Source organism: Eulemur rufifrons, chromosome 9 (genome assembly GCF_041146395.1).
Source record: "Eulemur rufifrons isolate Redbay chromosome 9, OSU_ERuf_1, whole genome shotgun sequence".
Lineage (NCBI taxonomy): Eukaryota > Metazoa > Chordata > Mammalia > Primates > Lemuridae > Eulemur > Eulemur rufifrons.
In genome coordinates, this window is record NC_090991.1 from 16,539,153 (window position 1) to 16,661,048 (window position 121,896).

General features: G+C 42.1%; 3 protein-coding genes and 2 non-coding genes across 6 annotated transcripts; all 5 read left to right on the top strand.

Moving 5' to 3' along the window:
* The first annotated feature begins 1,616 nt into the window (after positions 1-1,616).
* Positions 1,617-14,085, top strand: TMIGD1 (transmembrane and immunoglobulin domain containing 1). Its single transcript, XM_069483519.1, has 5 exons — positions 1,617-1,698; positions 3,299-3,577; positions 9,232-9,510; positions 12,846-12,949; positions 14,041-14,085. Exons 1-5 carry the CDS (start codon positions 1,617-1,619, stop codon positions 14,083-14,085), a joined length of 789 nt encoding a protein of 262 aa, XP_069339620.1.
* A 17,948-nt stretch (positions 14,086-32,033) lies between these two features.
* On the top strand, positions 32,034-73,966 carry BLMH (bleomycin hydrolase). 2 transcript variants are annotated; one of them, XM_069483521.1, is made up of 12 exons: positions 32,034-32,171; positions 32,485-32,682; positions 36,091-36,200; positions 37,030-37,171; positions 37,761-37,849; positions 40,472-40,564; positions 49,373-49,528; positions 50,366-50,524; positions 50,641-50,708; positions 52,092-52,209; positions 55,601-55,670; positions 72,369-73,966. In XM_069483521.1, exons 1-12 carry the CDS (start codon positions 32,159-32,161, stop codon positions 72,518-72,520), a joined length of 1,368 nt encoding a protein of 455 aa, XP_069339622.1. In that variant the 5' UTR covers positions 32,034-32,158; the 3' UTR covers positions 72,521-73,966. The 2 variants fall into 2 exon arrangements, with proteins under 2 accessions (XP_069339622.1, XP_069339621.1); XM_069483520.1 differs by having other exon boundaries at positions 32,047-32,171; positions 32,482-32,682.
* LOC138392704 (U6 spliceosomal RNA) lies at positions 36,801-36,907 on the top strand. The gene has a single exon (XR_011234989.1). It is a non-coding gene; the product is annotated as a U6 spliceosomal RNA (small nuclear RNA).
* Positions 46,208-46,314, top strand: LOC138392684 (U6 spliceosomal RNA). Its single transcript, XR_011234970.1, has one exon. It is a non-coding gene; the product is annotated as a U6 spliceosomal RNA (small nuclear RNA).
* An 11,874-nt stretch (positions 73,967-85,840) lies between the features above and the next one.
* Positions 85,841-118,328, top strand: SLC6A4 (solute carrier family 6 member 4). The gene is made up of 14 exons (XM_069483522.1): positions 85,841-85,894; positions 97,717-98,167; positions 100,350-100,484; positions 100,950-101,169; positions 102,031-102,169; positions 102,768-102,902; positions 103,270-103,373; positions 105,071-105,198; positions 106,246-106,358; positions 106,982-107,113; positions 108,170-108,269; positions 109,934-110,034; positions 113,641-113,808; positions 118,200-118,328. The coding sequence occupies exons 2-14, from the start codon at positions 97,825-97,827 to the stop codon at positions 118,272-118,274; spliced, it is 1,893 nt and encodes a 630-aa protein (XP_069339623.1). The 5' UTR covers positions 85,841-85,894; positions 97,717-97,824; the 3' UTR covers positions 118,275-118,328.
* The last annotated feature ends 3,568 nt before the right edge of the window (positions 118,329-121,896 follow it).

Here is a 121,896-nt window from a genome sequence, read left to right on the forward strand (position 1 = left end):
CATCACTGTTACAACACTGCGATAGAAATCTTTTTGGCAAAAATTTAAAATTACAAGAGAATCATTATTAGTACCAATTGCATGTTATTAAAAGATTGCTGCAGGCTTTGCCTGCTGGAAAGGGTGAGCCTGGCAGGAATGATGCAGCTCCTGTCAGGACCCGTCTGGGATAGGGAAGGAGTAGAGCAGGCCCAAAGAAGGTATAGGTGTGTTCTGGCTCTTCCAAATTAATACTGGTGTTAAGGGGACATAACTCTAAGTGGCTAAGGTCTATAGAGTGGCCAGGGACCGGAAAAGATTAGTAATATCTTCTCAAAGGAAGAAAACATTAGTCCAGGAAGTAGGGTGGTCATGAGCATGGTCTTGGGAGTCCTGTGTTCGAATCCTGACCCTGCCATTTACTGTCTATGGGATCTTGGGCAAATTCTGTAATCTCTCTAAATCTATAGAAACTACCTCAAAGAGAGTTGTCATGGGGCTTGTGACTGAAATAATGTTTGTAACATGTTAAGCACAGTGCCTGTTGCATTGAAAGCATTCCATATGTGTTTCTGCTCTATTCATAACACCCCTCTTGAAAGGAAGAGAGGAGTATATGTTTTTCCCAGATGGAAGTGTAGACTATCCCAGGGAGAGGGATGGTAGAAGCAAAAGCACAGAAGAAGGGAGAAAAGAGGCCTTTACTATTTATTTATTATTTTTAGTCTATACTGGGTCAAGGGGAAGGAGTATTAGGAGGGGAGAGTAGGTGAGGGGTGGGGAAAGCGGAGGTCAACCTGTTTAAAACTAGAGGCCATGCGTCGATTGAGTCTTTTCTAGGTACGCACCATCTGGATAGATGGGATTTGGAATAGTCTCAAAAACTCTCTACTATCAGAGAACAACCTTACAGTAATGACCCAACAGGGCAGGTGTAGTGGCTCACGCCTGTAATCCTAGCACTTTGGGAGGCCAAGGTGGAAGGATCACTTGAGGCCAGAAGTTAAAGACCAGCTTGGGCAACACAGCAAGACCTTGTCTCTACAAAAAAATGGGAAAATTAGCTAGATGTGGTAGTGGATACCTGTAGTCTCAGCTATTTGGGAGGGTGAGGCAGGAGGATCACTTGTGCCCAGGAGTGTGAGGTTGCAGTGAACTCTGATGATGCCACTGCACTCTACCCAGGGCAACAGAGCAAGACTCATGTCTACAAAAAAAAAAAAGACCCAATAGAGGCTTTTAAAACTGAACTTTTGTTCAGTAGGGACCATTTGAGAATGAACCAAGTTCCATCTCTTTTTCTGTTAAAATGACATTCTATCAGTTTCTCTAGGAAATACTGGTCTTATCACCCCCAGGCACCCTAAAGCTGTCCTGTATAGTTTATCCTATTTCCTTGTGGGTTTCTTCTTGTTGCCTTAAAAAAAAAATTCCTTAATACTAAAAGTACTTTGAACTTAGAATAGGGTTGTTTAATTAAAAACTAGAAGTATTCTATTTTAGCTGGGATGATTCATCTGGGAATTTATTTTAAATGCTAAATAGACAGGAAGAAGGTTCATAAACTCATTGTAGACCAAAGTACAAACCAACTGGACTCTTTTTCACTTGGTAGGTTTGACTTGAATTCTTTAAAGATGGCATGGAAGAGCAGCGGTGCAATGCAAATACGTAGATTTCTTCTTTTAGTAATTTTATTTCTGCCACATGGGACGACAAGTAAGTTAATATTCTTTCTGGCCTCTTTTTAGATAAAGAAAAATTTTAGATTAAAAAAAGATCAATGGGCATTGCATGTATCTTTAAATTTCATATTGGAATGACTATACAGTTGGTATGGCTCACAGTATAGGAGTCACATAACATAATAAAAAATCAAATGGAGAAATATTGTTTTTAGGGTTCAGATATCATAAGACAAGGTGAAGTATTCTATTCTCTCCAGAGCCACTGCCAGAATTTTCCTACATTTTAATGCATTTCTTTACTAATCTTACCCCCAATAACCTTCTGTTTATTCGAACATACTACTGACATGAAAATCTTTCCTGCATTTTCTCCCCACCTCCACCTGGAAGTAATTCCCCATCCCCTTCCCTGCTTTCAAAAGTAATACATAGTCATTGTAAGATAAATGAGACGATGTATAAAATAAGAAAGAAAAGCAAAAATCTCACCAAGGCCTGTTATCCAGAGATCACCACTCAACATTTTGGTGTATATACTTCCAGATTTTTAAAAAAATACTAGGCAACAATCCCATTATCTTTACCAGTGGCTTACGCTTTTTAAAAGAAAAGTTAATATATTAACAAATGCTATCTAGGATGCAGATTTGTGGCAGCTAAAGTTCCTTTTTAGTTTTGTTACTTGCTTCTGAACCAGGAAAATAAAAATTAAAATTTAGGTATATTACTATGCAATAAATGGATTTCTAAAAATCAGCTGAAACAAGAACTGCTAAATATCCTAGTACCTGCCCCACAAAACTTGCCTACCCAACAAACGCCAGCTATTTAAACATCTTTTTATTCTGCTATGCTGCCAAAACAATATTAAGACATCAGAAATACAAGATCGAATTTGTTCATAATCCTATCATCTAATCAGAAAAGTTTTTTCAAATCAGTTCTTCCCCGTATGCATATTCAATTTTGATACATTTGTAGTCATTAGTAGAGATGTAATTTGTATTCTGCCTTTTCACCTAATGTTATATCTTAACTATTTTTCTATTTTACTATATAGTCCTTTCTTTTTATTTCTCCATTTCCACTTCCTTGTTTTTCTGCTTCCAACTCCATGAAGTAAACAAATTAAATCTGGTATGTGTGTATTTATTCAATAGATATAGAGTTTTTTTCCTAAGTCTTTCCTCCACGAAAGAAAAAAAATGTCTACATATATATAAAATCATTCTGTACATACTGGTTTCTAACCCAGTGGTTCTCAAGCTTCGCTGCACATCAGAAACACCTGAGGGGCTTTTTAAAAACCCACTTCCCAGATTGCAGTCACATGAATTAATCAGATGTCTGGGGATGAGAGCCAGGCATGAGTATGTTTTAAAAGATCCCCAGGTAATTCCAATTGTAGCAAAATTTGGTGACCACCGTTTTAACCTTTTTCTTTGTTTAGTTAGTAATACATTATGGATCTTTGTCTTCATAAAATCATATAGATCAACATGACTATTTTTAATTGTTGAGAGTATATTTTGTTATACTGATATAAGGTAACTTATTTAACCAATCCCCTGTTGGTGGACATCTAGGTTGTTTACTCTGCATATCTTAATAGTTTCTCCCTATACTCCCAGGTTCTGTTTTAACTGTGAATGGTAAAACTGAGGACTATACCCTGGACACTCAGCGTGGCTTCCAAGAATCTCTGGAATGTGCTGTTCAAAACCATACCAGAGAGGAAGAACTTCTCTGGTATCGAGGATCGGGGAAAGTGGATTTGAAATCTGGAAACAAAATCAACTCCAGCTCTGTCTGTGTCTCTTCCATCAGTGAAAACGACAACGGAGTCAACTTTACCTGCAGGCTGCAGAGGGATGAGACTGTGTCCATTTCAGTGACGCTGAATGTTATATGTGAGTAAGAGGAAAGGAAACTGCGAGTCAGTCTGTAATAGCTGCAGTACATTAAGTGGTAGTTGAAAACTAGGTCTTGGCTGGGCATGGTGGCTCATGCATGTAATCCTAGCACACTGGGAGGCCAAGCTGGGAAGATTGCCTGAGCACAAGAGTTTGAGACCAGCCTGAGCAAGAGTGAGACCCCATCTCTACAAAAAATACAAAAATTAGCCGGGCATGGTGACATGAGCCTGTAGTCCCAGCTACTTGGGAGGCTGAGGCAGGAGGATTGCTGGAGCCCAGGAGTTTGAGGTTGTGTGAGCTAGGTTGACGCCATGGGCACCCTAGCCGGGGCAATAGAATGAGACTCTGTCTCCAAAAGAAAGAAAGAAACTTCATGAGCACTGAGTATCCACAAACTTTTAAGAATTTGCCAGCCTCATTTGAAATTTTATTTTCATTTTTTAAATTAAGAATGAGGGTGTTCACCTTTTCATAAATGTATTGGCTATTCATGTGGGGTTTTTTTCTGTGAAATACCTGCTTGTGTCTTTTACCCATTTTTCCATTAGTTTATTTGCCTTTTTATCATTAATCCGTATAAGGGCTTTGTAAACTAAGAAAATTAGTCTTTTGTAATTTTGGATTGTAAGTGCTTCTCCTATTTATTTTTGAAAATTTTAAGTTATTATTCATATTGAAATTTTAAATCTTTTCCTTTATAGTGTCTAGCTTTGTGTTCTGCTTAGAAAGATTTTCATAGGGGATCTTTTAACTCATGTAAAATCCGAAAAGCTGAAGCTCTTCAATGGTTGGGTTCCAGGTATAAGTAACCCATTGGTAGAACTATATAGGGTTAGGGGACTGTCAAATGATACTATGTAGGTGATCATGAGGGTTCTTTGGGTGGAAAGCTGGTTCCACATTAGAGGGGTGTGGATGGTATGGTGCGGGATGATGTGGTGTAGGATGATGATGTGGTATGATTTGGTAGAAAGAACTTTTTACTTGGAACCTAGAAATAAAAGTCAAAACCATTTGACCCCAATGAACTCAGCCAATTTTTTTGTGAAAAAATTGATGCCATTGCTCCTGAAATACAAGGGTGAAGGAAATGATGAGGAGCCCAACTCTGGAAAATGCTGGCATCCTGCAGCTTGAGGTTCTAGAGTAAATCATTTGCATGTTCCTAAGCAAAGAAGCTTTGTTTGTTTTTTTTATTTTCAACAAATTGATAAAAACTGATTGTTAGCAAACTACCTATTGGCTACTCTGATAGAATCCATGACTATCAGAGTACCCTGGAGGTTTTGTAAATCCAGCCTTTAAAATGACAGATGAGGAAACTGAGGCCCAGACTAGGGGCTGAAATCACAGCTGGACCTGAGACCAAAACACAAATCCCCAGGCTTGCTTGCTTTTTTTAATCTATCTATCTATCTATCTTTAGAAACAGGGTCTCGCTCTGTTTCCCAGGCCAGTGCAGTGGTGCAATCATAGCTCACTGCAACCTTGAACTCCTGGGCTCGAGCAATCTTCCCACCTCAGCCTCCCAAGTAGCTGAGACTACAGCCATGCACCACCATTCCTGGCTAATTTTTTTTTTTTTTTTTTTTTTTTTTTTGAGACAGAGTCTCACTCTGTTGCCCAGGCTAGAGTGAGTGCCATGGCATCAGCCTAGCTCACAGCAACCTCAAACTCCTGAGCTCAAAGGATCCTCTTGTCTCAGCCTCCCGAGTAGCTGGGACTACAGACATGCGCCACCATGCCCGGCTAATTTTTTTCTATATATATATATATTTTTTTTAGCTGTCCATATAATTTCTTTCTATTTTTAGTAGAGATGGGGTCTCGCTCTTGCTCAGGCTGGTCTTGAACTCCTGAGCTCAGACGATCCGCCCACCTCGGCCTCCCAGAGTGCTAGGATTACAGGCGTGAGCCACCGCGCCCGGCCTAATTTTTTAAAATTTTTGTGGAGATGAGGTCTTGCTATGTTGCCCAGGCTGGTTTCAAACTCCTGGCCTCAAATGATCCTCCCACCTCAGCCTCCCAAAGTGCTGGGATTACAGGTGTGGGCCACCATGCCAGGCCAGCTTACCCTTTTAAACATGAGGTGCAGAACCGAAATGGATGGAAAAGCCAGTGAAGCTAAATCTTTATTGAGGATGCTGTCACCACATGCTATAGGGCTCAGAGCTGCTTTCTTCCTCTAGCAAAAGCCCAGGCTTCTAATCTAGTTTTTTTTCCATGGCATCTTCCTAAGGGAGACCTGGCAGAAATGCTGACAATGTGATTTGGTGACTTAAAGAAATTGTTTTCAGTTTTCCAGCCTCAATCCACTTTTAAAATCATCTTTATAACAACCTCCTAAATATTGTTGCTAAGCACATGTGTGTGTGTGTGTGTGTGTGTGTATTAAGGTTGTACAAAAATAATTGTGGTTTTGGACCATGAATTTTAAATCATTATAACTAGGCTTAAACACATTTTTATTAATCATAATAGGAACCATTACAATCAGCACATTTTTGCCAAAAAGAAATAAGTATGTTTATTCCTGTAGTGTGAAAAATCTGTGCTTCAGGATTCAACGAACTCTTGGAAAGCATTTTCTGCATCCTGCTGGTTGCAGAAGCATTGACCCTGCAAAAAGTTTTGAGATGCTTGATGAAGTGGTAGTTGGTTGGCAAGAGGTCAGGTGAATGTGGCGGATGAGGCAAAACTTCATAGCCCAATTCGTTCAACTTTTGAAGCGTTGGTTGTGCGACGTCGGGCTGAGCTTATGCTTTTCAGATGTAACAGTTTCACTGGGATTCAGAAAGCTGTAGTGGATCAGACTGGCCACAGATTACCAAATAATGACCATGACCTTTTTTTGGTTCAAGTTTGGGTTTGGGAAGTGTTTTGGAGCTTCTTCTCAGTTCCAACCACTGAGCTGGCCGTCACTGCTTGTCATATACAATCCACTTTTCGTTGCACATCACAATTCGATCAAGAAATGGTTTGTTGTTGTTCCTTGCTATACAAGAAGATGACACTTCAAAACAACGATTTTTTAAATTTTCGGTCAGCTCATGAGGCACCCACTTATTGAGCTTTTTCACCTTTCCAATTTGCTTCAAATGCTGCATGACCATAGAATGGTCAACACTGAGTTCTTCAGCAACTTCTCATGTAGTGGTAAGAGGATCGGCTTCGATGATTGCTCTCAATTGGTCGTTGTCAACTTCCGATGGCTGCCACTGGGCTCCTCATCTTCAAGATTCTCCTCTCCTTTGCAAAATGTCTTGAACCACCATTGCCCTGTATGTTTGTTAGCCGTTCCTGGGTCAAATGCGTTGTTGATGTTGCGAGTTGTCTCCGCTGCTTTACGACCCATTTTGAACTTGAATAAGAAAATTGCTCCAATTTGCTTTTTGTCTGACATAATGTCTATAGTCTTATATATATATAAAATAAACGGCAAGTGCCCAACTAAGAGTGCTCAGGGAAAAAAAGTAAGCAAAAAAATTTAAAAAATAAAATAAAAATAAACAGCAAGTAATGTCATTAGCAAAAAAAAAAAACATAAAATGAGAAATGCACATTAAAATGGTGTATAACAGAACCACATTTATTTAAGAATGTATTCCAATATCAAATGGCAAATTTCAACAATGCTAAAACCGCAATTACTTTTGCACCAACCTATATGTATCTATATTTATATATAGCCAATTGATGATTCATAGTGACAATAACTGACACGAGCTCATCAACTATTTACAATAAATCAAAATAAGCTCATAAAAAGTGACAAAGATATTATGTACAATCCAATGGCAGTGTTATTATTGTTATAAATAGCAGGTCAAGAACTAAATGGAAGCTTGAGAATATACTATTTAAGGGGGAATGTGGAGAAACAGGTTCTCTCATCCATTTTTGCTGAAAGTATAAATCGAGACCACCTCTTTTAGAATATCTATCAAAATTTAAAGTGTGCCTATCCTATGACCCAGAATTTCTCCTTCCAGATGCATGTGGAGAAATACATGCACATGTACATAAAGAGATATGTACAAAGGTGTTTATTGTAGCATTTACATTTTAATGAAACAACCTAATGTCCATAAAAATATAAAATATTAAAGAACCATATATTATACTACAGCACTCTGCAAGCAATGAGCTAGATTTCTATGGTTCAATGTGGATATATCCCAAAAACATGCAGGTTATTGAGAGAAATGAAGTCTTTTATGTAAATCCTTCCCATGCTCCTAAAATAATACAATATATTCCCCATGGGAACACTATATGTATAGAAAACTTTCTTTCAAAAAAAGATCAAGAAGGATTTACACCAAACTCATAGCAGTGGGTATCTGTGGGGAGCCAGGAAGTGACCAGTTTGGAGTCAAAGAGGACCTTAGCTTTATCAGAAATGTACTAATTTTTAAAGAGAGGGTATTCGTATGTAGCTGATATGCTTGAATTAATTTTAAATAGTTAAATAAAAAGAAATAATTAACAGGATCTGTCCACAAATGGAATTGTTCTGTTTGGCAATTATGTTCTCTATTCCAGCAACTTCCTACATCTCTGAATACCATATAACATCCTTGTTGGATATGATACAGAATTCAAGCTCATTCCAAAGAGCAACAAAATGTCATTCTTCCGAGAGAGATATTAATAGCACAGCCTACTCAGGGTCTAATTATTCAGTGCGCAATAATACAGGCTCCTGTTTTCCTCCTTCTCCGCCTCTACCATTTTCCTAGTTCCCACTCTCCAACCATTTTGCTACTCTCCTGCATCTTGGCTAGAAAATGCAAGGGACATAGAGATAAATGTGTTCGTCTATGGGTCTACAACCGCCCTTATTGTGGAGGGAATAAGGAGCTGCTTACACGGAGGGAAGAAAGGGACTCACTCACCTTCCATAGATGCCAGAGTTGTCATGATTAGAACACCTTCTGGGAAAAGGACATTATTTCTAGAGGATCACTGAGGAGACACAAATATGCATTGGTAAATATGTGGCTAAGACATTGGTTAGATAAAGTACAAAAATAGAAGGTCTGAGTAACCCTCAAAACCACCACCACCAGAATAATAATAACAGTAGCTAGCACTATAGTAAATTCTTTACAGGGATTATCTCATTTAATTTTCACAACAACACTTGAGGTAGGTAGTATCATCCCATTTTTTAGATGAGAAAACTGAGGCCCTAGCAGTTAAGTAACTGTCTCCAAGTGGTGTAGATGGAATTAGGACTCACTTCAATGCCTGCCTTCTTAACATTGTACTGTTTTATCCAACACTAGCACAGGTTGGTTTATTAACTCTCAGAGAACAAAGACCCAAGGCTTATACTCCTGGGTAGTGTTACAAATTGTCTACTTAGTACAGATTCATTCTCATATTATGTTCATAATCATATATTATTTCATGGTTTGTCTTCACCACATTAAAAGTTCTACGAGGTTTGGAACTGGATATGTTATTTATTAATAGTACTATATCCCCAGCTCCTTAGCCCAGTGATTGGCACATAGTAGGTACTCAAAAATTTGTATCAAATGCATAAATGCCTGCATGAGATAGCCTGAAGGAAGACCTTGAACACTGACAGCGAACCAAGGCTTACCTGCTAATTAAATCTAAATGCTTGGGTCTTGCAGTTCCTCCTCTCCTAAGTGGAAACGACTTCCAAACAGTTTCAGAAGGCAATAACGTGAACTTGGTTTGCAATGTGAAATCCAATCCCCAGGCTCAAATGATGTGGTACAAAAACAATGACATCCTGAATTTAGAAAAAAACTATCACCAAATCCAACAGACAAGTGAGTCTTTTCAGCTGTCAATTACCAAAGTTAGGAAATCTGACAATGGAACCTACAGCTGTGTTGCAAATTCATCTCTGAAAATGGAGACCAAGGACTTCTACCTGATTGTTGAAGGTAACTTTCTTTTTAAGTAATATCTACCATGGTGCAAAAGTCAGACTAGATACTCAGTAAATATTTTTGGTGACAACAAATGATGACAGTTATGATTAGTAGCTAGGTTTTTCTTTGAAGAATTATTCCGGTCCAAGGAATTTTGCACTAAGAATTCTAGTCTATCTTTTTAGGGGGATTGTGCCCATTCCATATAGGACACTGCTTTTTGAGCAAAGATCCTTTTCTAGAACGAAGTATAGGAAACCCTTCTGGTTGGCTTTTAGGGAGGAATATTTCCATGAATTCTGGACAACATGGTGTGTAGGAACTGGACTTCTAAGTTCACAGCCTTAATGACAACAGAAGAGAAGTAAAAAAACAAACAAAAACCCCAAAAACACAAAGGAGAAAAAAGCTGGTTAGATAAGAAAATGGATCTCTAAGATCACTCCTAACTCAAACTCTAACTTGCAGGCTTATCAGAACAGAGAGTGGAAAAAAATGAGGAAAAAAAAAAGCTCTTTCTCTTGGCTTCATGCTTCATCTACCCAGTAACTACATCATCTCTGCAGTAACAGAGAACAAATGAAGCTCTGAGTGTTTTTCCTTCCTCATATTTCTTGCTCATACCAAAAGAGAAAGGCGAGATACCTGGTGTGGCAGATGCTGAAAATGCTCACGCACACATTTCCTGATCTTGGGCCAGCATGCGAGGATCAGCCCAGTAAGCCGAGGCTCCTATATCTCGTTAGAATACTATTCACTTTGTCATTTGCCTCCCTGTACCTACTCATTGCCATTCTTGCCAGGCCCCAGGCAGCCAACTGAGCCCCTGCCAGAAATGTTGGATTCACGTAACCATAAGACATCTTATTTCCTTCCCCTGGGGTTGGGGGGTCTGGGATATGAGCAGATTAGCTGGTGGGGAAGAGCTGGAAGAGCTGAAGAGCTGCTGGAAGAGCTGCTGAGGGTTGAATGCCCATCACTGTGATTCCTGGCATGTTCAATAATTTGTCCTGCAGAGCAGTGACAGTATGCCCAGGGGCTGCTTGCTTTGAAAACCAAACCCACAAATATCCTAAGTACCCATAGCTTGTGACTATTCACCTCCCCTGGGACTACAAATGCATGGTAGGATGCTGTACTAACTGGTTGTGAAGACCACACTTGGAGAATAGTGAATTATATTATCCCTCTTGGTTAAGAAGACACCCTAATTGCTCCATGTCACATAAAAAAAAAAAAAAAAAACCAATAGAGCTCGTGTGGCAATCAGGATGCCAGTTTGGCAAATTGGCTTTCAGGTGGGCAGAAACTTGTTTTGGGTGGAGCTCTTCCAAACCAACTTGTTTTTCTTATTTCTTTTTGCTTTGTTACTTCCCTGGCTGTTGGCTGCCTTTGTAACATAAGCTCTCCACTGCTGGTGCTCAGGCTAAATGCCGAGTTTTTCATGAGCCTCTCCTGACTTCACTGCTCAGAGGGCTAGTTCCTAAATGCAGCCATGCAGAGCCGGAAATGACATCACAGATCTTTTCTTGAGCACAAGATTTAGCACACGTGTTGGAATTAGTTTACAATAATGAAAGGGGGTGGTGGATTATCAGGTCTGGTTACAAATGAGAGCATAAAACAGGACCAGGGGGGAGGTACAGTTATGTAGTTACACTTGCCAAAGTGACTTTCAACAGAAACTTGGAATCCAAAGTGAGCCAGTGGGTCAGGCTGTTTCTTTCTTTCAGCTTGCGTATGGAATGAAAGCTGTCACACGTAGTTTCATTTTATTTGACTTAGTAAAAATATCCCAACCTGTGACTGAATTCTGCTTTTTTCCCCTCTAATCATCCCACTTTCACGTCCCCTGGGTTTTGACATCTTTGCTTGGCATGCAAGCGGAGGGGGTCCCCAGTAAGGTGACAGCCCTTTGGGTGCATCCCAGAGCTGGCTATTACAGCACCAGGGCTTACTAGAAGAAGTCCCATTGAGCAGAGTTTCTCCAGAGGGCTGGTCTGACTTTCATAAGGATAATTTTTAGGAACAGCCAAGAAAGGGAAAAAGTTTAATCAACTCACTGCTCAAAATTATCCTAAGCTGGACAAATCATAGGGGAGAAAATGACTAAAAAGTAATTAGTTAGTGTATTATATAGTTATGGGAGATAAATCCTATTTCATAATCTTGAGGTATATAGAGATTAAGCTTTGAAATTAATTTATCTAAAGTCACTTCTTCCCCTCCTCTCTGGCTTGTACCCCTCATATGCCATCTCATGACCCTGTTTCCTTTATAATTCTCATGTCAATCTGTAGTTTTTGTTTGTTTAATGTCTGTCTCCCCCACTAGAATATAAGCTCCATGAAGGCAGAGGAGCCTCCGTGTCTGTCCTATTTTTTGCAGAGCTGAGCACAGCACCTAATACACATTAGGTTACTCAGTTCATATTTCTTGACCACACCTCCATTCATAAACTCAGTTGTACAATAAATAGCACACTCTTTATTTCCTTTAAATTCCTAAAATTTTATCTAAACCATGATTGGAACCCCTTCCTCTCATTAGTTGGCATCAGAATCCAGGGCCTTAGACAAAGTCATTAAAAAAACCTTTGTTTTAAGCACTTTTACTTTTGAGAGTTCCATCCTATATTATCTCAAACATATTAAAACAAAGCACATTATGTATACTTTTTGCTATAAACATTTTGAACGGATTTTTGTAACTTGCATAGATTTTGAATTTTGTGATTAAGTGATTAATTTTGTTCTTGAGGTTTAAATATTTTTCACACGGGTTATAGTTAACAAAAGGTTAGATGTTTAAACATTTATTAATTTTGATTAATTATTCTTTTCATACCTTGGAGCCAATAAATTTTTTTCTACCTCTCTCCCCTTTTAGTCCAGAAGGTTCTCTGCTTTTCTCTTCTTGCTCTCGAAGCCTTCCTCCCTCTCCTTCCCTCTCTGGTATACCTCCCAATATCTTTTGGGCTTTTCAAAAGGCAGGAAAAAGCATTGACTTCAATCTACTTCTACTTTCTGTATGGCAAAAATTGTGGATAAAGAAAGCACAAAATGGTCTACTTGTTTGGGGGGAGTTATTCATACTATAATAAATTATTTTTCCACAAAGGAATGGATTCAAAACCTGCCTCTGCACTTACTAGTTCTGCGATATTGGACAATTAACCTAACTCAAAGCCCCTGGTTCCTCACCTGTAAAATGGTGACAACCTTTTGGGGTAGCTGGGAGGGTTTAATTAAGAAGATGATGTATGTAAAGTGCAAGGCATCATGGCTGGGACATATTAGAAACATGTAAATGTTCATTCTTATTCCCTGTGTTTGCATTTCCTACAGAAAAAGCTGTGGCTGTACCAATAGAACCCATTATTGCTGCATGTGTTGTGGTCTTTCTAACGTTGTGCTTTGGCCTGATTGCTAGAAGAGAAAGAATAATGAAGGTATCTAAGCATTCTAAGCTATTTAGGTAAAAAGTCATCTAAATAAAGGCAGAAAACTGGCTATATAAGTGACTTGAGTTATGAACCAGTTTTGGGCAAAGTTGAATCTGGCCTTTCTACTGTGAGATCTAAAATAAACTTGCTCAAGGAATAAAAACTGTATGTATATTATGACTACAGCTTTACAAAAAACAGAAGTGCACGTAGGCCAGGCCAGAATGAAAGTTGCTGGGGTGTTAGGGGTAGGAGATTTGGGGCTGATTTTTCTTCCTTTTAAATTTCCCTTCATTGTTGCTATGGTACCGTCTGTGGTATAATAAATAAACAGACAGAGGAACATCTGCTCTGGATTCAGAGATCTGCATTAAAAAGATGGCACTTGCTGCTCACCTCTGGAGTACAGCCACATGCCCCGGCTGCAGTGGGCTGGGGTTTGAATTGTTGAGTAGTTAACCTCGTTGGTTAGCATGATTCAGAGTACATGCATGTACAAATTGATGTCATGCATTTGACTCTGCCAGTTAATCCAGTGCCAAAGGAGGGCAAATATGGCAGAAAGCCTTCTAGCAAAGGCCAATATGCCCGAGGCTGAGTTCATCATTCAGCAAGGGCATTCTCCTTGAAACACATAATAATTGGGCAACAGTGTCTCCCAAGAAGAAATTCACCCCACTCCCTATTACAATCCAAAGCAGTTTTTCCTGTGTTAAAAAAATGCCAGTGTGGTGATGCACGTCTGAATTCCCAGCTACTCAAGAGGCTGAGGCAGGAGGATCCCTTGAGCCCAGGAGTTTGAGACTAGCCTGGGCAACATACTGAGACCTTGTCTCTAAAAAGAAAAAATAAAAAAAAAAAAAAAAAGAAATGCCCAGGTATCTAAGAATCCTGGAAGCATCCTGATGAAGAGTTATGTCTTCTCTAAGTTCAATAAAAGCTATTAATGTGGCCAAAAAAATGAGTCCTGAGCTAGAGCAGAGGCGGGTATGTTTCCATAGCACCTGTCCCTGAGCCACTTTGATGCATTCAAAATGTTTATCCATGGACCTTAGAAAAGCAGGCAAACTCATTGCCCTTGTTGTGTTTGCTTTTAGCTCTGTATAAAGCATGAAGACCCTGACAGGGAAACAGCTCTGTAAGTACTCTAGGCTGGGGCCAGTGATTTTCCATAAGCCGATGGGTAGTAGCGGCGTACATCACAAAGCTCATTCCAGGCCAGCTCTTCCAGAGACGGGAAGTGCTAGAAGGTGAAGGGGTTCAGAGGAGAATAGAAAGTGGAGGAAACTCTGCCTCCACTTTAAAGGAAGACAGGTTGGAAGGTTGCCTAGAGCTGAGGACACCTTTGGTCCTAAGCCTGCTCTCTCTTTAAGCAAGTTTGCCCAGTGCTTGTGCAACTGCATTTTATTGCCACACAATGTAAATGACTGAAAGAGCCTGCCCTGGGGGACGCCACTGCTCCATACTCCTTCACAACGAGGTCAGGAGCCACACTTACCCTAAATACTGCCTTCTCTTCGGAGCTGCCTTCAGTCTGCTGCCTCCAGCATATGTGGAATGAGAGCAAGGGACATGCTCTTGGAGAGTATAGATTTTGGTTTGAATTTTTTTCTGAGTGCTGGAATATCATTATAACTAATTTCTTGGTTCGTTTCAGATGAGAAAGCTGAGATGCCATCAGATACATGAAGAATTCTGCATCAGGACGTCTTCAATTTATGTAGTCCCATCTGTATTTACTGCTATTATTAAATTCACTCCTGTCAAATTGTCAGAGGTTATAAAGAAGTGTTTCATTAGTCACTTAACAGTAGTTGTTATGATTAATTTGATATCCTTATGGAGAAAGCTGTTAAGAATGAAAAGTAAGATTTTGTTACGTCTTCTCCCTGAAGTATATGTGAGTTAATTGAGATTTGTTCCAAATACATAGGTAATCATTTACTATTTAGTGTGTATTGTTCTACATTTGGGTCTCATAAATCAGTGCAATACCAAAAAAAAAAAAATGGAGGAAATGCATTTTATTGTCACATAATTTTTTAAGTTGCTGAGGAAGCACGTAAAACTATCAGTTATCATCTACCTTCACTGTCATTTTATAAAAGAAGCGTTTTAGGATTTAAAAAAGAAGGATATAATCTTAAAATATAAGACGCTCCTTTAAATGGAATAAATTTGGTATTATAAAAAACTCAGCATATGTCCTTATTTTTCTCATCTCATCACAGTTGACACGATCACAAAATTTGTGAGCTCTACGTGGTAAGGAATATGCAAACAGCAGGGTCAGGGACTGGCCAGTGTGTTCACTACAAATATCCTTTTCCTCTTTTTACATAGCCATTTTACATAGACCTATCTGTAGTAATTATGTGTCAGCCTGTACTCTTCTCATATAGCTTGGGTTTAAATTGCAGCTCTCTTATTAATATAATTTATCTTTGACTTTCCCCACCTCCATTCTTTCTTCATTTTTATCCCCATAAGAGTCTATGCTTCTCTTTCCCACACAACTGAGGTGGGTTGCAGGGAGAGGCAGCCCTGGCCAGAATCACCTTTGACATCTCTTCTGTGCTCCTCCTCTATCTTAGAAAAAAATATTTTTTCATCTAATTTTGCAGTAGTTAAATGTGCCACAGCACAAGAGAGATCCGCTGTCAGACAGGTGGTCAAAAGCCCTTTATTGGGCCGGGCGAGGTGGCTCACGCCTGTAATCCTAGCACTCTGGGAGGCCGAGGTGGGCGGATCGTTTGAGCTCAGGAGTTCGAGACCAGCCTGAGCAAGAGCGAGACCCCATCTCTACTAAAAATAGAAAGAAATTATATAGACAGCTAAAAATATATATAGAAAAAATTAGCCGGGCATGGTGGCACATGCCTGTAGTCCCAGCTACTCAGGAGGCTGAGACAGGAGGATCGCTTGAGCTCAGGAGTTTGAGGTTGCTGTGAGCTAGGCTGACGCCACGGCACTCATTCTAGCCTGGGCAACAGAGTGAGACTCTGTCTCAAAAAAAAAAAAAAAAAAAAAAAAAAAAAAAAAAAGGCCCTTTATTGACATAGCAGCAAAAAGAAATGAGCAGAATGTATGAAATCTCAACAGACTTGTTTCTAAAAAGAACAGACACAATCCTCGTGTTAGGCTCTCCTTGCTCCCTTGGAAACTTCAGCACGTAATGGACAGAGAGACACCGCTGAAGATTGTGGGTTACGTATTTCTGTTTTCTTGGAGGTCCCAGCACAGTTTTGTGGGAAAGCCTCCAGATCATGTCTCTCGTTTGAGATTTCTCAAAGTAGAATCTGGAAGCCCTGTGAAAATGCTGTAAGGATAAAATAAGAGGATTGTGAAAAATCTGAAAGCTTAGACGATGAAGTAGAAGCCATGAAGCTGTAAAGAAAAAACATATCCGCTGGCGCGGTGGCTCACGCCTGTAATCCTAGCACTCTGGGAGGCCGAGGCGGGTGGATCATTTGAGCTCAGGAGTTCGAGACCAGCCTGAGCAAGAGCAAGACCCTGGCTCCACTAAAAATAGAAAGAAATTATGTGGACAACTAAGAATATATACAGAAAAAATTAGCCAGGCATGGTGGTGCATGCTTGTAGTCCCAGCTACTCGGGAGGCTCAGGCAGGAGGATCGCTTGAGCCCAGGAGTCTGAGGTTGCTGTGAGCTAGGCTGACACCATGGCACTCACTCTAGCCCGGGCAACAGAGTGAGACTCTGTCTCAAAAAAAAGAAAAAAGAAAAAAACATATCTCAGGCAATGGTAGGTTGGGAGATTTTAAAATGGAAAAGGAAATAGGAAAAACTTGCATAACAAATTGGACTTGGAATCAGAAGACCAGAGTTCCAGTCTTGACTCTGTTGCCTTGGGCAAGTCCTTTTTTCCGTCTTTTGGGCCTCTGGAAAATGAGGGATTTGGATTAGGAGATCCTTAAAGTACATATTAGCTTGAAAATTCTGTGATTCTCAAAAGATTCTCGTATAGATTAATTAAATGCTGGAAAGAATTGGCAAGAAAGACTGCAAATGTAACCCCTTTGCTCCACCTAGTAGAATTATGAATCAGCTTTGTTCTAGGACATATAATAATCCTGGAGAATGACAGGTCATCAGGAAAGATTACAAGGCCACAGTGGCCTTGTACATTAGCACAGGAAAGGGACATTAGTTTTAACAGAGCACAGTAATATCATAAAAGGTTATTGCGTTTCTTTTTGCCTCAAAGTTTAGAAAAACCAGAGCCTATATTAAAAACTATATCTATTAGTAACACTAAAATCATAGGTGAGCCTGCCTTACAAGAACATGAAATTCCAGGACTTAAAGGAGAGCCCCACTGACTTTCCCCAAATGTCTTCTCTACCTACGATGAGATAACCTGAAATTCTAACATTCATTCTTCTGGCTTTGACCCTTAGGACTATAGATGCCAGTGGAGAAATGACAAATCCCATGGCTCCCTTCTCAACCTTTCCACCAATAAGGAGATTCTTCTTATTATTTTTTTCTCCTTCATGGGCCCCATTTTTCACGGAACTGGTCTATCAAACAAACTTTATTTATTAAGTAATAATAGTCTTCTGTTTTCCCAATTTTTAAAATATTTCTCAATGATATCTACTTGCCAGTCTGAACTGCTTTTATGACAACACAATCACCCAGTTGATATAATTCCACCTAAAAGCAAAGAAACCTGGTGCTTTAGCTAACCTGTGCAGTCTTTGAGAGGTTAACAATATAATCATTGCTATTAGGCTTTTTGAATCATGGAAAAAAAGTGTACAGATCTCCTTCCCCACCAACTTTACCCCTGTCTTCACCATCATCATGGCTACCATCCTGGACCTATTGGCCAGTGATCATAAACTCAGATTCTTACAGGTGTCAAGCAAATCAATGAGGGAAGCAGGCTAGAGGTAAAACAATAGGGAGTGGTGGGGACTGCGGTGAACAGAGAACATATCCATGTCTAAAAGAAGGCCGACAGTTACCATCAGGGACAGATCTTCTGATTCTTTAAGAAAAGTCAGAAATCTGAAATTTTATGTGTAATTCTCCTGATTTTAAAATGTTTTGTTTGTCTGTTTTACTCCTGAATGTCTAGGAGAAGGATCTCATTGCCCCAATATGTGCCGTTCTCTGCAGGTAGGTTATAACCCAGTGTTGACTTGGGCTTTCATTGTCTCACGGAGATTTTTATAAAACAGCTCTGGTAATTTTCACTCATAGCTTTCTCTCCCCCAGGGATCAGGAACTGAGTCAGAGGACAGTTAGTTATACTGTGCTGAGGACTTTACCTGCATTCTTTGACTCTACATACAACCCTATGAAATAGTCACGATTGCCCCAACTTTGAAGATGAGGTTAGCTGGGCTCAGAATGCTTAACTAATATATGGAGAGTGACTAAGCTGAGATCCACCACACTGATCCAAAGCCCAGGGACTGGAGTACGGGAGACAGTATCACAGAAGGGGTAAAGGTTGAATAATAAAAACATCATCTCTCTCATAAAATGCCAAGAGTGCTATTGGTATCAATCCTGCTTCTAATGACATGTACAGAATTCATTTTAGTAAATAAAGAGAATTGACAATAATCTCAGTTGGAGAGCCCTTTGAAGATGTTACAACACTCCTTGAGATAATTTGCAATACCCTGGAGCATCGCAGGACTGGAGCTGAGAATTGCTGCCCTAAATATTTGCTCGTCCTTCTGGTGACCAAGTATTATTCTTTGTCAAAGGGTTTGCATAAATCATTTCTTATCCCTGCAAGAACCCCTAAAAGGTTAAGTATTGGAATCTTCATTTTATGGGTAAAGAAATGGAGGATTAGAGAAACAAAACAACTTGCTTGAAGTCACACAACTAGCATGAGGTAGAGGGGACATTCAAATCCGGGGCTGTCTGACCCCACAGTCCACGCTCCTTCCTCTGCACCGTGTGGTCCTGAGGCAAAGGGGTGGGGATAAAGGTACTCGAACGTGGCTGAGAGCATCTGACTGTTTTAAGGGCCTGGGAATTGTGGCAGAGATGCTTATCACTCACTGAATATCCTTGTGCCCTTCACATTTCCCTGCCCACCTGCCACGGGGGAGTCCATGTGACTAGTTCTAGTCGAGAGGCTATGAATAGAATCATGGCGTTACTTCTGAGCAAAGCAAGGTTCTTTAGGTTCTTTCGGTTCTTTCTTCCCCTGACGTGGCAACTGTGGAGAGATGTCCGAGTGTTTGTCAGCCTGGGGTTCTGAATAACTCTGTGAAGAAACAGACCCTTGTGTTAAATCACTAGATTTTAGGGTGAATTTGTTGCTGCAGCCTCGCTTAGTCTATTCTGACTAATTCAGGTATTTTCATTACAATAGGAACATAGGAGAAAGTTTCATCTAGTTTAAGAAAATAATGCTTAATTTTAGGGGCAACCTCCTTAATAACCCCCATCCCTCTCCCTCCATGGAGTCTGAGTCATATAAAATGCTGAATAACCTGAAACAAATTCATGCTTTTCCTTTTGAATAGACTTAACATCTGTTGACAACACATTTTGAGGAATAGAGCAGCAATAGTGCAAGCCAGAATAAAATTAATTTGTCTCGTTTTATTTAAAAAATCCAAATTGCACTTAATCTCATGCCAGAGACTACAGAGTAGTGGTCCCCAACCTTTTTGGCACCAGGGACTGGTTTCACGGAAGACAATTTTTCCACAGAGGGTCGCAGAACTCAGGCAGTGATGCGAGTGGTGGGGAGCAGCTATAAATACAGATGAAGCTTCCCTCACTCGCCTGCAGCTCACCTCCTGCTGTGTGGGCCCCCCGCCAAGTTTCATGGAAGACAATTTTTCCATGGAAGTGTGGAGGTGGTGGTAGGGGGTGGAGCCCTGTCCCTAACAGACCGAGGACCGGGGGAATGGGAACCACAGTTATGGAGGACAAAATCGATACATTAATCACACATTTCTTAACACTTAAGTAATCTTTTCTCAAGAGCCTATCTTTGCAACATCAAGGTTGTTATGTAGTAAACAACTTACATCATGGGTCATTCTTACATACCTAATGCTGGAAAACATGGAAGACACTATTGTGAATTCACAAAAAAACTGAGTTCTCGAATATTTTATATACATGCACACACATTTCTTTATCTATTTCTTATATATAAAGAAAAAATTGAAAATCTGGAGTTCCTGCCAACATATGCCTACAGTAAAATGTTGCTGTGGAAACTCATGAATTATTTGTCCTTATTTCTTCCAACACTCTTGATAGCAACAATAGTGTTAGCCTCTGCTTATAGTTGGTAATAACAATCTCCTACATTTTTGTGTTACTCATAGTTTATAAAACATTTTTACACAATCTTGTTTGATCCTCACAGCCACTCTGTGAGATAGGTAATGCTAACATTATGTATGATTTGCCACTGGAGATACTAAAGTTCAGAAAGTCTGTGATTTGTCCAAGGTCACGCAGCTAGTAAGAAGGGTTACTTTTTCCATCACCCTGCCTTTTGGCCCTAAGTAAGTACTACAATTATTCTTGGTTTGGTAGAGGACAATCATCCAGCCCTTTTGCCTCCCAGGTGATCACTGTATGACAGGAGAAGTGGTGACAGGAGATGAAAACTTAAATGATCATACACAAATACCAATTGTTCCCATTGGGTATTGTTAGGAATTGTCAAAGTTGAGTTCTCGGAGTTCCCTGAAGTATACAGCATCATATAACTATAGTTACACTTCTATAAGCATTTACCTTTTACTGTCCTAAACACCTTAAATATATCACAACTCACTTAATCCTCATCACAATCATAGAACAGGGGTCCTATTTTTATCATACCCATTTTACAGGGGAGGAAACTGAGGCATGGAGGATTTAAGTCATGAGTTCTGGATCACACAGCTTCTTAGTGGCTGAATCAGGATTTGCTCCAAGATAGTATGGCTCTTGGGTCTTTAACCACTAGGCTAAATTGCCTCTCACATTAAGAATTACCATTTATATGGTACTTCCTATATGCCAGGAACACACATCTATAGACTCATTTAATCCCCATTATTGACATATTTAACATTTTAATTCGAATAGAAGGCAGATATAGAAAGATGGGTGGGAGGAGAATGGGGAGAGGGGAAAGAGGGGTGAGAGAGAGAGAAAGAGAAAGAGAAACAACTTAAAGTGCCTGTGATGAGGTCCGCCATGCCATTCAAGGAGCACATGAACACGTGCCCTGAAGTGAGAGGGGAAGGAGAGTCAGCCCCCTTGGCCCGTCCTAGTTCCCCCATGGCTTTCTAGGTGTGAGCATCTCATGTGCAGAAGATAAGTCTAGTGTTCAAGAATTTGCATTTTTCTTATAACATGGCCCCTAAACATAAGCCAACTACCTCATTTTGTTCTCAACCAAAGAAACAGCACTCTCTTTCCATACTGGAATAAAAACTCTCTGTTGTGCTTCCTAAGTGGAGGTATTTGGGTCTCTGACATGATTGACATTTTTAAAAAATTTAATGATAATGAAACAACTCTTAGGAGGCCACACTACTTCCTTGTGTCGTTTTGCAAACTATGTACCTTTCAAAAAAGATTGTCAGCCCGAAACAGGTCCTTTTCATGCCAGCTATTATTTGAAGATTCTATAGGCAGCTCAAGGCATCATTAAACAGTTCCACCAAAGAGAATATAAACTTTGTTTCTACTAAAGAATCAGAGCCTTGAATTCCTGAAATGATTTTATAGTTAGGGTACTTCATAAAAGTGTTTAATAACAAACCTGCTCACTTGGAAATTGCCAGTCTAAAGGACTTTGCCCCAACTTGAGATGTGCTTATGTTTGTTTTTAAGAAAATATCTAAGGATTTATGAACAAGTTCATATTTCTGCTAAAGATTCACAATCACCTTTGATCACTCTAAATGTAAGGATAATGGTTTTATGATTCCACAATGCTATTCATCATTTAATTAAGGCTTCTATTCCTAATTCCTTTTTTGTCATGTTGAGTGGTCATCATTATTTTCTACCTACATCAGACAAATTAAAATGGCCAATGTCAACACTTAACAGCTGCAAACACATGTGCCTAAAAGAAACTTTAAGATTATGTTCCACTAACCATCCACAAATGGTTGCTCTGTGGCAATTTGTAAAATGACATACAATAACACTCAGCAATTTACAAATCTGCAGATTTATTGTTTAGACTGGCATGTGTAAAGCACTTGAGTTTCAAAGTGTTTTTACTTACATTATGTCTTTTGATCCTTAGGCTTATAGAGTCTAAGTTCTTAGTCTCTGGAATCAGACTACCTGGGTTTATATTTTGACTCTACCACTTTACTGGCTGTGTGATGATGTGCAACCTACCCAATCTCTTTGTTCTTGCATTTCCTCATCTATAAAATGGGGACAGTAATAGAATCTACCTCCTGACTTAGGGTTATTGTGAAGATTAAATGAGCTAAGACTCGTACAGAATGCAGAACAATGCCTCTGGCATAGGAAGCACACAGTACCTTTCAGCTACTATAGCTAGCTATAGTTATTATTATCCACCCCACTTTTCAGAAGAGGAAACAGACTCAGAGATTAAATGACTGTATATGCCTATAAATCCTAGAGCTAGGACTTAAAACCACGTCTAATGGATTTCAAACTTTGGCCTCTTTTCCTAACCCCATGCTGCCTTTCTTATTTAATGTAAGAAAACACGTTTTCTAATTAAGGACTTTTAGGGGGAAAATAATTCTTTCTTCTTTTTCCTGTCCTAAAAAGAGAGACCAGTTTTTTTCACCCACTTTCAGGGTGAGATTCATGTTATCTTTATTTTTTTAGTCTTCATTTTGTACTGTGAATGTGTTCAGTTTTACTTCTGTCTGATGAATCATTCGTGTTGGAACCAGGAAGGAAGAAAATTAAAGGAAAGAAAAATAAGGTAAGAATCAAAAATGGAAATTGGCTGAGAAAATATTACCAAGGATATGCACGGGAAAAGGTGAAATTCCTGCACGTTAACTTAATTTTTGAGATTTTTGTGCTTTGTCTCAAGAAAAGCCTCTGAAAAGAGGATAACACCATAATTATTATACTTAAATATTAGCTTCAGATAGTAAGAAATGTAGTTCAGAAACAAAAGAAGATTTAAAGAAAGCTCTGCTTTTGCAGCTTTAAGTAAAGCCAGTCTAAGAGCATTTCTAAAAGGAAATCAGGATCTATGGTCTCCAGTGGTATTTATTTATTATTTTCTCTCAGGTCCAATTTCTCCTGTTTTCTCTCTGTCATTTTCTCTTCCATTTGCCCTTTTTTTTCCTTTTATTTTTATCCTGAACTTTCTGGACTTCAACAAAATTTAGCTTTTGGTGATTGTGGGTGATGGGTGAGTGGGTGATCTTCTTTCCCTTCCCTTCCCTTCCCTTCCCTTCCCTGACAGGGTCTCACTCTGTCACCCAGGCTGGAGTGCAGTGGCACAATTATAGCTCACTGCAATCTCGAACTCCTGGGCTCAAGCAATCCTCCCGCCTCTCAGCCTCCCAAGTAGCTGGGACTACAAGTGTGTGCCACCATGCCTGGCTAATTTTGCTTAGTTTTTGTAGAGACTGTCTCTTGATGTGTTGCCTGGGCTGGTCTCTAACTCCTGGCCGTAAGCAATCGTAATCCCCTCTGAGGCCTCCTGAGTAGCTGGAATTACAGGAACAGCTAGGGGATAGCTTCTTAAAGAGTGGTTAATGCAAAGAGAAGCATTTTCAGGGTAGCCCAACTAGGACCTCCTTATAGCTAGATCCTCACAGATCAGTGCTTTATTTTTTTGTTCTCCACAAGGATCTTCCTTTCTCCCTGGCAGAAGAAAAAGAAAAATGGAGGCAGTTCCCCTGCGTCTTTCAGGATAAGATCTCAACTCCTCAGTGGACCCAGCTGACTCTCCACTTTTGGCCCCTGCCCTCTCTCTCCTTAGTTGTACCTGTGCTCAAGTCTTCAGTTTCCAAACAGAGAATTGCTGCCTTAAGATTCTTACATAAGCTGTTATCTCCAACTAGAATTCCTTTTCCCCAGCCATTATTCACTTGACAAACTCCTAACTGGGCAGAACTCAGATGATCTGTCATCTTTTCCAAGAAGACTTCTCTAAAGCTCCCAGTCTGACTTAGGAATTCCTCCTCCATGTTCCACATCATAACGTGCAAACCTCTACCACAGCACAAGGGGAAGGGTTAAGGTTAGGGTCAGGGTGACTAACATCCACAATATATCCCATGTTTATCCACTTGCATCTCCACCGCTGCCTTCTTGATCTAGGTCACCATTCACCTCTTGCTTGGACAAATTATAGTCTCCTAACAGGTGTCCTGCTTGCTTACATTCCTCCCTCTCTTAGTCCATCATTTACACTGCAGTCACAGTGACCTTTATAAGAAGACATATTCCATGTATCCAAAAATATAGATAATGTATAAAATTAGGTATAACAAATACTGTGGAATGAACGCCCATGTACCCAACACCGCTTAAGAAACAGAAAACTGGCCGGGCGTGGTGGCTCATACCTGTAATACTAGCACTCTGGGAGGCCGAGGTGGGCAGATTGTTTGAGCTCAGGAGTTCGAGACCAGCCTGAACAAGAGCAAGATCCCATCTCTACTAAAAAAATAGAAAGAAATTAGCTGGACAACTAAAAAATATATATATATATATTTATATAAAATTAACTCGGCATGGTGGCATATGCCTGTAGTCTCAGCTACTAGGGAGGCTGAGGCAGTAGGATTGCTTCAGCCCAGGAGTTTGAGGTTACTGTGAGCTAGGCTGACGCCATGGCACTCTATCTAGCCCAGGCAACAGAGTGAGACTCTGTCTCAGAAAAACAAAAAGAAAGAAACAGAAAACTAGTATCTTTGAAACTCACAGTCTCTGCTCCAGAAAAATCACTATCTTGATTTTGGTGTTTAATATTTCCTTATTAAAAGAAAAATTCTTTTACCACTTATGTATGTATTTCCAAACAATACATTATTTAATTTTGATTGTCTTTGAACTTTTGAAAAATAGCTACATGCTGTTTGCTTTGCAATTGGCTTTCTGCACTCAACATTGTTTCTGAAATTCATCCATGTAGATTATGACTTCTGTGCATAATATGCCATTGTATGAATATATCACAATTTATATAAATTTCTATTGATGAACTATTAGGCTTTTTTGAGGTTCTATGCAATCACAAGCAATGCTAAAATCAACAGTTTTGACCATGGCTCCTAGAGTACATATGCAAGGATTTCTCTAGGGAAGTGTTGCCCAAAAGAACTTACTGTGTTGATGAAATGTTCTATATCTGTTCTGTTTGATATGATCCTCCAACCACGTGTAGCTTTTAAGCACTTGGAATGGGACTACTACAATTGAAAAACTAAATTTTTAATTTTATTTATTTATTTTTATTTTTTTTAGAGACAGGGTCTCACTCTGTTGTCCAGGCTGGAGTACAGTGGCAAAATCATACCTAGTTAAGTTCTTTATGACTTTGTTGAGCACTATTTCTTTCTTTTTCTTTTCTTTTTGTTTTGTTGTTTTTCTTTTTTTGAGACAGGGTCTTGCTGTATTTCCTGGGTTAGAGTGCAATGGCAACCTCAAATTCCTGGGGCCTCCCAAGTAGCTGGGACTACAGGCGCAGACCACCACCCCCAGCTAATTTTCTTTATTTTTTGTAGAGATGGGGTCTCTCTATGTTGCCCAGGCTGGTCTCCAACTCCTGGCCTTAAGCAATCCTCCCACCTTGGTCTCCCAAAGTGCTAGGATTATAGGTGTGAGCCATGGTACCCAGCAGCCAACACTGCTTGTTTCTATTCTAAGGCCCTTGAACTTGCTTTTTCCTCCTCTTGCAACTTTCTCTCATAGATCCTCACAAAGCCAGATCTTTATTGTCATTCAGTATCAGACCAAATGGCCACCTCCTCAGAGAGTCCTTTTATGCCACTGCTACCCCTGGCCAGTCACCATCATATCATCCTGTTATCTTTTCTTTTCTTTCTTTCTTTTTTTCTTTTTAGACAGAGTCTCACTCTATCACCCTGCTAGAGTGCAGTGGCATTATCATAGCTCACTGCAACCTCAAACTCCTGGGCTCAAGTGATCCTCCTGCCTCAGCCTCCTGAGTAGCTGGGAGTACAGTCATACGCCACCATGACTGGCTAATTTTTGTATTTTTAGTAGAGATAGGGTCTTGCTCTTGCTTGGGCTGGTCTTGAACTCCTGAGCTCAAACAATCCTCCCACCTTGGCCTCCCAAAGTGCTAGTGTTACAGGCGTGAGCCAATGCTCCCAGCTGTTGATTTTCTTTATATCATTATTTGAAATTATCTGCATTTATTTGTTTATTGTCTGTCTGCCCCATTAGAATGTAAGCACCAGGAAGGAGGGAACTTGTCTTTCTGGTTTTCCTGTGTATTTCTGTGTCTAATACAGTGCCTGACACATAGTGATACTCAATGAATATTTTTTGTATTAATCAAAACATAAGAATATTGTTGTTAATTTTCCCCTTTAGATTGAAGGTCCTCAAGGTCAGGGACTAAAGTGTTCTTCATTTTTTGTATATGAAGTGCCTAGTACAGTTGCTGCCACATAGTAGGTGTTCAATAAGCAGTTGAATAAATGAATGAATGAGACAGAGAGTGAGAAAGAGAGAAATTTGGGAGAAATATAATGCCAACCTATTGCCTTTATGAGCAATATAATTTGAAGTTGATTTTCTCCCATTTTTCTCAGTGACTATGGGGGGATTTTATGGATATAGTAACATCCCCATGAGTAAAGGATGCATGCTCTTCAAAGCACTTCACAACCTGACTGTAAGCTATCTTTTCAGCCTCACTTCTTACTTCCTGTGTGCCTTCTTTCCCCTACCATTTACTCCTCATTCCTGCCACAAATTCTAGAACAGCTGGATTTTATGAAAGGGATACATTCCTGAAACTGTCACGCAAAATTTAAAACTTCCATAATTCAAGACTGTTTTTCTCATAGCAATAAACGTAAATTTATTGAAAGGAAGATACTATTTTTCCAGCTAAAATGGCTCCGCCATGTGGCAATAGCACAGTTTCTAATTCACTTTAGCACCACCGCCAGCTTTGAAACTATGCAATTCCTGACAAATGTTAAATATTGTGAGGGCTTCACATTGCTTCAAATTCTGTGCATACAGCGAGGTGTTATTAATGGTTTATAATGAACTATTTCAAACTTGCATAATTCAGATACTCATAAAACTTGACCAGATGTTCTCTTTGTTCCTAAATCACACTCAAAGCCATTCATGCCTCTGCCTTTGCATATGCTCATTCCTCTGCCTGGAATGTTCTGTGAATTGCTGGCACCTAGAACAGTGACTGGAAGAAATGTTACAGCCAGAGGCAGGAATAATATTTCAGGTATAACAACATTGAAGAATATTGAATAATGTTTCAAAAAAAAAAAAACAGACATAATTTACAACTAACATTGAATGCACTGAAACATCTAAAATCTGAATCTGAAGTTCTTTGGGCTGAGGGTGGGGAGACAAGGGTTGGGTTAAGCCCACATGGAATTTAGGAGTGGCAGGGAAGGTAGAAGTCCTAAAACTGCCAGATCATCTGGTCTCAGATGGGTGCATGCCACATTCTGGAGAAATCATAGTGAAGGGATGTAGGATCCTTCAGGCCCAGAAAGTCCCAGGATCCCATATCTCAAAGCTTTAGCAGGGTCAGCTCCTGCTGGCTTTGTTCATCCCAGGGAGGCAGAAATTACGGGGTTAATGGGATGAGGGTGGAAAGGGAAAAGTAATCCTCCCAGACTGCGCCTAGGTCACTTTAATCAGGGGTTGAAAAACTCAAATATCCACAGGCAATAAACATAAATGAGTGAAGTAAGCAAGATATAAAGAAAACTATATGGCCACCGCTTGATCTATTTTTTTTCACTTTTTTATTGTTTTTTTTTTTTTGGTAGAAACTATAAAACCTGATAGACAAATTATAGAAAAGCTATAACACTTGCTTTTATATTTTTGATGGATAAATGACTATCATGGGAAAACAATAATATTTTCAAGAGAATCCAGCTACCCAGATTTGTATATAAAACTCCCCAATGCTAAATATTGACTTAAAAATTTTAAATCACTATGCAGGCCAAACAAAACACGCAGGAGCTGCATTTGGCTCAGTAGACTGCCAATGTGTGAACTCTGAAGTTTACTATCAGGGCTGGTGAAATAACAGGAGGCTTTCTGACCAAGGCAAATCTTGGGGTGAGTTAGGGTAACACTTAAAGGTGACTGAGTTTCATATAATTTCAGAATGTTTGTTTTGGATTCTAGTCCCGACTTCCATTCAACATAAAATCTGGTCTTTTCCATCAAAATAGAAGCAGTTGACCAACACATGTCAAAGATTGGTGGACAGCAAAAGAAGGGCCATGGGATGGAGAATTTGCCTTGAGGCTGGGCCTGTTTGCTTTAACTGAGTGGAACCCCAAAGACGCAAGAGGCAAAAGGCATATCTGTAATGGCACTCTGTCATGCTGGGTAGAGTGCGGTGGCAAAATCATAGCTCACTGCAACCTCAAAGTCCTGAGCTCAAGCGATTCTCCTGCCTCGGCCTCCCAGAGTGCTAGGGTTACAGGCATGAGCCATCCCACCTGGCCCTCTTTTTTAATATTACGGATTTCATACTAGAATTCTGTTTCTGGTTGCTTTGTCTCACCAAGTGTCACTGGTGAGACACTGGCCTACAACATTTCTTCCGGCCAGAGTTAGATAGGTCCTTAGAATTCTATTTTTGGAAAAAATGTCTTCCTGGGTGGGTCATTTGGGTCGGACCCCCTGAGAAACCAGTTTTATTGTGTACCTCCTCTCTGTGCCCACATGGGGGCTGAGTGCATGGGTGTAAGTTGCTGGGTGGAAAGGTGATACTAAGGGTGTCACCCTGGCAACGAGGGCAGAGTAGGAGACCTGGCAAGAGATGAAGATAGGAATCTCTGGGAATGGGTGGGGAAATATGATATAATCACCGGCATGAAAAGGGTGGCAGTAGCTGTAAAACTGGTCCCCTCCACCTTCCCAGTGATTCTATCTCCTTCTCTTTTCCTGAGCAATTGTACCCTCTCCAAGATATATTTAATCTCTCATCTGTACTGGCTCCTTCCACTCATCTTCCAGTAGACAGAAGTTTTCTGTTTCTCCCAAAACAGCTTCCCTAATATTTGCACCCTCTCAACTCACAGTAATGCGGCTCCTTCCCGTCTGCCCTTCCACTGAAACTGCCCTCTCTAAGGTTGCCTCCGACTCTGTTGCCGACCAATCTTACTTGATTTTTTTGCAACTTTTAGTCCCATTTACCATCTTTTCCTTGCCTTCCTGGGATTCCAGGACATAACTCCCCAGGTCTTTTCCTACTTCTCTGACTGCTCTTCCTGTCTTTTTCTACTGGCTCCTCTGTCTTCACCCCTGCTTTAAATGTTACTGTTTCCAGAGTTAATGCTACCCCCATATGGCATCCTTATAAGAAGTAGTGAAAGGTACATCGTACTCTTGATCGGGCACAGCCATGGGCCATGGTGCCTGGCTTGCCAAGCACAGCCTGGATTGGATTTCAGCCCCTACTCACCACACTCAGCGTAGTGCCCTTGTGCTGTGAACACCCTGCGCAGGGTGCTGTCCTTGGTCCTCATCTCTTTCTCGCTCTATCCTCTTTCCCTCTGCAACCTTGCTAACTTTCATGGTTCCAACCCTAACCTATATTTCATACCTAATCTATAGACATCTTTTCATCTACCTCCTGGACTTCTCTCCCTGGGTGTCCCATGGGTACCCCAAACTTGCCATGCGCAAACTGAGTTCACATCTGCACACTTGCATACTCCCAAAGATGCCTATTTTTCTGCATTCCCTATCTTGGTTAATGACACCACCTTCCATCCTCTCATTCCACTGATAACTTCAAGATTATCTATGCCTCTTCCCTCTCCATAATTTAAGGCTTTTGCAATCTTCTATGTGCACTACTGGAATAACCTTCTAATTAGTTTCCTAATCTCCAGAATTGCTCCCCTCCAAATTACCCTCCCTCTTGCCATCAGATTTCTTTGTTTACACAGACCAGAGAATATTTCTCCTTAGTTTAAAAACCTATTTTGGTTTCTAATTAACCATAAGATAAAGTCCAGATGCTCAGGTGTAGCATATAAAATGCTTCATATCCTGGCCCAAACCTACCTTTCCAGTCCTACCCCTTGCCTCTGATCCCAACACATTCCTTGCTCTTAACCACATCAGACTATGATGCACAGTTTCTTGAATATGATTTTGCCATGTGCTTTAATGTTTCTGTGCCTTTGGTGGTGTTTTGAATATCCTTCTGTTCTTTGCCTTGTAAAATCACATCCACTCTTATTATAATCACGTGTCACCTCTTTTTTCAGGCACCCTCTGGCCCTAATTCTCAGCTCTCTCTTCACTGCTTCTATAGCACTATGGGTATGCTGGTACAGAGGGTATTGTCCAAAAATTGTTTGGCATCTCTTTTCCACTACATTATGAGTTTCTTTCTTTCTTTCTTGCTCTTTCTTTCTTTTAAAAAGGCTAGTCGAGTGAAGCAGTGGGAATGGAGAAGGAAACATTATGTATTTCTCAAGGGCAAGATTAAGCTTTGTTAGTCTCCTTATCATCAGCTTGTCCAGTACCTGGTATATGGTAGACATAGAACAAAAATTTATGGTTTGGATTGGGCAGGATGCTTGAACATCATTTTGTGAAAAGACCAATGCTTTCTTTCAGTGTAATTTTCAACCTGTTACTCTTCTTCAGTATTGAAAGAATCTCAGAATAGGATGGTTAATGGGCCCCAACTAAGATAGTTGCTATGTCACATCCCCAGTCTTTAGCTGACTTTCTCTAGACACAGAGACTGTGATTTCTCAAATGATTAGTGCCTGAGTATGGGTTTTTCCGGGTATCAGAGGGCATTAGAATCAGTGATGATTTTCAACCTAAGACCTGGATTCTAGGTTCCACAAAAATCTCACTGTTTTGAATAGCAGAGACAGGGTTTCAGTGTTAAAGCAGATAAATACGTATTTGTTTTATCATCTGTGGGTTCCATCCCAGTATCTCATAAAGGTTGAGATTGCAGGGCACGAAAAACAATACTAACAAAAACTAAGGTTTTAATCTCAAAACCTTGGAAAACTGTCGAGTTATCTTGAAAGCCTAGAGAGGGAGCATCATTTACAGGTTTTGTAGAGAGCCTGACAAAATAGTATTGACGCACAAGGCTGACCTCTGTCATTCCCCTTAGTTACAGCCCACAGTACACGCTGAGCTACGGAGGAGACACTGGCGGACTCCATGAAGCCCAGATGGGCAGTTTTCATGAAATGAGCAGATGTCTATTTGTAGAACTGTGGTAGTCGCTTCTGAGTGGGTGGGAAAGAGCTTAGTTCCAATTCCCCCTCAAATACAAGAATTTGGATCTGACTAGATTCCAAGCAACAAGTTGCCATTGAAAGTGCAGTGATTGGTCAGCAAAGGATGCCTATAGGAAGAACCTTTGGGTGCATTTCTTGTGACTTATCAAACCACCCTAAGCCCCGTGCTTACTTAATTATGAGGCCACTCAGCTTCTCCTTTCCGCCTTGAGACCCCTTTTGGCTTCTCAACAGGCTAATGAGGTCAATTCCCCGATGCCAGAGTATTCGGGGACCGGGCCCTGGAATCCTCAGGCTGCTGCGCCGGCCGGGGCCTGATCTCAGGAGGGCGCCCGCGTGGCCAGGAAGCGGGATTACAGATGGCCGAGGGCCCCGGCGCCGCTCGGGCGGACGGTGGGCAGGGCAGGGCGACCGTGCGGTTGGGAGCTGGGTCTGGAGCGACCTCGGGACACGCCCGGGCGGGGGCGCCGGCAGCACCCAGCACGTCAGCTAGGCCGCCCCCGTCGGCCCTCCCCCGGGCGGGGCCAGCCCCCGACAGCGCTGACTCAGCAACGCGAGGGGGGAGTTTTGTCCCTCCGCGGACCCCGTTTCTCTTGGCCTCAGCCTCCCCGCCGCCACTGAGCCGGTTTCCTTTTTCCGGCGCTCCGGGTGCGAGAGGCAAGTCCCGCCACCTAGACAGCAAGCCTCAGTGCAACCCCGGCCCTCGCCTGAGGACCCCGAAAACTACCGTTACCCCGCCGGGCAGCGTGGGCACCATGAGCAACGCGGGTGAGGCGCGGCTGTTCCCTGCCGGGGCTCTGCCGGGGTCCTCTCCGGAGGAGCTCAGCGGTACCCCGGAGGCCCGGCAGCGGGGAAGGCCGGGGGCTGGGGCTGGGGTCGATGGCAGAGATGGAGCTTTCTGGGCGGGCTGGAGCGGCCTGGAGAGAGACAGCTTCTTGGAGGAGAACGCCGATAAAGGGCTTTCCCGGTGCAGTTGTCACCTCAGGATGCGCTTAAGAAGTTGGACCCGGGATATGGGAGTCCCGGATCAGCCCTCTTCAGGCTCTTTTTGGTGTTAAAATCTTGTTTGGTCTCCCAGCAGGACTGAATTCGGAGAAGGTAGCTGCTCTGATTCAGAAACTGAATTCCGACTGCCAGTTCGTTCTTGCTCAGAATGTGGGGACTACTCACGACCTTCTGGACATCTGTCTGAAGAGAGCCACGGTACAGGGTACCCAGCATGTGTTCCAGCATGTTGTGCCTCAGGAGGGCAAGCCTGTCACCAACCAGAAGAGCTCAGGTGAGGTCTTAAACTTCTTGCATACTTTATTTGAACTTCTTGACACCGTCCCATTTTGTCTTACTTAAGAATGGCCCCACCGTGTCTTACTTAAGAATGGTCTTAGGGGAACAGATTTGTACTGAAAGAACTTGTAGTAAATTCCTAGAGAATAGGCACGGGTAAAGGTAGTTCTACGAACATTACCCGCGTGGCTTATTAACACATTTGGTTTGGGTACTAAAGTGACAAGTCCATGATCATACGTTTGAGTGTAATTCACTATATTCTGGCCTGACTTTAAGTGATTGTAACCATGTCTTGCGGATGTATGCTCATGATCACAAAACGGACAATGCAAAAATGTGCATATCTTAGAGGACTCCCCAGAGTTGCCCTGAAGGCCATATGCAAATGTATGAAACAGAAAAGAGATAATGTAATTCTATCAAAATGTCATCAAATGTAACTTTTAAATATGCTTCTTGGTTACAAGTGAAGCTAATGTGCTAATGGGCTCAGTTCCCACCAATAGACCAGTTTGTAATACAGAAAAGAATCCAATTCCCATGCCTTTCTGGTCAAGAAGTCTTGTTTTGCTATCTGCTATCTAGCACCATTGTCAGAAAAACAGCTACAGTGAAAGATCAGTTTTCCAGGATCTAAATATAAGGAGAACATTGTCACAACAAAATCGTACTAAAAGGATTTTTGAAAGTCTTAATCCGTTTAAAAACTATTCCTACTCTATATTGACAGAAAGCACATCAGTACTTGTAGAGAGCCAGTCAGAAGTCACAAAGTGTACATTTAACAAGGGTATATTTTATTGTATGTACGTTATACCTTAGTAAAGTGTATTTTTAAATTTTAAGGAAAAAGTCAAGACCTTACAATAATTAATGTTTTGCTATAGAGGAAAAGTGCTTGGGGTGGTATAAGCTCTCAGGCTACAAATGATTCCATTAGTAATGTCATAGTGGCCCTACAGAGTTTAGATTGCATTGACCTCTTAGGGAAAAGCCTGGAAATGCTAATTTGGAACGGGTCAGGTCTTATACATTCTATAGTGTCACTTTTATTTACAAAAAAATCCAAATAGCATTTGAGCTATGTACTTTATTTCCATTCAGTTTTCACATTAACAGTTCATCCAGATCCCCTCTGCTAGAAATATATAGTGTACAGAAGAGAGGTGGCATACAGATAAACCTAAGGTAAAGATGAATGATACTAGGGCATTAGCGGTTTTTCCAAAAACACTATAGTTACCTATTTTACACTTTTTTTCTTGTTACAAAGTTATTCCTGTTCAACGTAGAATATTTGTAAAACACCAAGTGAATATTTTCTGTATATCCCTCAGGTCTGTGTGTGTGTGTGCAATAATGGGTTGATACCTTACACATTGTTAGGTAATCTACCTACCTTTTTCACTTTCCAAAATACTGTGAATATATTTTTATATCGGTAAAAAGTTATGCCTAAATATAAGTAAAGGTTTTTCCCTCTGAATTTTCCTTCAGAAAACAGAGAATTACCCTACATTTAAGGCCTTACAAAAACCCTCATCATGGGCGTTCTCAGTTTATTTTGAAGTAGAAGTACAATTTGGAAAAGACATTACTCTGAAGTAATCACAAATCTATGTTAGTTTTGGATGCTTATGGAGATCATTTGTTTGAATCAGTTTTTTTAAAAGGCAATAAATTTGAACACAGTGTGTTCCTGGGACATGACCACATATGGAAATGTTGGCTATCATTGTAAATAGGCCTTTTAAAGATAATTTAAATCAGTACTGGAAGTGGTGACATTGTGGAGTTTGTGGTTATATACTGTAGGACAAATGAAGAATCTGATTGTATAATTGGTGCTTGGCATAAAATTTTCAGGGACAGCATCATGCATGGACTCAAAACATTGCTATGATTCAAACATACTAAATGAAAAAAGACAATGTGTTCTGATTGAAAGAGTGGATCTAAGGATGGCAGGTTGTATTTGAAGAGTATGAATCAGTGTGAAAATGAAATGTAAAAGTAGGAAAAACAGTGCTTCTAAATCAATTTTTTATGTTAACATGATTTTAAATATCTGTATATATTTAAATTACTAAATTAAATATTATAGGTGGACAGTTTGCTATTTCATCTGTATCTTTAAATGTTTATATAATCCAGTTAGCCAAATGCCTCACTTTTTTTTTTTTGACCCATCACTAGGAGAGTGGAGGACTAACTTAAGTTCACCCTATAATGAAGCATATACTGTATATTCCAGATTAAAAAACAGGGACTTTATAAAGCTTTTGCTAGGTATTGCCAAATTGTACGCAGGAATTTTGTGCCTATTTAGATCCCTATGCAGAATGATAACAATGCTTTTTTCCCCACGTCCTTGCCAATATTGGGCATTATCAATTAAAAAAAAAATGTCTCCCCACTTACCAGATGTCTTTTATGATGAACTTGAAAAAAATGTTTCTTTGCCGTTTATGTCTTCTTTGGCCACTGAATGATCTATTCGTGATCTCTGCTCATGTTTTTCTCGCAATTTCTTTTTCTAATGTGATTTTTTTAGGTGATTTGTAATGGATCCTTTTTATTTATTTATTTTTTTAAATTTTAGAGACAGGGTCTTACTCTTTTGCCCAGGCTGGGGCACAGTGACACAACTGTAGCTCACTGTAACCTCGCAGTTCTAGGCTTAAGCAATCCTCCCTCTTCAGCCTCTTGAGTAAGCTAGAATTAGTGTATGCCACTATGCCTGGCTAATTTAAAAAAAATTTTTGTAGAGATGTAGGCTATAGACCAGCCTATGTTGCCCAGGCTGGTCTTGAATTCCTGGCCTCAAGTGATCCTCCTGCCTCTGGGGTTATAGACATGAGCCACCATGCCGAGCACTGTATTGTTCTCTTACATGATATGTGAAGGGATTTTTTTTTTTTTTTTTTTTTAGCAGGGTCTCACTCTGTCTTCCAGGCTAGAGTACATTGATGCCATCATAGCTCACTGCAACCTTAAACTCCTGGGCTCAAGCCGATCCTCCTGCCTCAGCTTCCTGAGTAGCTGGAACTCCAGGCATGCACCACCGCACTTGGCTAATTTTTTTTAATTTTATTTTTTGTACAGATAAGGTCTTGTTATGTTGCTTAGGCTGGTCTCAAACTCCTGACCTCAAGCAATTGGCTCCCAAAGTGCTAGCAACTGTGGCCGGCCAGATTTTTATTTATTTGTTAAAGATGTTAGCTTCGCATATATATTACAAATAATAATTACTACCTTTCTTTTTTTGTTTTGTTCTTAATCTTTCTGCTCTTTCTCATTTAGTCTTGAATTGTCCAAATCTTGTCATGGGTTCATTGTTGGAGCAATGTAATCTGTGTGAACACTCATCATAATTTCTTGATCTGCTTTTTTATTTCAGGGCGATGCTGGATCTTTTCTTGTCTGAATGTTATGAGACTTCCATTCATGAAAAAATTAAATATTGAAGAATTTGAGTTTAGTCAGTCTTACCTGTTTTTCTGGGACAAGGTATGGGACTGATCTGGCAAGATTTTTTTGTTTTGATATCAACCTTTGTAGGGACTGCCTCTTCATTTCTTGCTTTTCCAGTTGTAGTCTGTCCTTTCATTATAGGTGGGACACCTTTTATTCTTATTTCCAAAATCTCAAAAATTGACTGTTTTCAAAGGTAGAACTGCTCTTGGTAGGTAGGTGGCTACTTTTTACAATGAAGTGATAAGTCTACTGACTCACCTTACTGCTTGCTTGTTTCTTTATTTAAAATTTAAAATTTTATTTTCAATAATTTCCCATTTTAGCATCTTTATTTAGATTATTTGGTCTTTTCTAGAACCTACTTCCCCTTCTCTGGCAGTACTTGTCTGAAAATCAGCAAATAATTTTATTTCATTTTTTAATCTTTCAAATATATATTATATGTGTCCATTAGATGTTTATTGATTGAAGACTAAATATCAGGTTTTGTTTTAGTATTGGAATGTATGCACTGTATACATATACACAATATATTGAAGTATATACACAGGTATAAGAAGAAACTTTAAATATTCTTACGAAGCCAAATACTCATATTTAATTATCAATTTTAATTTAAAAATATCTAGTATGGTGTTTGTTTCATCATCACTTATACCAAAATTGGAATGATACAGAGATGATTAGCATGGCTCCTATACAAGGATGATATGCAAATTCGTGAAGTGTTTCATATTTTAAAAAAGAGAAAAACACCATCATGTTGAGTCCATGGTAATTCCGTGACTCCCATTCTGTCAACGATGTCAGTAAGTTATTGGCTCTCTTTTCCTTTAATTTTATTTAACTTCCTTTACTCTAGGTTGAACGCTGTTATTTCTTCTTGAATGCTTTTGTGGACACAGCCCAGAAAAAGGAGCCTGAGGATGGGAGACTGGTGCAGTATTTGCTTATGAACCCCGCAAATGATGGTGGGCAATGGGATATGCTTGTCAATATTGTTGGTAAGAGCCTTTCTTTAATGGAACTGAAACTCCACATGATTGAGCAAGGCTCTGTAGTTAGGTGTAGGCCACTTCTTTGGCTTTCTTTGGCGGTTAAGTACAGAGCAGAATTGGTCTCCAAGAAGGATATTTAGTTAGCTCTAAGAACCTTTAGAGGTTCACATTCTCACCTATAAAGTGCCTTTCTTAAATCAGGAGTAAGGAGATAGATACTGTAAAGGGTGGGTTGGAGAAGAAAAGACAGTGTTAAGTAGAAGTAACTTTCCATAAAAACGCATATCTCCTGTCCACTGACGTAATCAAGAAACACATTAAAACTGCAACCATTTGAAAATGTCCTCATTCAAAACGTTGTCTTTTGTGGAAACCTCATCATGCTGAGCACTTAACAAAGTATGATAAATAAAAAGAATAGAATTAATTCTAAGAGAGATAAATATGCACATTAGAAACCTGTTTAATAATATGAAGTATAAGATTTTCTGAATTAAAATTGCCCATTTTTTAAAGCAGGTGCTATTTTTGCCAAGGTTTCTAATACTGGAGTATACTTTTACCTTATTGAATACTAAAATTTGTTTTCTCTTAGAAAAATATGGTGTTGTCCCTAAGAAATGCTTCCCTGAATCTTATACAACAGAAGCAACCAGAAGGATGAATGATATTCTGAATCACAAGGTACAGTATATGGAGCAGGGTGGAGTTTAGTTTACTGTGCTTACCTTAAAACTTCTGGCCAGGCTTGGTGGCTCATGCCTGTAATCCTAGGACTTTGGGAGGCCAAGGCAGGAGGATCACTTGAAGCCAGGAGTTCAAGACTAGCCTGAGCAACATAGTGAGACCCCCGTCTTTTCAAAAAATACAAAATCTAGTCAGGTGTGGTGACATTCACCTGTAGACCCAGCTATTTGGGAGGCTGAGCCAGGAGGATTGGCTTGAGCCCAGGAGTTTGAGGTTGTGTTAACAAACCCACAAGGAGGGGGGCTTCAATGCTGCTGCCACACAGAAAGCCAATTACTGAGACAATGAGCATTGTCAAGGAAGGAAGGATTTATTGTAGAAGACACGTCTGCTGGGAGTGGGAAGTTATGAACTGCCTCAAATCTGCTTCCCCAGCCGACAGGGTCAGGGAGTTTTCTTGGAGGTGAAATGAATAATGCATGAGAGGAGTGAGCATCATTATATCATTACATGGAGCTCAATACATCATGACACAGAGTTTAGAGCACACAGTGAGGAATCATGCCAGTACATATGTTCCATGATCAAAAAATGGCTTTTCAGTCCCTCCCAGGTTGGGGATTTTAGTATTATAATGAGCTAGGAGTTAATATTGGTCATTTTTTTAGCCTTGTGAGCAAGCTCAGTGGGTCTTTGGGCACGATCTGTGGTAGAGTATCACTTATATTGTCTTCTCCAGAGAAACAGGTGGTATGAGGCTTTGTAGTTATCTCGTGGCTGCAAGGAGGTTTCCCATTTCTAGGAAAGAAACTCAAAAGAAAATGCATTAATGCAACAGAAAGTTATAAAGTTCTGGTCAGCAAATATTACTTGTCTGGGAACTTGAAACATAAGAGAACTACAAAAAAAGACTATTACAAGTTTTTTTGTTTATGAAGCCGATTACAGTTGCAGTGAGCTATGATGACACCACTGCACTCTAGCATGGGTGATGGAGGAAAATGCTGTCTCAAAAAGAAAAACCAAAAAACTTCTGATTTTTTTTTAAAGGAGTTCCTGGGTATTTCAGTGTACACAGTTTATGTACAAGATAGCTACTGATGTCAGTGTCTGTCAAAAGCAATTTAGCTACATATTAACCTTAAAAATAATTGAAATTAAAGGATTTTTTTCTTTTAAAAAACTTCCACTTTTATTTCTGTTGATTTTAATGTTTTCTTAGGCATACTCAGGAAAATTCGTTCCATACCCAATTAATATGAGTCACAGACACTGAGTGCTGTGTCTCTCACATGGTTCTAGTATTGCTGGACTGGGACTGCCTTATGCACTAGTAAAATCAAAAAGAAGTATTTGCAAGACTCCCTCAAAGAGTATGCTGCATTCTGAGACTTCCTTAGGCCACATCAATGTTGTTTATCCACCCACTAAATATTTGAAGTAGTCACTGAACTGCTTTTTATTGCTTCAGTTATCTTAATGAATCATTCTTCTCTACATAACCCATTTTCCCAAGGAGGATTATAAATCCTACGGGATGCTGCTCTGCTAGCCAGGCCTCTTTTTTGATAACTTGGAGTTGCCAGAATCTACTGTCTTGATCTATGGGGCTAAAATTGGATTTGTCATCCCTGGAAGAAAGATTACATTTTAAAATAAAGTATAAATGTGTTTCCCCCATATTAAAAGTAGTTTATTTTCTACCCTGGAAACTCTGGGAATTTTTATCCAAAGGCTAAAAAGATAATTAATAGTATAGCATTGGATTCTCTTTCTTTTTTTTTTTTTTTTTTGGAGACAGGGTTTTGGTCTGTCTCCCAGGCTTGAGTGCAGTGGCATGATCATAGCTCACTGCAACCTCAAACTCCTGGGCTCAAGCAATCATCCTAGCTCACCCTCCCGAGTAGCTAGGACTACAGGCAGGTACCACCACACCTGGCTAATTTTTAAAATTTTTTGTAGAGACAGTCTCGCTGTGTTGCCCAGGCTGGTCACAAATTCCTGAGCTCAAGCGATCCTCCTGCCTCAGCCTCCCAAAGTACTACAATTACAGGCGTGAGCCACCACATCGGGCCTGGATTCCATTTTGAGTGGGAGCAAGATCCTCTTTAGCATTATGGTTAAATTTCAGACTCACCTTTATCTTGGGCATTTCTTAAAATTGAAAGCAGCAAAAATGAAACCTATATTGGGGGTTGGCATAACCATAGTCATAGTGATTTGGCAGAGAAGTTGTGGACAACTATGAAAATTCTAAATAAAAATCTGTTAGAGTGACTTAGTGGCATAATCATTTTGTCTCCTGCTTTTTCTAAGAGTGGTAGGCATTATAGGATCAGATGTTTTCCCTGTGTCCAGGCACATAATGTCACATTTGCAGAGCAAGAGCAGTTCCATCTAGTATTCTTTGGAAATAATCTATATCTTTTCTCCTTATGAAAAGTATCTTTAGCTATGTGTTTAAGTAGACTAGTTGGGGAAAAACACATTTGTTTTTATGAACTTTGTCATGAGTCTTGGCTGAATTATACTTCAAAATAGAACAAGCATTGATCTGTTAGGCTCATTGACAATTGAATTTGGGTAACTATTGAAGTGCTGAATAAGTTTCTGTTGTAGATGAGAGAATTCTGTATACGACTGCGGAACCTCGTACACAGTGGAGCAACCAAAGGAGAAATTTCAGCCACGCAGGACATCATGATGGAGGAGGTAATGGCAATTATTTGAATTTTTTGTGACCCTTCTCAAGAACTCTCAGAATATTCCCATCTGTTAAACTAATGATTAGGAAGCATAGGCATTGCAATGAATGTTTAATTGAATTGAAAGTTACTTATTTTACAGGGCTGAAAAAAACGAACTTTAAACTTCTTTTCCATTTTTGTATAAGACTTGTACTTAGGTTTTCTAATTTCTGTTTTAGTGGTTTATATAATCATTCTTTTATTCATTTCATAAATATTGACCACTGTCTATGAGTTTGGCACTGGAGAAACAAAGATGAGAACAGCATAGTCTCTGCTCTCAAGGAGCTCAGTCTTTTAGAAAAAGAAAACACATATATAATTATAATAAATCCTGTGCTGGGTGTGTAAAAAATGAATTGGTGGTCATTGAGAAGGGAATGATTAATTCATTGAGCTAAATCTTACATAAGACATTTGAACCAACTCTTCAAAGAGCAGCAGGAGTTTATCAGGCAGATAAAAAGGGAAGACCATTCTAAGCAAAGGGAATTGTATATATAGGGACATGAACAAAGGTACAACCTTCACGAACTAGTGTAGCTGAAACATAACTTTCATCAGTATGACTGGTAGCAAATTAAGCTAGAAAGGCAGGGATGTAAGGGATCTTGGGTAGATGCCAGAACTTTTGGCTTTATTCTGTAAGAATAAAGATAGGGAGCTATAGCTGTTATAGCTGTTAGAATAATGTATGTGAAAACATTTTGGAAAACTTAAAAAGCACTAAACAAATAGAAGATGGTAATATTATTTATTATCAAGGCAGTTAGGAATATTGTTACTACTGCTATCCATATCCAGAATGAATATGCATAAGACTATGAAGTTGCTTTGAGAAAAGAATAAACATTTCCTTTTTTCAGCCAATGGGGCCATTAGTAGGCCTCCTTCCACGAATGTGTGGAGTTAAAATGGCTTACTTTTTATTTATTTATTTTTTTTACTGCAATGAAAAACACTCTAATGCTTCACTCATGTTTTTCTTTAAATGTCAGAGAGGCAGTATAGTGGAGTAGTTGAAAGTGTGGTCTCTGGAGTAGGACTTTCTGATTTCTGGTCTTTTCATTACTTAACAGCCATGTGTCTTGTGACAAGTTCCTTAAGTTCTCAAGTCTCAGTTTGTTCATATGACACATGTCTAGCCCAGTACTTGACACAGTAGATATTTCTTAAATATTTGTTGAGTTGATGAATGCAGAGATTTCATTTACCAAATGAATTATCTTAATTTAAATTCACTCATATTTACGTCTTTCTTTACTTCATAAATTCCTATGGAAGAATGGTATCTTAGTGTAGCAGGACAAAACAGGCTTTGGAGTCATACATGGGTTTAAATTCTGGCTCTGTCACTTAACAGCCTATGATCTTGAGATTCAGTTTGGGATTTAAAATAGGTTTCTCATTGGATTTTTTGAGGACCAAACAAGGAATTAAATATAAGCATACAAGGCATGGTGTCTTTTTCTCTCCTACTCCTACTTCAGAAAAATAGTAAGGTACCACTTTACCAAGTCCTGAGTGTAAGGTTTTTGGATGGTCGGCACCAGAGAAAGAAAGATGAGCAGAGTAGAAAGGGGTAAGCAAGGAGGCTTTATTTGAGCGCTGAGGGCTCCCGGGTGAGGGTAACGGGTCCCAAGAGAGGGGCCCGAGAAGTTGCACCGCCCAGAAGTTTTGTGTGGGCTTATATATGTTTTAGAGCTGGGGGATGGGGGTTTCTTTGGCGGGAAGAGTTAGGAATTTTCCCTTAGGGTTTTAGGTTGGGTATTGAGAACTAGGAGGGGCTGGTGGTATGTATAGATTCCAGGAACGAAGACCCTTATCCAGGTGTGGTTAACTTAACTGAGCCCTGTAGGCATTGTTTTCGGCTTCTTCTTTTTTTCATTAGGGAGGGGAGGGGTGCCTGCCACCAGCCTTACACTAAGTATGGATGTTTTATAGAATTATTTACTTACTGTTTCTACCTAAACTGTTTACCACAGACTTCTGTGTGGTAGGTTTTTAAATTTTTACAATCCCTCAAATGACTCCTCTTTATTGAGCCTGACTCTTTGGTAACAAAGAGTCTAGCTGTGGTTTTAAAGCCACAAATTAGTACACAAATTGTAGGCAAGTCAAAATAATGACTTAAATGAACAGCCATGAAGTTCAGATAGCTTTGAATAAAATGTGTTTATGCTAAAGGCATTCTTTCTGAGAGAAGTGAAGTACAGATTGCTTGTTGAGATGACAGAGAAGGCAGATCTGTTTTAGAAATATGTAGTCTTTTATATTGCAATGTTTTCTCAGTATGTCCACTCTTCTTTTAGCCTCCAGATCCCCTAAGAATTATTAATGTATTCTCTACTGAAACCCTGTCTGTCAAAAAGAAAACATAGCTGGGTGCAGTGGTGCGTGCCTGTAGTCCCAGCTGCTTGGGAGGCTGAGGCAAGAGGATCACTTGAGCCCAGGACTTTTGAGTCTAGCCTGGGCAACATAGTGAATCCCCCCTCACTTCCAACCCTAGTCTCTTAAACAAAAACATAAAACAAAGACAAAAAAACAATATTTGTCAGAATTGCTTGAGGCCAGGAATTCAAGGCTAGCCTGGGCAGTGTAGTGAGACTCTGTCTCTAAAAATGTATATGTAAAAAATGATATACAGACCAGGCGCGGTGGCTCACACCTGTAATCCTAGCACTCTGGGAGGCTGAGGCAGGTGGATCGTTTGAGTTCAGGAGTTCGAGACCAGCCTGAGCAAGAGCAAGACCCCATCTCTACTAAAAAAAAAAAAAAAAAAAAAAAATAGAAAGAAATTAGCTGGACAACTAAAAATATATAAAAAAAATTAGCCAGGCATGGTGGCACATGCCTGTAGTCCCGGCTACTCAGGAGGCTGAGGCGGTAGGATTGTTTGAGCCCAGGAGTTTGAGGTTTCTGTGAGCTAGGCTGATGCCACAGCACTCTAGCCCAGGCAACAGAGTGAGAGTCTGTCTAAAAAAAAAAGAAAAAAATGATATACATTAAAAATTCTTCTTTCACCCTATTCTCCTTCCTTCCAGTTCCTGTGCCACTCCGAAATTAGTTTTATGTCATTTCTGTTATTAGTGTTAGTTGTCCTTCTAGAAATCTTTACTTTTTCAACAATCAAATACAAATATTTACTATTTTTCCCCTCCTGTTTTTGCAGAAATGGTAGAACATTATTCATATTGTTCTGCACCATGTTTTTTTTTTTACTTTCCATGTTTTGGAAATCTTTCCATATTGATACTTAAAGAGTTTCAGCGTTTAAAAAACCATTTTCATAGTATCCCATTGTCTGGGTGTACTATAATTAATTTAACTGGTCCCCTATTAATTAATGGACATTCTGATTTTTTCCAAACTTTTTCTATTAAAAAATACTGTAAAAAATAATCTCATACGTACATTGTTTTGCATATGTGCATATATACCTGTAGGTTACATTTCTACAAGTAGAATTTTTGAGTCAGAAAGAATATACAGGCTATGTTTGGTGGCTCACACCTGTAATCCTAGCACTATGGGAGGCCAAGGTGGGAGGATTGTTTGAGGTCAGGAGTTCAAGATCAGCCTCAGCAGGGAGACCTCATCTCTACAAAAAAATAGAAAAATTAGCTGGTCGTGGTGGTGCATGCTTATAGTCCCAGCTACTTAGGCGGCTGAGGCAGGAAGATTGCTTGAGTCCAGGAGTTTGAGGTTGCAGTGAGCTATGATGATGCCACTGTGCTCTAGTCCAGGTGACAGAACAAGACCCTGTCAAAAAAAAAAAAAAAAGAAAAGAAAAGAATATGCGTTTGTAATTTTGATGTGTGATGCCAAATTATCCTGTGGATTTTACAATTTACACTCATTAGCAATGTCTGCTAGAACCTGTTTCCCTTTAGTTTTATCAAATAGTGTATTTATCAAACAATTGGGTTTCTGCCAATCTGACAAACTATGCTATCTCACTGGTTTAATTTATATTTTTCTTATTTTGATTGGGGCTGAGCATCATTTCTGTGAACTGTCTATTCCTATCCTTTACAAATTTCTTTCTTGGTCTTTTATCGGTTTCTAGATACTCCTTATATATTATAGAAAGCCTTTTGTGATATGAGCTACAAATGTTTCCCCAGTTTTTTGTTTTTTTTTTTATCTATGATATATGCTTTTTTGATTTGCTGAATATTTCATTCTTATACAGTCAAAATCAAAATCTTTACAGTTTTCAATTAGGCTTTTCCCACTCTGATTATATAATAATTCTTCTTTCTCTTCTAATGCTTATAGGGTTTTGATAGTTATATTTGAATCTCTGATCCAGTTGGAATTTATCCTGGCATAGGGCATGTGATATGAATCTAATTTTTTTTCCAGATGGCTACTTAGTTGATTCACACCTTTCTTGAATAGTCCATCCTCTCCCTACATCTTAATTTGAGATGCATCTTTATCATATGTAAAGCCCCTGAACTTTTACTTTTGTTCTTTTAGTCTGTTTATTCATGTGCCAATAACTCTGTTTTAATTACTGAGGCTTTTTATAATATTTTAATATTTGTAAGACTGGTCCCATCTCACTGTTCTTTTATTTTCTTGGCTAAATAATTTTGTTTGACATATAAGTTATAGCATCTCTACTTTTAAAAGCTTCTGGTTAAGATCTGATTAAGATTCTTGTTAAGATATACTGCTTCTAAGAAATAACATTTTCCAGTATGGTCTTTCACTTTTAGATTGTGGAAGAGAAAAGGGAATTATTCTTTTGACAGCCTTAGGGGATATCCCCAACTCTGAAAAAGGGACTAAACTATCCCCTGAGGTTCTTAAAGGAAATAGATTATATTCATATATTTTTACTAAATAGGTATAGTAAGCAATAAAACCAATAAGCATTTATACCAAAGACCCTCTTTGAAAATCCTCAAGTAATATTAACAAAATGTTTAAACTTAGTCTCTTTTAAGTATCCTAGAGCTGGAAGCTGACCACATTCCTTCAGAAATGAAAACTTCACATCTCTAAAACAACATAAATTCTCAATTAAAGCAAAGGTGAATTGTGTATCATGTTTCTTACAACTCTAAATACATTTTACATCATTATCTGTCATGAGAACCCAAGTATAATGAAGCTCTTATTCCTTAATTTTGTCAACTATCCCCATTTAGATAGTCTTCACTGGATCTCAAGTTTCATTTCTTTTTCTTAGCCCATTGAGGAACAGAACTGTTTTGAAAAAAAAAAAATTCCATTTTTTCTATTACAATTTAGTGACTTGTGTTCAATGTCCAGTATCGTTTTTTGTCCTGAATGCCAAGTACCTCTTGTGAGAAGCAGGTGACACTCCTCTGTTGCCCACCAGAGAGCAGACTTGGCTATCCAAAGCTCACTACCAGTTTTGTACCTGTGGGAATAGGGAATGTTATTTCAGAACAGCAGAGTCTCTTATCAATAAAATATAGTATCAGGGCCCTGGAGATTATACTTTGGAGAACTTTTTAAACATTGGAACTCATATAACTAGCTGTTGTTATTTGGCTCAGAGCCAAATATTCCTTCCAAAGTATTACAGACTGACTTAAATATGAATGACTGGATAATTTATAGTCATGGTGTGCTCGCTTCAGCAGCACATATGCTAAAATTGGAATGATACAGACAAGATTAGCATGGCCCCTGCTCAAGGATGACACACAAATTCATGAAGTGTTCCATATTTTTTAAATCAAAAAAAATTTATAGTCATGGTAAACAAACAGTATATATAAAACAAAGCAACATGTCTCAAGTTAGCAGGGTTTTACTAGAATCTAAGAGAAAGAAGTGTCACCCTTAGCCTCGTTTATGCTTTAAACATATCTTTGATAAAATTCAGATTTATAAGACATATGCAATAGGGTGTAGTATTATCTTACAAAAGGATTCACCATATAATTCATATAGATAGCAGAAATGCAGATTTCCTCTAGTGCATTTTTTAGAAGGAGGATGATCTTAACTCTTTTTACCTCAGATAGGGAGTCGAATACTTAATAAGGTATTCTATAATTATAGTGTAAAACATTCATATTTATCTTTACAGTATGCTTAAAACTAAACAGAAATTCGCTTAGTTGTCTTAATCTTCACTGACCTGGCCTTAGCCTGCCCCTTTTTTTGGCCAGGGCCAGGCTGCTCTAGATTCACCACGCTTAGATAACTGAGACTTGATCAAAATGATTCTGCTGATATGTACATACGTGTGTGACAACAAATTGCTAGTTGAAAATATACATCATTTAAGTCTATAAAACCTTCATAATCCAAGTGTATACTAACTAAACACCTTCATTATCTTGACCATAGTTACCAGTGGCAGTGTCTTCCTCATAATGACAGATTCCTAAAGTTGACATTTGTAGCCTTGGTGCTGAGCAAATACAAAATGACTTTCTATTCCATGTGAATCTCAAACAGCTCGTTAATCCATGGCTAGAGTAACTCAATTAGAGTTGTTTGTATGATGCCCTGCCTCTTCTGTGCTAGAAACCAACCTGCAAATGATACAACATTAAAAGAGAGGTAAGGGCCAGCTGTTCAGGCTCGTAAAACACACAGTAAATCCTAATAAAGGAAGGTTCTCTCTTGGAAAACAGAACAAAACAAATGACAGGCAATCATAACCTCTTCTGTAAGTTAACCTGCTTCTGTTAAGATAGTAGAATCACAGCAATAAAGAACAAATTCCTCATGCCCACAGCAACATGGGTGAATCTCACAGACATTATGTGAACCAAAGGAAGCCAAACACAAAAGAGAATATGCTCTGTGATTCCATTTATATGAAGTTAAAGAACGGGCAAAATTAATAAATGGTTATAGAAGTCAAAATGGTAGTTATTTGGGGAAGTTGTGGGTTATTACCTAAAAAGAAGCTAGGGAACCTCCAGAACTCTGGAAATTTTCTGTATATTTATTTATCTGAATGGTGGTTACATGGGTATATACATGTTTTGTAAAAATTGAACTGTATACTTAAGATTAGTCCACTTTACATACTTACTGAACATATGTTATACCTAAGTAAAAGAGTAAGGAAAAGAAATTAGGTCATAGAGTTTGGATTTGTTGTGGGAAGTAATAGGTAAGCATTATTGGATCTTCAACAGGGAAGTGATTTAAAGACAGTGGTGCTTCTAAAATTATGTATCCTGTGGTGATGTGGAGGATAGAACAATGTACAGATCAGCTAGTATATCCAGATCATATGCCCAGCACTGTGCTTGATGCTATAGGGAACACAAAATAACTATGACCTGGGTCCCTGTCCTTAAGAAGATTATGTTTTGTGGGAGACAAGTTTTATGAAATGGTAAATTCATGGTGTTTTGGAAATAGCACTGAAGTCAAACATGAGTTCAGTTTCTAACTCTGCCATGTGCTGGCTTCAGGCAAACTGTTTATTTCTCTGAACTTTGGTTTCCTTATCTGTAAAATGAGGGTAGTATCTTTGTTGAGAGGATTAAGAGATATGGTAGTCAAAGATTGTAGTACAGTACAGTAGACAGTAAATTTTCCCTTTTTAACACATGTTGCCAAGGAGTAATACTTTGGGGGGAGGTATAGCATGTGACTTTAGTTCAGACTGTGGTCTGCCACTTAGTGGCTATGTGATCTTAAGTAAGTTACTTAATTTCTTAATTTCTTTGAGGCTCAGTCTCTTCTGGGAGTGGGAAAAAAGAGGAGGGGGCAGGGGGAATTACTCCTTGAGAGATTGTTATGAGAATTAAGTGAACTTAGCAGATACATGGTACCTAGCACAAAATAGGCACACTTAATAAATGTATTTCTCTTTAATGTAATAGCATATATAAATGTATGATGCAAATAATGCAGATAATAGGTGCTGAGATTAGATCTGGGTAGAGAAGGAAGAGGCAGAATATAGTGTAATATTTTTTAAAAGACATGAGGAAATTTGATATAGAAGAGAAAGTACTTTCTATATTCTGACCTTGTAGAAGGTGTATCTTTTTCTACTTCTATTTTTGTATTTCTATAAAATGAAAATAATATAAAATATATCCTTGGATTGTAATGATGTTAACTTGAAGATACTGCAAGGTCATTAGAAAATATGTTATTGACTCACAACCCAAAAAAATGGTGCCTTACTATTAAAGTTACTTCTCTTCTAAGTTTGAGGTTATAATGAGCTGTGATCACACCACTGCACTTCAGCCTAGGTGACGGAATGAGACCTTGTCTCTAAAAAAAATTAAAAAAAAAAAGTTACTCCTTTTCTAATAATACTTTTAACAGGCATTGTCATCCAAGCTCCAACTGAAAAGTTAATGGCTTTTCTATAAGTAGAGACCGTTGTCACAATCAAAGGAAAACCTCAGTGCATAAAGGGAAGGAGAAATCCATTTATAAAATACGTCATTATTTGTTACTTGAAAAATTATCAGCAAAGTAGCAACCCAGATCTTGTTGGGTTTCGATGGTAGGCAGTTTCTTGGCTAAGGAAATGTAATTTGCAGGACATGTACTAAGTACGAAATATTAACATTTTAGAATTGCATTGTTCACAGTGTTTATTTGAGAACTCACAAGTTGACTGATATCAAATCCTGGATGTCAGCTTTCCAATTTTTGAAACTGTATTAGATTTCTTGTGAAATTTCTGTCTTGAATTTAGCCACTAACTTCTTGTGTTTCCCAAGCTTAAGGAAAATGAAGAGGTAAAAAATAACACTTTCCCCAGTCATTGCTCATCTGTCCTTCTTCTCTCTTCCAGATATTCCGAGTGGTGTGCATCTGTTTGGGTAATCCACCAGAGACATTCACCTGGGAGTACCGAGACAAAGATAAAAATTATCACAAAATTGGCCCCATAACACCCTTGGAGTTTTACAGGGAACATGTCAAGCCACTCTTCAATATGGAAGATAAGGTTGGAGACTAGCACTGCCAGCTGCTGGCTGTTTACTTTCAAATGCCTATTGACTACAAGGAAGGGTATAAGATTTCTGGGTTAATGTGCAGGATCATCAAACTAGACAGTAAACAAACTCTTTTCCCTTCCTCTGAATTATTTTATGCACCTGATAAAGTTTGGTCTTGCCAGGATCTGTCACCTTTCCCCAGTGTTCCTCTTTAGAGACTTTCTAACTTTAGGAGAGCAGTCAGTTTAATTCCCATGTGCTCCCCTCATTTGGGCCCAGAATCATTCTCAGGCACAAAGACAATGAAAGTGCATTGGGTGTGTCTTCTCATGGATTGAGAGTACCTCTGTACTGTGGTCCCCTCTGGGGACTCTCCTGTTGAAGGGAGCAGTGTCCCACCCTAGTTTTGCTTCCTTTATCTGCCTAACAAGATGACCAGAGCCTCTTTCCTTTATTGGCTTCTTGACCCTCTTCTAAGCAAATGTCATTGCCAGGTGTTGAGCCTGTCTTGTAACTTGAAAATGGTTCTTGATGAGCTTTCCATCAAATTGCCCTAGTGCATGCAATTTTTCAGAATTAGTTTTGGAGTAGTTCATCCCAGTAGGAAAAACAGGTAGATGCAGCTCCCAAACGTGTCTCTCGAACTAACTAGAACATGCAAGGAACTCTCTCACATGTATTTTAATACCTTTTGTTTCTTTGTTATTTAACAGTGTGGCTATAGTGCTTATTCTAGTAGACAGAGGTGATGAGCTTGATGTAAACAATGAACCTAGAAGAGTGGTGTGTTCTTACTTGACATTCCTGGCTTTGTGTTCTAATCAGCATGTTCTTGATCTCAATAGATTTGTTTAGTGAATGACCCTAGACCCCAGCACAAGTACAACAGACTCTACACAGTGGACTACTTAAGCAATATGGTTGGAGGGAGAAAAACTCTGTATAACAACCAGCCCATTGACTTCTTGAAAAAGATGGTTGCTGCTTCCATCAAAGATGGAGAGGTTGATATTGTTTTTGTGTCTTCCACATTGGGGTTAAAACATCTTTTACTTCTTTGGTGTAATAGGAAGATAGGGTTTATGTTGACTTTCTTTCTTCCTCTTTCCTCTATTTCTAGGCTGTGTGGTTTGGCTGTGATGTTGGAAAACACTTCAATGGCAAGCTGGGCATCAGTGACATGAATGTGTGAGTGTAAGAAATTTAAAATAGAAAGTCATTTGTGAGTGTTGCTATTGGAGTGCACACGTGGTACGAAATGACTCTGCTGAGGTTCATCCAAAGATTAAGGTTGGGCTAAGCCTGAGTTTCTTTCTTTGCATGCTGTAGAGTTTGAGGGCTCATAGCAGAAACTCCACTTAAATGCTCTAACCCAGGAAATCAAGATCATACTTCATATCTGAGTAGAAATTGTTGGGTATTCATAAAAAGTCATCCTATATGAAAAAGACTGTCTAAAAAACTAATCGAGCCAAAAATAATTGGGCTGGGCACAGTGGCTCACGCTTGTAATCTTAGCACTCTGGGAGGCCAAGGTGGGAGGATGGCTTGAGCTTGGGAGTTGGAGGCCAGCCTGAGCAACAGCAAGATCCCATCTCTACTTAAAAAAAATAGAAAAATTAGCCAGGCACCAGTAGCACATGCCTGTAGTCCCAGCTTCTCAGGAGGCGGAGGCTGGAGGATCACCTGAGCCCAGGAGTTTGAGGTTGCAGTGAGCTCTGATGATGCCACTGCACTCTACCCCGGGTGACAGAGCCAGACTCTGTCTCGAAAAAAAATTTTTTAAAAAGTTGATTACTATGTAAATTTGTTCAGTGTATTTGGGAATATAAGGAAAGATTTTCCAGAGCTCTTGTTTGCTATTTGATTCTTTTTAAACTGTTTATCTTATTTGCTGCCTTTGTATTTTGTCTTTATGACAAGTGGGATAATTTAAAGCATTCCTCCTGGTGTTTATGACAATGAAAATTCATTTGGGAACTAAGTCATATAAGATTCCTTGACTGTTAAAATATACCATTTTAGGATTACTTATAAGTAATTGTTACTTATAGGAAGTTGAGTAAATATCGTGATAGTTAATAAGAGAAAAATCTGCTAAAAGAGAGAGGTAATGCTTTTTTTAATTTTGAAAATATTCTCCAATATTTTTGGCATTGTTTAAATTTCAGTCAGCAATGGCTTAAATGTATTCAGTAACTGGTTGGTTCAGTCAGCTCAAAAGAGATCATTTTTATAAGAAGTTACTTTAAAAAGCATTTTTTATTATTTTTCAAAGTTTTTTTGCTAAAATGACAATGTCAACTCATCTTGTCAACCTTTAATATGGAGAATTTATGTTTAATCATTTCATATTTTCCTACATACTCTTGTGACACATAGAGTATGGAATTCCACTGAGAGATTAAATTCTGCATGTACCTTATTCTTTCTGAAGAGCTATAGCTAGAGCCTATATTTATTTGGTGCTGTTGAGCCCCTTCAGTTTCTTCTGTGTCCCTTTTACAGTCAGACGCCAGTTTTGCCCCATGATTGTACTCCCTTCATTTTGTGCTGTCATTCTTTTTACAGCTATGACCATGAGTTAGTGTTTGGTGTCTCCTTGAAGAACATGAATAAAGCGGAGAGGTTGACTTTTGGTGAGTCACTTATGACCCACGCCATGACCTTCACTGCTGTCTCAGAGAAGGTATGACCCTCAGCATGCCTACTGCAGTGTTTGCACAGATGGATCTACATTCTCCTGCAGACTATTTACCCAGCAGAGCTTCATTCATAGTGTACATGATTTCTGTTAGCTTCCAAGGAAGACATTGTACCTGCATCACTTGGGGTTTGGCTGCATGCTCAGAGGTAATAAAAATAGGAACTTTCCACGAGGAGCAGAATTTGGATCAGCAGGGAGTAAGGAAGTAACTGCTCTTCTGTAACTTTGGAAGGTCTTAGTGTGAAGAGAGGTCAGCAAGGGAATTTGGGAAGTTCACTTCTATTTTATAAGGAAGATAACTTCTGTTTTCTAAGGAATTAAAATGTGCCCTGGAAGTGTTCATATCTTGATGACCTATGTTCAGACTTACCTTCCTTTCATTTGTTGTTCAGATTCTTTTGCAGTAAAATGTCAGTAACAGTAACTTGTACATTCTCTGCTTGTTACTAGATTTATGCAGAACTTTAGGAAATTGGATGTGAAGTATTTTGCATTTCCTATAAAACACTCTGAAAAGTATGTTACTTTTTCTAGGACACAGTGTTGGAAACAACTGAAATTTTATCTTTCACAAATAAGCTCCCCACTTGTAGTCTATAGAAGGGATATTTTATCCCCCATGCTAAGGGATCCTAAGGAAGGTTAGATTTTGAAGTACTTTAATTCTTTACCACCACAAACAAAAATGTTCTTTCTAGCCTAATTACTGGAAAGAAAGTCACGGAATAACTACCTTGTATAAATCTTTTTAGAAAATAGTTTTGTTATCCTATCCACTAGATATATGATCTTTGAAACATTTAGAAATATCTTAGCATGTCATTATGCCTCATTTTCTTAACTAGCCTACCTAGAAGTCCTGATTTGTTTTTTGTCCTCTTTAGGCAAAATTGTGAGTAGGATAGGATTTTCTCTCTGTACCTTTCTCTCATCTCTTCCAACTACTTCACTTGAAGGTGCCTTTTCAAGCCCACAGCATCCCAGATCCTTGTGCTCTCCTATTCAAAACCTGATCTTAAGGAAAGTCAAATTACGTTCATACAAATTACAGGGCTAGGACATTAAGAGTAGAACTCTGAGGTGTTCTCAGTTTTATGAGATCAAACACAGTACAGTGTAAAAAGTACCCTGCAATAATTAGACAGTCCTGTGTTGATATTCCTGCTACTCCTGTGGTTTTCATAGATTAAGGTAAAGGTTGAGGTCTTGTAAGCCAGTGAGCTGTTTTCCATTCCTTGATACTCTCAGCTCTGTAGTTAGCAAGACTCTCACACCAATAAACAGATTGCCAAGGGTTACCCAGAAGAATGTATGGAATACAATTTGTATTATCTGTGTAGATCAGGAAAAGCCATTTCAAAATAGCAAAAGGTGATTTAAAAGTTTTATCACCCCAATTTAACAAAATTCTCATATTTGAATTATAAACAAAACAAAATTAAGTTATAAGAAGTTATCTTTAAGGGTGGCTTTTTGACATCAGAGGCAAAACATTAGTAGGAATTTTTCATGAATAAACTGAGGAATTTGTTCATATATATATTTGGACTGTATTGTAAAATTAGTGGATTTACAACTAAAGCTCCTTAAATTAAACTTTTAAACTATATAGAGAGTTATTAAAACAAAAAAAGCAAAAACACCTGGTATAATTTCCAAGGAAGTTCAGCATTTTATTATTTTTCCATCTGTCTTATAGAGTGTTTCTATTTTTCATAAATAAAACTAATGAATACTTCATGTCATTTTCTCTGGCAAATCCATTCTTTGATTGGCATGGTTTATTTCCACAGGGAAATGGAGCTACCTTACATGCTAATAATGTAAAGCATAATTTATATTATCATAACTGGAATTTTGTGTTGAAACTTTTTCTCTTTCTTCTACTTAGAGTTTTTGACCACTAAAACTAGTTTGAACTACATTTGAGTAATAATACAGAGGTAAATGCATACTAATAGCTATGTTTCTTCAGTATTTTTGTAGCTTATTTCATGGAATATCTATAAGTGAGGTCCAGGTATTATTCTATAATTGTAGATGACCCAAAGAATAACTTGATCTAGGTCACTGCAGGAATTCCTTGGCAAAGAATAGAATAAGAAACATTTTCAGACTTATTATAATAAGTAAATTAGGTGATATAAATTCTAACAGTGATTTTTAAAAGGAAAGTAAAAATGGACTACAATGAGGGGAATAGAAAACCATAACAGACATTTAATATGCCAGCTCCAGAATGTATAGTTTAATGACATGGTCTTAAAGGTTTCTGGGGCTAAGAGTAAGGGTTAGTACAGGTAAGGGTGTTTGAAACTTGTGGATTTGTTGTTTGTTGGTTATTTCTGAGACGGAAAATTACTGAAATCCAAGAAAACTGACAAGAGTAGAGTGTACAGGTTAGCAGAGCCAATGGGAACCAAATCCCATATAGATGAAACTCATCATGCAGTTATATGTAAGTGGGAGCTGACAGATAAAATCATTAGGAGATAATACAGGGGTCAGTGCCTTTCTCCAGCTACAAAGATTTAAGTTGTTTTGACATCAGCAAATGTCCTGGGTAAACACGAAAGAGAAAAGTCTTTTCCGAATGGAGCCTTCCTCCTGTCCCTCTCTGTGTCACAATAGTAGAGGCTAGAAGGTTATCATGATGAGTATCACTGTCCCTTTAAGAAGATGAAAATTGAGCTTATTTTATTAATGAAGATAGAAGAGGGAGAACGGTAGAAATGCCTGGCTTTTGTTTATGAAAATGGTCTTTTTACTTTTGCTTTGCCATTCAATCTCTGTTGTATTAAATTCAATATTTGTGTAACTGAATCAGTGAAAGAACACATTTGGAGAGTATCATTGCTTGGTTTCCCTAAGTAGAAAATCAAGCAGTATGATGAGAATGTGTTTATTTTGTTTTGTTTTTTGAAAAAAACAAAACAAAACAAACTCTGACCAGGTCTTAGAATCATTCCTAAAATAAATAGAATGGGACGCCTTTGCAAGGAATACTGATTGATTAAAAGCAAGAATCTCTGGCTTCAAATGCTGTTCACTGCTTTTAGTGGTTTATATTTTGTTTTTCTTAGCCAAGTAGCATTTTATATGCTTACTTTCTGTATAGAATAGAATGTAAAGGAGAAGATAATATTTATTGCTTTGTTAGCGTTATTGCATTTTTACCTCATGGGATTCAAATTCCACTTCTATTGGCTGTCCCTTTAGTGACAGTAGGGATTATATAGCCCTGGTCGTGTACATCATGCCTGTATAGAGCAGGCTGTTTATTCTAAGTGGCTGCAGAAGAAATACTCCTACATGACACCTCAGCAGGGAGAATGTGCTCTCAGACTATACATAATCATCCACTTTTTTGCAGGATGATCAGAGTGGTACATTCGTGAAATGGAGAGTGGAGAATTCGTGGGGTGAAGACCATGGCCACAAAGGTGAGCTTAATTTGGTATTACTAACTCCAGGTGACTGGAGTCTGCTTATTCTGCCTCTCGGGTGAAAAGCTGCTCTAGTGTGGAGGATTTTTCAGTAATTGGTCCCATTGATTAGACTATTCTACAGAAAAATCTGAGAATCTGGTTTGCCCTCAAGATTCCCTGGACCAATATGGCATGCCTGAACACCCAGCTTGATTTTGAGACCAGTATACGTGCTAAGACCAATACATGCTGGCATTCGTTCCAAACCGTGCTGACGCTTTGTACCAGAATGACTTGACCAAATGAGGAGGTTGGATGCCCTTTGCCAGGATGCTTGCTATATAGCTTTCAGTGTATTTTCATCTGCACCAGTGCTCTAGAAAGTTGGAAGTGAACTTCTGAGTGGGAGAATGGGATTGGCAGGAAAACTTTCTTCAGGCATTTGTTAAAGACTCCTTAGAAGTTATGATGCCTAAAGAGGAAGACAATACTTTGGTTACCATTTAGAACTTTTTTATACTGACAAATCAAAACCCTTGCAGGCCAGGCGCGGTGGCTCACGCCTGTAATCCTAGCACTCTGGGAGGCCGAGGCGGGTGGATCCCTCAAGGTCAGGAGTTCGAGACCAGCCTGAGCAAGAGCGAGACCCCATCTCTACTAAAAATAGAAAGAAATTATCTGGCCAACTAAAATATATATAGAAAAAATTAGCCGGGCATGGTGGCACATGCCTGTAGTCCCAGCTACTCGGGAGGCTGAGACAGGAAGGATCGCTTGAGCTCAGGAGTTTGAGGTTGCTGTGAGCTAGGCTGACGCCACGGCACTCACTCTAGCCCGGGCAACAAAGCGAGACACTGTCTCAAAAAAAAAAAAAAAAAACCCTTGCAGAAGTCATGAGTAAATTATAGTGACTAGGCTAAATAAAATTACACAGGTTAATATATGAATTGTAGAAAAAATAAAAATATAGATAAAAAAAGAAAATAAAAGTCTATAATAATCTGACCACCCAGAGATCATCATTGATCAATAGTTTAGGGTATATTCTTACAAACTTTTATGCTTTAATTTTTAGGGTTTCAAACCAAAAGTGGCAACTACCGTGGTGTATGTGTACATGCGAGCTTGTATATATGCAGGTGTGCTATGTGCTGGCAGCATTTTGTAGCCAGCTCTTTCCCAGAGTCCCTATTTCTTACTTTTAGCCAATGCATTCTGGCTAGGAAAAAACACATTAACCACAGCTTACTAGACTAATTAGGAGACTGGGAGGAATAGGGGGTAGGTAGGGAAGCCAGAGAAGAGAGATACACAGACACTTAGAAACAAACCTCTGCATACTTTTCACCCAACAGGAATCAGCCAGACCTTTTCTTAAAATAAGAAAGAGAGAGAGAAATAAGAAAAGAAAAAGAAAGTAGAGATCAGCAACTCTTTTGAGTAGTGATGTTCCAACTGTGTTCCTCAGAGCCCTAGGATTTTCAAGGGTAAAAGGTAGAGGAGGGGGTATGGAGGTTTGAAAGTAAGCATGTGGGACTTCCATAGCTTATATTTGAAAACTACTGTCTTAGAAGAGCCCATTACACTGAGTTTTGAACCTGACAAGACTTTAGTATGCTGATTGAACAGCACAGACTGGTATATGATGGCCAAAATCTGAAGGCCATTAATCAGGTCTTTTCATCTCCCCACGAATATAATCATTGATGGATTTTGGCTAACTGTCTCTGGGTTCTGCTGTGAAACTCAGCAGCTCAGTGTTTATATATAAACAAATATAAGTGCTGTTAGTGCGTTTCTTTTCATCATCAAATAGTTCCATGTCCCCCTTCTGTGATTCCATAATTGTTCTGTGATTACAGGGGTCTATTATGAATTAGAATGCATTTTTTAATTAATTAATTATTTTTTTTTTTTTTTTTTTTGAGACAGAGTCTCACTCTGTTGCCCAGGCTAGAGTGAGTGCCGTGGCGTCAGCCTAGCTCACAGCAACCTCAAACTCCTGAGCTCAAGGGATCCTCCTGTCTCAGCCTCCCGAGTAGCTGGAACTACAGGCATGCACCACCATGCCCGGCTAATTTTTTCTATATATATATTTTTAGCTGTCCATATAATTTCTTTCTATTTTTAGTAGAGATGAGGTCTCGCTCTTGCTCAGGCTGGTCTCGAACTCCTGAGCTTAAACGATCCGCCCACCTCGGCCTCCCAGAGTGCTAGGATTACAGGCGTGAGCCACCGCGCCCGGCCAATTAATTAATTTTTTGTATGGGGGAAGTGAGGTTCAATTTTCATTTCATTTCTTCTTTTTTTTTTTTTTGAGATAAAGTCTCACTCTGTCACCTTGGGTAGAATGCAGTGGTGTCATCAAAGCTTACCGCAACCTCAAACTTCTGGATTCAAGTGATCCTCCTGCCTCAGCCTCCCGAGTAGCAGGGACTACAGGTGCACACCATGATGCCCTGCTAATTTTTCTGTATTTAGTAGAGACAGGGTCTCACGCTTGGTCAGGCTGGTCTCAAACTCCTGAGCTCAAGCAATCCTCTGCCTCAGCCTCCCAGAGTGCTAGGATTACAGGCGTGAGCCACTGCACCTGGCCTGCAATATTTTTAAATTGGTGATTTTTTTATAGGGTGAATTTCATTTTAAGACAAATGTACATTGGAGTCAGAGAGGAGTTTAAACCCCAGCAAAACTAGCAGAAAGATTAAAAATAACTCACAGTTTAGTAATATCTGTAAATCAATGATAATCAAGATATAGATGCTTGTCTTAAATTGGAAGGATTTGATTATTTGTAGCAAACATAAGATACTGGGTTAAAATTGTTTTTTTGTTGCTTCAGATGAACCTTTGTAGCTTCTGTTTCATTTCTGGTCTAATTTGGTTCCTGTAATTGGATTTGTTATCATATAGGTTAGCATCTAGGAAAAGGACTAAAGTTATGGTTTATTTAGATGAGCCTGGATCCATTGGCTTGCTTTTTTGATATTTTTCCATCTGTAACAGTCACTCAGTTTGTAGATAGTAGTGATAGCCATTTAAGGGAGGACAAACACTTGTAAATTCAGGAAAATGCTCTGTATTCTATGTCTTTAATTATTGTCTTTAATACTCTGAACCTAAATACTTGCTCTTAAAGAGAATTCTGGACCACTTTGCTAATTTTTTTCATTTAACTTTACTCCTACTCAAAAAGTTTTGCCTCTGCTGACTTACTTATTCCTTTATTAGGCTGAGAAAAGTGGGGTCTTGATCCCTGTAATCTCCCTGTAATCCTTCCCAGTGAAATCTGTAGCTATCTAGTAAAGATTAAACTAACTTTTGTGTTGTTCTCAAATAACTGAAATGTTTGAGATTATAAAGAGCAAAGCATTTCAGTAGAGAGCCAAAAGATAAGAAATTGAACTGGAATGGAGTTGGGAATAGTTCATTCAAAGCCAAAATAAATTATTCTCATGTATTTCTTGGTAATGTTCTTTCTGACTTAACAGGAAGGAAGGAAAGAAAACATGATCTAATTTAATTGGCACACTTGGCCTGACCTTAGGAGAATGTGTAGTATGTTATGATATTGGCAATGTGTGTTTACCCCAGTAGAGCCTTCTTGTCTGTCATCCTGTTGGACATTGGCTGGCACGTCCAAGGCAGGACCTCTGTTTATGCTTTCAGGAGACATGACAACCTTAAGAAGCATTATGGGATTTTTTTTTCTGTAGATAACATTGTTAACAGTTTGTTACTATTCTCTTCGGGATTTCTGCCTGTTAAGATTGATGTTTGTGAAAAATTGAGTTTATAATATAAGCTGGAGATAACAGAGCAGAGATACCTAGGCAAGCTGCCCTTGTCCTCTGCCCAGCCCTGGCTTTGGTCCTCCCTGTGGTCATGTTCATGGCCTTCCTGCCCAGAGGCTATTATGTAAAGCAAATAACCTGAATTTTTCACAAATTGAAGAGAGGGTTCCTTCTGACCAGGAGAGACATAAAAGGAGAAATTCGTTTTTGCCTTACTGTAGCAGTTGAGTTACTTCATGTTGGTGAATTATAGTATTCATAGTCAGCTATGCTGAAAATTGTATGCACATCTGACATGTACACCAACATGGTTTCTTTTCTCCCCTGCTTCTTGAAATACTTGACTATGTATTTTGTACCTTATTTATGGATCGTATCAGAAATGGATTTCACAGTTAGATGAGGGAACAGACCTTGGAATTTGTTATGTTATCTTTCATCTTGAAAAGTTGATAGAATAAAATATTTAAGAATATAAAATAGAGAAAATAACCTTTGGTTCTTCTCATTCTTTCTTAGAAATTCATCTGAGAAGAGCCAGATCTTTAAGCCAAAGTGACCTGCCGGTCCCCTAGCTAATAAGTGGTAGAACCAGAATTATAACCCAGATAGTCTGACACCAGAGCCAGTTTTCTTAACCATTAAATTGTGCTTTTTCTCAATTTCTCTGTTCTAGTAGCATCTAATCCACTTATGGAAATAACAGATCAGTTCATGGTCATTGGTGACCAGAAACAGCAGCTGAGAAGAGATAAAACTGGCAATGTCATGTAAATGTTTGAAGTCAGGAGAAAAGGCTCTTAGTGCATCATTTATGGCTAGGAGGCTGAATAAGGAGCTTGGAGTGGAGCATCTTGCGAGGGTTTGTGTCCAACGTTAGCACATTGTGAGTTGGACAAGTAAGAAACTATATGCGAACATCCAAAATTTCCCTGAATTATTTTATCCATGGTGCTTTATAATAACAAGGTTCTTTGATTTTTCTTAACTTTTTATAGTGGACAATTTCAAACATATGTAAAGTAAACAATAGAATTAAGGAATCCCCAATATGCCTATTACCCAGCTTCAATAGTTATCAGCATTCTGCCATGCATCTAAGAGTGTTTTTGATAGTCAGTAAATTAAATTCTTGGATGGTTTCTCTAATAAACCAGTCTTGCTATGGAACCTTACTTTGTGATTGTTTCATTTTTTTTTTTTTTTTTGAGACAGAGTCTCACTCTGTTGCCCAGGCTAGAGTGAGTGCCGTGGCGTCAGCCTAGCTCACAGCAACCTCAAACTCCTGAGCTCAAGGGATCCTCCTGTCTCAGCCTCCCGAGTAGTTGGGACTACAGGCATGCACCACCATGCCCGGCTAATTTTTTCTATATATATTTTTAGCTGTCCATATAATTTCTTTCTATTTTTAGTAGAGATGGGGTCTCGCTCTTGCTCAGGCTGGTCTCGAACTCCTGACCTTGAGGGATCCACCCACCTCGGCCTCCCAGAGTGCTAGGATTACAGGCGTGAGCCACCGTGCCCGGCCTGATTGTTTCATTTAGTCACAAGATTATATTCCAGTTCTAGAGCCCTGATACAGCAGCGCTCTGAATGTAATTATCATAACATAGTTCTTAATGCTTATTTAGTCTAATTTCTCAATATGCTAAGTAATACAACTTTTAAGTGAGGGTAGTGAAGATATTATTTTCTAATTCTGCAGTATTCACTGGAGAATTTTTATCTTTTAAAATTTCTATCTTCTAAAAATTGTGTCTCCTTGTTTTCATTTTGAACCAAGATAAGTTTTTCATTTTTCAAATTACTTTTGTGCCTTTCAGATGCATGATCATTTGAAATTGTTTTTAACACACATTTTTCATCTTTCTTACAAATGAGCTTCTCTGTTCCTGACTTCATTTTAGTAAAATTTCCAGACTTCATCCTAAAAGGGAGCCTCTTGGTGATTTCAGTTAAAGAGACTTTGGCACGTTAGAGATTAATCTGGAAAGAAATTTATGTGACCAATTCAGATTGTATCTGGATTTCTGCTGCTTCCTAAAAACCAATATTATGATCTTTAATTGCCTCACCAGCCAAACTATGTCACATGTGATTTTGGAGAGAGTATGTTCAAAGTTAGGCATAAAACTCATCATTTTCTTCACATGTTATATGGTGGAACCAACCAGGTGAGTTGTGGAGAGATAGTTAATACTTAATTCTTAATTATAGAACATGGACAGTAATTTAACTCCTTATGGTTTCACATTTCTCTATCAGTAACATGGATAATCACTCTGTTTCTTTATGAGGTCCTACAGTTTGTCTGTATATAGCCATCAAATGAAATAATGTATGAAAGCATTTTTTAAATTATATACTGTTATGTAAATCTAAAGAGTTTAATATTCCATATTTCTGTCTGAGATACTCAGGCCATACAGTAACATAGCATCTTGCTTCATAAGAATTCAAAGTCTGCTAACGTATTTGTATTTATTTCTCCTCGTGGTATCAGAGTAGAGTAACTCAGGATGTGAATGTGGATGATTATACCCATGTTTTATATGAAGAAACTGAAACTTTTTTAGAGTTTTGACTTATTTTGCACAGGATCAGAGAGAGAATTAAAATTCACATCTCTTAATTTGACACAGGCAGCTTACCTAAAAATGGGCATTACTAATAAAGACAATTATTTGCAGATCTGTTTGAGGTTCAGTTCTGGATTTCTAGCACAAATAATATAAATCATAGGCAATTTTGAGCTGAACTTACTGAAACGAGTAAATTGTATAAGCTAAAATGAGAGGTTTCTGATTTCCTATAAAGGGGCAAGATACAAATTTGTTTTTATGGTCTCAGGGGGTTTCATATCTCTCAAGGCTTGGGAAAAGAGCTGTTACCATCAAATCTGGATATCTGAGTTCTTTTAGAAGGACTTTACATTGTCCATCTTTATTAACCAAAGAGCCTACGTGTCTTGGGCTAAAAAATAGTACATGTGAGTAGAATAAAGGAAGCATGTGCTCTCTGGTTCACTGGTGTTTCCCTATCAAAGCATGTGACTAGGAGAGGGCTATCATTGTGGGGATAGGGACAAACTTGGGACAGAGGCATCTAACCTGCAATGAGGCATCAGCTTCAGGGAGAAATCCCCTCATATTTAATGTAGACTTGTGTATATATGTGCTTTCTCCTGTGGAGAGAATGTATAATTTTCACCAGATTGTTTACAAGGTATGTTTGCATTGGTTTAAGAAGGATAGAGGGTAAGCACAGAATCTGGAGCCAGACCACCTGAGTGTGCATTCTGTCTCCCCCCATTGGTTGTGTAACCGTGGTCGTGGTATTTAACCTCTAAGCCTCAGCTTTCTCATCTATAAAATAGGTATAATTATTTATACCTATCTCACAGGGCTGTTATGAGAACCACGAAGAATTAGCTGTCATCGCTACTGTTGTTAATGTTATCTATAGACTAATGAGGGCAAGAACACAAGAACTATAAGGCTCTCTAACCCTTCTCTTCTGGAAGAGGGTTTTCTAACTTGCTTCATGGTTCCAACTTCAGGTCTCTAAAACTTCAGCCCCCTAGTGTGACCACTGTGCTACATCACCAGTTTACTGGATGGATAACCCCTAGTGAGGGACTAGTTTCGTGAGAGAGAGCAGTGGAGGTGAATAAACCTGGTGCTGAGGAAAAACCATTAGCAGTAGCATCAGCTCACATTTATTGATGGGATGCAGGGAACCGTACATAGGCCATGGTGGAATGAATGTCTCTGACCCTCAGAGGAATTTATACTTATTCACCTGTGACATAGGAAGGGGATTTGAAGAGGCCTATGATTTGACAGAAATGGCATTCATGGTGTGCTCCTCAGAGTGTAAGATATAGGATAAATAGACCGAGAAAAGCAAAGAAGGGATGATTTTTCCAAGAAGGCAGATGACAGAGAAAGAGGAAGAACTAGGTAGGGCCCCTGTCAGTAGGGAGACAATAAGGAAGACTGTGAAGCTGAGGTTATTGAAAAGAGTGAGGAGTTGGAGAGACACCTCAGAAGTCAAGGGGGAACGTGGAAGTAAATAGTGGTGGTACAGCAGAGCAGACAGAAAAGGAGTCCAGGGAAAATGCTGTTGGGTTGGACTTGAAGGTAGTTTTTGGAAACTTTAGGAGGGATGAGGGTGCAAGCCCAACGCTCCTGTTGTGCCACACCAGTTTCATGTTAGTACTTAATTCCTTCAAAGGCTGGGTATGGTGGGGTTGGGGGAATTAAAGCTGGGACAATTGCAGCTGTGAATCTTGCTCCGTATGGTGTTTGTAATCTGTTACAAGAATGAATATGTAAAACATAAACACAAGAATAAGTGCAGAATAATACAGGGAATAAACCGCAGGGAGATGGTGAGTGATCTGTGAGGGCTCCTTAGGGATTCTTCAAGGGTGAGTGGAGTTTTAGGGAGGACGTTAGGGCTGTGGCTTTTTTTGAAAAGGGAGGGGGAGGCCAGCCAGAGAAATGGTAGTTTGGAAGGGCAGCTCTTGGCATTTAGAGCATGCTTTAGACAGGTCAGAGGAGTGAGGCCAAGAAATAATGCAGCCTGCCATCCACGGAGCTCTTGAGGAATGACCAAAAAGGAGGCTTTACCTGAAACACATAGGAGTAGTGATAGTTTTGGGGTCAAAGAGAAGTCATTGAGTTTCAGTGGGAAAACAGACCCTTGGATGACATCTAAAGTTGTGCTTTCCTCTCCTGGTCCAACGTCAGAGATCCTGGCAGAGTTATGTGTGTTCTCAGGCTTGCCTGGATCGTGCTCATGGGTCTAGGGGAAGGAGAAATCAGCCGCGAGGTGAACAGGCTTCTTCTTGGCCCCTTAGGAGAGGGCATTTCCTCAGGATGTGTACACTTCTGCTGCCTGAACTTTGCTGTGGTTTGATGGTTTAAAAAAATACAAACCACAACCCAAAACAACCCCTTTTCTCTACCACATTTTCTACTCTGCGTTTTTCCTAGTGTCTTTACCAGGGAAACAGTACCTTCTCTAGCCTTTGTTTCTGAAAGAGGCCACAAGTAATATCCGGCTATAAGAGTATCTTTTATCAGCAAATGATTCCAAACAGCTGGATCCTCACCACATAGCTGGACTTTTATGTTTACTCTGGAGGAAAAAGAAGCCTCTTATCATATCACTGTTGAAATGGCAATCATAATTATAAATGGTTGTTTTGATTCCCTTCTGACTTTTTTTAAACGTCCGGCCCATCTTGTTATCCATCTATGTAAATACATGCACTTAGAACACATGGCATCTCTTTGATTTAAAAATTAAAAAATACCTGGTGGGCACAGTGGCATGTGCCTGCAGTCCCGGTTACTTAGGCTGAGAGGGGAGGATCACTTGGGCCCAGGGGTTTGAGTCCAGCCTGGGCAACATAGGGAGACCCCCATCAATCAGTCGATACATACATACAGACATACATAAATACATACATGCACAACTAACCAACCTCATAAATGGACCCAGCAGATGAAGTGGGTTCCAAACAGACATCTGAGCTAGATGAAATACTGTTATCTGTTGCTGAAGCCACAACTACATGCCAGCTCTCTTTGCCGCTGACTGCTCTATTGGAGGAAGCTGAACCCTATGAAAAAGACTCTAAATTTGAGGTTAAAACCTGGGTTTGATGCAGGCTTTACTTACTGGCTGTGTGACTTTAGACGAACCAAAGCTAACCCTGCCTGCCTAATTATGTTGTAAGGATTAAAATCAAAACAAGGGTAGTGTATGTAAAATTGCATTGTGAAGTGCAAGGTCTGCATGGTGTGCCTTTTGTTTTCTAAAGTGTAATTCTTTTAATAGATAATAAATGATATCAAAATCAATTTGATTTTGTTCCAAAATCAAATAACAAAGAGTTTATAAAGAAGAATCTTGTTTCTATCTCTGACACTCTATTCCCCTCCTCCTCTCTCTGGTTACCATTTCTATTAGTTTCTGATATAGTTTTTTTTTTTTTTTTTTTTAGTGCAAATAAATATACATATACTAATATAACTGTTGCCTCCCTTTTTTACACTAGTAGCAGCCAGTGGTAGCATACCTTATATCCTGCTCTGCAAATTGCTTTCACTTCACTCAACAGCATGTCTTGGAGGCATTTCCTTATCAGTACATTTCCACATCAGTACATCTTTATTATCTTCCACTGTCAGCAGGTACCTTAGTGTATTTAACCGCCTCCCTCGCTAATGGAGCTCAGTTGTTTTGGTCTTTTGCTATTACAAACTATTATAGTGAGTTAATATGTGTACAGTGCTTAGAACAGTGCCTGGCACATAGTAAGTGCCGAGTAAGTATTAGCTATTGTTGCACATAAATACATATTGTGTGCATGCAAGTACTATGTATCTGTAGGACCAAGTCCCAGAAATGGTATTGCTTAGTGAAGAGGATAAATATATTTATAATTTCTCTAGATATTGAAAAATTCCATTCCATAAGTGTTGTGTCATTTTGCACATTTGCAACATACTCTATACAAATTTAAGGTGTTAGGGCATGCTTCACACAGGAGGTACCTAACAGCAGTTGACAAATTGTCACTACTAAATTATCTATTGAAATTATCTGTGTTCATAATTGGGGACTAGACTGTGCCAAGGCCTTAGTAAGTGATGGGGTTTTTCACTGAGACTGTGTTTCTAATGTTTTCTTACCACTTATCCTGCTTTGTTCTTGTATTTATTTTTTTCATTATAATAGCAGAAAAATGGTTGTAAGCATAACACCTGAGTTAGAATCCAAATAGAGAAAGATTGATAAATTTGATTTAATAAAAACAAAAAATTTTAGTAGGCTAGCAAATATCATAAACTAAATTAGAAGGCAAATTACATGATAGGAAAAAATGTTTGCAGCCAATTGCAGGGAGCTATTACTGATCACCATGAAAAAGGCAAACACTCTAATTAAATATGGGCAGAGATCTCAAACAGATAATTTATAAAAGCAAACTGTAAACAGCAAGCAAACACATTAAAAGAAAAAAGCCCCAAATTGGACCCAAAAAGAAGTTGGTAATTATATATACCAAATATTGATGAGGATATAAGAAAATTTAATATGACCATGCATTTGTTAAGACAGAGATTCCTTCTGAGAAATGCATCGTTGGGTGATTTCATCATCATGTGAGTGTCATAGAATGTACTTACACAGACCTAGATAGCATAGCCTACTGCACACCTGATGTACCTAGGCTACATGGTACAGCCTATTGCTCCTAGGCTAAAACCCGTACAGCATGTTACTGTACTGAATACTGAGGGAATTGTAACACAATGGTCACTATTTGTGTATGTAAATATGGAAAAGGTATAGTAAAAATGCAATTATAATCTCATGGGACCACTATCATATTATATACGCGGTTCTTTGTTGACCACACGTCATGCGGTACATGACTGTAGATAATTAAGGATATGTACTAAGATTTAGTTACAGAAATGTTTATTTATAACAGTATTGTTTCTAAGCATGAAAAAAAAATTCAGATTCCAACAATACATTTTGATTTAATCATACAGATTCAACACCTAAAAATTATTACATAGGTAGATGTATTTCTTTATCAGTACGGAGAGAGGTTAATTGGAAAAGCAACATGTATGGTACTTTGTAATATAAGACCATGTGTGATGTCTCATTTTTATGAAATATACAGAGTGTACATGTAGAAACTTTATCAAAGGATATATATGTAAAACTTGAACAGGAGCTTATCCCAAAGTGGTGAGATTATAGGAAGGAAGTTTTAAATTTATATTTGTCATCTTCTCTTTCTCGTCGTCTTCATCATTCCCTCCTCATCCTCCCATGTTTCTAAATTTTTTTATAATGACCATGAATTATTTGCAAAATTTTAAGGAGTCAAAAAGCAATATAACATTTCAGAAAATTTGGAGAGAAAAATCACTTACACCGTGGCATAAAATTATCATTTTATTATTGCTCTTCATGTTTTTTTCGTGTGCATCTAATTTATAACATAGTTGTAATCACACAGGATATACCACTTTTATATACTTTTACTTTTATCATGTAAACAGTTTTCCACGTTGCTACACAGTCTTTGCAATTTCTTTTTTTTTTTTTTTTTTTTGCAATTTCATTTTAAATGACTGATAATGTTCTGTGAGGTGGTCTCTCACTGTTTGTTGGGAAGTTTGAAATAGGAGGTAAGTGCCAGCGAAGTGTTTGCTTTTCTTTTCTGGGAGCCTTTCTTCAACCTTGAGTTATGGCTGTCAGATGAAAGATTGGGAGTGATTTAATGAGGTCTTGGTAGTCCAGTTTTCTTAGGTCCATGCTGTCAGACAGATCCATCAGAGCAGAACAGATAACTGGATTTTGCCATACCTTTTTTAAAAATAGCAATACATACATACAAACCAACCAACCACAAGTAGTTTGTTAGTGAGGTGAAATACTTCGTAGAACAAAGACAACAAAAAATATAAAATATTTCTAATTCATAAATGAAAATATATTTGTCACCTTAATCTAGTCTGAGAGGTTTAAATCTTAGATCTCTGGTAGGATTTCAGAAAACTGTTTTCTCAGATAAAAGGTCATCTTTCCCTTAAACTAACACATTTGACACTCTTCTGTTTCTGAGTGAATTTCACCTAACTAGTCTATCGCTGTATCCACAGATACTGTTTTTCCCTTTACACATGTATTCTACTCTTTCTCTTACAAAATACAGAAACATTCCCAGTGTGAGGGTTTCCTCTTTTTTTTTTAGAGTCAGTTCACTTATTAATATTTATTTCTCTTTGCATGTAAACAAAAAAATATTAAAGTTTAAACAAATTTAATTTCACCTTAGTTCCTAAAGCTGCTTTCTTTATCCATTTATCTATTTGTTTCCCTAAATGTAACCTTGGGATCCCTGGAGCAGGTTTTTATTTTGTTTTCTTTTCCTTTTTCTTTGGGGAATGCTTGTTTCTCTTTTTTTCCCCCCAGAATATTACAGGGGTACAAACGTTTAGGTTACGTACATCACCTTTGTGCCACCCAAGTAATAGCTACAAGTGTGCCCATCACCCAGACAGTGCACATTGCACCCATTAGGTGTGAATTTACCCATCTCCTCCTCCCCCTCCCACCTGCCCGACACCTGATGAATATTACTTCCGTGTGTGCACAAAAGCGTTGATCAATTAGCATGAGGGAATGCTTGTTTCTAATAGCCAAAGTGCTTAAGGGCTCAATGCTGCAACTTTCCTCAAATCAAAATGGCCACCTGAATCCTCCCTGAACAGGTGTTTTGCTGCTCCCTGTACAGCACTCCCGCGGGTTTCAGACACACTGATCCTAATCTTCTCAGTCAACCTCCAAGACACGCAGTGTCAACAGTTAATGGCAGCCACAAGTCCATTATCTACATAGGGTGCAATTACTTGGCAGCCACATAGACTGTGAGGTTTTTGTGGGCCCCCAGAGAATTCATATCCTGAAGAGAGACACTAATCAAGACAGGTCCTCTCGGCAGGGACATTGAAAGGGTGGACTACAATTGATAGGAGTTTTAATTTGTGAGGACTTAATCTGATCTCCTGCTTTTGGAACAAGATAGTGTAGATGTACTTATTGTCCATTTTCTCCAGGCATTCTTTGAAGATTCATTTGATTGTATGGTGATAGTATTGTTACAAGGACACAGAACTTTATTACATGAATCTGCCTCTATCCTTCACCTGCCTCACTGCCCAGAGCTCCTCTAAGGATTTATTCAGGCTGCGTTGTGGTAAGGGGGAAGGATGACTAATGTCTCAAATTGTGTGGTGTTTAGTAGTCTGGTCTCCTGCTCACTGGAAGCTCCTTTTTGGGAGGGCAAATCCTGAGTTTTTTCAGGAAGCACTTAAGATGCAGCAAGAAATGGTCCTGGTTGGCCATTTAGCTGACAATACTTTTCTTGCTAGAACTTAGTGGCACTAGTGTAAATGATGTTAAGGGCCAGGTTCTGACTGACTGACACAAGCAAAGCCAGAGACTTTGGTCTGTGCTCCCCTTCCCTCCGTCTGCTATTGAGAAAAGGAGCACTGGATCAGGGGGTGGCTCATCAGGGACAAGGATGCAGTCCCTGACCCAACTTGGTCAGAGCTCTTGAACACCATTTCAGGTCATTTTCTTTTGAGGGTAAACATGCTGTGCCACACCAGGACGATCTGTCTTTGACTTCTGTCAGAGGGGAAAAGCAAAATTGGGCATAGATGACCTCACCAAAGCAATAGTATTTTCAGGTAAAATAATGCCCTCTGTCAAATAATTTAGTTTACAAAATTAGACTTACCACCATGTTAGTTGTTTTAATCAGTCTTATCTTAAATCAGCAGTTCTCAAAATGTGGTCTGAGGATCCCTGCGGGTCCCTGGGACATTTTTAGGGGATCTGCAAGGTCTTCCCTTGTCCAACAACATATCTGTGCAAGGCTGGAATTTCTTCATCTGCTTCAGCCTTAACAACATATTGCAACAGATTGAACACAGATGCAGATACAGGAATTCAGCTGTCTTCTGTGAAGCCAGACGTTGAAATGTAAAACAATGACACTTTTGTAACTAAAATTATTTTTTGTTTTGGAAAATATTATTTTTTCCTAAATACATTATTATGTATGTATTTTTTTTTTTTTTTTTTGTTGAGACAGAGTCTCACTTTGTTGCCCAGGCTAGAGTGAGTGCCGTGGCGTCAGCTTAGCTCACAGCAACCTCAAACTCCTGGGCTTAAGCGATCCTACTGCCTCAGCCTCCCGAGTAGCTGGGACTACAGGCATGCGCCACTATGCCCGGCTAATTTTTTCTATATAGATTTTTAGGTGTCCATATAATGTCTTTCTATTTTAGTAGAGACAGGGTCTCGCTCAGGCTGGTCTCGAACTCCTGACCTTGAGCAATCCACCCGCCTCGGCCTCCCAGAGTGCTAGGATTACAGGCGTGAGCCACCGCGCCCGGCCCTATGTATGTATTTTTAAATGAATATTTTAAACTTCATTTTAATTCCTAGTACAGTAAATGTTGATAGCTGTAATCCATATAAAGAACTTTTAGAGGGCTGGGCACAGTAGCTCACGCCTGTAATCCTAGCACTCTAGGAGGCCGAGGTGGGAGGATCACTTGAGCTCAGGAGTTTGAAGTTGCAGTGAGCTAGGTTGACGCCACTGCACTCTACCTAGGGCAACAGAGTGAGACTCTTTGTCTCAAAAAAAAAAAAAAAAAAAAAAAAAAATTTAATAAGTATAAAGGGGGCTTGAGGCCAGGAAGTTTGAGAACTGCTGCACTAGAGGACCCTCCTAGGAGAAACATCTACATCTTCTTCCTTTCTTTTGGTCCTATGTAGTGGGAAATGATATAGCAGACCTAGATTTATCTATTTATTTTTTGTTGTTGTTGTTTTATTTTTATGTTATTTTATTTTATTTATTTTTGAGACAGTCTCGTTCTGTCGCCTGGGCTAGAATGCTGTGGCATCAGCCTGGCTCAGAGCAACCTCAGACTCCTGGGCTCACGCAATCCTCCTGCCTCAGCCTCCCCCAAGCAGCTGGAACTATAGGCGTGTGCCACCATGCCCAGCTACTTTTTTCTATTTTTAGTAGAAACAGGGTCTCCCTCTTGCTCAGGCTGGTCTCAAACTCCTGAGCTCAGGCAATCCTCTCACCTGGGCCTCCCAAAGTGCTAGGATTACAGGCATGAGCCACCGTGCCTGGCCCCAGACCTAGATTTATACAGACACTTTCAGAGAAAAATTACTCACGTGTCTGCTACAGAACAGGTATCTGATATGGTTAGATGGCGATGATGGTGATGATGATTGTTAGTTCCTGTGAGTCCTTGGTTGTGTATGTGCCTGCATTGCTCCTCTTTAAGTACACATTTTTATGCTCCATGTTTTTTCTGTGGCCTAGGAACCCATTCTTGTCTCTCACTTTAATTTTTATTCTTCATATTAGCGATGGCTCAGGTGAAGCATTTTTCCCCATTTAAGTCTGTTGGAATCATGTTCCTGAAGGGAATTTGTGTGGTCCTCATGGACTCTGCAATACAGGTTAATCCTCCTAATGGGAAGAGACAGATTACTAGGATGGGTACCTGATGACACCACACTTTCTCTCTCGGCTGAGCTCTCACCCTGAGGCATTGGTGCAGGGCTGCCTCTGTGCAGTCCCACTCACTGGAAAAATCCACAAATCCTAGGGCCTTACCAAAGAGGACAGGGTGAGCAGATACCTCAGTCTTCAGGTCTGCCTGATCCTCATCACTGATTTCCTCCTAAGAAAGCAAGGAATGTATGATCCTTTGACTCACACAGTGTCATCTGCAAATAAGTGCCTACCTGGGAATGAGGACAGCCCCATCAAGGTGCCTGTAGCAGCTGAGCTGGTTGATGTAGGAGTGTGTGCTGGAGAGGAAGGGGAACAGCCAGTGATGCTGAGAGGGTGGGTGGGGTAAGAATGGAACGGGTAGGCTTAACCTTCTGACCCTAGAGACTTATCTCCTAGGTACGGCCATATGAACCAGAAGTACTGCCATCTACTTACTAGCAAAAGGGTCGTCACTTACTGTCAGCAATGCAGCTGAGCAGTGGAGCAGCAGCACAGGATCTGGTATCAGCCTTAGGTCCAAGGCCGAGCTCAACCTCACCCATGTGACCTGGGCACATCACTGACTTACGCCAAGCCCCAATTTTCTAACTGGTAAAAATACAGTCATGCCTGTCCTATCTGCTTCATAGAATTGCTAATAAGATTTAGATTAAGTGATATTACAGTTTTATAAGTTTTGTAAAAGGCTTCTTTACAGTACAAATAGGGTTTCTGTTTTTTGCCTGTTGCCCTCGGGACTCATGAGGCTTCTGTTCTTTTCTCCAGGTTACCTGTGCATGACAGATGAGTGGTTCTCTGAGTATGTCTACGAAGTGGTGGTGGACAGGAAGCATGTCCCTGAAGAGGTGCTAGCTGTGTTAGAGCAGGAACCCATTATCCTGCCAGCGTGGGACCCCATGGGGGCTTTGGCTGAGTGATATTGCCTCCAGCTCTTTCCTCCTCCCGTGGAACCTGAAGTAGCTGCAAAGGACAGATCCAGGGACTGAAGCCAAAGTTACGCAGGTGACTATGTGTTCCCACAGGACACAGTCAGACTCTTGGATTTCCAGTCTCTTCCAGGAGCTTCTTCGGGGAAGTGTGCTTTATGCTGAAACAAAATATTCTTGAAGAAAACAAAAAGGGGAAAGATCAGGTCATACTCTCTACTCTCCTCATCTCCAACAGCTCAGGATCTCTTAGCATTTTAATCAAATGTAATTGTTTGTCTTAACTCTGTCAAAAAGGTTTGATTCAGTATCTGTGTTTTAATAAGACAGGAGAGGATGAGCAATTGAGGTATATGGGGAGAAAACAGACCTAATGCTCCTTGTTCCTAGAGTAGAGTGGGGGGAGGGTTGCCTAAGATTTGAGCTCTCAAAACTGCATGCTGCCTGACAGTATCGCTGTCCTTCCTAGATGGCAGTCACTGAATTCAATTCTTTCAAGGTAATTTCATGTGCCTCTAATAGCCCAAGAGTGGGAGGTTGATCAGGTCTGACATGATTCCTTCCTGTTTTTCTGAACAGTGGGGAGCACAGCTCTACTTGAGTCAGGTTTAAGTAGAGGCTTGTTAGACAAAGTGGGGTGAAAGAACAACTAAAACTTTACCATGATCTCAATTATAATCGTTAGGGGGAGCTCTCGCCAAGTAGTTTAACTTCTGCCTCTGAAACTGGGGGTTGGGTGGGCAGGAAAAGGTGATCCATTCTTTCTGACAACTAGATGGTGCTGAGATGCTTTTGAATAAAACACTTTGCTAAGTGAAAATAAGTTGGCTTATTTGATCTAAGAAGCTATAAAAGAAGACAACCAAGTGGCTCATGTTCTTCAAAATGAAAAAACGAAGACAGCTTCCCTGCTTCAGCTTCCCTGCAGAATATCTGCTCCTTCCCAGCCTGTACTAATTCTCACTGGCTTCTGCAAAGGGCTTCCAAACACCATATTTAAGAAGGCCTGGGCCCCTGCCACTTAACCTTTTTTCCACCCTACAAGGGATGGAAGTGAGGCTCTGTTGGACCGGTGGGTTGGGAAGCATGTACCATACTGAGATTGGGCCTTCTTTTCACTGAAAGCAAATAAGTAGAGCACCCTGGTCAGCATTTCCATCAGTGCCTGAGCCCCCTGCCAGTCTGGCTCTCCAAGAATCTTCCCAGTCCTATCAGGGGTATTGTCTGTCACAGCACTTTCCAAGATAAAATTAGATAAATGTTCAAGCTTTCACCAGAGTGTTTACAATATGCCAGTAATCCTGTTCCAAGCAGGATAAATAAATCTATTTCTAGGCACAGAAACTGCAAAACAGATCTAAACACATATAGGACGAAAAGATTACCTCCAAAGTAAAGACAATTAGATTGACAGCTAACTTGTCACTGGCAACTATAAGCCAGAAAACAGCAAAATAAATCTTCAAAGTTCTATAAGAAATTAACTGTGAACCTAGAATTCTGTACTTGATAAAACTGTCTTTCAAGAACAAGGGTGAAATAGAAGACATTTTCTCAAAAAACAGTTGCTCCAACAGAAGGGAAGTGTTCCAATATGGAAGGCTTAAAATGTGTCACCATGGAGTATTACTCAGCTATAAGAAATAACAGTGATACGACATCTCTTTGGTTCTCCTGGAGAGAGTTGGAACCCATTATATTAAGTGGAGTATCCCAAGAATGGAAAAACAAACATCACATGTACTCACCAGAAAATTGGTTTCCCTGATCATCACCTAAATGCACATTTGGGAATGATACCAATCGGATATCAGACTGAGGTGGGGGGTGGGGGGAGGGGATGGGTGTATGCCTACATGATGAGTGCGTTGTGCACCATCTGGGGAATGGCACGCTTGAAGGTGCTGACTCGGGGGGGGGGGGTGCGAGGAGGGGATGGGTGTATACCTACATGATGAGTGCAATGCGCACTGTCTGGGGAATGGACACGCCTGGAGCTCTGACTTGGGGATAGGCAGTACATGGGCAACCTATGTAACCTGAACTTTTGTACCCCCGTAATAAGCTGAAATAAAAAAAAAATGTATCAAAGATTGTAGAGCAAAACAAGTAACTGTAGATAAATCTCTGAGAATTCAAAAAAAGGTAAGACTAAAATCTATGAAAGTAGCAGATAATTAGGGAGGGAGGTGATAGGAATGAACGTATTCTGAGGTCCTTGTGTGATTCAGGAAGAAGATCAATATATTGATTAACTTTAGACTTTGGTATGTTAATATGTGTGGTAAAAAATTCTAGATTATCTACTAAAAAATAAGCAGAAGATGTAGTCTCCAAGCAATAATAAATAGAATGAGAAAATATAATTAACCCATAAGAAGACAAGATAGGGAAGAGAAAGAAAAGGCAGGACAAATTTAATGTCCAAAATAAGATAGTAGAAATAAATCTAAATGTGTCAATAATTATAATATCTATAAATGGATTAAATGTTCCAGAAAAAAGACAAATTGCCAAATTGGATTTTTAAAAGAAATGCAGCCATATGCTGATTATAAGAAAGACATAGTCCAGAATATTTAAAAGTATGGAAAAGATAGGCAGATACTAACCAAAATAAGTCTAGTGAAGTTATACTAATAACCCACAAAATTAGGGCCACTCTGAATAACCAAACAGACTGTCTGATTCCAGGGTGTGTTACGTGAACTGTGTGAGCTTTTACGTGAATGGCCTGCCTGGAGTTATGCAACACTGTAGCCCTGGAAATAGGCTTTAGGAAAAAAGAACACTGCCAACTGCACATTGTTTTTTTGAGCACACACGGAACTTTTTAAAAACTGGACTACATACCGGACCGTGCAGTCAACCTCCACAAATTTCAAAGGGTTGTTATCATATAGACCACGGTGCAATCAACTTAGAAGCAAAAATTAAAAGATAACTAGAAGACCACTCACTGTATGTTTAGAAATTAACTCAGGGGTCCAAGAAGAAACATAAAGGAAGTTTAACCTGCACAATAATACAAATAATACATATCCAAACAAGGGATGCTGCTAAAACAGTACTTAAATTTTATAGCATTAAAATTATATTAAATAATGTAATATTAAAGTTACAGAATATTCTATAATTTAATGTGTAATATTAAAATGACATTAGAATAAGAATAATGTAATATTAAAATTACATTAGAATGTAAGAAAGGCTGAAAATTGACATCTGTTTCAGGAAACTAGAACAAACTGGGTATGGTGGCTCACGCTTGTAATCACAGTGACTTGGAAGGCTGAAACGGGAGGATCCCTGAGGCCGAGAGTTCAAGGCCAGCCTAGGCAACAGAGTGAGACCCTGTCTCTAGAAAGGTTTTAAAAAAACGAGCCAGGCATGATGGCATGTGCCTGTAGTCCCAGCTACTCAGGAGGCTGAGACAGGAGGATCCCTTGAGCCCAGGAGTTTGAGGTTGCAGTGAGCTATGATCATGCCACTCACTGCATTCTAGCCTGGGCAACAGAGCGAGACCCTGTCTTAGAAAGAGAAAGAAAAAAAAAAATACAACAGCAAAATAAACCTAAAGAAAGTAGAAAGAAATAAAGATGCACAGAAATTAAATGGATCGACAAAGCCAGAAATTGGTTCTTTAAAAAAAAGAAAACAACAACAAAAGCACACAAGGAATTAAGAGGAGAGTATTACTATAGATGCTGCAGATATTAGAAAAATAGAAGATACTATTAACTTTGTCAGAAGTGACAGTAAAGGGATTTACTTAGAAGACAAATCCACTAGCTTGGGAAGAACACGAGAGGAGACAATATTCGAAGCTGTTAAACTGGCGGGGCATCGAAAGATTTAGCAGAACTGAAAAGTGAATCCTGAGCCAGTCGTGGAGAAAGCCAGTGATAAGCAAACCAATTTATGTTTCATAATCCTCCAGAAAGATATGGTATACCAGAAAGCATTACCTCTGGAATTGGGAGTAAAAGGAGGGTTACCAAAGGGTTGAATGTCTGTTGGGTCCCTTCCCTACTCTGGGCAGCTAGGTGACTGCATCTCCTCCATTCATCAGCCTATTATAGAAATCATCTCTGGAGAGTAAAAAACAGTTTATGATCTAGAGGTCACGGCAACAGAGGTGTGGGTGAAAAGTGCCAAAAGGGCATTTAAGTGAGCATTTATATTCAGAACATCCTCCACCATCCTGGGCTCCTAGAACCCTAGTGGCCAGGAGATTGGAAATGTTCTCTGGGGAATCTTGATTAGCCCAAGAGGAAAGGCATAAAGAACTATTTTATGCCCTAGAGAATTATTTTATGAGGCTGGTGTACCCCTAATAAGAATAATAAAAAAAATTACATGTAAACCTCACCCATAAACATAGATGCAAAAGTCCTAAACCAAATCCAGCAATATATTAAAAAAATAATCTGGCCAGACACGGTGGCTCACTCCTATAATCCTAGCACTTCGGGAGGCTGAGACAGGAGGATTGCTTGAAGCCATGAGTTCAAGACCAGCATGATCAAGAGCAAGACCCTGTCTCTACGAAAAATAGAAAAATTAGCTGGGTGTGGTGGTGTGTGCGTGTCATAAGTACCCAGCTACTCAGAGGGGGTGAGTCAGGAAGATCACTTGTGCCCAGGAGTCAGAGGTTGCAGTGAGCTATGGTGATGCCACTGCACTCCAGCCTGGGGAGATGGAGAAGACACTGGCTCAAAAAAAAAAAAAAAAAAAAAAAAAAGATAATCTTCATAACCAAATAGTAAAAGATATTTTTCAAATAAAATCAAGAGCCAGTGGAGAGAAACACAGAATGGTGCGTATATTTTCTCTGCTGAAGATCAAGGGAAAGGCACTGAAGTTTTAGCCAGAGATCTGCATTGGAAGAACTTGCTAATATTTGGGTGACTGGTGAGCTAGGAAATGAGAGAGCATGGAATTGTCTTCCCCTATAACTCTGAACGATACAGTGTCACCAGAGGCAAGCTTGATGACTCTGTGCTCTGGACAGTCGTGGCCTGAGTCACGGTGACCCTACACATCCAAGAAACCAAGACCTGATAATGAGCTATGCCTTCAGCGTGTGGTTGTGGCCCCATCTGCTTGCTTTGACTTGTCCTCAAAGGACAGTTTAATTCTAATTTGCTTGTTGGCAGCGCCAGGGCACTTGCACTTTGATTCCCATCCCTCCAGGGCGGTGTGGGTCAGCATCATTGCTGACTGTGGCTGTAGTTAGTCATTTGTTAAGTGGGATTTTTTACAAAGTAATTCCAGATGAGCATTCTCACATGTAGGACAACATGTTCAGAACCATTGTTCCTTCTCATGAAGCTGACTCTTCCTTGTATCATTTCTATGATACAAATAGACTGACAACTAGGAAAATTGGCCAGAGTTTCTTTTTTTTTTCCTTTTCAAACTCCAAGTCCTTTACACATTACTGCAGAGGGAAAGAAAGGGAGGGAATGTTCAATTCATACCAGATGTGGTTATTTGGGAACAGGATTATGTGCAGATGGGAAGCCCGCCACATTCTTCTTTCTTGAGTATCGTTTGAATACTCATTGTTTTCCCCTTGCTTACTCCTCCAGAAAAACTCTAGTTAGTAGCACAACTTAGGCAGAGTGGGCTCCGGAGCCATCTCTCAGGCTACCCCATGACAGTTGTTGGTTTTTGTTTTTTTTTAATCAGCTGCTATGCAGAAGGTTAGGGCAGCTGAGGCAGGGTGGATATTTGGTGGAAAGTATCAGAGTGTGGTTGATACTTTCCACCAGATAGCATCCCTGCGTCTTACCTGGCAGGGACCTTACGAGTTACCTAGTCCAAACTTCTCCAAGACAGGTAAATCCTTTAAGTTCTACCTGGACACATTCAATGACAGGAACACACAGCCTCTCGCTGTGGCCCCTGCCCACCTCTCCAGACTCCACTTACTTTGTATGCTCTGCTGCAGCCAACAACCGACACCCCACCCTTCCCACACTTTGTCCCTCAAATACACCAAGCTCATTTCTACCTCCTTGCTCTTCCTTCTGCCTAAAGCTCCTCCCACATGTCTTTGCATGGCCGGCTTCTCATTATCCAGGTCCTGGCATCCATGTCAAGGCCATCTCTGATCACCTTATCTAGGGAGCCAACTTCCTCCACCACCTCCACACCTGTCACTCTTCTATACCGTTACCAGGGTCTATTTTCTTCCCAGCACTTATCACTTGCTGAAATTATCTTATTTATTTATATGTCTATTGTCTGTTTTCCCCAAAGGCGGTACCCCCTGTCAGTTCCCAAAGACAGGGGCTTTGTCTTGCGCGTGACTGTCTTTGCAATGCCTGGCTCATAGTAAATATCGGTAGGCTGACTGATTGAATGTGCCCTACGCCCTGACAGCTATAGTCAATTAAAAGTTTATACAAACATCTAAAGTCAGCTTCCCTATAACCTGCTCAGTAGGGACAAGTAGAACAACAACAAAAATCCCTGTAGATCTTCCTATTTTGACATAAAAGGTCTAGATTTCATGAAGGTGCCTAGCATAAGGGAAGTAGAAGAGATGGGGAGGAAACCACAAAGGTCTCCTTCCCTTTCTTGCTGCTTTAACCTTTCTGGTTTCAATCAGCCCAACACAGTGGGACGAACAGGCCTTTGGACGCCGGCCTCAGCATTTGGCAAGTCTGTGTAAGTGTGGAGAGGTTATTTCATCTCTCTGAACCTCGGTTTCCATTCCACCTTTATCTAAAACTGGTTTAAAATCTATTAAATATGAAAACTCATAGCTTGAAAAGGAGGAAAACTAAATTTTTTTAGCTACTCACATTTTTTCTTCTGAGTAACTTATTTAGCAAAATACAGCCAAAGGATTTATATTGCATATTACCCAAATGGTAGAAAAAGGGCAAAAGATAATGCCTATGATGTGTACAGCACCATTCAATAAATGGTGGCTTTTATTAAGAATCAGTTCTCACAGAGCTTCTGCAAGATGTCCAATATTGTGGGGAGCCCTCTGGGGGTTAAAACAATTCCCTGCTCTTCAACTAAGTTTGTCATTTAGTTGAGAAAATAAGATGTTTATATATGAACAAGTTGAAAAGAAGGTGACTTAGTGAGGTCATCTAGTAAATGTCATGATAGTCATGAAATGGCTTAAAGTTGGAGAAGGAAAAATGCCGACTGGTCTGAAACTAACTTCTAACCACAGTGGCCACCGACATCAAGGATGAAGGTGATCAGTTTACCAAGAAGAAACTAAGGGAAAACCTCCCTAGATGCAGAGGCACAAGTTCTCTTGAAGTTCACAGAGGGCAGGAAGAGCCAAAGAGAGGGTGAGTGTTTTATAATCTTGAGCAGGAAAGAGGAAAATGGAAGTGGGAGGCAGGAGAGAGGCGTGGCTTCAGGGGCGGGGCTTGAGTTCTCAAAGTCGTTCTCTCCTGAGCAAAGTGCTGGGCTTCACCTCTTGACTCACAGCATCCTTGCTCTTAAAATTAGAAAAAAATTTTCCTCCTTCTTCAGTAAACAGCAACAAAAAGACTATGGTGATGAGTAATTAGACTCCATCTGGGGAGGAAACTGTGGCATAAAGTGAAGCTGAGCCCTTTGGAATTCTCTAGGGTTCTTCCCTCCTTTGTGAGAAGCTCGGGGTCCCTTAGAATGTCTTTCTTTTTCTTCCTCCCCTTCTTTTTTTCCTTTCTTTTCTTTCTTTCTTCTTTCTTTTCTTTTCCTTCTTTCTCTCTTTCCTTTTGTAATTAAAAAGATAATTTTCTGGAAAAGTTTCATAAAAATGTCACCCGCACCTGGAAAATATTTAAGTAGCATAGAAGGGTATACAGTGAAACAGTGGGTTCTTTCCCCCAACTAACATCCTCTACCTGCAAGGCACCTACTGTTCCAGTCTCTTCTATATGTTTACAGAGATTTCAGTACATGTCAGCCCCCCTCACTGTTGACAAATTGGAGTAATACCTGTTTTGTGCTTTGATATACATTTTTCTCCATTTAACAATATATCTTGAGAACCTCCCCAAATCAGCCCGTATAAAACTGCCTCACTCCTTTTCACCATTGTGCAGTACTTCATTGGTGGGTATGTGCTAGGGCCCTGGATTTTTTTTCTTTTTCTTTTCCTTTTTTTTTTGAGACAGGGACTCACTCTGTCACCTGGGCTAGAGTGCAGTGGCGGCATCATAGCTCACTGCAACCTTAGGCTCCTGGACTCAAGCGATCCTCCTGCCTTAGCCTCCCAAGAAGCTGAGACTACAGGCACCACTACACCTAGCATTTTTTTTTTTTTTAATTTTTTGTAGAGATGGGGTCTCGCTATGTTGCTCAGGCTGGTTTTGAACTCTTGGCCTCAAGCAATCCTCCTGCCTAAGTCTGGTAAGACTAAGAGGCATCTTCCTAGCCATTCATGGCCAGTCCACATATTGAGGGGGCCTGGTGTGTGCTGACACTGTCATTAGGTGCTGACACAGAGAGAGAGCTGAGTCCTGTCCCTGGGCAGCTCAGAGCCTGGTGGGGGACATGGGCATCTGGAGAGAGAGCAAAGTGCTACAACAGATCTTCCTGATGCTCTGTGCTTCTCCTGGGCTCAGCGTCTCTGCCAAGGTGGAAGATAAAAACAGCTGCCCTCTAGAACATGGCCTTAGCTAAGGGTGCACAGTCGGCAGAGGGAATCCTGTAGGAAGGAAATAAAAATCAAAAACCCTGATTCTGGCCGGGCACGGTGGCTCACACCTGTAATCCTAGCACTCTGGGAGGCCGAGGTGGGTGGATCACTCGAGGTCAGGAGTTCGAGACCAGCCTGAGCAAGAGCGAGACCCCGTCACTACTAAAAATAGAAATTATCTGGCCAACTAAAATATATAGAAAAAATTAGCGGGGCATGGTGGTGCATGCCTGTAGTCCCAGCTACTGGGGAGGCTGAGGCAGAAGGATCGCTTAAGCCCAGGAGTTGGAGGTTGCTGTGAGCTAGGCTGACGCCACGGCACTCACTCTAGCCAGGGCAACAAAGCGACACTCTGTCTCAAAAAAAAAAAAAAAAAAAAAAAAAACAAACAAAAAAAACCCCCTGATTCAAAGATATTACAGACAGAACGTGGAGGGGTCACAATAAAGCATGGGGTGTCACGTATGCCCCGATTTCTCCTTCCGTGTGAGCATCCCTCAAGCTGGGCTTTTCCACATCAGCTATTCCACCTTCCCCGTCTTTAGAACAAATTATCCATGAAGTCTGAACACACATTGAATTAAGTGTAGGCAGCAACAGAAGCTTACATCAACACTAATCTGACAAATAGTTCATGATTTCAAGCAATTATCACTGTGCATCTAGATGGGGTAGTGGAAGCAGCAGGGGCACTCAGGTAGATGTTCCTGGCACACGGGGAGCCTGTGTAAGCTGAGCTATTGTTACTGCATTCGCATTTGCCCAAAAGATGCTCCTGGGAGGGTTGGGGTGCTATCCTGGGGGGGGGGGTGTGATAAGACCACTTCCATAACACTCGACTGAGAGAAACTGAAATAATGGGAATTCAAATGGAGAGGGAGGTGGGAGGCCGTGGGGCTGATGTGGTTCTGCAAGGAGGGTTTGTTAGCACAGGCAGTAGGCTCATAAGGAATGGGGAGAAGGGGTCGGGAAAAGGTGACCAAAGACAAAATCCACCTACTTCCAATGTGTTCTGCCCTCCTTAGGGCTATGCCTGGCCTGGCCTCCTATTCCTCCCCACACCCCCGCACGTTCACCCCGGCACCCCCAAAGGGACTGTTCCTCAAATTCTCTTTATTTGCTTCATCCCGGCCAGGGCGGGCCTGCTGCAGGGTGGCTCCTATGGGACCTCTGTAGGGAGGAGCCCAGGCTTCGTAGTGACAGCCAATCCTGCTTGGGAGGTGCTATGCTCTGTCTGTGGTTGAACGTAGTTGCAGAGTCACCAAAACCATGCCCATCCAGGAAGTGGGGGGTGGGGGCACAGGGGTGACTGAAAGGAATGGAGCAAGGAGACACTGTACGGACAGGGAACACTGTGGCCTTTTCCTGGGCCTGAGAAAAAGCCCACAAGGCACGTGGGCCTCCTTCTGTCATGTGTACACAGAGCAGAGGCAGGAAGACATGGCACCGAGGGCTTCTGCAGGGCAAGGCCTGGCTCCACAGTAGATCAGCCTCCTTGGTGGCGTTTGGCGGGGAGGGAGGTAAACATACAAATGTGCTCCTTGCCTCTCAAGGGGAAAGACTGTTTATGCTGCAGCCCCACCGCAGGCCCTATTTCTGGGCTAGAGCTGGTGGAACAAGGAGAAAGCATTGCTGTACCATGATCGCCTGGGTCCCTCCTCCCAGCCAACCAGGGTCCTGTTGCCTTTGACATCTCCGTTGCTTTCCTCATGCACCAAACAGCAGCAAGCTTCCCGGGGTCCCCTCGGGGTTTCTGACGTGAGTCTCTTCCCTGTGCGCCCTGGTGCCACCCTCCCTAATGCGGGCACTTGTGTTCTAAGAAACCTTGGCCCCAGCCACCCCCACACTCCCAGCCTGCGCTGGTCACAGCCATCAGACCCTTTCCCTGAAACATCGTTTTGCTCGTGCCTCTCCCGCTCAGTACGGCCCCTTTCCCGACCGCCCACGTCTTTCAGAAGAGAGGGGCATTTTCCTCCGTGCCCAGCATGTAGTAGTGCTCAGGCCCGGGGCAGCCACACGGCAGCGGCAGCGGCAGCGGGTTGGGAAGGTGCACCGCTGCCCCTTCCTCGGTGGCAGACGAGGAAGTCTGTCCTCCCACGCTGATTCGGAGGCCAGGAGCGGCAGACAGGGAAGCTGGAAGCTCCACAGGCAGCGGGAACAGGGTCCCAGGGCCGGGGATCTAGGCAAGGGAGGGAGGCGGGATGCCGGAGAGAGACTGGGCGGTTGTGGCGATGAGACTGAGACGCAAGGCAGAGCTGGGTGTGCTGAGGTGCAGAAGGGGCAGCTCGGGCTACGCCATCTCCGTGGGATGGCGGCCACCGGGGCAGAAGGGAGAGAAAGCACTTGTTTAGAGAGAGGGTGGACTGTCTGGATCAACTTTGTGCTGACTCTGCCAGGGAGGCAGTGAGGAATGAGGGAGGGGGTCCAGTCTGTAATTCGAATGTCTTTTTCTACTAGCGCCCCTCGGCCAGGGAGCAAGACCCGGAGGAGCCGAGCCACAGAGAGGTGGGGGCGTGCTCCCTTGGGGAGAAGGGCGGTGGGCGGGCGGCACGGTGTCCCCCCTGCACGCCCCACAGCCGGTGCCCACCGTGGTTATAGCCCTGTTTCACAGGCAGGGACGGGGAGGCCAGAATGCTGAGGTTAAAGAACTCGGCCCAGCCCACGCGACAGTAAAGGGTCAGAACCCGCACTTAACTCAGGGCCGGGGGACGCCCGCTCCCTAGGCCAGCACCCACACAAAGAAGGCAGTGCCAGGGGGAGGAGGGGTGCTGGGCAGGAAGGATATTAGTCTGGAAAGAGTCCAGAAAGAAGCCGAGGAGTGGAGAGGTTAAGTTCACAGCACTGCGGAATGGTGTTAAGAAGTCATATTGAGATAATGTGGGGGACAGACGGGGTAGAGACAAGGGCCTTAGCCAAGCGCTGAAGTCACCCCCCACTGCCTCGCTCAGCTGTTGGTCCCCTACCCAGTCCCCCTCGCTCTGCCCTGCCCTCTCCTGGAAACTGTTCCCTCCGCTGGTGTAGCCTTTCGTTTGCACAGAGCACACACCTTCATTTGGGAAGGCGCAGTGGGACCCGGGGGGGCAGCAGACTGCCGTGTTCGTCCGAACCGAGGGGCAGCTCGATGCGAGCCCTGCCCCCCGGGATTTGCCTGTGAGGGGGGCCCGGCGCTGCCGCCCACCCCCACCCTCCCCGCCAGCCAGCTCGCCGGGGCAGCGCATCCCGGGCCGGCTCTCCTTGTAGTCTCCGCCCTGACGTCCAGGTGGCGCCAGAGCCTCGCACCGGTTCCCGCGTGGGGAGCCGCCCTCGCCTGCGACGGACGCTCCAACTCAGTCCAGCCACCGCGCCGACGGGGCGCCCGCTCCGCTTTCTGGGTTCAGGTCTTCCAAGTACGAAAGGGCTGCAGCCTCTTTGGAGCTGCGAACTTTTGATTGCTGTGACTATTTCCTTTCTGCCTTCTACTTCGCTATGGTTTCTGGCCTCCTTATGTGAGAGGGAGGTTGGTTAGCCCAACCCTCTCGTCTCTGTCTCAGGGACAGCCCAAAGCTAGGACTGCATCTATTCTTTTAAAATGTTACAAATAATTTCGGTGAAAAGATAATGTAATAATGTTAAATTCATTTTTAAACATAAGTTTTTTTAAAAATATCAAACCAACATATGCACATGGTTCCAAACAACAGGCTCTTGTTGAACCCCTTGAGATAATTCCAATATTGTCCCTCAAGCCCTCGTCCAACACCACAGGCATATGTATGTGTTTTGCAGATCACCACCATGCTTTCTTTTGATACTGCTTTGCACTGGGCTGGTTGGCAAAATGGGAAAAAAATTCTTCATTCATTCATGCATGCATTCTGCGAGCATGTATTGCGTGCTGCCGTCGGAGGCTCCGGAGACCAAGGGGAATTAGGCAAGCGCCCTCCCATCGAGCGACATCCGAGCGGTGGAGCCAGGTAAACTCGTGGTATGTCAAGTGCGGTTAAGTCCTCCGAAGAAAAATAAAGCAGGACTCGAGCTGGGGGAGCGGGGGTGTTGTCGGGGGTCAAGAGAAGTGACATTGAGCAGAAACCTAAACACAGTTTGGGGAGCAGTTGGTCGGGGAGGACACATACCTGTGAGTGGTGCAGATTCCCCCCCACCCCCACCCCCAGCAAAGTTAACGAGCAGGAGAGTCAGGATTCCCCGCGCTGCCCTGCGCGGCCTCCGCCAGGCCCCCGCCGCCCCGCTGCCCCTCGCAGGCGAGCGTGGGTTGAGGGTCCGTCCCTCCCACTGCGGGGGTCGCGCCCCCCTGCCAGCCGCGCAGCCCCCCCGGGCGAGCGCCCCCTCCCTACTCCAGGAGGAGCGGCGGCCGCGGTGAAACATAAAGTTTATTCGCCCCAAAGTGACGCAAAAATTCTTAGAGCTCGGTGGCGGCGGCTATCTGCAGATCAGACCATGTGAGGGGCGGCGGGTACAAATACGGGCGCGCGGGCGCAGGCTCCGCACAGGCAGCGGCCGCCGGGTGCCTCGAGGGCGCGAGGCCGCCCCGCCTCCCCAGCAGGGACCAGCCTCCCCACGCGCCCCGCCGGTGGGTCCGCTTTGCTCTTGGCCGCTCACCCGCGCTTCTCTCCAGAACTTCCTCCCTCTCGCGCAGGGGAGCTGCGGGCGCCGCCGCGCCTGGGCGGTGGGCTCGGTTCGGCCTCCTGCTCCCTCCACTCCGCGTAAGAGCAAGTGCTGGCGGCGGGCGGGGGGCGAGGGGCGCGGGACGCGCGAGGGGGCTTTGGGAGGGAGCTTCTTTGTCTATTGCATGCAGGGGCTTCGCGGCGTCTGGAGTACCAGAGAAAGACCCTGTAAAGATGGTCTTAAGCGAAGTGCTGTGCTGCGCTTCGGGAAAAGTTGCTTTTGTTTCCACCCATGATTTATGTTTGATCTTTACTTTGCTGCCATCGCGTGCAGGTGGCTTTACGCAAAGGCATTTGTGCAGGGAGCGTTCTGGTTGACACAAATGCCCAAATATCCAGAGAGCTCTCTGAGTGACACCTAAGGGGGCCGAGTCTCTGTGCGCTGGGCTTGTTTCACTGTCAGAGCTGATCCACCCTCGGACACCTCACAGGCCATTCAGAATTTATGTAAAACTCCAACTCCAACGGCTGTTCTGCAACAGTGGTTGAAGTGTATAACCATTAGTTCCTTAGAAAATGTGTGCATTCAAATTTGTTTTGAAAAAGCTGTCTGGAGCTCAAGAGCAGATTTAGCTCTGGAGTTAAGGAGCAGATTTCCTTTTGAACTGGGTCTTTGGCATATTGAATTGTTCCTTTCCAAGTTGGGGTTCTAAAGAATTTGAGAGGGGTAGAATTTCTAGGAGTCAGACATGACAAAGGCTTGTGGGTATGTATTTTTATGATCAATTTTGTCCAGAAAAATGAACCAGGTCAATGGATTATTTATGAGCCTGCTAGCTCTCATCATAGTAAGACGAGATCAAATATTTAATGTGTTTTGCCTTCAGTTACACAGGAAAAATGTCTAAGAAGGCAACTTTGGGATTTGTGTTTCATGAAATAGAAGGGAACTCTGGGTAGCATTAGTATTTGGGTTTTTAGGTGTGGCAGGAACACACAGCTTTAATTCTTTGTCCCATTACTTGCTTTTATGTGAAGTCATTGAAGCCCGAAAGTTCAAGTGTTCCTACCACAGACGGTGGGATGGGGGTGGCAGTCCCAGCACGCAGGAGAGGCAGGTTCTTTGCGCCTTGTGCAAATGGGGCCAGCCATTTGGGGCATGGGTGTTCTTTTCTTTTCACAGAGGAGCCGGTTGAAACTGCTTCACAATTAATCAAAAGTCCCCTCAACACTGGTGATCCATCTAGTACATTTCAGATATGTAACCACCAGCACAGATAGTCTAACCCGTTCCTTTAGTCTCCTTGTTTAAGGAGTATATATATTAGGATGAAGGGCGGGGAGTAGCATTGACATTTTAATAGAATTGGCAAGACCTCAGAAATTCCTCCTGGGGGATTTTTAGAGTTGTCTGAGCATCTTGGTGGAACGTGGAGAGGCATGTCCAGGAGTTTCACAAATGGGTGAGGTGACCGAGGGATGGGGATGCCTGCCTGGAGGAGGGTTTAGGCACATGAGTCAAGCTCTTTCTTATAGCAGGCTTGCAAAACACCCTGGATATCCCCCGGCAAAGAGAAACGCAGGTAATTCCAGAAATTAAGCCGGTATGTGGCAGTTCCTTCCCCTTCATACTTGCCAAATGGTATAATTTGAGAGAACACAGAAGGCGGAGCTGCCTGAAGAAGCTTAGTTTTAATTTGGCTTAATGAATCAACAGGATATGGTTATGACTTGACTTTTTTCTAAAGATGTCTGGATGGCCAAAGGGAAAATTATGCAGTCACTTTTTTGTTGAGAAGGTAACTTGGGCGTTACTTAGTCCCAGTACCACATCAGCTGCTATGGGTCTCATGGTCCTCAGCTCTAAATGAGGGGAGGGCTGCATGGTGTCCAACTCATTCTGCAGCCAGAGCCCTCAGCTCTCTGCCTTAAGAAAACGGGAGTTGAAATGATGGCGCAAAAATGCCTGAGGGTCGGGACCCTACCTGGATATTCCCATCAAATAGGGTCTTCTGGGAATCCCTCAGGTTTCACTCTAAGGCAGAGGTTTGCACACTCTGACACACGTACATCATAAGTCGAGTCCTGCACCTCAACCACATCCAGCCAACGGGGGCCGAGTAACCCGACTGCCCGAAAGCCCTTTGCAAGATGACCGGGGTGTGGTGCAGTAGCAACGGCCTCCACGCAGTACGGATTCGGGCTGTGCCCCCTTTCCTGTCTAGTCACTGAGCTGGTGCCAACTCGTGGTCCTCTGAGGTTTGCGGTGTTCCGCAGAACAGGCGTGGGTGTGGAGTCAAACACCCCATAAAAGTGCCTGTTTCTCCACACATGGAGCAGGGGATGTCGATTCACCCTGTTTTTGTGGGGAACCCATTTCTGGGCTTAACTGGGCAAAATAGCATTCTAAGGAAAGAAAACTGCCGTCTTCCTAGGAGGGACCGGATGGAGACTAGACGAAGCTAGCCTTTACCAGAAACCTGGCATAAATGGTTTGCCCTGAGCAGAAGGGTCAACTGCTTTCCTAGGGTGGGCACGAGATCCACCATCAGTGATACAGCCCCCTTGTTTCTAGGGGTTCTCATCGTGCCGACTTTGGTCTACACTTAGAAACGTTGGTCTGTGGGTGACGTCTCTGCAGGAGGCATCCCTCAGCCCGACCTTTGTTAGCTCTGGTGACTGGGAAGATGAATGCTCATTTTCTGAATGTCAACAATGAGCTTTTAAACTGAGCAAGTGTTTTCCCAGCCCTGTGTGTAATGAGGTGACAAAATGAGTAGAGATAAAACTGGTGTGAGGCAGTCTGACTGCCTTATTATTATTTCCTTTGCCCCTCCCCCAACCAGGCAGCAGCTCCCACCCCAAGGCTAGACCCAGGGCACCTGTTAATGGGTATTTAAGCCATAGGACCCGGATGGACCTCCATTAACCCCAGAAGCCTTTGGACAGCAAAGGGAGAGATGCACCCCAGTAATGTGGAGACATGGAGGTAATGTCCCAGGGTTCCCAGGCACTGCCAAGTGACAGGTGGCAAGAAGAAGGTCTCCTGGGAGCCTGAGGCTCAGTTCTTCAGGTCATCATTTGAGGCAGGGAGGGCAGAGGTGAGAGAGGGGTTGTGACAAAGCCAGGCAGTGATTTGGGAGAGCACTTCTCAGCCAAGTGTGGGAAAGAGCCAGGTGTGTGGCCTGGGGGAACCCAGAGCCTCAGGATGGGTGGGACTGGCAGGAGGGGGCAAGTCCCTGGGCCTTTGCCTTCTTGGGTTTTTTCATGGGCTTTCTGGACACAGTCAAGGAAAAAAAAAAGCGTTCTATTTCCTTTGTTATTGAACTGCTGAACAAAATAAAATAAAATGATTTTTTTTTCTCTAACTCAGGGAATGTTTTCCTCTCAGGGGCCTAGAATTAGGGAGTGAGAGAACTGGAAGGACCTTGGACCTTGGCAGTGATGTGCTCCACGTAGCTCTGTGGCTTATTCGAGCTCGCCCACGGCTTGCAAGGACACAGCCAGGCCTAGAACTGGAGTTTTCTGCATGTGGGCTCTTTTCTCTCTTCCTGCTAATGGTGGGCATGTTGTCTTTAAAATGCTAATCAAATTATCAGGCTCTTTCCCTTGTTTCAGAGGAAAGGGAGGAGCAAGGAGGGAAGAGGCCAGAGGGGAGCGGGGGAGATAAACTATTCTGGTCACCAGGGAGGTTTGGCTGACTGGAGGTTTCCCAGCCCTGGCTGAGGGCTCAAAGTTTTTCTTCCCTTAATTTTTTCCTTTGAAAAATTTCAAATGAAAAGTCCAGAGATACAGTCCAGTTTCATCAATTGTTAACATTTTGCCAATTTGTGCACGAGGTTGCTCTCTCTAATTACATGCATGTCTAATTTTTGCATATGTAATATATATAATTTGATAGATTGTGTAAAATATGTAAGATCATTAATATAATTATACTATTTACATATCTTTAATTTTTTTGTTGAAACCTTGGGAGTTTGTGGACATCCAGATGCTTCACCCTAAATACTTTAACATGTTTCCGAAGAACAAGGATTTTCTCCTACATAACCACAGCCTCATTATCACACCAGGGAAACTTAACATTGATACAAAACTATTATCGAATATCCAGGTCACATTCCCATTTCTCCCACTGTCATTTTTAGCTTATAGGGTTACTTTTTTTTTTTTTTTTTGAGACAGGATTTTGCTCTGTTGCCTGGACTGGAGTGCAGTGGCGTCATCATAGCTCCCTACAACCTCAAACTCCTGGGCTCAAGTAATCCTCCCACTTTAGCCTAATGAGTAGCTGGAGGCCACCATGCCTGGCTAATTTTTTTTCTTAATATTTTATAGAGACGGGGTCTCACTATATTGCCCAGTCTTGGTGTTGAACTCTTAGCCTCAAGCAATCCTCCAGCGCTGACCTCCCAAAGTACTGGGATTATAGGCGTGAGCCACCGCACCCAGCCAACTGTTTGAAACTGTAAACTCCTGCGGATTAAGAAGTATTTCTTGACCTCATCTCAGTGTGTATCTGAGAACTAAGTCAATGTTGTGTAATGATGAACTGATTTTTCATGAGTGTCCCCAACTGTGTGACTCACTGTAAAGAACATTTCAGAACATTTTGACCTAAGAGTATAAGCACCTTCAAGCAACAACACCCAAACATCTGTGGCTGAAGAGGTGGCCGTTTGTGGCCTCCATGACCCCTCCACTCTGAAGCGCCCCCTGGCCCAGCAGCCAGCTTCCCTGGGCTCCTCTCTCCCCCTTCCTTCTCCCCTTCCTGCCCCACCGAGAGAAATGGGTCTACTTCCCCCCTCCTCTCTTTCACCACTCACATTTCATTGTTTCATTCCACTTAAAATCCCTTTTTCCTCCATGCTGTCTTCTCCCTGGCTCAGCTGCCACAGGTAAATCCACCCTCATTTCACAGCACCCCCTCCCTGGTGCTGGGGTTTCTCCCCTCTTCTCCCTCTCTCGGGTCCCTTTGTGGGGCTAATCATGTGTGTCTCACACAAACGCACTCTCAGTAATATACCTGTGTTAAGGAGAAGAAAAGCTGTGTTGGGAAATGCTCCCATGTGTTTTATCTTGACTTCTATTTGCATAAATTGCATTTATCACAACAAGAAAGGAGTGTTTAGAAGCTATGACACTCCTAATCGTGCTTAATCTAACCTATCAGCTGTTTTGAGTTTTCTTGCCTCTTTTCCATCCTTGTCCACATTTAAATATACAGCAACAGAGTGAAAGCAATTTTGCTTTCTGTAAAAAGTTGTAAGTTGTGAAATTAAATTAAGTATAATAAGGAATTTGTGTCATCAACTTCTAAAGACCTTAAAAGTGCCTAAAAGACACCTCCTCCTCAAATTTAGTTTTCCTCAAGAATCAGAAAGGATAAAATAAATAAATAACTTCTGAACAGTCTTATTTTCAACTGCCCCCCCACCTCCAATTTGTGGTGCTTAACAGTGCTGTGTTCTCCAGCGTTCATTTTAGATGTTTTAGTTTATAACATTTATTTCTGTGGGTAGGAAATATATTCCAAGTTCCAAACAACCGCCCCACAGGTGAACATTTGGAACACAGACCGTTGATGGGTGTGCCTGCCAGTACTTGTCTCAAAGTCTGAAAGCGCAAACCGGCTCTTTAACCCTAGACGTGTCAGTCTTTTCCCGCCCATAGTCCATTCGCATTCCTGTTGGGGCAGCCCTTCTCCTCTGCCCCCCACCCCATGCACAGCACGTCTTCCTGAGGGTGAGGCGAGGAGGGGCAAGGCCCCTTATAATGGGACCCTGGTCCTGTTTGACCCAGTGCCTCACCGGGGTTCAAGTCTGCAGCACAGCAGGCTGTGGATCCGGCCCCCCACCCCAGGGAGCTGAGCCAGGCCCCCTGTGCTGAGGGCCGTGCAGTGCAGATGCCAGTCTGCAGGTGTTTGAGCACAGAGATGTACAGCCACGGCCCCTGCTTCCAGGGGCACACAAGCAAGTGTACGTGGAGGGATAATGGCGCATGGTCATCAATGATGAGTAATTATTCAGAGTAGAGAGATCATCTTGGGCTGGAGTGACGAGAGGAAGCTTCCTGGATGAGGCAGGTAGAACTTAAGGCAGGCCTCGGAGAACACAGCATAATTAGAGCATGGGAAGGGGAAGGTTGGGGGTACACGTGGCGTGGTCAGTGGCCCGCTGGCCGCTGAGTAGCCTGGGGTGCTGGTTAAAAATGCAGACCCCTGGGCACCCACACAGGTCTCTTCAGTTAGCATCTCTGAGTGAGCAGCCCAGGAGTCTGTTGTTTACAAGTTTCCCAGGTGACTCCAAGCCACTGATTGAAAGGAACAAGCACGACCCAGTGAGGCCCATGGTGTGATCCACAAATCACTCAAGTTTCAAGTCTTGTGGGCCTCAGTTTCCCTGGCCGGGGTGTGAAGTAGAAAAGCAGAATGGGTCACGTATGTGTGCTGGTGATAGTGGACATCAGTTCCCTGTCATTTATTGGTGCTTTCCACATGCTAGACACTGAGGTAAAGCATTTGCCATACTTTTATCCCCACAACAGCCTTTAGGAAGTAGGAATTTTCATGGTCTGCTTTTACACAGGAAGAAATGGAGACTGAGAGAGGTTAAGTGAGCTACCCAAAGCCACACAGCCAGGAGGTGGCGGATCCGGGGTTCCAGCGCAGATCTGTGAGACTGAAAGGAGAGCGGTGGGTTGTGGGCGCAGGAGCTGTTGAATGACGACTCAGGAGGGAGGTTCGTCAGGTTTGGCTGTCTCTGTTCTCTGACGACTGGAGGGAGGGCTGTTCGTGCCTGAATATGCCAATCCATTTCTTTCTATGAAAGTCAAAATAAATAATCCGTTGTACTTTGGGGGAGCCTTGGAGAGCTCTGGACCCCAGCACAAACGGCTCAGCCTCCAGACTTCACACTCTGTGTGGAGAGACACTCGGGGCTACCCTCCCCTAGGCAGGGAAAGTGCTGGGCAGAGACTGTTTTCTTTTCTCATGGTAACTGGCCCAAACGGCCCTGCGGATTTCATCCTGTTTAATTCCTCTCCAAAAATTTAAACTAACTGACTCTCCTGCAAGGAATGCTCTGGATACAGAGACGGCTGTGATAGCAGAGTTCATTTCCACCCCTCACGTCCAAAAAACAAGCAGATTTTTTCCACCCCCTTCATTTCTATCACAAAATCTCTTTATTTCGTTTGAAAGAGAAGCCAGGAATCCCTCGGCCTTAAGACCTCTGACACCGAACACTTTGGAGAACTCAGCAGTTACAAATCTGAACCAATACTTTCCACCGTGGAGCCTGTGGGGAAGAATCAACTAAAATCTGAGGTCCTGTGACAGAAACTGTAGCAGCAAAGGGAAGACTTTTAAAACCTGAGGGCAGCTTTGGCGCTGTAAACGTGAGGCATCTAAACAAGCCCGGCAGGTCGGCGGGACCCTGGATGTGCAGCGCACGTGGAGGCGGCGCCGGCCTCTCTCCACAAGCGTGCGCTGCTGTTCCCAGCGGGCGGTCTTCCTTTTCAGATGTTCGGCCTTGGCCTGTGAACTCCACGAAGGCAGGACTGTGCCTGTCTTATCAGCTTGTGTTTTGGACGTGAGGGGTGGAAATGAACTCTACTATCACAGCCGTCATTTTTTTTTTTTTTTTTTTGAGATAGAGTCTCACTCTGTTGCCCAGGCTAGAGTGAGTGCTGTGGTGTCAGCCTAGCTCACAGCAACCTCAAACTCCTGGGCTCAAGCGATCCTCCTGCCTCAGCCTCCAGAGTAGCTGGGACTACAGGCATACGCCACCATGCCCCGCTAATTTTTTTTTTTCTGTATATACTTTTAGCTGTCCAGATCATTTCTTTCTATTTTTAGTAGGGACGGGGGGGGGGGGGGGGGTCTCGCTCTTGCTCAGGCTGGTCTCGAACTGCTGACCTGGAGTGATCCTCCCACCTCAGCCTCCCAGAGTGCTAGGATTACAGGTGTGAGCATTTATTGCCTGGGGAGGCACCTGAGCTCGTGATTCCTGTCATCCTCAGTAGGTGCCTTGGGAACTTCAGCCTCTGAACAGAGACCGCAAGTTTCCACTTGGCTAATTAATTATATGACCTATAATTAATCTTATCTCAGTGTTAAGCCCATAATTCATGTGTGTTTGGTTTTGTTTTTGAAAATGGAAATGGAGTTTCCTGAAAAGTAAACTCACTTTGATCTTGACATGTGAAGTCAAAGTACAAGATTTCTATAGTGTTTGTGCTTAGACCGTGCTAATGACATCCAACAGTCACGTGGAGTCACAGGCGTTTCCAGAGGGCTGAGTGGTTTTTTGACAAATCATTATAATTCCATGCTTGTTCAGGTGCTGGTTTCCCTGGCTACAAAGAGAGAGTTTGTGGAAAGAGGAATGAAGATTTGATCAGATGTGTAAATAGAAACAGTCTTTTTTACTGGGGCGGGGGCGGGCAATGGAGTGAATTAGCTCAGTCCCAGGGCTGAGAAGCAGGAGCGTGAACAGAAAGTCAACCATGACCAACAGCTGGTCAAGTGCATCACTGTGCTGCCCCTGGTGTGCGGACACCTGGGGGGACAAGGCTCACACACGTCAGGTTGTCGTCCCACAGCACAGCTGAGTTACATGGCACCACCTGTCACCTGCTCCACGTGGGACAACAGCACACATTCAAGGTGCAGAGGAAGGCTTCTGGGGCTTTTTCTGCCCACGAGGAAACTCAGGCTGCCTGGAGGAGGTCACAGCTGTAATATTAGCCTCGTTTGCAATCTTTCTACCCAGCAGGATAAAAATATCTTTTTAAAAAAGAAAGCTTTCAGGAGTGCACTCTCAGACACTGACCTTAACAACTCCAACTTCTGTATTCCTGGGCCAGCTCGCTCTCAACCATGTTGTCTGCTGATCTCGGTCGAAAAAGCCGGTCAGTGCTCTGTAGAGTTAGAAAAATCGGGAAAGGAGTCCGTGTGCCACCGGCAGCAGCCTGGGACAGGAAGGGCCCGGGCACACGCCGTCTGCTCCTGGCCGCTCCGATTAGCCACGGGGAGAGTTTTCCTCTCTCTGGGAGAGGCAGCGGAGTGAGTTGAAGAAAAGGAGATGTGTTTCTCCTGCCTGTGTGGTGGCTTCACATGGCTGTGACTTTCTATTTGCACCCGTGTTCTATGCTCAGGGGTGGGGGTGCAACAGGAGAACCCCAGAGAGCAGAGCGGGATGGAGAGAGACCAGCCTCCGGGGAGAGGCAACCTGAAGTCATGAGTCGCCTGACGGATGCTCCAGGTTTTCTCACACTTGGGCCATTTCCACCTGTTGATAAAAAAAATTTAAAAATTAAAAAAAATTAAAAAGCACTAGGGCTATTTCAGGAGAAAAGACCTTTGCAATGGCTCAGAACAAAAATGAAGAATAGTGTATCATTCTTTCAGCAGCTGCTCATCATGGTTGCCAGGAAATCAAGATCAGATGCCTTGGGGGCTGAATCCCTGAGGACCCCGGAGAACACACATTGCTCCCCAAAAAGCTGCTGACCCCCACACAGTTTCCATCCTCTCTGCAGGATGCCCCAAGGGAGAAAGTAAATGAAATGCAGAACAAGTCATTTGGCTCCTGAGGCAGGAGGGTAACAAGTCACTGCCGGGGCTGCTGCTTCTGAGGTGGAGCTGTTTCCCTTCTACAGACCCTCCAGGCCTGGGAATCAGGCCGGGGAAAGGGTAGGGGACGCAGTCTGAGCTTCGGTTTAAGTGAGAGGACAGTGGAGGTACTGAAGATGGGAAGAAGCTCCCACAGAAAGCTTGGCAGGGGAGGGCGGGAGGAGGGGAAGGGGCGGTTCTGTCAGTGCCGTGCCCTGTGGCCACACTCAGGAAAGCTCTGGATCCTACCATTTGGTCTTCAAGTTCCTCCTTGTTTAATGTGGAAAACGTCATCGATAAAAGCCGGAGGGAAGTAGGGAGGCCTTCTCAGACAACACAACCAGAGCCCACCAAGTTCAGGTTTCATTCAGCTGTGCGTTTAAATATAATTTATTGACATCTCATCATCTCTCTCAAAAATAAAATCCCCTCGCCTGAGAAATGCTTACTTCAGGTGCATGAGAGGATGTGTGGTTATTTAAAAAGTCCATCCCATCTAGTTGAGGTGCCAAGAAAGGGGGGAGCAGGGAGAGGCTGGACAGCAGCATACGAGGTGAGTAGCATGAGGTTTTATTGAGATCACTTGGTAGAAATTCAGAAATTCATATTCTTGTGAGTGGTGTTTGCCTCCTTGAGCCTGGGCCAGGGAGGGGCATGGGTAGGGTAGAGCCCGGGACACCCACCCCCTTGCACATACACACCCTACCTACATAGAGCTGATTTATCTCTTGTTGCTGTAGCTATTTTTGGCAATAATCAATTCCTTTAAAATTTTTATTTTCCACTTTAAAGAAAAAAAAATACAGTGAACAGAAAACTCTAATTACTTATATCCCCTGGTGTTCATGTCTAATCCTTGCCAATATTTATATTCATAGTCATCAGTATGAAGCTACTACTTTGTGTTCTAATTTTTCGCAGTTTTTGTCTTCACATATGTAGATAGTTAAGTTATAGTCACTGAAAACGCCAGATAGGAGGGAGACATACATTTCCATTTTCGTCACTGATAGCTACCAATTCCTAGCCTCCCTCCTGTTGCAGGTTTTGGAGGGTTAGCCTTAGACCTCTGCAGGTGTGAATGGTCCATCCTTGGCCATCTTTTCCTAGAAAAGTAGAATGTGATCTTAGCTAATCAAAACCATGTTTCAACTCCCAAACTGTTTCAAGAGTTTGAAAAGCTCAGGCCCAAAAGAAACAAAGCAAACTGGAAGGTCTTGGCTTCTTATAACTTTTATAACAGGACATAAGTTTAAAGTCCAAAAGGGCTCAGATTTCTCCCCATGTTTGACGTCTCAGACGTCACTCCAGAGAAGAGCCGAGTAGACTTCCCTGTACCCCAGCCCACAGCAGCAAGATGAAGGTGCAGCAGCCCCGGCTCAGCCCTTCCCACAGAGGTGCATGGGGACAGAGACACACGCCACAGCAGCATCAGTAACCTGCGGTCTCTTCCCCCTGGCTCTCCTGGATGCGAGGTGACCCTGCCTGCCCACTGTTGCCAAATAGCAAGTGGCTGAGCCACAGGAGTTGCTGGGAAGTGGCAAGAAGAACGAATGGTGAGCAGCAGTGCCATTTAAGGCCCAGTCGGACTTGCAGAGGCATAATGGGAACGCAGAAAGGCCAAGTGCAGACGGAGTAGACACAGCTGGAGGCAGTTAGAATCTGCCCAAAGCTTCCCAGACCTGGGTTAAAGGAAAAGTGATAAAGTCCGCAGCTAAGGAGCCAGGAGTGCCTCACAAAGGGTGGCTTTTTTCACTTCTCACCCTTGCTCTTTTCCTTTTAAAATCATATGTACAGTTTATATAAGATATAACTTTAAGTGTTCAGCTTAAATGATGGGGAGGACTATTCCTACCTGCTTACTTACAGGCAGAAACTGCTGCTTTATTTGTTGTTGTTTTCCCAGCATAACATCCAGAACAAAGTGAGGCCTCTGTGAAGCTTTGGGGTGAGCCTCTTCTTATGTTCTTCTGAGTTTCTGGCAAACTACAGGGTGAGATCTGGTCTCTTAAAGTGAAACAAGTGCTTTGTTCTTAAATAGAGCCTGTGTAAAACCTTGGTGATTTGCTGTCTATTTTTGTTTATTTTGTTGTTTCCTTTTCAGATTACTTGTGATTTGACACCCTGTATAGGTCAAAAACTTAGTTTCCTTTATTGACTCTCATATAGCAGACAGGATGTCTTGCATCTAACATTCGCTTTGTAATCTCATTAACTGGTGTAGTTTAAGATGTATGAGGAGTTCATACCACAGACAAGTAAATGCCTAATTTTATTCTCTCTCGGTGTGCCTTTCCAACAGAGCTCTCAACCCCATCGATATAAAGCTGTGAGGTGATCCACAACCCAGGCACCAAGAACTCAGTTCCAGTCCTTGGCAGATGGGCTTCGGTACCATTCACTAACCAGGATGGAAACCACGCCCTTAAATTCTCAGAAGGAGGTCTCAGCCTGTAAGGACGGAGAAGATTGTCAGGAAAACGGAGTTCTACAGAAGGGTGTCCCTGCCCCCGGAGATAAAGCAGAGTCCGGCCAAATATCCAATGGATACTCAGCAGTTCCAAGCCCTGGTGCAGGGGATGACACACGGCACTCTATCCCGGCTGCCACCACCACCCTAGTGGCTGAGGTCCACCAAGGGGAGCGGGAGACCTGGGGCAAAAAGGTGGATTTCCTCCTCTCAGTCATTGGCTACGCTGTGGACCTGGGCAACGTCTGGCGCTTCCCCTACATATGTTACCAGAACGGAGGGGGTCAGTATCACGGCCATGAGCGGAGGCTCTGACCCAGGGGTGGACTGTAGATCCTTCTGAGAGGCCAGGGGATAGATCGTGTCCTTTCTGTCTTAACTGATACGAGTCTGGGAACAAGATGGCTTAGACTTTCAGGTTAGTCTAAAAGACAAATTTCCAGGAAGTCAAAAGCTTAAGTCAGCAAAATCTGACCTCACAGATGTTCAGCATCATTCGTGCTTCATTTGTTGAGGGGCCTCCTTCGCATCCTGCATTATCCGAGCTCTGTCCTCACCAGCCAGAAGGGAGGGAATGGCCATCAGCACTGTGCCGGGCTCCTTCATCCTGCTGGCAGGTTCCTCTCGGAAGAGTCCAGTGGGTTAGATCTGCATAAGGAAAAATTGGGGGGTGGCTCCAGGGTCCCAGACTCTTCTGGGCCTTTGGACCTGTGTGAGGTCAGAGAAGGGCATCAATGAAAGTCCAGAGTCTTCAGTTACCAGTCTGGGCATATTCCAAAGCTGGACCCAGCCATAGCCTGACATTAATGCCAAGCCCAAACCAGGCACGGGTATACCTTGTATCTCTTACAGGAGTGTTAGATATTTTAGGCTAGAGACCTTATCTTGTTCCTTCGTGTACCCCTAAAGCCGCTAGAGTAGTTAACTTGTAGATTATCAAAAATAGTAGCTGACTGTAGCATGAATATGGGAACGTGGGGAGAGTGGAGCAGGGGAGAAAAGGGAGTAGGTATGGGGCCTCCATGTTGACATTGGACTTGTTATCAGAATAGGGAAAGGACAAGGAAAGGGTGTCAAATTAGTCAATATTTATTTTGATGGGAGTTCTGGCAACCAATCTGGGAGGGCAGCTAGAAGAAAGTTTCGGGATAATTCATTTGTGTCACCATCACCCTCACTTCTGTGGCCAGACACAAACTTGCCTGGATTTGCTGCTCGTAAGGACTTCTGTCCATGTGGCTGCAAAGACAGTTCCTGGGGGCACCCACGAAGCTCCCAGCTTCCTGCCTGGGAGGAGAGAAGTCATAATCACCTTATCTCCAGGCAGAGAAGAGTAACCTTTAGCCTGAGAGCTTATATAAGGGGCGGGGTCACCAGTGAGGTTTTCCCTACCCTCATTCCAAAGTGTAAAGCCATCAAGCGAAAACCCTTTGGAGAAAGCCCACCACGAAAACACAACATGGTTTTTATTCTCAAGCAGGTTTATCCAGTGTGATTATAAGTTATGTAGACCTTTCTGAGTTGTACTGATTTCAGATTTCTAGGTTCAAACATTTTATGGGAGGGAAAGTCATCAGGGAAAATCACAGCTGACTCACCCTTTGGGCTGAAACTCAGGTTGCAGGTGGGCATTCCCCAACCCGGCATTTCCCAAACTCAGCCTCAGCCACAAGATCCAGGAGACGCCAGCATGCCCAGTTATGCAGCAGCTCTGTGCTTTCTTGTTCCCTGAAAAACTACCTTTTTTTGCAACCTCTGCAAAGGTAGCTTGTGAGGGATCATTCTGGCTCAATGGAATTATGGAAATATAGTAAAATGTCAATAATCTAGTGTCTGGAGTCATACCAATGAACAAAGATAGTAATTCAGTGACTCCAAGATGGTTGCAACTCTTGTTACAGATTGTCATACCTGATCTGTTCCAAGGGTCCCAAATACTAGTTGCATCAGAATTGCCCAGGGAGACTAAAACATTTTGTGTTGCACCCACACCTGGAGATTCTGCATGAGAAGGTCTGGGGTGGACCCAGGAATCTAGATGTCCATTTTTAAGCTCATCAAGTGATTACGATGCATGGCTGGGTTTGGGAACCTCAGCTCTCCTCAACCCTGTCATGTTACAGGGAGGACGTTGGGGCTCAGAGAGGGGAAGTGGCCAGGGTTCTCCAGGCAGTCAGAAGTAGAGGTGGGCCTAGTGCCTGTTCTGTTCACTCCCAAACCTAGCTTTCTTTACATTGATTCTATTGGCCTCCTCTCCAAAACCTTGTTTTGGCTGTGGAGCTCTGTCTACTACTACTTCTGGCAAAGGCTAAAACCAGGGGAGCACGGTGTGAGGTCACTCAGCACAGGGTGGCTTTGTGATGCCTGCAAGTCAGATGGCTATGTGATTCTCGGCATGACAGATCAGCTGGGCTGTCCTGGGATAGCTGTAGGCAGGAAGTGAAATTGTCTTTCATCTGCTTCAGGGGCGTTCCTCCTCCCCTACACCATCATGGCCATTTTTGGGGGGATCCCACTCTTTTACATGGAGCTCGCACTGGGGCAGTACCATCGAAATGGATGCATTTCAATTTGGAGGAAAATCTGCCCAATTTTCAAAGGTAACTCAAGGTTTTGGGCAGGTGGGTGAGTGGGGCCTCCAAGGAAGTGGTGATTTCCATGAACGGGTGGGAGCTGGGGACCTTGTTTGGGAAATCAGTAAGGCCTTAGGTATCCCTGGACGATAACTTGGGTAATTAAGTTTTTGGCTACTCAAATAGTGTGTAATTGTTCAAGGAAAACAGAATAAAGGGCAATTAAAAGTAAACTAAATTTAAAAATTTTAAAGCATTAACAGCACAAATACATATTTTCTAAAACATCTAACCTTACAAATCCATATGAGTAATTTGCTGCATTGCTGCTTTTTCCAACATCTCCCAGAGTCCTTGGGGAATGACATGGATGGTAGCACCCACCCTTCCCTTTCCCCTGGGCTGCGGGACTCTCCAAGACCCTGTTTCAGTCTTTCATTGTTGGGCTACCCTGTAAACTTGGCCTCTCTCCCCGTCTCACCCACTGCCCAGGGATCGGCTATGCCATTTGCATCATTGCCTTTTACATTGCCTCCTACTACAACACCATCATGGCCTGGGCACTGTACTACCTCTTCTCCTCCTTCACGGACCAGCTGCCCTGGACCAGCTGCAAGAACTCCTGGAACACTGGCAACTGCACCAATTACTTCTCTGAGGGCAACATCACCTGGACACTCCATTCCACGTCCCCCGCTGAAGAGTTTTACACGTAAGTGCATGTAAGTGAGGGGGTGGTCTGTTAGTGGCAGCCACACCCCTGGGGTTTGGCTTTGTAGGAAGAAGGCAGGAGCCAAGAGCTCTTCACCCCTCTCCTGGCAGATTTCTGAGAGCTGAAGCTATCAGGGCTGGGGGAGCAAATGAGCAACAGAGTGACGGGGCCAGAAGCTCTACCTCAAGGGCTCCATAATCTGGCCCTTGGGCAGCTCTCCACCTCCTTTCTGATGTGCCAAGTCGGATTGCCCCAGCTTGCCCAAGCAGATCCCTGCATTCACATTCCAAAACGATTTCCCTGCATCAAAACCACCCTTCTTCCTGGGTCTGCGTCTCAACCAGCTATCATGGAAGCAAAGCATCCTACTACTTCAATAGTTCAGAACTGTTCAAATAATTTCTGGTTTAATGTGTTGACTTCTTAAGTAGAATCTACCTTTTGGAAGAAGCTGCTTGCAGAAGGTAGTATTTTTTAATGCTGGAACTTCAGGCAATGACAGCCCAAAGACAGAGCTACTTTTGGGTAGGGGAGGGGGCCCACTCCCCACACATATACATCCTTATGTACCCAAAAGCCAGTCATCTTGGTCAAAGGGATTCAGGTCCCAGCCAGCAAAGGGGAGACCAGGAAGTCTGCCTTTGGGCTGAGCACTCCTCCTAGGGATGGCAGACTGAATGTGCATCTTACTCCTTTAAGATGGGCAAGGCCAATCCCAGCTCTTCCTGGGGCTCAGTGGCCACTTGGTCCTTGCAGGGCCATGTCCATTTCCCCCCAGGCTTCTTCTAGAGGTATTTCAGATTGTGAGCCCAGATCACTGTCCAGACCCTCTCACAGGCCTTTCTTTCTCCTGTACCCCAGGCGCCACGTCCTGCAGATCCATCGGTCCAAGGGACTCCAGGACCTGGGGGGCATCAGCTGGCAGCTTGCCCTCTGCATCATGCTGATCTTCACTATTATCTACTTCAGCATCTGGAAAGGCGTCAAAACATCTGGCAAGGTGAGGAGGACTCTGGCTGCTGATCCAGGCCTGCCAAGGTGCCCCCAGAGTCTCAGACGTAGAACCCTGTAGCCTGGACAGCTATTGGTCAGGGGACAGTTGTTGTTTCCTTCAACGCCAAACACATTCCATGATGCTCAATCTCTCTCTTCACTAAATCTGTTAGAAAATTCCAGAAATGGGCCAATCTCAAGAACCACTATATGATTTTGTATTTTGAAATTCCTTTAACCCACTGGTAGTATCACAATTAGTAATAGTGGCAATAATTACTGGAAACCCATCATGGGCCATGTTGAGTGCTTTAGATACACGGGCCAACTCTGTTGTTTCCTGCTAGATATTTCCCCATTCTACAGATGCGGAGCAGGCTTCGAGGTTAGTATTGGCCAAGCTGAATCAGATCCCGATCCATCTGATTCTGAAGGCTGTGATCTTTCTGCCACACTACCGTGTCTACGAAAATGACAGAAGAAAGGTGGATCTCCTTTCTCGAGGCCTTCAAGAATAAAAGACACTGATGTCCACCCATCTCCCTCCCCTGCCCCTTCTGGAACAGCATGGCAATAACCTGTGTTTCTGCTCTCCTTCCTTACAGGTGGTATGGGTGACAGCCACCTTCCCTTACATCATCCTTTCTGTCCTGCTGGTGAGGGGGGCCACCCTACCAGGAGCCTGGAGGGGTGTTCTTTTCTACTTGAAACCCAACTGGCAGAAGCTCCTGGAGACAGGGGTAAGATGGGAGAAACGGTATGCACCTGTCATTTTACTAAATGAAGCTAGTCCTCCTCTGAATAGGATGGTAAGGACAACTGAAATTTGCTTTCAGTGTGAAAGTCTGCAATGATGTTTAAAACCAGAACTACAAGCACAAAAAGCACAGTTGAGGCCACTGGATGGGTTTATGCCTAAATGATAGGAAGAGAAATCACATTTGTCTGCACTTGATATGTGGCCAATCCTGGAATGTGCCTTACAGGCTGGTCTCCCACCTCTGTGCCAAGCCACATGGAGGCACGAGAAGTGCTGGCCCCACGGGTGCCCAGTGTCAGCCTGGCTCTCACCTCCAACCACACGCCCTTATCCCTGCTGTGTTCCAGGTGTGGGTGGACGCTGCTGCTCAGATCTTCTTCTCTCTTGGTCCGGGCTTTGGGGTCCTACTGGCTTTTGCTAGCTACAACAAATTCCACAACAACTGTTACCAGTGAGTACCTGGGCCCTCAAGCAAAGCTTGAAAGTGGGGTAAGTGAAAGTTAGCTAGTCTGGAGGAAGGTGATTGAACTGATGGCCTCAAACTTGACCAGGCTCGGGCCATGATGACACTACCCCTTGCGGGTACTGCAGGTCCCTGACCAATTCACCCATGGCCAGAGCACCCAGCCAGGCCATAACTTCAGTTGGGCCACTCAGAGGTTGTGAGAAGCCTTGTATATAGAAAAAGTAATAATTAAGAAATTCTGAGGCCGGGCGCAGTGGCTCATGCCTGTAATCTGCACTTTGGGAGGCTGAGGTGGGAGGATTGCTTGAGGTCAGGAGTTTGAGACCAGACTGAGAAAGAGTGAGACCCCGTCTTTACAAAAAATAGAAAAATTAGCAGGGCATGCTGGCACACACCTGTAGTCCCAGCTACTCAGGAGGCTGAGGCAGGAGGATCATCTGAGCCCGGGAGGTTGAGGTTGCAGTGAGTTACGATGATGCCACTGCACTCCAGCGTGGGGAGATGGAGGAGACCCTGGCTCAAAAAAAAGAAATTCCAAAGCAGGTTTATAAAAATTGTAACATACAATTAAAGAGTTAGGTTTAAATAGTTAATATGTTTAACAACAAAAATTGTAATGTGACCATTTGTTTTATGTATGTATACACAAAAAAGTAAAATGATTGAATTATTTTGATTAACACAAAATGATACAATTTTTTTTCTTACAAAAATTCACTTCAGAAATTTTAACAAAACTGGTAGTGTTGTACCAATTATGACTTAAATATCACTCTTCATCTTTAGACTTCTAATGTTCTATCACAGATGGCAGTGTCCAACAATCTATTTATGCTCTTTATAATTATAGAATTTATTTTTTAAATGTGGGGGGTGATTCACCTGTACCCCACACAATGTGGCCTTGCAATAGCACACCAGCATGAAGTTGTATGAAGTCTTTTAAAAAGTGTCAGGGTATCTCTGTGGCGGTCTTTTTATTTGAAGATAATGTCAAAGTCTAAATATGAGGACTTCACAAATGTGAAGCCAAGGCCTCATCCTAGCCCCCATTCTAACCTAGGCCCTGATCCTGAACTAGGCCTACTTGAAATGGAGGGGTCTGTGTTGTGCTGTTTCACAATAGGTCCACCCTTTAAAACACCCCTTAGGCTGGGCATGTGGCTCATGCCTGTAATCCAAGCACTTTGGGGAGCTGAGGCAGGAAGGTGGCTTGAGGGCAAAAGTTCAAAATCAGCCTGGGCAACATAGTGAGACCCTGTCTCTAAAAAAAATAGAAAAATTAGCGGGGTGTGGTGGTGTGCACCTGTAGTCCCAGCTACTTGGGAGGCTGAGGTGGGAGGATCACTTGAGCCCAGGAGTTCAAGGCTGCAGTGAGCTACGATGGCACTACTGCACTCCAGCCTGGGCGACAGAGCGAGACCCTGTCTCAAAAAAAAAAAAAAAAAAATTCCTGACCTGCCATTCTCGCTATTCTCCCCACACCGTATGTGGTAATCACAGCAGTTTGTGCTTCCAGCCTGGGAGGTGGGTTCTGGGAGAAGGGAAAGGGACACCGGACAGCTCAGCCTGATGGCCCTTGGCACAGCCAGCCTGTCTCCAGCACGGCAGGCACACAGACAGATGCTCCTTAGACTCCCGACCTTGGAACTGTCTCAGACCCCTTGGGTTTCCCACTCCAGAGATGCCCTGGTGACCAGTGTGGTGAACTGCATGACAAGCTTCGTTTCGGGATTTGTCATCTTCACGGTGCTGGGGTACATGGCTGAGATGAGGAACGAAGATGTGTCTGAGGTGGCCAAAGATGCAGGTAAGCCCTTAGGTTCTGTTTAGGTCCCCTGCTCCTACTGAATTGCTTGGCTTTGAATCTTTACAAATATATAACTTCTGAATTATTTCCAAATGCTGCCTTAAATTTTTCAAAGATTTGAGAGAAACTTAATGCCTTGGAGATCTCAACCCTTTCCATGCGTGCAGGCCACGTGGGGATGGGGCAGCTCCCTGGGTGCCCAGGAGTGGGGGCTTCAAAAACCTACAGGCTTGAAAATATGACTCGGATGATAGCAGTAAAACCAGTGGGTTTGGGACCTGTCATGGTCTCGGGATAGCTACAAGTCTAGTAAGCAAATAATTATTCTTAGAACCACTCCTTGCAGAAAAATAAACTGCAGCCAACGTGGCTACTTCACTGTGAGGTTTTCATGGAATAAGAAAAGAGCAACAGAGGTTGAAAAAGAGATGATTGGATCTAGAGGATGGGTGCCAGGGCTTTCTTGCTAACATACTGTGTCTCTGACCTGATGCAGAGCTTTGACCAAGCCCATACCCCAAATGAGGGTAGCCCTAGCTAGCCCATGAGAGGTTGAAGATATGTCCCTCATACTATCAAAAAGGACTTTAAAATAGCAAGAGGTCTTTATTCCAAGGTCTCTGTGACTCTACTGAAATCAATTTAACATTTCCTGCTGGTCTGGAGCTAAAGAGGGGACTAAATGCTGTGGGACTTTAGAAATATCAATCCTGGTCCTGAAAAAGCCACTGAATTGTTATATGGTGGAAACTCTTAGGCTTGTGTGCAGCTTTGCTAGTCTTGGGAGTCTCTGGTCTGTTTCCATCTCCCACGTTAATTGATGGCACACACTTTTCAAGATGGACACTGTCTGGCCACCGAGATGTCGGGTGGCCAGGTGTGAGGGTGTGGAGTGTGAGGAAGCACTGGGCGCGTGGCAAGGCCTGACTCACGTGTAAGGTCCTGCAATAAGAATTGAAATTGTTGTTGTGGCTGAGTTTTCCTCTGTGACATCTTTGTGGGACAGGTCTCAGCAACCACCTCCTTTTTTCTCCCCCTCTGTCTCAGGCCCCAGCCTCCTCTTCATCACATACGCGGAAGCTATAGCCAACATGCCAGCGTCCACGTTCTTTGCCATCATCTTCTTCCTGATGTTAATCACACTGGGCTTGGACAGCACAGTGAGTGAATGGGGAGGGAAGGTGGGCTCTGGGAGGATGAAGAGGAGAGGTGAGGAGGAGGAGGTGGTGGTGGCAGCTATACTCCTTCCCTCCCATCCTGGCCATCTCTGGTGCTTCCCAGCCCCTGGTTCACTCTTCAGTGATGGCACTTACCACCCCCTAGTACTGTAGGGTCATTAATGGGATAATGTGGGTAACGTGCTGGCACCAGCCAAGGACTCAGCACGTGTGAACTGTCATTATTGTGCACTGCCCCTTGCCCAGATGATGGCACCTAAAGGCCAGGCTGAGGTCCGTGTGTCTCTGCCCTGCCCAGCATTCAGCTCAGCAGCTTGCACTTGGCCTTTCTGGTGCAAAGTTTCCCCAAAAGACCTCACATATTGAAGTTCTGCCCATACGTTATATTTTCTTTCCTGGATGTCCTTAGTGAAGGGTTCTAAATGACAGTGTAAAATAGGGAAATATACTTCTAGATGCTTTCATGGGCCAGTTGAGTCAGGAGAACTGGTCATGATCTGCTTGACTAGTCACTCAGCAATCTTACCCCTCCCTCCTGTTCACTGTCCTGAAGTCCACACTTGTCCCAGAGCCTCCACTGTGACCGTTGTGCATGTACCTCTCAGTTTGCAGGCCTGGAGGGCGTGATCACGGCTGTGTTGGATGAATTCCCACATATCTGGGCCAAACGCCGGGAGTGGTTTGTACTTGCTGTGGTCATTACCTGTTTCTTCGGATCCCTGGTCACCCTGACTTTTGTGAGTACCACGCCCCTCAGCTTTGGGTTGGCCTCCCTTAGGGCAATAGAACGCTATGCAAGGCGGTCCCTTTCCTTCCATCCCACATGGTGCCCTGGCTTTGGGGCCAAAGGAAGAGGGGTCGTTACTCCCATTAAAAAGTTTGTCATCAAGGAGTAGAAAGATGTTTCTGGCAGCATCTGTTTGAGAATCTGTGCAAGGTATCTGAAGGCTCTAGCATTTTACAACAGATCCAGCTAGATTTCAGGCTTGGCAAAATATCTGGAGAAAACTTAGAGTTTTCTTTTCCAGTCGATTTCCATTCCTTAAGGCTGCTTTCATGGGAATGTCACCTTGATATCCTGATATGCAGAACATCTGGAGGCTGGCATCTCATGTGTGTGATGCCACTCTGTCTCCTCCAGAACTTGCAATGCTAAAGAAGTCAGATCCTTACTGGTGATTTTTTTTTCTTTCTTTCTTTCTTTTTTTTTTTTGTAGCTGAAATACTGTAAAGCCTGCATCAGATAGTATCCACAGGCATCCTAGGCTGTGTCCTCCTGACTCAAGGCAGATTTTGCAGATACGCATCCTCAAGCAGTGATCCCAATGGCCTTGGAGCTTCAGAGAGGGGATGGGGTGGGGCTGAGTAGAACCCAAAGGAGTCATGAGTTAGGACAGATGGCAATTGTGACCAGGGTCCTCAATGTATCTGGTGTCACGGACCTTCCCAGATTCAGTCTCTAGAGGTGGAGGTTCTCCAGGAACACAATAGGTGTTCAGTAAGTTGAAAATAGATTCAGAGGCCCTTTGGAGTTTGTCTCTTAAAATTTAGTGGGGAGAGGAAACGAGTAAGAAGAATGTGTTCCATAGGACAGGAAGAGGTGTCTTACAGGGTGAGTACCTGGCCCACATTGCAAAGGCCAGTTCAAGAGGCAAGCTCTGGGGTCCTTATAGTAAGTCCAAGGTGGGAATTTTCCAGAAATATCCTACATTAAGAAGCTTCTGCAGGCCTGTGTAGTAAGCAGAGGCAGCGCCTCAGAGGGCCCCTAACCCGGCTCACACTCTCATTTCCAGGGCGGGGCCTACGTGGTGAAGCTGCTGGAGGAGTACGCCACAGGGCCTGCCGTGCTTACTGTCGTACTTATAGAAGCCGTTGCTGTGTCTTGGTTCTATGGTAAGATGCCTCCTTCAGCCCCGCTGGGATCCTTTCTACACGACCCAGCCAGCGCAAGAGAGAAGGGCTGATTTCATCCAAGAGAGGCAGGGAGGGGCAGTTTACAGGTGTGACCTCCTTATGGTTCTGTAAAATAATCTCAGCCGCGTGCCTTCTTCAGAAATAGGTCATTTCCTCCGCACTCGCACTCAGTACAACTGATTGCCCGTTCTCTTGGGAGGACATTTGTTTTCCTTCCAAGTTTGAATGTTTACCCAGTGGAGACAGGCTAAAGCAGTTCCATGTAGCTCATCCACGGTAGTTAAGATCCCAATGGGCTCTAAGAATTGAACAGACAACACGGAATTAGTGCACAGAAAATGCATTTACAGAATGTGCAATATGCTACTGTTAAACAGAGTGGCCCCAGATTTAAATTTCTCAAGGAAGAGCTCCTTCCAGAGCCCCGAGACACAGCTTAGGAGCTTATTTTCTAGGGAAGAGGCAAGAATGCTCTTACTTGTGCTATTTGCCTTGGTAAAGTCCTCAGTTTACTCCCCTCCGGTCCTGGGATGGAATTTGATATGGGCAAAACCACCAGGGGTGCAGGGAGTGAGCTGACGGTCCATTGGCAGAGGTCCCGAGAACCCCTGGGTGGGGATGGGGAAGGCACAGTCAATTGAAAAGAAAAACACCAGGTTCAGAGATGCCTCTCTTTCAAATCAAGAAGTGATTATTTTATTCTAAAAATATATTTATTGGCAGGGTGCGGTGGCTCATGTCTATAATCCCAACACTTTGGGAGGCTGAGGTGGAAGGATTGCTTGAGCCCAGGAGTTCAAGGCTGCAGTGAGCTATGGTCACACCACTGTGCTCCAGCCTGGGCAACAGAGCAAGACCCCATTTCTTTAAAAAAAATGTATTTTTCTTACTATGATAATAAACCTCTTTAGAATGGTAGTCATTATGAAGGGGAGGGCACATTTGAGTTGCATAGGGGCCCAGTTGTTTTAAAAGAAGAAACCTCCCCACCTCCTTGGCAATTCAGAGGACAAAGTTCAAAGTGTGTTAACTGCTATAGACCCGTCCTGGGAGCTCCCAGGGAAGCAACCACCCAGCACCTTCCCTTTCTCAATTTCTCACCCATTGGTGGGAGTTCTCAGTTCTCACTTCTGCACCAGTTACTTTTTATAGAAGAACCTTGATCTTGATCTGGCATATGAATGGGCAATACTGTGGTTAAAATTTTCTCTGGAATGTTTCCAGCGTAACGGTCAAAGTCATTTTCTGTCAGGCGGGTTCACCATTCCTAGACAGAATTCAACTTTCTCTTCTATAACAATAAAATCAAATTTACACTAATATCTTAGAAAGGCAGTGTGGCACCAAGAGGGGATGTTAGGTCTCTTCCCAGTGTCCATCAATCTTCCCACTCTATGTAGAAAGAGCTTTGTTCGCTTGCGATAAAAATACAACTTTGTGACAAGTCCCCTAGTTGGTGTCCCTGAGCTCCTCCCACAGAGAAATTCCAGAGCTGGAAGTTTGTTCTGGGTGGGAATTGCAGCTCCCTTCCTCCTTGTCATTCCCAGTGCTGATCCCAGTGACCCTGACTCGCCCTGAGAATCAGGAATAGGACAGTCCGTGTGCTCTCTCAGTCAGTCTCTTTCTCTTCTGGGTGACTTTAGGCATCACTCAGTTCTGCAGTGACGTGAAGGAGATGCTTGGCTTCAGCCCTGGATGGTTTTGGAGGATCTGCTGGGTAGCCATCAGCCCCGTGTTTCTCCTGGTGAGTTGTCATTTCCCTTCTTCTTGCTCCAGGAAAAGACACTTATAAAAAAAATAAATTTTATTTAAGTATAATATATACAGAAAAGCATGCAAATCCTAAGTGTACATCTCAAAGACATTTTATGAGTTGAGCACACCTATGTAGCCAAAACCAAAGCAAGAGACAAAAGCATGACCGCACTGCAGCAGCCCCTCTCGTGCCCTCTCCCAGCCTCTCTGCCCACCGCGGTCCCCCACTCTTCCGAATTCTAACACCCTAGAGCAGTCTGGGCTTCAGTCACTTTAGCATCCCACTCCCCTGCTCAACGATAATGACAAATACCATTCATTGAGCCCTAAGTTCCAGGCCAGATTTTGGATTAAACTTACACCCATTGCTCTTTCAATCCTCACAATAATCCTGTGAAGTAGTTATAGTTCCGGTACTCCCATTTGACATCTCAGGAAATTGAGACTTAGCAATGTTAAATGAAGGGATCCAAAGTCATATAATAAGTAGGACTGTTCAAGAACAGGGAAGGATTTACTGTGCTGCTCGTGAAGGCCCTGGAAGGGGTCTTAGTCATTTTGTATTTATAACTTGACGTGCATTTTCTTATAGAGGCCCCACACAAAGGTCCTCAAACATAGATCCGAGTCAAAAGTAAAATACGTTTATTGCTGAAGGACCTGGGTAGGAAAACAGCCAAGCCCCAAGGGCTGTCTGTTCGTGGAGAGGTGCTTGGTATTCCCTTCACCTTTGCTTCATGTGCCCCTGTTTCCTTCCTGGTGTCCACCTGAAGGGAGATGTTTGCCTGAGGTGGGTGACACCCCGCTGGCCCCCCAAGTGTACTCAGGTGGCCGGGGTAAACCCACACCGCGCACACCAGCAGGGATTACTCTTCAGTTCTTTCATTTATCTGTAACTTTATTTTGGGGGCTTTTTGATCTTTTAGAACCAGAAAAGTTGTTAGACTGTTCCTTCAATCTCCAGCTTATTCGGAGGATCTGGGCCATCCCATTTTGTCTTAGGACACCTCTTTGGCATGTAGCTGTCCCTTCCCTCCTTTCAAAACAGCCCTTTTTGTATTCTGTGTTTTGACTTTCTTGGGGCAGCCCTTTATTTTTGGTACCTTTTTTGTGCCTACACCTCTCAACATTAACTTACGTATGAGGGACAGCGTGCTCATTCTTGCCTCTGTGGAACCGCAAGTCTCTCTGCCTCCCTGACTTCCATTTCCCTGGACCCCGGAGGTTTCCAAAATCAAAGCCAATGTTTGCTTTAAGCAGCAAATATTCCCAGAACACAGTGGCTCTGGTGAGAGTCTGGGCTCCTTTACCCCATCAGTGCATGATGCTTTTAGGTAAATTTAAAACATATTTATTTTTTAACCCAGAAGTGTTGGTTGTTTTCTGGGGAGACGGTTGGTCAGAATCACCCAGCCCACCATTACCAGAAGCAGAACCGCTGCCGTAAGTGGGTTATTAATTTATATCATTACCAGTGCTTCTCCATAATCTACTTAAGTCCTTTCATTTGTTTTTCAAAGGAATAAGAGCCATTGGATTAATTCCTCGAGGGCAGAAACATGTTTGTTTGCTTGTTTACCTTCATGTTCCCCACAGAGTGAGGAAATAATGTCAGGGCTTGGGGGAAGCAACTGAGACATTCACCATGGTGTAAAATTCAAGGGGGCACTCAGTACTCAAGATAACATTTAAATGCAATATGTTTAAAATTAAAAATTAATGCAAAAAGGTTCAGGATGAACAAAACATCAACATTTTAAATAAACACAGGCTCCAACCTGTGTTGGAGGTACTTGTATGGTTTACCTCATTCGCTTTACACAAGTCCATAGTCTGGTGCTATCAAATCTTATGTTTTAAAATTTGCACTAAAATATTATTTAACCTGATTATTGAAATTTTGCCCTCCTCCCCCCTCCCCCACCTTAAACAACTAAGCCTTATATGCCTCACCCTCGTCCCGGCCCTGAGGCTTTGGGAATGTTCGTTTCTGTGGATTTCTGGTTATGGGCTTGGGCAAGCTCTTGGTGCACAGTCAATGAGTTTCCCCGCCCAGCAAAACCCATGTGCAGATTCGGGCCCTGGCACATAACTCATAATCCCCATGATGTTTGCTTTACTCACCTCCTCCAAAGGCAAGTGCTCTAGTGCCCAATCAAGAGGAGGCAAATCTGTCTTCCACTTCTAGGTTTACTTAACAGATCCCCTGCTCTGGGCTTTTTAAGGTTGCTTTAGGTAAACAACAAGTAGCTTACTAAAAATATTCTTTTTCACTGAAGCCAAGTTACAATAAAAGAAAATGTTGTGTATGAGCAGGGATGGGCTGGGGCGTGTGAGGGGCTTTCTGAAGTGGCACTTGCCACAACAAGCAGCCCTCCCTGGCTGAGTTGATTCCACATACCTGCCGTCGAGGCGGGACAAGCTGCGTGGCAGGGAAGGCTCCTGACCAGACCCTCTCCTTCCCTGTCCCAAAAGGATCCTTAGCAGCCGGGTCTGGGGCCGAGGAGAGCAGGTCAGGAGAAGGGTTTGTGATTGACAGGGCTCCTGTTTTGAAGGCTTCCTCCTGGACCTAGGATAACACTGCTGGGAAGATGGATGTGTGTTTAACCATTTCCCATTTTACTACCTGCAGACAAAGAAAAAAAAAAAGATATAAATAGATGTTTAACCACACAAATAATTTACATTACTGTCTTCTTTATGACTATGAAATAATAAAATAAAATTAAATCAAGAGCAATAACAATTTCGGCACAGTGGTTACTAGGCAAAAACTGATATTTACGCTCTCTGGAAACCAAACTGAAATAAGAAAACTCATAAGCTGGGTGTCGGGAGCACACTATGGAATTTTTCTTGGTTAAAATTTTCACAGAATTTTCAAGTGAAAAGTGTATTATGCTGCTTGTTTCCTTCCGTAATGCCTTTCATTTCGAGGACGGTGGCGGGCAGTCATTCTTTGCTGGGATGCCTCCTGGCAGGGCCGTCCTTGTTGAAACCCCAGGCTATGGAGCTTAATGCAGAAAGCAGAGAGCTCGAGAAAAGGGAAGAAGGAACACATACCCAGAGGCCTGAGTCCTCTCCAGGTCTCGAGAACCTTATTATCTTTTCTGGACACAAGGCACCTTTCATCTGACCCAAAACCATCAGAGCTGAGAAATGCATGGAAACGAAAACAAAGCAGGGAGAAATATGACGCCTTAGGTCTGGAGGGCTGCGGAGAGGTCACCAGTTCATTCCTCTGCTTTCTGACAAGACCGGGCCCAGACCACTCTCAGTGGATGCCAAGCTCTTGCACTGAAGGGGGTGCAGTAACTCCCCTAACTGTAGGGCTAACTGTAGGGATGCTGTACTGTAGGGGTTGAGGCAGGGGATGGGGAGGAAACCCAGGAGAAGCACCTGGCTGTTTTATTCTTGCAGCTTGGGTACAGAAATGGATAATTTTGTGTGTCAGAGTTCCATCTAGGATATAGCACATTCTGGGATTTTCCCCAAAGTATCTTAGCTTTAGCATTTGGGTTTGTGGTATTAGAGCTGTCTCTGTCTGCATGGATATTGTTAAGATTTTTAATGTTTCTTGGAATTTCTGTTTTAGTTCATCCTTTGCAGTTTTTTGATGAGCCCACCACAGCTACGACTTTTCCATTACAATTATCCCCACTGGACTGTCATCCTGGGGTACTGCATAGGAACTTCATCTTTCATCTGTATCCCCACATACATAACTTATCGGCTGATTATCACTCCAGGGACATTTAAGGAGGTAGGTGCTAGTGTGTGTGTATGTGTGAGGGGTGTGTGTATGTGGTGTGTTCAGGCTGGTAATTGTTTTGGCAGAAAAGGATTCTTTTGTTATGCTCTATTCAAAAGAGGTAAGTTGACCACACGAAATTCTCCAGGAGGCTCTCAACCTTATATATTTATATACCTATACCATGGTGTAGACCTCTCATAGCTGCCACTGTTGCCTTAATGCATCTCCCAAAGCCTCAAATACAAGGGTGAAAGAATGAGCTGATCATCTGGGTGCCCGAGAGCCTTCAGCTTGGGCTGTGTATAGCTTTTCAAACTTACCAGACAACTACTTTGCCACCTGCTTGGCCACTGGGAAGGAATGTGAAATCTGTGCTATCTGGAGCAATGCAAAAATTTTAAGTGGAGATGATGGTGGAAAATGTCCATGGTCGTTTTTATAATGGCAATGTGACAAGTACTATTTTGAAAACCATATCAAAATAAGGATGTTGCAACAATATCATAGTTTTAGTTCAAAAATTGTTAACTGACAATATTATAGTTTTAATAATATTGGAGTATTAGTTTTTTGCCATGGAGTAAGAGTTTTTTGCCATGATAGCAAGATCTATTTCAGAAATGAATGTGGTGTAAAAATTTTGATAACTGTACCTTACAATTTGTATAAGAGTATATACTTTTCAAAGCACCTGCATATGGATTATCTCATTTTGTTATTAAAATAGCTTGGGAGGTGGGTGGGCCAGTTTTATTAGCAGATAAGGACACTGAGACCGGGAATTATTCTGCTCACAGTTTCCTTACTTCAGTAGGGCTTTCTAAGGACACACAGTATAGAGAGGCTCAGAATCCAGGTCCTTCTGACTCCTGGTCCAGTGTTCTTTCTGTTTTTGTATTCAGCTTCCCTCTTGTCCTCAGGGTTAACAGTTTGCTAAAGTAGAAACTGATGCTAGAAGTTAGGGAGCGATGAGTAGCTACTTTCCATCCCACGCTGCCAGAGGGAGTGGTTCAGCCACCAGGATTCTCAGCAGTGCAATACTTCACATGACCGGATTTAAAAATGCTTCAGTTGTTACTTGTTTGTTGTGTTTCTTGCCACAGTAAGAAGGGTGCTATGACAAAAGCCTGAGGAAGTGGCCACTCACAAGTTCATAGTTGGTGATTTTGCAGGGGCCAAGCTCAAAGGTGAAGGGTGGTATTTGGGGATAGCTAGTAGGGACTGTAATCTATGATAGCCTGAGAACTGAGGTGGGCTAGTCTGTGGGCTCTTACAGTAAAACTCAGACATGAGACTATCAAACTAATCTTCCTTAAACATTTTATAAGAAATGAGAAGCAAGAGAACATGAAGCAATTAAACATTAGCTCTTACCCGGTTTCTTTTCTTTTTCCAAACAGGGAAACTAAATTCTAGGTGAACAGAACTCTGCAGTTGCTAATTTCCTACACCCAAACCAGTCCTATCATGACCTCATTCCTCCCAAAGAGCCTTATACCCTGGTATTGTTTGTAATATACTCTAATACACTCTCAGACCCAGAGTCATTAAATTCATTCCCTCAGGTTGTCCTTTATGGCAATTGTGATGATCTACAAGCTCTGTTGCTTCAAACCCAAAGGCCAAGGTCAGGGGTGGGAACTATTTAGGTTAATAAATGTCAGTATTCTTCAGTCACAGACTGTACCTCAAATCCTGGTCATCTTTCTTGAAAATGCCCCCAGTTGGTCACAAAGGAATGCCACTAGGGCCATCTTCATCACAGGTCATCAGATGGGGAGCTGTGGGTTACCAGGAAGCAGTATGACACAGCCTGTCACAGGACTGAGAAAAAAAGCTCTAGTCAGCTATGTTAGTCACTCATCTTCTCTGGGCCTCAGTTTCCTCATCTTTAAAATATACCCATTATTAACAATAAGATGAAATAAAAAAAAAATATATATATATATATATATACCCATTAGGCTGGGCGTGGTGGCTAATGCCTGTAATCCTAGCACGCTAGGAGGCCAAGGTGGGAGGATCACTGGAGGTCAGGAGTTCGAGACCAGCCTCAGCAAGAGCGAGAGCCTGTCTCTACTAAAAAATAGAAACAAATTAACCAGACAACTAAAAATATATAGAAAAAACTAGCCGGGCATGGTGGCGCATGCCTGTAATCCCAGCTACTCGAGAGGGTGAGGCAGGAGGATTGCTTGAGCCCAGGAGTTTGAGGTTGCTGTGAGCTAGGCTGACGCCACGGCACTCTAGCCCAGGCAACAGAGTGAGACTCTGTCTCAAAAAATAAAAAATAAATAAATTAATTAATTAAATATACCCATTAGACTATATTAACATTTCCCAAAGTGTGTTTTGAGGAGCAGTAATTCCATGTGATCTCAATAGGTGTTAATGCTGGGGAAAAGATTATGTAATCAGACATTTTTTGGAGAATTCCAGATTAAGGCAAGTTAAATGGGTTTCTTTACTACGGTATTTCTCAAAAAACTTTAATTTGCCCATGTGCATGCTTAATCATTGAGGAAGATAAAGCATGCCATGTTTTTTGCCAAATACCTTGAGGATCTAGAATTATTTATAGTTCTTAGTAAACACCAGACTTGATAATCTGTAATATTCCATGAGTGGAGAAGGCCTTGTCTAAAATTTTGGTCTGGTTAAAAAAAAAAAAAAAAGAGGCTGAGAGAAAGGTGAAGTTCTTAAACTCTTTTGGACCCTGGCAACAAGGTTGGAGTTTATGGAGTGAGCCACCACTTACTGGTATAATTTGGAGGATATCACATGCCCCCGCAGCCTAGAAGTCTCAAGGTTGGAGTCATCCACTGGCTTAGGTCATTGTCATAGAAACTACTAAAATCTGCACAAAGATACTGGAAGACAGTCCTGATGAGTACACAGTTATGAAGATATCAACAGTGATCCATTGCCTAGATTAACGGGTTATCATCTTACAGAAGGCCAGGGCCTGGCAAATTTTGAGAACAACAGTAATCTGGCAACTAGAATGCTGCCAAAACATGGGAAACCAAAGTGGCCCTGGCATTTTGGGCCATCAGCAGCCAGTGTGGGTAGATTAGGGCACAAGAGCCAAGCGTTTTACTTTATGATGCTGTTCATTGCTGGTCTAGCTCCCACCACACTCCTCAGTGATCTCTTCTGTCTCCGCACACCATAGCTACACTCAAGACTAGTTATAGTATCTCTGTCTAGTTCCCAATTAGCAAGACATAATTCTATTTAATCAGTTATAACTTGCATAATCATCTATGGGAATGGATGGTTTCTGAAATTGTGCATTCAGTGACTTGACAAGCCCCGGTAGCTGGTGAGCACTGCGACAACTTTTTATATGGATTTCTAGTGTGAGAGTTCAGTACTCAGATACTGAAGTCACGAGGAACACAAAATGTACAATTTTATGAGTTTCATTAACTATAGGACTGGAACTTTTTGAATTCCATAGGCCCTTCTCCTTAAAGAGCAACAGAAAACAAAAGGTTGAAGGGGGCTCTTTACTTTTTCAATCCAAAATAAAAAGGACACTAGCAGAGCTGCACCTATAGATCAATAAATCAAAAGATACTCTCAGATCCAATTTTACCTGCTTACCATACCTACAGACTTTTGGCCATCAAAAATTTTACTAAGCAACTTAATAAAGATTTTTCTAAGCCTCTGCAGTGCTGCTATTTTTTCCTTCTCCGCACTGCTGAGCTGCTTCATGTCACACTGATGCTAAGTTTTACAAGGCAGGTTGTATATTTCATACCCAAGCCCAAGCATATTTCAGACCTATCTTAACACTTCTGTGTATCTCGGTTGTTTCTATAGTAGAAATTCTCACTGTCCTCGTATTAGAAGTGATAATGTAAATGGTTACATCTTTTAAAATCTAATTATGTGATAATTTCCACTCTTGTATGAACTAACCAGTACTGCCTTACATGTGGATTTGTTAAATCAGTAACATCTTGGCTGTTACGGTGGCCAACGGCACAAGGCACCTGGCTGAGGGCAGGGGTGCCCCAAATCCAGCACTCACTTCGCTACCCAAGCCCTGTGTGGCTGCAGAAGCCTCCTCTGTCCAGAGAAGAGGGTACCCTTTCCTAAGTCATTCAAAGGCATGTCATAGGACAGCAGAGGTTCTATTGAAGGCTCATCCCTTTCTCCCATTAGTGTTATGATTTTCTTAGCTTACAGGTGCTTGTAGTTCCTGAATATATGACTTTGATCCATATTTGAGAATAGAGAATTCCTTTCTTAAGGAAAGTCAATGAGACTATTCCAACTATTATATGTATCAAAATGCTATTTAAGCTTTGTTTTAATATTAATGTTGAAATATTTTTGTAAATTTATGAAATTACAAGAATGTTTATAATGTATTTTCTTCCCAACAGCGCATTATCAAAAGTATCACTCCAGAAACACCAACAGAAATTCCGTGTGGGGACATCCGCTTGAATGTTGTGTAGCACACTGTGATGAGAGGCAAAAGGCTTCCCAACAACCTCTTCCTTCAGTTCCGACGAGTCACCCCTCGCCTCTCCCCTCTAAGTGAATGAGTTTCCAGCTAAGCCTGACAATGGAAGGGCCTTCTCCACAGATGCACAGTCCCAAGAAACTACGGTGCCCGGACTCATGGCCTCCAGCCACTCCTTTCCATGAAATCGCCTGGACATATTCCCACGTTAGACTGTGCCGCAGCTGAACTGGCCTATTTTGGATGTGTGAGGGTGTGTGTGGAGGTGATGAAAACCACCCTATCATCAGTTAGGAGTAGGTTTAAAATGAAGTCTGTGAAAGTCTCCTGTATCATTTCTTGGTATCTGATATCTATTTGTTTCTAAAGGCTTCACTGTTCATGGATGCATAAACCACATAAGAGAAAACAGGGATGATGTCTTGCTAGCCATATATTTTCCGAGTAGCATAGAATTCTATAGCTGGAATCTACTAGAACCCTCTAACCTGTGTGCTGCTGTGGAGTCAGGAAGGGAAGATGTAAGAAGCTAAACTGAAAAATAACGTGTACATGTGAGCATATGTGTCTGTGTATATATTGTTGTTTCAGTGTATTCTTATCTCTACGCCAATACGTTGGGCCCATTATAAACTATGAATTCCCTCTAATTTTTCTTACATTAACAAATTCTACCTACTCAAATGTGTATGTATGTTATTGTTTGAGGGATACAATTCCTACGACATGCTCTGCCACCTTTTCCTTTTCCAGTGACACTACTTTAGCCCACACACCTTCCTTTATGGGCCAGCCTTTGGCATTTGCTGCACTTCATTGCCGTCTTCCTGTCTCTCTCTGTTAAACATTAAGGATAATGTTCCACAGGCCAATCTGGCCTATTTTGTTAGTCACTGTGGCTTGGCTGTAAACTACTTTGAAGATGGATCTTGACACGTGCACCTTCAGTGTTCAGCTGGCCATCTGGGTTAAGCTCTGTCTACTTCAAAGGACTGAGTTTGTTCTGGTTATTTTGCTTTGTAAAGAGAGGGTAAATCCGACTCTCACTTAGCCTTCGGGTATATAGCTCTGGCACCCTAACCTAAACCAAAGGCATCCTCAATCCGTGAGCAATAGGGGAGTCTGGGTTAGCCTTAAAATGGACTTTCCTCTCTGCCTTGACCCTTGCCAGTGGTCATGATTGTGAACCCCCCAGATAATTTTCAAGACTGAGTCTAAGTAAGGTCGCTTGGGAAATGGTCAGCTAAGTGAATGAACTTTCATTCCATATAAAGCATCTAATACAGATAATTTGGCCTTTGGTGGCTTGTGACTCTCAGTTACCTAGGTAGAGAAGCAAATATTACCTTGTGGTGTGGGATTTCCTTATCAAAATCTTGAAGGGAATAAAGTCTTATCAGTGACAAAAGGACTTACTCATCTGGCCTCGCGTATCACTTCAGTTCTCCATATAAATTGAATTTAATTCCAACAACCTTATAAAAAGAAGGTCCATATAGCAGAGGAATGATTTTATCCAATTATGGATCTTCCTCCCTTGACTTCCTTGGCCATCTTCCTGATTCTCCCTACACCTTTCTATTTCTGATTCTTTGCTTTTCCTAGCAAGATATTTTCCTTATACGTAGATGTTAGCTGCTGAGAAGTCTCCCAAGATGTTAGAGGAAAAGAAGGGAATGAAAAATGTCCTTTGCTGACCTGCCTTCATTATCTTCACTCTTTCATTCCTTCCTGCTGCCTCATTTCCCTTCCCTTTGCTCTCTAGCATGCTGAAAAGAGAGAAGATATGTTAGTGCCAGTGTATTCAGTGGCCAATAGCTTTGCAAATTTTAAGAACCTGCTCTGTAAATATATCTAGATAGGGATTTTCCCCACCTCACACACACTTAGACATTGGCCAAAGATAACAACTTTTTTAAAAAGCACTTTTTCGAACAGAATTAGAGTTTTGCCAGGCCAGGTACTAAGAAAATTATACAGGAGCTTTCAAACTTTTCAAACTTCATTAAGCTGGAAAAAAACCCCCACAAAATCCTTGTTCTGCCTAGTTTGCATTTATTTGACCCCTCTAAAAAATCCATCAATACTACTATGGATTTTTTAAGGAAAATTTAAGAGTAGGTAGATGGGCCGGGCGCGGTGGCTAACACCTGTAATCCTAGCACTCTGGGAGGCCGAGGCGGGTGGATCGCTCGAGGTCAGGAGTTTGAGACCAGCCTGAGCAAGAGTGAGACCCTGGTCTCTACTAAAAAATAGAAACAAATTATCTGGCCAACTAAAAATACATATAGAAAAAATTAGCCGGGCATGGTGGCACATGCCTGTAGTCCCAGCTACTCAGGAGGCTGAGGCAGTAGGATCGCTTAGGCCCAGGAGATTGAGGCTGCTGTGAGCGAGGCTGACGCCATGGCACTCACTCTATCCCGGGCAACAGAGCGAGACTCTGTCAAAAAAAAAAAAAAAAAAAAAAGAGTAGGTAGATGGATTTTAAAATAGTCTTTTAAAGACCTTTTACATCTAATGTAGTACTTACATAAAAGTAAAAACTAAAAGTGGAATTGAATTGTAAAATTATTTAGGGCCTGAAGTTAATTTTTTTCTTGTAATTTTATCAGTAAGAAATACCCAAAAAATAGGCAAGACACAAAACAAAGTCACAGAGACAATTCAATCAATAAAGGTTATTTTCTACACTGATATGCAATGAAGTCCAAAGAATTCATCTCCCAACTGTAATCTTACAAAGTGTTTAAAACTCATTTCACTTGTTGGATGGAATGCATATAACCTGTAACCCGAATTCACTGCCCTGGCTGCCCCATCTAGAGATGGATGCAAAGACTGACAAATCCAGACTCAATACAATAGCTCCAAAATCAAATAATGAAAAGTCAAATGATGAAATCACAAAAGTAAGGCAAAAAGTTATTCTGTGAGACGTCATCTCCTTGCCGTCCTCTTTTCACTAAGCTTTTTAATTTGGTGCTACCAATCTCAACATTTAAGCATAAATATGAATTTCCATTTAACTACCCCCTTCCCTTAAAAGGGAGATTATTCTCTTGGAATTAGAATCATATTCTTGCTGACAAGTAGGAAAGACTGACCTGATATGTTTTACCTGTTGTATAATTGGAGTCCACTGTCAAAACAAATCTGAACACTCTGGAATGCAGTGGTTTAACTGTGCTGTTCTTATAGCTGTTAGACAATGCTTCACTACCCAATGGTACAAGCATGTCTCTTTACTCATAAATCAACACCTGGTGCTTAAGATAACAGAATTGTCCAGGATGGTTGTCTTCATTAAACACAACAGTAGGGCACTTCTCACCTCACTCCCACTTTTTGTCTTTTTTTGTCAGGGAGGGGTAGTGAAGAGAAGCAGTAGATTCCTCAGAGAAACTATGCCACAGCTTGTCATCCCCACAAATAATATAATAAAAGCAAAATAGTCCGAAGCTAAGTGGAATAAGGATATTTTAAAGTCATCACAGAGTTTACACATTGTCTTTTAAAACACAAGCAGAGTTACGTGAAGGGTTCTCAACTAGGAAGATGAGCTTAGAAAGTGCTTGCTTGAGAAGCATGCTAAAGAATGAAATTTATAAATT

Coding starts and splice junctions, on each gene's coding strand:
- TMIGD1 (XM_069483519.1), top strand. CDS start 1,617: ATGGCATGGAAGAGCAGCGGTGCAATGCAAATACGTAGATTTCTTCTT. Junction 1,699..3,298: donor TCTGCCACATGGGACGACAA/GTAAGTTAATAT, acceptor CTATACTCCCAG/GTTCTGTTTTAACTGTGAAT. Junction 3,578..9,231: donor AGTGACGCTGAATGTTATAT/GTGAGTAAGAGG, acceptor TGGGTCTTGCAG/TTCCTCCTCTCCTAAGTGGA.
- BLMH (XM_069483520.1), top strand. Junction 36,201..37,029: donor ACCTGTTTTTCTGGGACAAG/GTATGGGACTGA, acceptor CCTTTACTCTAG/GTTGAACGCTGTTATTTCTT. Junction 37,850..40,471: donor ATGATATTCTGAATCACAAG/GTACAGTATATG, acceptor TTTCTGTTGTAG/ATGAGAGAATTCTGTATACG.
- SLC6A4 (XM_069483522.1), top strand. CDS start 97,825: ATGGAAACCACGCCCTTAAATTCTCAGAAGGAGGTCTCAGCCTGTAAG. Junction 101,170..102,030: donor CCCGCTGAAGAGTTTTACAC/GTAAGTGCATGT, acceptor CCTGTACCCCAG/GCGCCACGTCCTGCAGATCC. Junction 105,199..106,245: donor TGAGGTGGCCAAAGATGCAG/GTAAGCCCTTAG, acceptor CCTCTGTCTCAG/GCCCCAGCCTCCTCTTCATC.